Consider the following 144,179-nt stretch of genomic DNA (forward strand, 5'->3'; position numbering starts at 1 on the left):
CAGCGTATAAGGGTGATGTCACAGCACAACGGGAATCTAACAGGGGAAGAGGTGAAAGTAATCCTCCTCCTACCACGACCACACCGGCAAAGACAGGACGCTTTACAGACGTGTTGTTGATGGAGGACATGCAGAGCTTTTTAAGTCCTACGCATCGCCACAGCCCTTCGGGGTCCACCCTCAGAGAACGACTCGACCGACAGGTAGCAGACTACCTCGCCTTAACTGCAAATATCGACACTCTGAGGAGCGATGAACCCCTTGACTACTGGGTGTGCAGGCTTGACCTTTGGCCTGAGCTATCCCAATTTGCGATAGAACTTCTGGCCTGCCCCGCTTCAAGTGTCCTGTCAGAAAGGACCTTCAGCACAGCAGGAGGAATTGTCACTGAGAAGAGAAGTCGCCTAGGTCAAAAAAGTCTAGATCACCTCACCTTTATTAAGATGAATGAGGGATGGATCCCGAAGGGACTGACAGTGGCGGATGCATTTGACTAAAAAAGGCCTGATGAGATGCCTTGGGCTAAAAATGGTCCACACGCTGCTGTATTTAATCTCTGCATGCCGGATGACTTGCGTGACTTCTCCGCCACCAACTAGGGTTCAAGCCGCAATGTTTTAGTGCACTTTCTGCCTGGAAAACATAAATTTCTCCGGCCGCTGCTACAGCAGCGGCTGCAACAATACCTCGTTTTTCAGGCATGTGTACATACCTAATTTTTCTGGCCTCTGGTGCTGCACTGTGGCTGCAAAAACAAAACAAAAAAAAAGGCACATACATGTGTCAATTCCCCTTCGTGATCGTTACCTTGTTGTGGTGAAGGGGCTGCGTATCACAATGAAGCGATCACCTCTATGAGTGTGTTGGCAATGGCAATGTTGGCACACCCCAGATGATAAGGTCGTTGCTTCATTGTGAACAGACCAAAAGCGATCGGCTGGATAATTTTGCATAGAAAAAACATTAATTTTCTTTGTGATCATCTAAGGTGATCATTAAAGCCTACTAGGCCAACAATGGGCCCACACTGCTGAATCATTGTTTTTTGGGTCACTTAACTGTCACTGAACTACCTCAGCACGACCATAGGCTTTGAAAAACCACCATCGCCTGCAATCTCCCAAACGTGCGCACGAGCACAGTCATCACTACACCAAGATTGACGCATAGAGGAATAAAATTTATGTCATGAGTGTGTCAACTATTGACAACTCTTTGTGGTTGTCTAAAATCTATTCCATACACATCCCCTGATAGGAATAGTACTACTTAACACACCACTCATATAGGGTGGCACAGTACATTACACAGCACGCGCAGTGCCCAAATTGGAAGTAGAGGACCAACCAAGCATCTTTTTCCATCTCCCGGTTCCTAAAATCTATTCCATACACCGGCCCCTGATAGGGGACGTAACAGGGATTACACTGATAAGAATAGTACTACTTAACATACCACTCATATAGGGTATCACAGAGCATTTTTGCGGCGCACACGCGCAGTGCCCCGAATTGGAAGTAAGAGGACCGACCAAGCATCTTTTTCCATTTCCCGGTTCCTAAAATCTATTCCATACACCGGCCCCTGATAGGGGACAAAACAGAGATTAAACTGGTAAGAACAGATTTTTTTAATAAAAAAAAAGAGGACAGCCTCTGCGGAGCTGGGTATTTTTGGGCCGCGTTACTGAACGCTCATGCACAATGGCTGTAGGCTCATTCGTCCTTTTGCTGAGGTGACAAACCTGGTCAGTCAAACCCAAGGCAACATCATCGACCTCATCCCATATGCGTTTTTTCTGGAGCGTGCCCTGCGAAGAGTGCTGGATCAGGCCGTAGATGAGCATGAAGAGGAAGAGTTGTGGTCACCATCACCACCAGAAGCAGCCTTGTCGTCGTCGATTGCTGGACCTGCGGCAACGCAGAGAGAGGAGTCTGAAGAAGAGGAGTCAGAGGAGGAAGGTGGCTTTGAGGAAGTGGAAGACCAACCACAGCAGTCGTCCCAGTGGGCTAGTTGTCACCTTTCGGGGGGACCCTTGGTGTTGTACGTGGCTGGGTGGAGGAAGAGACCTTCAATGACGTCAGTGAGGACAAGGAACAGGACATGGCTAGCTTGGTATCCAACCTTGTGTAAATGGGGAGTTTGCGGTTGTGAAAATGGCTGTTTGTGGTTGTTTGCGGTGCGTTAAACGGGGAGTTTGGTCTGTCAGAGTTTGGTCTGTCACTGTGAAGCGGGCGTAACCCTTACACTACCTGATCGATGCAACATCATACCTGATGTTTTAAAGCACGTTATTCCAAACAATTTAGGAATGTTAGGTGATTTATGCCCTTTATGGATTAAAACCCGACTCTGCGTCAACTACGTAATTTTCCATGGGAGTTTTGCCATGGATCCCCCTCCAGCATGCCACAGTCCAGGTGCTAATCCCCTTGAAATAACTTTTTTATCACTATTGTGGCCAGAAAGAGTCCCTGTTGGTCTTAAAATTCACCTGCCTATTGAAGCCCAGTTCGCCCGTCCGTGAACATTTGTGGAAATTCGCGTTCGCCGTTCGCGAACGGAAAATTTTATGTTCGCGACATCTCTAGTGCTGTATACTGCGGGGTGCTGTATACTGTGGAGTGCTATACTGCTCTACTGTATACTGTGGGGTGCTATATACTATGGGGTGCTATACTCCTCTACTGTATACTCTGGGGTGCTGTATACTGTGGGGGGCTGTATATTTTGGGGTGCTGTATACTGCGGGGTGCTGTATACTGTGGAGTGCTATACTGCTCTACTGTATACTGTGGGGTGCTGTATACTATGGGGTGCTATACTGCTCTACTGTATACTATGGGGTGCTGTATACTATGGGGTGCTGTATACTGTGGGGGGCTGTATACTGTGGGGGGCTGTATACTGTGGGGGGAGCTGTATACCGTGGGGTACTATGCCGCTTTACTGTATACTGTGAGGTGCTGTATACTGTGAGGTGCTGTATACTGTGGGGTGCTGTATATTGTGTTGTGCTATACTTCTCTACTGTATACTGTGGGGTGCTGTATACTGTATACCGTGAGGTGCTGTATACTGTGAGGAGCTGTATATTGTGGTGTGCTATACTGCTCTACTGTATACTGTGGGGTGCTGTATACCGTTGGGTTGCTGTATACTGTGGGGGGCTATACTGCTTTTCTATATACTGTGAGGTGCTGTATATTGTGGGGTGCTATACTGCTCTACTGTATACTATGGGGTGCTGTTTACTGTGGGGTACTGTATACTATGGGGTGCTATACTACTCTACTGTATATTGTGGGGTGCTGTATATTGTGGGGGGCTGTATACTCTGGGGTGCTATACTGCTCTACTGTATACTGTGGGATGCTATACTGCTTTACTGTATACCTGGGGTGCTATATACTGTGAGGTGCTGTATAGTTTTGGGTGCTGTATACTATATACTGTGAGGTGCTGTATACTGTGGGGTGCTATACTGCTCTACTGTATACTGTGGGTGCTGTATACCATTGGGTTGCTGTATACTGTAAGGTGCTATACTGCTTTACTGTATACTGTGGGGTGCTGTTTACTGTGGGGTGCTATACTGCTCTACTGTGGGGTGCTGTATATCATTGGGTTGCTGTATACTGTAAGGTGCTATACTGCTTTACTGTATACTGTGGGGTGCTGTATACTGTGAGGGATGTATATTGTGGGGGCTGTATACTGTGGGGGGCTGTATACTGCTCTACTGTATACTATGAGGTGCTGTATACTGCGGTGTGCTATACTGCTCTACTGTATACTGTGGGGTGCTATACTGCGCTACTATATACTGTGGGTTGCTGTATACTGTATAGTATGGGGTGCTGTATACTGTGGGGTGCAGTATACTGTGCAGTGTCGTACTGCATACTGTGGGGTGCTGTATACTATAGGGTGCTATACTGCATACTGTGGGGTGCTGTATACTATAGGGTGCTATACTACATACTGTGGGGTTCTGTATACTATAGGGTGCTATACTGCCTGCATACTGTGGGATGCTGTATACTATAGGGTGCTATACTGCATACTGTGGGGTACTGGGGTGCATTGTAACGCTAGGGTGAGCCGAGCCCCAGTCTCCTTCCTGCAAAGCGGTGCCCACTTCCAGCCTGAGCCCAGCTGCCCAGAGCACTGATCCTGAGCCGCTGGAGTCTTCAGAACTGGAAGTATTTACAGTCATTCACTGTACTCTACCAGGTGTGTGGATTTTTTTTTGTGTGTGTTGTGGTGGAGGGCGTGATTGCATTCTAGGGTGTGGGATGGCGGTATCCAGGGGGCCAAAGTACATTTTTGCCCAGGGTCCAAACAATATTAAAGACGGACCTGCTTTTTAGAAAAAAATTATTGGGTAGTTGAAAGTGACAAAAATATTAATATTGTTATATTTTAATTGTATGGGCATTTTCGCACCACCACTGTGGATGCACATGATGTTATTTTTGTTATTGGTAAGGTATTTTTATTTTAAGGAAAGGGGGGGATTTTAACTTTTAGGTTTTTTTATTTTTTTTATATTTGTAAAACTTTTTTTTTACTTTTTTTAACTCACCTTGGGTGACAATAATTGGCAATCATTAGCAATAAATAGCCATCATTGAACGCTTCATTTGGAATTTAATAATACAATGCTGCAACCTAGTGGCCTGTATTGGTATATTCCTAAAATAGACACTGAAGCCTGCTTGAGGCTTCTCTGTATTTTAGCGATGTAACAGCGTTTCCCGATCTCAGTCGGGTAACGCTGTTACCGTAGTGGAAGCGCTCAACTTCCGCTTTCAGACTGATCAGATACCGTGGTCACATTTGACCACGGCATCTGAAGGGTAAAATTTATGCAATCAGCCTTATGGCATACACGTGCCGCGGGTCTCTGCTATTTAAAATAGCAGAAACCCGCCGGCTATGGCGCCTGCAGCACGTGCGAGAGCGGGCGCCATATTTAGGGACCGGACTTCCGCCGTCCATATACGGCGGAGGTCCTTATGGGGTTAAGGTGAAACATGCAGGGTCCTGAAGGGGTTAAACATAAGCCTAGCCCTAACAAATAGACTTAAACAAACAAGCCTTGCTGAGTAAGACAGTCCCTGACTATACGTGGGGCCAACTACCCGGCCCACAGGTACAAATGGAAAGTATTGGGTGGAACATGCAATACCTTCTGCCGTTCAGCAGTCAGCTTCTCCAGGTGTGGCCACACTGCACAGCTCTACACTGAGCTTTAAATTAGGCCCTAATGACCCATGTGACCGGCAGCTGTGAGCTATGGAAGCCCAGGACCGAAGCCCGGGTGGAGTGAGCGTCCCACTGCCAACCTCACTCACTCCAGTATAAGCAGGTCCCAGTACGTATTTAACAATCTGTCCTATGTTAGCTATGGCCAACATAGACAAAACAGGCTATCAACCCTGGCCCTGCTTATTCGGTGTCTGGGTTAACCTTTCGGTTCCCATAGACACACCTAAGGCTTACCACACACAGTTTAACTGTTTCAATGACAGATATGGGTTCTCCCAAACGATACCCTTCTCACAATGGACACTGCACAGTACCACTTCTTTTCTCCTGTATGCTGGGTTTGATGCTCAGTATCTTATCCTGTACATATACACAACGCATAGTTCAACTTCACAGATTTTTTTTTATTGATGGCTCTAGTTTATTTTTTTGTATCCTTCTCATGGCATAGCCCACAAGGAACATACAGATCCAGGAGTTCATGAAGGTCTCAGTCAGCAGGTAGTCAAAGATGTAATCCTGGAATGAAATGAGAGCTGTTAATATATGACCCCTTCCCCTCCCTGGTGCCCATTTGGGCCATTAAAGGCTAAAATATGTTGGTGTGTACCTGGAGGCTGTGGATAAGGCAGCCATTGGTACGATTAGAGTACCCCACGGTGTTCAGAGCTTCCCGGGCATAGTCATCACTGGTCTTCACCAGAATATTGGTGGCTATATTGTTGGTCATGTTGGTGGACACCAAGTTCGGCAGAACAGACTGAGGAGACAGAGGTTAGCCGTCACTTTATGTAACTTCTCTTTTATACACTGTAGGTCAATGAGGGAGACTTAGCTTCCTTCTGATTGGCTAACGTCATTCGGGCTTTTATTTACATACAGCACAGAAAATAATTTATTAGACGGGACTATATTGTTATATCAGGTCGTACACTCCAGTCACACCCAGAGCTACAGTCATCATTGAAGTTTACAAAGGGCTTAATAAAATCTATAAAAAGGAGATAAAATTTGCAAAAATACAAAATGAACAGCAAGTGTCGAAAGAGGGCAAAAGAAATCCCAAATAATTATTTCAATATACTGTATAACTGCTAAAAAACCAAGGTCTGAGTATGTAAGTCCCCTAAATAATAGTAAATAGGGGTTATTCACTGAATATATGGAAAAGGCAGAGTTACTAAATGTTATTATTTTTTTTTATCTCTGTATATACAAAAGAAGAGAAAGGAGCTGATATCTGTGGTGCTGGGGCTGTTAGTACATCCAGTAATATACTCAACTGGCTAACTGTAGATATGGTCCATGCTAAGTTAAGTAAGGTAAATGTGAACAAGGCTCCGGTCCAGATGGATTATTCCAGTGCCCCTGTTTATAATTTTTAGAGATTCGCTAGGGACTGGTACAGTGAGAAGTGATTGGCACAAGACAAATGTGGTGCCCATATTCAAAAAAGGATCTAGGTCCTCCACAGGTAATTATAGACCAGTTAGTTTAACTTCTGTTGTGGGAAATATGTTTGAAGGAATCTTAAGGGACTATATACAGGAGTATGTGACTGTGAATAATATTATAAGTGATAACCAGCATGGGTTTACCAAGGACAGAAGTTGTCAGACTAACCTGATTTGTTTTCATGAGGAGGTAAGTAGAAGCCTGGACAGAGGGGCGGCTGTGGATGTAGTGAGGTAAGTAGTAGCCTGGACAGAGGGGCGGCTATGGATGTAGTGAGGTAAGTAGAAGCCTGGACAGAGGGGCGGCTGTGGATGTAGTGAGGTAAGTAGTAGCCTGGACAGAGGGGCGGCTATGGATGTAGTGAGGTAAGTAGAAGCCTGGACAGAGGGGCGGCTGTGGATGTAGTGAGGTAAGTAGTAGCCTTGAACAGAGGGGCGGCTATGGATGTAGTGAGGTAAGTAGTAGCCTGGACAGAGGGGCGCTGTGGATGAGTGAGGTAAGTAGTAGCCTGGACAGAGGGCGGCTATGGATGTAGTGAGGTAAGTAGAAGCCTGGACAGAGGGGCGGCTATGGATGTAGTGAGGTAAGTAGAAGCCTGGACAGAGGGGCGGCTGTGGATGTAGTGAGGTAAGTAGTAGCCTGGACAGAGGGGCGGCTATGGATGTAGTGAGGTAAGTAGAAGCCTGGACAGAGGGGCGGCTGTGGATGTAGTGAGGTAAGTAGAAGCCTGGACAGAGGGGTGGCTGTGGATGTAGTGAGGTAAGTAGAAGCCTGGACAGAGGGGCGGCTGTGGATGTAGTGAGGTAAGTAGAAGCCTGGACAGAGGGGCGGCTGTGGATGTAGTGAGGTAAGTAGTAGCCTGGACAGAGAGCGGCTGTGGATGTAGTGAGGTAAGTAGTAGCCTGGACAGAGGGGCGGCTATGGATGTAGTGAGGTAAGTAGAAGCCTGGACAGAGGGGCGGCTATGGATGTAGTGAGGTAAGTAGAAGCCTGGACAGAGGGGCGGCTGTGGATGTAGTGAGGTAAGTAGTAGCCTGGACAGAGGGGCGCTATGGATGTAGTGAGGTAAGTAGAAGCCTGGACAGAGGGGCGGCTGTGATGTAGTGAGGTAAGTAGAAGCCTGGACAGAGGGGCGGCTGTGGATGTAGTGAGGTAAGTAGAAGCCTGGACAGAGGGGCGGCTGTGGATGTAGTGAGGTAAGTAGAAGCCTGGACAGAGGGGCGGCTGTGGATGTAGTGTTTCTGGATTTTGCAAAGGCTCTTGATACTGTCCCTCGTAGATGTTTAATAGGTAAAGTAAGGTCTATAGGCTTGGAGAGTACAGTTTGTAATTGGATTGAAAACTGGCTGAAGGACCGTGTCCAGAGCGATGTGGTCAATGATTCCTATTCAGAATGGTCCCGGGTTATAAGTGGTGACCCCAAGGTTCAGTGCTGGGTCCTCTATTATTTAATTTATGTATTAATGATATCGAGGACAGGATTAATAGCACCATATCTATTTTTCCAGATGACACTAAGCTGTGCAGTACTGTACAGTCTATGGAAGATGTCCACAAACTACAAGCTGACTTGAACACCCTGAGTGATTGGGCATCAACTTGGCAACTGAGGTTCATTGTGGATAAATGTAGAGTTCTGCATCTCGGTAGTAATAATCTCTGTTCTTCATATGTCCTAGGGGAGGTAACACTGGGGGAGTCACTTATAGAGAAGGATTTGGGTGTCCTTGTAGATGGTAGATTAAACAGCATACAATGTCAATCAGCTGCTTCTAAGGCCACCAGGATATTGTCATGCATTAAACGAGGCATGGACTCGCGGGGCAGGGATGTAATATTACCACGTTACAAAGCGCTGGTGCGGCCTCATCTGGAATATACAGTCCAGTTCTGGGCACCAGTCCATAGAAAGAATGCCGTGGAGCTGGAAAAAGTACAGAGGAGAGCTACTAAACTGATTAGGGTCATGGAGGGTCTTAGTTATGAGGAAAGATTAAAAGAATTAAATTTATTTAGTCTTGAGAAGAGACGTCTAAGGGGGGACACGATTAACCTGTACAAGTATATAAATGGGCCATACAAAAATACGGTGAAAAACTGTTCCATGTAAAATGCCCTCAAAAGACAAGGGGGCGCTGTGTAAAGGGGGAATATTACTCACCAATATTTATGTAAATATTGATACTTAATATTCATAAATAGGAGGAGCCGTCTATTGATAACTCCGCCTATTTATACCTTTATATAATAATAACAATACCTTCACTATGCCTTACACTGATCGCTACACTAGCTGCATGCGCCTTACTAACTAACTATCGCCAATAACTACACGTTACCGACGGATACAAATATAACAGTATTTATTAACAATACACTACGCAATACATTTACAATACAGCACTAGATATACAGTACTCAACTACACTACACAGTCCCAATTCCACCCACAAACTAACTATACGATACACACATTCAATATTAACAGCCCACCCACCTAGTACTATAAACTATCCCTATGGGGTAGACGAAGGTTGACGGTGGTCTTACTAGAGTGTAAGCCAACCATAAAGCATAAATATACCGCGGGAGGTGATTAGGGTAAATCAGGGAAGGGATTACTAGGGGTGTTGGATTATCAGGGGTAATAAGGGGTAGGGTACCAGGGGTATATAGGTTAGGGTTACCAGGGGTATATAGGGTAGGGTACCAGGGGTATATAGGGTAGGGTTACCAGGGGTATATAGGGTAGGGTTAGGGTTACCAGGGGTATATAGGGTAAGGTTACCAGGGGTATATACCAGGGGTATATAGGGTAGGGTTTATAGTGAGTAGGGGGGTATATAGTGGGGTATATAGGGAGTGAGAGTAGTGGGGTATATAGAGTAGTGGGGTATATAGGGAGTGAGAGTAGTGGGGTATATAGTGGGGTATATAGGGAGTGAGAGTAATGGGGTATACAGTGAGGGTGAGCGTAGTGGGGTATATAGGGAGTGAGAGTAATGGGTATATAGTAATAGGGGGGTATCAGAGGGGTACTTAGGTATAATGCTCGTTGTCCAGGGGTTGCTCGTTCGTCCAGGGATGATCCTCTCCGGCTGGGGCTCTGTACAGAAGTGCCTCAGCGTAGCGCCGCCTGACTATTTAAGTTTGGCGGCGCTCGCTCCCGAGGCAGCACGTCCGGACGTGCACAGTGCGCGCCGCCGGCCAGAACACGTGGGCCGGCGCGGGTGATATGACGTCACCGCGCCGGCCCGCGCATCCCGGAGCGCGCTTCCAGGCGGAGGGTTCCTTTGATCCTCCGCCTGTAGCGCATCTGCATACCATGCGGTGCGATAATTATCGCGCCGGAGGTGTGCAGATAACAGAGGGAGGGACGTTTGTTCCTCTCTCTGTTATGTTAACTATCCCCAACGGTTGGGGATAGTTAAATACCAAAAGGCATCGGATCTCTATTGATCCCATGCCTTTTGAGGTCACCAGAGGCTGGACATAATTGTCCAGCCATCTGGAGACCTTCTCATCCCCTGCAGGGATGCATGAGGGGGGGGGGGGCGGCACGTCTGGTTCCTATACTATATGTGTATGGATGCTTGGGCACATCCATACACATATATATACATATATACAGTTATATTATAAGTATATGCACAATCATGGATGTTTGGGGCACATCCACAAATATGCATACACCCACACGTGACAATAAGCCCATCCATACATATATATATACATATATACATAGAGATGTATGCCTGTCAAGGAGGCCTACATACATTTCCATGTATATCCCCTGGTCCCACCTGGACGGGCCCACAGTCAAGGGCCAATATACATGTATATATGTCAGGGCATATATACATATATATTTAAATATAACACTTCCTTCAACACGCTGCCTCCGACTGGAGAAGAAAAAGTTCAGTCTCAGGAAGCGTCAAAGATTCTTTACTGTAAGAACTGTGAATCTGTGGAATAGACTTTCTCAGGACGTGGTCACAGCTGGAACAGTGGACGGTCTTAAAAAGGGTTTATATGAATTCTTGAAAGTAAATGACATTATTGCTGATGAAAACGTGTAGAAATCTGAGTCTCACTTCCTTCTGGGATTCGCGCCCCCACCTATCCCTTTGGTTGAACTTGATAGAATTATGTCTTTTTTTCAACCGTATTAACTATCATTCTGCTGTTATATCAGGTCTTATGATTCAGTCACATCCAGGGCTGCATTTACAATGTTGCTGTTACATGATGTCATATCATATACTCCAGTCACCTCCAAAGCTACATTTACAATTTTGTTTTTTCTTTATGTCTTATACAGGCCATCAGGAAACATCAGATAACACGAGATCAAAGTCATGTCTCCATCTGACCTTCATCATAGTAAGCGTGACTGATGGCTGAGGAGGACGGAGGTAATGCTGTGGAGGTAATACTGGTACCTGAACTGTAATCCCATCAGATCTGTACTCATAGTGTAGGGAGCGGGAGAAAAAGTCCATGAAAACCTAAAAAAAAAACACAATGTGGAAGTGAGATGATGAGAGTGATGTTGGTGATTTTAGAGATGATAGTGATGTTGGGGATTATAGTGATAATGATGATGGATATTATTGCTCTGATGGTAGTTATGTTGGTCATTGTAGTGATGACTTTGTTGGGGATTATATTGATGATATTGATTCTAATCATGATAATAGCAAAGTTGATTTTCATTAAAGCCTTCTGCCTGCAGCTGAATTACTGTATGAACCCATGTTCTAGGAATCCATAATACCATAACTAGAGAAATCTATGGCACCATACTGTGTCGCCACATGGCTCTGATTTTATACAGAAACATATGCCATGTTCCATTGGGTATCATATTACAGAGGTATTCTCATGAAGGCATCATATGGCAGCACATGCAGTGCCTGTGCCTCTCTGATATGAACTATTCTTGCTGTGGGTAACGCTCACAGTCATTTAAGAGGACAGCATTATTAATCCTATTAAAGCAGGCATACTGCCTGGTAGGGTTGATCATGTTGATTAAAACACCACTTATCTTTGTCTGTATGCTAAACAGCTGCAGAGATATCTGCGTTTTTAGTCATATGCAAATGAGCACTTTGGAGCACCAGGGGATGGGGCTGAATCCTTGGAGCACTGCTTTTAAAACTCCCTTTGCTCTGCACACTGCCCCTTCCCTAGATTGACAGTGCTAGATATCAGCATGCTCAGGGCAGAGCTATGTCCAAGAGCTGTGTCCTAGCATGTACATATCATATACACTACTTACTATACCCTTAACACATTGAAATATGCTTAGAAAGCTAATATACATATTACTGCTTTATTCACAAGCACAATATATGATTATAAAGACACCACTTTAAGTATAGAATAACATTCTTCTCTATGTCATAATGCTATAACTTATGCCAAGTTCACATCACTGTTTAGTTTTCCGTTCTTCTGATCCGTCAGAACAGAAAAATAAACAAAAAAAAATGATCCTGTATTTTAGGCATCTGTCATGCTCAGTTATGCACATTTGGCATCCTTTTTAGCGATCCATTATTTAAATATATATATATATATTTTGTACAGGACTTTTTTTCCCTCTAAAATTTCGGATCTCAGACAGAAATGATGAAAACGGATGCCAAATGTGCTTAATTTTGCATAACGGATACCTAAAATACAGGATCAGTTTTTTTGTTTATTTTTCTGTTCTGATGGATCAGAAGAACAAAAATCGAAATGGTGATGTAAATCCGGCCTTAGTGATAAGTGTTCAGCTTTGTATGTAGAGATCCCAGGTTTGAATCTCGGGAGAGACTTTCAGATTTCTTTCTTCAGATATTTTTTTTTCCCTCCACATTTAACCGATAATAAAAGTCTATAGCCTTATCATATTGAGAATAATGTTTTTTATACTTAGAAAGTTAATGGCTGGTTTCTTTATAATCTTATATTGTGCCTGTGAATAAACCAGTAATAGGTTTTAGGTTTCTAATCATTAAAAACACTATTCTAATAATAGTAAGGCCTTTTATTATATTATTTTTAATTATTTATTATAGTATAGCCTTTCATTATGAGTTAAATGAGAGAGAATAAATTTAAAGAAAAAAACATATATACCGTATTTTTTGCTTTATAAGACGCACTCCCCCCCCCCCCCCAAACGTAGGGGGGAAATGGCTGTGCATCTTATAGAGAGAATATTGCTTCCGATACTCACCCTCCCTGGTTTTATTGCTAGGGCCCCTGCCCCACTGTTCTGACTAGAGATGGCCCGAACTATCCGACGGCGAACAGTTCCCGGCGAACATAGCTTGTTCGCGTTCGCCTCTGCCGGGCGAACACATGCGATGTTCGGTCCGCCCCCTATACATCATCATTGAGCAAACTTTGACCCTGTACCTCACAGTCAGCAGACACATTCCAGCCAATCAGCAGCATACCCTCCCTCCCAGACCCTCCCACCTCCTGCACAGCATCCATTTTAGATTCATTCTGAAGCTGCAGTCTTAGTGAGAGGAGGGAGATTGTAACTGCTGCTGATTTAATTGGGAAATCGATAGCTAGGCTAGTGAATTCAGTGTCCACTCCAGTCCTGAAAGACTCATCTGATCTCTGCTGTAAGGACAGCGTCCTGACAGCACCCCAAAAAGCCCTTTTTAGGGCTGCAACATTAGTCTGCTTTTTTTTTTTCCTTTATATACATATTGCAGTTGCCTGGCCTGCCTGTGTGTGAGGAGCTGCAGGCCCACAGACTGTAGTGTGCCCACTGCCAGTGCTCACCCCTGTCATTCCGTGTGGCACAGGACTTTGCTTAAAAAAAGGCACTTAATTTTTACTCTTTAATCTAAGGTTAGTTGCCTGCCAGTGTGTGTCAGGCTGACTTCCACTGACTGTAGTGTGCCCACTGCCAGTGCCCACCACTCATACCGGCTGGCACAGGACTTTGCATAAAAAAGGCATTTAATTTTTACACTTTAGTGTAATTTCAGCTGCTTGCCTGCTGCTAGTGTGTGTCAGGCCGACTTCAACTGACTGTAGTGTGCCCACTGCCAGTGCCCACCCCTGTCATCCCGTGTGGCACAGGACTTTGCTTAAAAAAAAGGCACTTGATTTTTACACTTTAATCTAAGGTTAGTTGCCTGCCAGTGTGTGTCAGGCCGACTTCAACTGACTGTAGTGTGCCCACTGCCAGTGCCCACCCCTGTCATCCCGAGTGGCACAGGACTTTGCTTAAAAAATAGGCACTTAATTTTTACACTTTAATCTAAGGTTAGTTGCCTGCCAGTGTGTGTCAGGCTGACTTCCACTGACTGTAGTGTGCCCACTGCCAGTGCCCACCACTCATACCGGCTGGCACAGGACTTTGCTTAAAAAAGGCATTTAATTTTTACACTTTAATGTAATTTCAGCTGCTTGCCTGCTGCTAGTGTGTGTCAGGCCGACTTCAACTGACTGTAGTGTGCCCACTGCCAGTGCCCACCCCTGTCATACCGAGTGGCACAGGACTTTGCTTAAAAAATAGGCACTTAATTTTTACACTTTAATCTAAGGTTAGTTGCCTGCCAGTGTGTGTCAGGCTGACTTCCACTGACTGTAGTGTGCCCACTGCCAGTGCCCACCACTCATACCGGCTGGCACAGGACTTTGCTTAAAAAAGGCATTTAATTTTTACACTTTAATGTAATTTCAGCTGCTTGCCTGCTGCTAGTGTGTGTCAGGCCGACTTCAACTGACTGTAGTGTGCCCACTGCCAGTGCCCACCCCTGTCATACCGAGTGGCACAGGACTTTGCTTAAAAAATAGGCACTTAATTTTTACACTTTAATCTAAGGTTAGTTGCCTGCCAGTGTGTGTCAGGCTGACTTCCACTGACTGTAGTGTGCCCACTGCCAGTGCCCACCACTCATACCGGCTGGCACAGGACTTTGCATAAAAAAGGCATTTAATTTTTACACTTTAGTGTAATTTCAGCTGCTTGCCTGCTGCTAGTGTGTGTCAGGCCGACTTCAACTGACTGTAGTGTGCCCACTGCCAGTGCCCACCCCTGTCATACCGAGTGGCACAGGACTTTGCTTAAAAAATAGGCACTTAATTTTTACACTTTAATCTAAGGTTAGTTGCCTGCCAGTGTGTGTCAGGCTGACTTCCACTGACTGTAGTGTGCCCACTGCCAGTGCCCACCACTCATACCGGCTGGCACAGGACTTTGCTTAAAAAAGGCATTTAATTTTTACACTTTAATGTAATTTCAGCTGCTTGCCTGCTGCTAGTGTGTGTCAGGCCGACTTCAACTGACTGTAGTGTGCCCACTGCCAGTGCCCACCCCTGTCATACCGAGTGGCACAGGACTTTGCTTAAAAAATAGGCACTTAATTTTTACACTTTAATCTAAGGTTAGTTGCCTGCCAGTGTGTGTCAGGCTGACTTCCACTGACTGTAGTGTGCCCACTGCCAGTGCCCACCACTCATACCGGCTGGCACAGGACTTTGCATAAAAAAGGCATTTAATTTTTACACTTTAGTGTAATTTCAGCTGCTTGCCTGCTGCTAGTGTGTGTCAGGCCGACTTCAACTGACTGTAGTGTGCCCACTGCCAGTGCCAACCACTGATACCGGGTGGCACAGTAGCTTGCCGATAAATAAGGCATTTAATTTTTAGACAGTAGTCTAAATTCAGTTGCTTGCCTGCTGCCAGTGTGTGTCAGGCCCGCTTCCACTGACTGTAGTGTGCCCACTGCCAGTGCCAACCACTGATACCGGGTGGCACAGTAGCTTGCCGATAAATAAGGCATTTAATTTTTAGACAGTAGTCTAAATTCAGTTGCTTGCCTGCTGCCAGTGTGTGTCAGGCCCTCTTCCACTGACTGTAGTGTGCCCACTGCCAGTGCCAACCACTCATACCGGGTGGCACAGTAGCTTGCCGATAAATAAGGCATTTAATTTTTACACTTTAGTGTAATTTCAGTTGCTTGCCTGCTGCCAGTGTGTGTCAGGCCCGCTTCCACTGACTGTAGTGTGCCCACTGCCAGTGCCAACCACTGATACCGGGTGGCACAGTAGCTTGCCGATAAATAAGGCATTTAATTTTTAGACAGTAGTCTAAATTCAGTTGCTTGCCTGCTGCCAGTCAGTGTGTCAGGCCCTCTTCCACTGACTGTAGTGTGCCCACTGCCAGTGCCAACCACTCATACCGGGTGGCACAGTAGCTTGCCGATAAATAAGGCATTTAATTTTTACACTTTAGTGTAATTTCAGTTGCTTGCCTGCTGCCAGTGTGTGTCAGGCCCGCTTCTACTGACTGTAGTGTGCCCACTGCCAGTGCCAACCACTGATACCGGGTGGCACAGTAGCTTGCCGATAAATAAGGCATTTAATTTTTACACTTTAGTGTAATTTCAGTTGCTTGCCTGCTGCCAGTGTGTGTCAGGCCCGCTTCCACTGACTGTAGTGTGCCCACTGCCAGTGCCAACCACTGATACCGGGTGGCACAGTAGCTTGCCGATAAATAAGGCATTTAATTTTTAGACAGTAGTCTAAATTCAGTTGCTTGCCTGCTGCCAGTCAGTGTGTCAGGCCCTCTTCCACTGACTGTAGTGTGCCCACTGCCAGTGCCAACCACTCATACCGGGTGGCACAGTAGCTTGCCGATAAATAAGGCATTTAATTTTTACACTTTAGTGTAATTTCAGTTGCTTGCCTGCTGCCAGTGTGTGTCAGGCCCGCTTCCACTGACTGTAGTGTGCCCACTGCCAGTGCCAACCACTGATACCGGGTGGCACAGTAGCTTGCCGATAAATAAGGCATTTAATTTTTAGACAGTAGTCTAAATTCAGTTGCTTGCCTGCTGCCAGTGTGTGTCAGGCCCGCTTCCACTGACTGTAGTGTGCCCACTGCCAGTGCCAACCACTGATACCGGGTGGCACAGTAGCTTGTCGATAAATAAGGCATTTAATTTTTACACTTTAGTGTAATTTCAGTTGCTTGCCTGCTGCCAGTGTGTGTCAGGCCCGCTTCCACTGACTGTAGTGTGCCCACTGCCAGTGCCAACCACTGATACCGGGTGGCACAGTAGCTTGCCGATAAATAAGGCATTTAATTTTTAGACAGTAGTCTAAATTCAGTTGCTTGCCTGCTGCCAGTGTGTGTCAGGCCCTCTTCCACTGACTGTAGTGTGCCCACTGCCAGTGCCAACCACTGATACCGGGTGGCACAGTAGCTTGCCGATAAATAAGGCATTTAATTTTTAGACAGTAGTCTAAATTCAGTTGCTTGCCTGCTGCCAATGTGTGTCAGGCCCACTTCCACAGACTGTAGTGTGCCCACTGCCAGTGCCAACCACTCATACCGGGTGGCACAGTAGCTTGTCGATAAATAAGGCATTTAATTTTTACACTTTAGTGTAATTTCAGTTGCTTGCCTGCTGCCAGTGTGTGTCAGGCCCTCTTCCACTGACTGTAGTGTGCCCACTGCCAGTGCCAACCACTGATACCGGGTGGCACAGTAGCTTGCCGATAAATAAGGCATTTAATTTTTAGACAGTAGTCTAAATTCAGTTGCTTGCCTGCTGCCAGTGTGTGTCAGGCCCTCTTCCACTGACTGTAGTGTGCCCACTGCCAGTGCCAACCACTGATACCGGGTGGCACAGTAGCTTGCCGATAAATAAGGCATTTAATTTTTAGACAGTAGTCTAAATTCAGTTGCTTGCCTGCTGCCAGTGTGTGTCAGGCCCACTTCCACAGACTGTAGTGTGCCCACTGCCAGTGCCAACCACTCATACCGGGTGGCACAGTACCTAGCACGCGTAGTACCACTTATCTAAAAAAAAAATGACAGGCAGAGGCAGGCCACCCCGCAGGGGCCGTCGTGGTCGTGGTGCTGTGATTTCCACTGTCCCTGGAATAATGCCCAGTTTTCAGAGGCCACGTACCCTGAACCCGAAAAATTCAGAGGACGTAGTTGACTGGCTTAGACAGGACACCCAATCTTCAACAGCTTCCGCTAAGAACCTTGACGCACCATCCTCCTCCAACTCAGCTTCGGTCACCTGCTCTCAAGTTACCACGCACCCGCCCGTCGCCACTACCACCACAGCCACCACAGCCGCTTCACTTGATCCGTCAGAGGAGTTATTTACACATCAGTTGGATGCAATTAGTGATGCGCAACCATTATTGCCAGATGATGTAGATTACGGGGATATGTCTCAGTCAGGCAGGATTACACACATGGACGTACAGTGTGATGATGATGATGTTGTACCCGCTGCTGCTTCCTTTGCTGAGGTGTCAGATACAAGTGAAGCGGTTGATGATGACGATGTGTCCACGGATGCCACGTGGGTGCCTGCTCGAAGAGAAGAAGAGGGGGAAAGTTCTGAAGGGGAGACAGAGAGAATGAGGAGACGAGTTGGAAGCAGGGGGAGGTCGTCGCAAGGAGTTAGTGGCACAGTCAGACAGCATGTATCGGCACCTGGGGTCAGCCAGACAGCACGCCAGTCAACGCATGCTGTTGCCACCACTAGAATGCCGTCATTGCAAAGCTCAGCAGTGTGGCATTTTTTTTGTGTGTCTGCCTCTGATAAAAGCAATGCCATTTGCAACCTGTGCCAAAAGAAACTGAGTCGTGGGAAGTCCAACACCCACCTTGGTACAACTGCTTTGCGAAGGCACATGATCTCACATCACAAACGCCTATGGGATCAACACATGAGTACAAGCAGCACACAAACTCAAAGCCACCATGCTCCTCCTGGTCCTGCATCTTCAGCCACGTCAACCACTGCTGTCCTCCCTGCCCCCTCTCAACCACCCGCCACTCCATCTCTCACCTTCAGCAGTTCCTGCTCATCTGCCCACAGTCAGGTGTCTGTCAAGGACATGTTTGAGCATAAGAAGCCAATGTCACAAAGTCACCCCCTTGCCCGGCGACTGACAGCTGGCTTGACGGAACTCTTAGCCCGCCAGCTTTTACCATACCAGCTGGTAGAGTCTGAGGCCTTCAAAAAATTTGTCGCTATTGGGACACCACAGTGGAAGGTACCCGGACGAAATTTTTTTTCAAAAAAGGCAATCCCAAACCTCTACCATGTCATTGAAAAGGAAGTCATGGCATCTCTGGCATACAGTGTTGGGGCAAGGGTCCATCTGACCACTGATACCTGGTCTGCAAAGCACGGTCAGGGCAGGTATATCACGTATACTGCGCATTGGGTCAACCTGCTGACGGCTGACAAGCATGGAATGCGTGGCTCTGCAGCGGAGTTGGTGACACCACCACGACTTGCAGGCAGACCTACTGCCACCTCCTCTACTCCTCCTACTCCATCCTCTTTAATTTCCTCCTCGGCTGAGTCCTCTTCTGCTGCGGCGTCTGGCTGCACATCAACTGATTCCCCCCAGCTCCCCAGGGGCTATTCCACATCCCGGATACGACAGTGTAACGCTATCTTGGGGTTGACTTGCCTGAAAGCAGAGAGCCACACAGGACCAGCACTCCTGTCCGCCCTGAACGCACAGGTGGATCAGTGGCTGACCCCGCACCAACTGGAGATCGGCAAAGTGGTGTGTGACAATGGAAGCAATCTGTTGGCGGCATTAAATTTGGGCAAGTTGTCACATGTGCCGTGCATGGCACATGTGTTGAATCTCATCGTACAACGTTTTGTGTCTAAGTACCCAGGCTTACAGGACGTCCTCAAGCAGGCCAGGAAGGTGTGTGGCCATTTCAGGCGTTCCTACACGGCCATGGCGCACTTTTCCGATATTCAGCGGCGAAACAACATGCCAGTGAGGCGCTTGATATGCGACAGCCCGACACGTTGGAATTCAACACTCCTAATGTTCGACCGCCTGCTCCAACAAGAAAAAGCCGTCAACGAGTATTTGTATGACCGGGGTGCTAGGACAGCCTCTGCGGAGCTGGGAATCTTTTTGCCACGTTACTGGACACTCATGCGCAATGCCTGTAGGCTTATGCGTCCTTTTGAGGAGGTGACAAACCTAGTCAGTCGCACCGAAGGCACCATCAGCGACCTCATCCCATTTGTTTTCTTCCTGGAGCGTGCCCTGCGAAGAGTTCTGGATCAGGCTGTAGATGAGCGTGAAGAGGAAGAGGAAGAGTTGTGGTCACCATCACCACCAGAAACAGCCTTGTCATCATCGCTTGCCGGACCTGCAGCAACGCTGGAAGAGGAGTATGAGGAAGAGGAGTCAGAGGAGGAATGTGGCGGCTTTGAGGAGGAGGAAGACCAACCACAGCAGGCACCCCAGGGTGCTCGTTGTTGTCACCTATCTGGGACCCATGGTGTTGTACGTGGCTGGGGGGAAGAACAGACCGTCAATGACATCAGTGAGGACGAGGAACGGGAAATGAGAAGCTCTGCATCCAACCTTGTTCAAATGGGGTCTTTCATGCTGTCATGTCTGTTGAGGGACCCACGTATAAAAAGGATAAAGGAGAACGATCTGTACTGGGTGACCATGCTACTAGACCCCCGGTATAAGCAGAAAGTGGCAGAAATGTTACCAAATTACCGAAAGTCGGAAAGGATGCAGCAGTTCAAAACCAAACTAAAAAATATGCTTTACACAGCTTATAAGGGAGATGTCACAGCACAACGGGAATCTAACAGGGGAAGAGGTGAGTGTAATCCTCCTCCTACCACGGCGGCAAGGACTGGACGATTTACAGATGTGTTGTTGATGGAGGACATGCGGAGCTTTTTCAGTCCTACTCATCGCCACAGCCCTTCGGGATCCAGCCTTAGAGAACGACTCGACCGACAGGTAGCAGACTACCTCGCCTTAACAGCAGATATCGACACTCTGAGGAGCAATGAACCCCTTCACTACTGGGTGTGCAGGCTTGACCTGTGGCCTGAGCTATCCCAGTTTGCGATAGAACTTCTGGCCTGCCCTGCTTCAAGTGTCCTGTCAGAAAGGAGCTTCAGTGCAGCAGGAGGCATTGTCACTGACAAGAGAAGTCGCCTCGGTCAAAAAAGTGTTGATTACCTCACCTTCATAAAGATGAATGAGGCATGGATCCCGAAGGGACTGACAGTGGGGGATACGTTTGACTAACAAAAGGCCTGATTACATGCCTTGGCCTCAAAATGGTCCCCACGCTGCTGTATTTAATGTCTGCATACCGGATGACTTTCGTGAATTCTCCACCACCAACTAGGGTTCAAGCCGTAATGTTTTAGTCACTTTTCTGCCTGGAAAACATAAATTTTTCCGGCCGCTGCTACAATAGCGTCTGCAACAGTGCCATTATTTTTCAGGCATGTGTACATGCCTAATTTTTCTGTCCTATGGTGCAGCACTGTGGCTGCAAAAACAAACCAAAAAAAAAAGGCACATACAAGTGTCAATTCCCCTTCGTGATCGTTACCTTGTTGTGGTGAAGGGGCTTGCGTATCACAATGAAGCAATCATCATCACCTCTATAAAAGTGTGTTGGCAATGTTGCCACACCCCAGATGATAAGGCCGTTGCTTCATTATGGTCAGACCAAAAGCGATCGGGTGGCCACGCTACTAGACCCCCGGTATAAGCAGAAAGTGGCAGAAATGTTACCAAATTACCAAAAGTCGGAAAGGATGCAGCAGTTCAAAACCAAACTAAAAAATATGCTTTACACAGCTTATAAGGGGGATGTCAATGGGGGATTCGACAATGGTTAATCAATTCGACCGGATAGGGTCCGTAACAGGGATTAAACTGATAGCAATAGTACTAGTTAAGACACCACTCATATAGGGTGTCACAGCACATTGCTCTGTGCACGCGCAGTGCCCCAATTTGGGAGTAAGAGGACCGACCAAGCTGCTTTTTCCATCTCCCGGTTCCTGAAATCAATTCAGTTTAGTGTATGAGAGTTTGGTCTGTCACTGTGAAGGCAGTCGAAGGTACCCGGCCTAAATTTTTTTTCATAAAAGGCAATTCCTGATATGGGACGTAACAGGGATTAAACTGATGAGAATAATACTACAGAAAATACCACTCATATCGGTGGAGGGAGCCAGCGTTTTTTTAACCATCTCCCCGTTCAAAAAATCTATTTAATAAATGGCCCCCAGATTGGGGATGTTAGAGGGATTAAACTGATGAGAATAGTACTACAGAAAATACCACTCATATCGGGTGTGACAGTAAATTGCACGGCGCAGATGCAGTCACCGTGGTTTAAAACAGAGTGGAGGGAGCCAGCGTTTTTTTAACCATCTCCCCGTTCGAAAAATCTATTCAATAAATGGCACCCAGATTGGGGACGTTAGAGGGATTAAACTGATGAGAATAGTACTACAGAAAATACCACTCATATCGGGTGTGACAGTAAATTGCACGGCGCAGACGCAGTCACCGTGGATTAAAACAGAGTGGAGGGAGCCAGCGTTTTTTTAACCATCTCCCCGTCCGAAAAATCTGTTTAATAAATGGCCCCCAGATTGGGGAGTCGGGGACGTTAGAGGGATTAAACTGATGAGAATAGTACTACAGAAAATACCACTCATATCGGGTGTGACAGTAAATTGCACGGCGCAGACGCAGTCACCGTGGATAAAAACAAAGGGGAGGGAGCCAGCGTTTTTTTAACCATCTCCCCGTTCGAAAAATCAATTCAATTGACCTTTCGGGGACCCTTGGTGTTGTACGTGGCTGGGTGGAGGAAGAAACCTTCAATGACATCACCGGGACGTGGCTAGCTTGGTATCCAACCTTGTGCAAATGGGGAGTTTGCGGTTGTGCAAATGAACTGTTTGCGGTGCATTAAAAGGGGAGTTTGGTCTGTCAATGTCTGTGATGCGGGCGTAACCCTTACACTACCTGATCGATACAACATCATACCTGATCGTATACACACACTGGATGTTTTAAAGCACGTTATTCCAAACAATTTAGGAATGTTAGTTGATTTATGCCCTTTATGGATTAAAACCCGACTCTGCGTCCACTACGTAATTTTCCATGGGAGTTTTGCCATAGATCCCCCTCCGGCATGCCACAGTCCAGGTGTTAGACCCCTTGAAACAACTTTCTCATCACTATTGTGGCCAGAAAGAGTCCCTGTGGGTTTTAAAATTCGCCTGTCTATTGAAGTCTATGGCGGTTCGCCCGGTTCGCCAGTTCGCGAACATTTGCGGAAGTTCGCGTTCGCTGTTCGCGAACTGAAAATTTTATGTTCGCGACATCACTAGTTCTGACCCCATACAGGGTCAGGACGTAGTGCTCACAATATGACCTGATGCTGCTCGCAGTCAGGTTCCAGTGCAGAGTGGGCCGGAGAAGACAGAGGAGTGCGACGCCGAACCCGTAGCGGAGCCGCGGAGCAGGAGAGGTAAGGAAGTTTTTTATTTTAGTCTGATGGGGTCTAAAAGAAAAGGGCTGATCTGAGGTCTGATGGGGGTCTAAAATAAAAGGGCTTATCTGAGGTCTGATGGGGGTCTGAAAGAAAAGGGCTGATGGGGGTCTGAAAGCGAAAGGGCTGATGGGGGTCTGAAAGAAAAGGGCTGATCTGAGGTCTGATGGGGTCTGAAAGAAAAGGGCTGATCTGAGGTCTGATGGGGGTCTAAAAGAAAAGGGCTGATCTGAGGTCTGATGGGGGTCTGAAAGAAAAGGGCTGATCTGAGGTCTGATGGGGGTCTAAAAGAAAAGGGCTGATCTGAGGTCTGATGGGGGTCTGAAAGAAAAGGGCTGATGGGGGTCTGAAAGAAAAGGGCTGATCTGAGGTCTGATGGGGGTCTAAAACAAAAGAAGCCTTGAGAAGCCTGTAGCCGGTGCATTGAAACACGTGGGACGCTAAGTACCAACCTACGGAGTCACGTGGGATGCAAGGTACCTTCTTCGGGGATCGCGGAGGACGCTGCTGGGAGTGGAGGTAACACGAGCTAAGTAGGCTGTGGGAAGGAGGTAACAGAGATCGGGGCACTGACCGCCACGTGGGACGGCGGTTGCTATTAACTGGCAGCTAACACTGTAATGAGATACAGTACCTATTATGATTGAGCAAACTGCCGATATAATGGACACAATACTAATCAAGTGACATTTTATAGCAACATTTGTGTATCTAATGTGGCAAACTAACTAAGAGACTCACAGTCATCACTAACATCAGACCTTCTCTGAAGGAGACAATACTCCATATAAGGAGGCAAAGTTTCTGTGGATGTAACCAATTATGTACCAACATATATAAATGTGCCATTATATTTGAAGGATACAGCATCTCTATATAGAATTATGTTGGAGTAACAAATAGAGTTATCAATAGAATCACACTTATAGGACCATTACACAATTATGTTGCCTAGTGTGGCAGTGTTTTGATGATTGTATGGATGATAGATATTATCTAACACCACGTTATCAGCAGATCTATCGTACATACACTTCCCTTGTGTGGCGGAAATACCTCGCCACTGGGCCTGTTTGCCAGCCTTTTGCCTCAGGATTATGGCCCATATACTTAAACTTTGAAGGAGAAGGTAGACCGGCCGCTCAGGGTAAATCTGTGGAACTGTTTTGGGCAGGAAAGCCATGCTTGCGGTTGGTCAAATGTGACTTCCATGGAATTCGGGAACCCCTGCTCGGATCTGGGTGATTTCTGGATATGTTGTTCGCCCAGATCAGAGCTATCCAGGGATGTATAATTTATGGGAATATGTGGGGCTTTGGGGTGTTTTCAGTGTTTTGGGGAAAAATGTGTGTTCTCTGCCTGTGAGTGATTAAGTTAGCCCATTGTGTTTGGTAAGTGTATCACAGACAGAGCCCATTGTGTTTGGTAAGTGTATCACAGACAGAGCCCATTGTGTTTGGTAAGTGTATCACAGACAGAGCCCATTGTGTTTGGTAAGTGTATCACAGGCAGAGCCCATTGTGTTTGGTAAGTGTATCACAGGCAGAGCCCATTGTGTTTGGTAATTGTATTACAGGCAGAGCCCATTGTGTTTGGTAATTGTATCACAGACAGAGGGGGGGGGGGGGGTTGTGTACAATTGCTGGGAGTGTTCCCATACTGTAAATGCATGTGATTGGCTAATGAAAAAACTGTCTCAGTCTTCCACAAGGTCCCCAGGGGGAGTGTCCCTTGCTGGAAGACCTGCATAAAAGGCTGACATGTAGCCCCATTAAAGAGTTCCTGTTTTACCCTCAACATAGAGCCTCATCTCATGTGTGTGGAGAAAAGGCTGCATCTACACTGGGAAATGCTATATGCTGTATACTCCCCTGGCTATTCTCCCTGATCCCTTTTAAGAGCTTGCTCCTGCATCGCTTTCTGAAGGAAGAGAGGGTCACCTACTGGAACCTGGAAGCTTTGTCGTAGGTCCAGGGTGAGTAGAAGACGGCGAGATCCCAACCAAGCTGCGACGGTTTGTGGGGTCGGCAGTGCTTGGAGCCCTCGGGAAGCACTAGGAGCACCCATCAACGGAGGTACCCAGTCCGGGTGCCAGAAGATCCGTTACACCTTCGTATTGTCACTGTATGTTTTTTAATATATTTTATTATTACTTTTATTTTTTGCTATTTCTAGTTTTTATGTGCAGATGTGTATATTTATCTATTTTGAATGAGGATATTAAATGGTGATTTAAGGAAATATATTCTCTGGATGGTTTCAGACATAGAGTGCCTGTCTTAGGCTACTTTCACACTAGCGTTCGGGGTTCCGCTTGTGAGCTCCGTTTGAAGGCTCTCACAAGCGGCCCCGAACGGATCCGTACAGCCCCAATGCATTCTGAGTGGATGCAGATCCGCTCAGAATGCATCAGGATGGCTCCGCTTGGCCTCCGTTCCGCTCAGCAGGCGGACATCCGAACACAGCTTGCAGCGTTCGGGTGTCCGCCTGGCCGTGCGGAGCCAAACGGATCCGTCCAGACTTACAATGTAAGTCAATGGGGACGGATCCGTTTGAAGTTGACACAATATGGTGCAATTGTAAACGGATCCGTCCCCCATTGACTTTCAATGTAAAGTCTGGACGGATCCGTTCAGGCTACTTTCACACTTAGAATTTTTTCTGAACTATAATGCAGACGGATCCGTTCTGAACGGATACAAACGTCTGCATTATAGGAGCGGATCCGTCTGAGCAGACATCAGACGGATCCGCTCTGAACGCAAGTGTGAAAGTAGCCTAAAACAAATTCTTATACAAACCGGATTCCAAAAAAGTTGGGACACTATACAAATCGTGAATAAAATCTGAATGCAATGATGTGGAGGTGCCAACTTCTAATATTTCATTCAGAATAGAACATAAATCACGGAACAAAAGTTTAAACTGAGAAAATGTACCATTTTAAGGGGAAAATATGTTGAATCAGAATTTCATGGTGTCAACAAATCCCCAAAAAGTTGGGACAAGGCCATTTTCACCACTGTGTGGCATCTCCCCTTCTTCTGGGGACCGAGGAGACCAGTTTCTCAAGTTTAGAAATAGGAATGCTCTCCCATTCTTGTCTAATACAGGCCTCTAACTGTTCAATCGTCTTGGGCCTTCTTTGTTGCACCTTCCTCTTTATGATGCGCCAAATGTTCTCTATAGGTGAAAGATCTGGACTGCAGACTGGCCATTTCAGTACCCAGATCCTTCTCCTACGCAGCCATGATGTTGTGATTGATGCAGAATGTGGTCTGGCATTATCTTGTTGAAAAATGCAGGGTCTTCCCTGAAAGAGATGACGTCTGGATGGGAGCAGATGTTGTTCTAGAACCTGAATATATTTTTCTGCATTGATGGTGCCTTTCCAGACATGCAAGCTGCCCATGCCACACGCACTCATGCAACCCCATACCATCAGAGATGCAGGCTTCTGAACTGAGCGTTGATAACAACTTGGGTTGTCCTTGTCCTCTTTGGTCCGGATGACATGGCGTCAGAGATTTCCAAAAAGAACTTCGAATCGTGACTCGTCTGACCACAGAACAGTCTTCCATTTTGCCACACTCCATTTTAAATGATCCCTGGCCCAGTGAAAACGCCTGAGCTTGTGGATCTTGCTTAGAAATGGCTTCTTCTTTGCACTGTAGAGTTTCAGCTGGCAACGGCGGATGGCACGGTGGATTGTGTTCACTGACAATGGTTTCTGGAAGTATTCCTGAGCCCATTCTGTAATTTCCTTTACAGTAGCATTCCTGTTTGTGGTGCAGTGTCGTTTAAGGGCCAGGAGATCACGGGCATCCAGTATGGTTTTACGGCCTTGACCCTTACGCACAGAGATTGCTCCAGATTCTCTGAATCTTCGGATGATGTTATGCACAGTTGATGATGATAGATGCAAAGTCTTTGCAATTTTTCGCTGGGTAACACCTTTCTGATATTGCTCCACTATCTTTCTGCGCAACATTGTGGGAATTGGTGATCCTCTCCCCATCTTGGCTTCTGAGAGACACTGCCACTCTGAGAAGCTCTTTTTATACCCAATCATGTTGCCAATTGACCTAATTAGTGTTAATTGGTCTTCCAGCTCTTCGTTATGCTCAAATTTACTTTTTCCAGCCTCTTATTGCTACTTGTCCCAACTTTTTTGGGATTTGTTGACACCGTGAAAATTGGAATCAACGTATTTTTCCTTTAAAATGATACATTTACCCGGATTAAACGTTTGATCTGTCATCTACGTTCTATTACAAATAAAATATTGACATTTGCCATCTCCACATCATTGCATTCAGTTTTTATTCACAATTTGTTTAGTGTCCCAACTTTTTTGGAATCCGGTTTGTATATCTAATACATTGACAGGGTGAGTCAACTCGACAAGAGCACCATATCTATAGCAACAAGGGGGGTGAGCCCCCATCATTTTTCTATTTCAAGGCTGGGCACTTACCTCTAAGTTATAGCCTTTCCACATACAGAAGAATGTTTTTACAATGCTTAGAAACCTAATACATATGGTGCCTTTATAATCATATATTGTGCTTGTGAATAAAGCAGGAATATGTATATTAGGTTTCTAAGCATATATCAATTGTGGGAAGGCTACAAAATTGTGTAGCTCTGACCTAATCATGCTGATGCCTAGCCCTGTCAATCAAGTGGAGGGGGGAAGTGTGCATAGCCCAGGCTGTGTTACAAAGCAGTGCTCCAAGGATTCAGCCCCGCCTCCTGGTGCTCCAGATTGGTCATTTGCAAATGAATAAAAACACAGATAACTCTGCAGCAGTTTAGCGCACAGAAAAAAGAAAGGTTTAGTTTTAATCAGCATGATGAGCCCTAACAGGCAGTATGAGTGGTTTAATAGGGTTGATCATTCTGACAGAACCTTTTTCAGTTATCTTAGAGGTGGCGCCATCTACAGTATGTGAGTATTATTGCCGGCAGTCACACTGCTTCTGAGGACATCTTATAAGAGATCCTATACGTACCTTAGTAGCGCTATACATCATAAACAATGGATAAGGACGGACCCCGGCCGCGGAGGAGATGTTTATGATCAGCCCTTTTTTCCTATGAAGACAGAGAGGTCAATGCCAGTCAGTGTCCCATCAGCTTCACAATTATGTCTATACATCCACCCAGGATCGTATGGTGGCAGTTATGTGGGGACATTGATATAAATGGTGCTCCTGACAAGTTGTCAGCAGAATCCCTCAGTAGTGCAGCCTCGGGCTTTGGCCTGTTGCCCCAAGTGATGAGAACCAAGCCTAGCAGTAAGATGTTAATGAAAGATTTTCATGTTTTTCAGGCTCAGGGCAACGAGCAGTTAAATAAATTATCTACAAAATTCATACTGGTGATCTGTCCTCAGGATTGTTCATCAGTATAAGGTTTGCAGGGGTCCAATCCCCCCCCCCATCGATAAGCTGTTTGAAAAGGCTGCTGCGCTCATCGTGGCTCCATTCACTGACAGCAGGCGGATATAATAATAGTAGTGAGGCATTGGACATTTAAAGTGAATTGACAAACCGTAAATCATCTCTTTATATAAAGATAAGAGAGGTTTTGTGGTATCAGCACATTGATGATTATCTATAGGCTCCTCCCACAATCGGCTGCAGATGAAGTACCACAGCGCCATATACTGTGTAGTGGCCGGTCTCAGGTACTGCAGCTTAGCTCTAACCGATAATACATGATAAAAAAAAGGAACATACACAGAAGTTGTATGTGTGATACCTGTGTATTATCTGTGTGCTAACCAGAAACACACATGTGAATATGCTGAAAAGTGACGAGTAATGTTATGGAGCAGCAAAATACAGCCCTCCCCCCGCTCCGTACCTCTCCACCATTCTAGGTAACACAATCCGGGTCATCTGAAAAACACAACAAACAGGAGAAACGTAAGAGCAAAACTGAGGAATATCACCCTACAGGAGGAGGAGCCAACTCATAGCTCCTTCTATATGTATCACCCTACAGGAGGAGGAGCCAACTCATAGCTCCTTCTATATGTATCACCCTACAGGAGGAGGAGCCGACTCATAGCTCCTTCTATATGTATCACCCTGCAGGAGGAGGGGCAGACTCATAGCTCCTTCTATATGTATCACCCTGCAGGAGGAGGAGCAGACTCATAGCTCCTTCTATATGTATCACCCTGCAGGGGGAGGGGCAGACTCATAGCTCCTTCTATATGTATCACCCTGCAGGAGGAGGGGCAGACTCATAGCTCCTTCTATATGTATCACCCTGCAGGAGGAGGAGCAGACTCATAGCTCCTTCTATATGTATCACCCTGCAGGAGGAGGGGCAGACTCATAGCTCCTTCTATATGTATCACCCTGCAGGAGGAGGAGCAGACTCATAGCTCCTTCTATATGTATCACCCTGCAGGAGGAGGAGCAGACTCATAGCTCCTTCTATATGTATCACCCTGCAGGAGGAGGGGCAGACTCATAGCTCCTTCTATATGTATCACCCTGCAGGAGGAGGGGCAGACTCATAGCTCCTTCTATATGTATCACCCTGCAGGAGGAGGGGCAGACTCATAGCTCCTTCTATATGTATCACCCTGCAGGAGGAGGAGCAGACTCATAGCTCCTTCTATATGTATCACCCTGCAGGAGGAGGAGCCAACTCATAGCTCCTTCTATATGTATCACCCTACAGGAGGAGGAGCCAACTCATAGCTCCTTCTATATGTATCACCCTACAGGAGGAGGAGCAGACTCATAGCTCCTTCTATATGTATCACCCTACAGGAGGAGGAGCAGACTCATAGCTCCTTCTATATGTATCACCCTGCAGGAGGAGGGGCAGACTCATAGCTCCTTCTATATGTATCACCCTGCAGGAGGAGGGGCAGACTCATAGCTCCTTCTATATGTATCACCCTGCAGGAGGAGGGGCAGACTCATAGCTCCTTCTATATGTATCACCCTGCAGGAGGAGGGGCAGACTCATAGCTCCTTCTATATGTATCACCCTGCAGGAGGAGGAGCAGACTCATAGCTCCTTCTATATGTATCACCCTGCAGGAGGAGGAGCAGACTCATAGCTCCTTCTATATGTATCACCCTGCAGGAGGAGGAGCAGACTCATAGCTCCTTCTATATGTATCACCCTGCAGGAGGAGGAGCAGACTCATAGCTCCTTCTATATGTATCACCCTGCAGGAGGAGGAGCAGACTCATAGCTCCTTCTATATGTATCACCCTGCAGGAGGAGGAGCAGACTCATAGCTCCTTCTATATGTATCACCCTGCAGAAGGAGGAGCAGACTCATAGCTCCTTCTATATGTATCACCCTGCAGGAGGAGGAGCAGACTCATAGCTCCTTCTATATGTATCACCCTGCAGGAGGAGGGGCAGACTCATAGCTCCTTCTATATGTATCACCCTGCAGGAGGAGGAGCAGACTCATAGCTCCTTCTATATGTATCACCCTGCAGGAGGAGGGGCAGACTCATAGCTCCTTCTATATGTATCACCCTGCTGGAGGAGGGGCAGACTCATAGCTCCTTCTATATGTATCACCCTGCAGGAGGAGGAGCAGACTCATAGCTCCTTCTATATGTATCACCCTGCAGGAGGAGGAGCAGACTCATAGCTACTTCTATATGTATCACCCTGCAGGAGGAGGAGCAGACTCATAGCTCCTTCTATATGTATCACCCTGCAGGAGGAGGAGCAGACTCATAGCTCCTTCTATATGTATCACCCTGCAGGAGGAGGGGCAGACTCATAGCTCCTTCTATATGTATCACCCTGCAGGAGGAGGGGCAGACTCATAGACCCTTCTATATGTATCACCCTGCAAGAGGAGGAGCAGTCTCATAGCTCCTTCTATATGTATCACCCTGCAGGAGGAGGGGCAGACTCATAGACCCTTCTATATGTATCACCCTGCAGGAGGAGGAGCAGACTCATAGCTCCTTCTATATGTATCACTCTGCAGGAGGAGGAGCAGACTCATAGCTCCTTCTATATGTATCACCCTGCAAGAGGAGGAGCAGTCTCATAGCTCCTTCTATATGTATCACCCTGCAGGAGGAGGGGCAGACTCATAGACCCTTCTATATGTATCACCCTGCAGGAGGAGGAGCAGACTCATAGCTCCTTCTATATGTATCACCCTGCAGGAGGAGGAGCAGACTCATAGCTCCTTCTATATGTATCACCCTGCAAGAGGAGGAGCAGTCTCATAGCTCCTTCTATATGTATCACCCTGCAGGAGGAGGGGCAGACTCATAGACCCTTCTATATGTATCACCCTGCAGGAGGAGGAGCAGACTCATAGCTCCTTCTATATGTATCACTCTGCAGGAGGAGGAGCAGACTCATAGCTCCTTCTATATGTATCACCCTGCAGGAGGAGGGGCAGACTCATAGCTCCTTCTATATGTATCACCCTGCAGGAGGAGGAGCAGACTCATAGCTCCTTCTATATGTATCACCCTGCAGGAGGAGGGGCAGACTCATAGCTCCTTCTATATGTATCACCCTGCAGGAGGAGGGGCAGACTCATAGCTCCTTCTATATGTATCACCCTGCAAGAGGAGGAGCAGTCTCATAGCTCCTTCTATATGTATCACCCTGCAGGAGGAGGGGCAGACTCATAGACCCTTCTATATGTATCACCCTGCAGGAGGAGGAGCAGACTCATAGCTCCTTCTATATGTATCACTCTGCAGGAGGAGGAGCAGACTCATAGCTCCTTCTATATGTATCACCCTGCAGGAGGAGGGGCAGACTCATAGCTCCTTCTATATGTATCACCCTGCAGGAGGAGGAGCAGACTCATAGCTCCTTCTATATGTATCACCCTGCAGGAGGAGGGGCAGACTCATAGCTCCTACTATATGTATCACCCTGCAGGAGGAGGGGCAGACTCATAGCTCCTTCTATATGTATCACCCTGCAAGAGGAGGAGCAGTCTCATAGCTCCTTCTATATGTATCACCCTGCAGGAGGAGGGGCAGACTCATAGCTCCTTCTATATGTATCACCCTGCAGGAGGAGGGGCAGATTCATAGCTCCTTCTATATGTATCACCCTGCAGGAGGAGGAGCAGACTCATAGCTCCTTCTATATGTATCACCCTGCAGGAGGAGGGGCAGACTCATAGCTCCTTCTATATGTATCACCCTGCAGGAGGAGGAGCAGACTCATAGCTCCTTCTATATGTATCACCCTGCAGGAGGAGGGGCAGACTCATAGCTCCTTCTATATGTATCACCCTGCAGGAGGAGGGGCAGACTCATAGCTCCTTCTATATGTATCACCCTGCAGGAGGAGGAGCAGACTCATAGCTCCTTCTATATGTATCACCCTGTAGGGGGAGGAGCAGACTCATAGCTCCTTCTATATGTATCACCCTGCAGGAGGAGGGGCAGACTCATAGCTCCTTCTATATGTATCACCCTGCAGGAGGAGGAGCAGACTCATAGCTCCTTCTATATGTATCACCCTGCAGGAGGAGGGGAAGACTCATAGCTCCTTCTATATGTATCACCCTGCAGGAGGAGGGGCAGACTCATAGCTCCTTCTATATGTATGACCCTGCAGGGGGAGGGGCAGACTCATAACTCCTTCTATATGTATCACCCTGCAGGAGGAGGAGCAGACTCATAGCTCCTTCTATATGTATCACCCTGCAGGAGGAGGAGCAGACTCATAGCTCCTTCTATATGTATCACCCTGCAGGAGGAGGAGCAGACTCATAGCTCCTTCTATATGTATCACCCTGCAGGAGGAGGGGCAGACTCATAGCTCCTTCTATATGTATCACCCTGCAGGAGGAGGGGCAGACTTATAGCTCCTTCTATATGTATCACCCTGCAGGAGGAGGAGCAGACTCATAGCTCCTTCTATATGTATCACCCTGCAGGAGGAGGAGCAGACTCATAGCTCCTTCTATATGTATCACCCTGCAGGAGGAGGGGCAGACTCATAGCTCCTTCTATATGTATCACCCTGCAGGAGGAGGAGCAGACTCATAGCTCCTTCTATATGTATCACCCTGCAGGAGGAGGAGCAGACTCATAGCTCCTTCTATATGTATCACCCTGCAGGACGAGGAGCAGACTCATAGCTCCTTCTATATGTATCACCCTGCAGGAGGAGGAGCAGACTCATAGCTCCTTCTATATGTGTCACCCTGCAGGAGGAGGAGCAGACTCATAGCTCCTTCTATATGTATCACCCTGCAGGAGGAGGAGCAGACTCATAGCTCCTTCTATATGTGTCACCCTGCAGGAGGAGGAGCAGACTCATAGCTCCTTCTATATGTATCACCCTGCAGGAGGAGGAGCAGACTCATAGCTCCTTCTATATGTATCACCCTGCAGGAGGAGGAGCAGATTCATAGCTCCTTCTATATGTATCACCCTGCAGGAGGAGGAGCAGACTCATAGCTCCTTCTATATGTATCACCCTGCAGGAGGAGGAGCAGACTCATAGCTCCTTCTATATGTATCACCCTGCAGGAGGAGGAGCAGACTCATAGCTCCTTCTATATGTATCACCCTGCAGGAGGAGGGGCAGACTCATAGCTCCTTCTATATGTATCACCCTGCAGGAGGAGGGGCAGACTCATAGCTCCCTTCTATATGTATCACCCTGCAGGAGGAGGGGCAGACTCATAGCTCCTTCTATATGTATCACCCTGCAGGAGGAGGAGCAGACTCATAGCTCCTTCTATATGTATCACCCTGCAGGAGGAGGAGCAGACTCATAGCTCCTTCTATATGTATCACCCTGCAGGGGGAGTAGCAGACTCATAGCTCCTTCTATATGTATCACCCTGCAGGAGGAGGAGCAGACTCATAGCTCCTTCTATATGTATCACCCTGCAGGAGGAGGAGCAGACTCATAGCTCCTTCTATATGTATCACCCTGCAGGGGGAGGGGCAGACTCATAGCTCCTTCTATATGTATCACCCTGCAGGAGGAGGAGCAGACTCATAGCTCCTTCTATATGTATCACCCTGCAGGAGGAGGGGCAGACTCATAGCTCCTTCTATATGTATCACCCTGCAGGAGGAGGAGCAGACTCATAGCTCCTTCTATATGTATCACCCTGCAGGAGGAGGGGCAGACTCATAGCTCCTTCTATATGTATCACCCTGCAGGAGGAGGGGCAGACTCATAGCTCCTTCTATATGTATCACCCTGCAGGAGGAGGGGCAGACTCATAGCTCCTTCTATATGTATCACCCTGCAGGAGGAGGGGCAGACTCATAGCTCCTTCTATATGTATCACCCTGCAGGAGGAGGGGCAGACTCAGAGCTCCTTCTATATGTATCACCCTGCAGGAGGAGGGGCAGACTCATAGCTCCTTCTATATGTATCACCCTGCAGGAGGAGGGGCAGACTCATAGCTCCTTCTATATGTATCACCCTGCAGGAGGAGGGGCAGACTCATAGCTCCTTCTATATGTATCACCCTGCAGGAGGAGGGCAGACTCATAGCTCCTTCTATATGTATCACCCTGCAGGAGGAGGAGCAGACTCATAGCTCCTTCTATATGTATCACCCTGCAGGAGGAGGGGCAGACTCATAGCTCCTTCTATATGTATCACCCTGCAGGAGGAGGAGCAGACTCATAGCTCCTTCTATATGTATCACCCTGCAGGAGGAGGAGCAGACTCATAGCTCCTTCTATATGTATCACCCTGCAGGAGGAGGGGCAGACTCATAGCTCCTTCTATATGTATCACCCTGCAGGAGGAGGAGCAGACTCATAGCTCCTTCTATATGTATCACCCTGCAGGAGGAGGAGCAGACTCATAGCTCCTTCTTTATGTATCACCCTGCAGGAGGAGGGGCAGACTCATAGCTCCTTCTATATGTATCACCCTGCAGGAGGAGGGGCAGACTCATAGCTCCTTCTATATGTATCACCCTGCAGGAGGAGGGGCAGACTCATAGCTCCTTCTATATGTATCACCCTGCAGGAGGAGGGGCAGACTCATAGCTCCTTCTATATGTATCACCCTGCAGGAGGAGGGGCAGACTCATAGCTCCTTCTATATGTATCACCCTGCAGGAGGAGGAGCAGACTCATAGCTCCTTCTATATGTATCACCCTGCAGGAGGAGGGGCAGACTCATAGCTCCTTCTATATGTATCGCCCTGCAGGAGGAGGGGCAGACTCATAGCTCCTTCTATATGTATCACCCTGCAGGAGGAGGAGCAGACTCATAGCTACTTCTATATGTATCACCCTGCAGGAGGAGGAGCAGACTCATAGCTCCTTCTATATGTATCACCCTGCAGGAGGAGGGGCAGACTCATAGCTCCTTCTATATGTATCACCCTGCAGGAGGAGGAGCAGACTCATAGCTCCTTCTTTATGTATCACCCTGCAGGAGGAGGGGCAGACTCATAGCTCCTTCTATATGTATCACCCTGCAGGAGGAGGGGCAGACTCATAGCTCCTTCTATATGTATCACCCTGCAGGAGGAGGAGCAGACTCATAGCTCCTTCTATATGTATCACCCTGCAGGAGGAGGAGCAGACTCATAGCTACTTCTATATGTATCACCCTGCAGGAGGAGGGGCAGACTCATAGCTCCCTTCTATATGTATCACCCTGCAGGAGGAGGAGCAGACTCATAGCTCCTTCTATATGTATCACCCTGCAGGAGGAGGAGCAGACTCATAGCTCCTTCTATATGTATCACCCTGCAGGAGGAGGAGCAGACTCATAGCTCCTTCTATATGTATCACCCTGCAGGAGGAGGGGCAGACTCATAGCTCCTTCTATATGTATCACCCTGCAGGAGGAGGGGCAGACTCATAGCTCCTTCTATATGTATCACCCTGCAGGAGAAGGAGCAGACTCATAGCTCCTTCTATATGTATCACCCTGCAGGAGAAGGAGCAGACTCATAGCTCCTTCTATATGTATCACCCTGCAGGAGAAGGAGCAGACTCATAGCTCCTTCTATATGTATCACCCTGCAGGAGGAGGAGCAGACTCATAGCTCCTTCTATATGTATCACCCTGCAGGAGGAGGAGCAGACTCATAGCTACTTCTATATGTATCACCCTGCAGGAGGAGGAGCAGACTCATAGCTCCTTCTATATGTATCACCCTGCAGGAGGAGGGGCAGACTCATAGCTCCTTCTATATGTATCACCCTGCAGGAGGAGGAGCAGACTCATAGCTCCTTCTTTATGTATCACCCTGCAGGAGGAGGGGCAGACTCATAGCTCCTTCTATATGTATCACCCTGCAGGAGGAGGGGCAGACTCATAGCTCCTTCTATATGTATCACCCTGCAGGAGGAGGAGCAGACTCATAGCTCCTTCTATATGTATCACCCTGCAGGAGGAGGAGCAGACTCATAGCTACTTCTATATGTATCACCCTGCAGGAGGAGGGGCAGACTCATAGCTCCCTTCTATATGTATCACCCTGCAGGAGGAGGAGCAGACTCATAGCTCCTTCTATATGTATCACCCTGCAGGAGGAGGGGCAGACTCATAGCTCCTTCTATATGTATCACCCTGCAGGAGGAGGGGCAGACTCATAGCTCCTTCTATATGTATCACCCTGCAGGAGGAGGAGCAGACTCATAGCTCCTTCTATATGTATCACCCTGCAGGAGGAGGAGCAGACTCATAGCTCCTTCTATATGTATCACCCTGCAGGAGGAGGGGCAGACTCATAGCTCCTTCTATATGTATCACCCTGCAGGAGGAGGAGCAGACTCATAGCTCCTTCTATATGTATCACCCTGCAGGAGGAGGGGCAGACTCATAGCTCCTTCTATATGTATCACCCTGTAGGAGGAGGGGCAGACACATAGCTCCTTCTATATGTATCACCCTGCAGGAGGAGGAGCAGACTCATAGCTCCTTCTATATGTATCACCCTGCAGGAGGAGGGGCAGACTCATAGCTCCTTCTATATGTATCACCCTGCAGGAGGAGGAGCAGACTCATAGCTCCTTCTATATGTATCACCCTGCAGGAGGAGGGGCAGACTCATAGCTCCTTCTATATGTATCACCCTGCAGGAGGAGGGGCAGACTCATAGCTCCTTCTATATGTATCACCCTGCATTAGGAGGAGCAGACTCATAGCTCCTTCTATATGTATCACCCTGCAGGAGGAGGGGCAGACTCATAGCTCCTTCTATATGTATCACCCTGCAGGAGGAGGGGCAGACTCATAGCTCCCTTCTATATGTATCACCCTGCAGGAGGAGGAGCAGACTCATAGCTCCTTCTATATGTATCACCCTGCAGGAGGAGGGGCAGACTCATAGCTCCTTCTATATGTATCACCCTGCAGGAGGAGGGGCAGACTCATAGCTCCTTCTATATGTATCACCCTGCAGGAGGAGGGGCAGACTCATAGCTCCTTCTATATGTATCACCCTGCAGGAGGAGGAGCAGACTCATAGCTCCTTCTATATGTATCACCCTGCAGGAGGAGGAGCAGACTCATAGCTCCTTCTATATGTATCACCCTGCAGGAGGAGGGGCAGACTCATAGCTCCTTCTATATGTATCACCCTGCAGGAGGAGGAGCAGACTCATAGCTCCCTTCTATATGTATCACCCTGCAGGAGGAGGGGCAGACTCATAGCTCCTTCTATATGTATCACCCTGCAGGAGGAGGGGCAGACTCATAGCTCCTTCTATATGTATCACCCTGCAGGAGGAGGAGCAGACTCATAGCTCCTTCTATATGTATCACCCTGCAGGAGGAGGGGCAGAGTCATAGCTCCTTCTATATGTATCACCCTGCAGGAGGAGGGGCCGACTCATAGCTCCTTTTATATGTATCACCCTGCAGGAGGAGGGGCAGACTCATAGCTCCTTCTATATGTATCACCCTGCAGGAGGAGGGGCAGACTCATAGCTCCTTCTATATGTATCACCCTGCAGGAGGAGGGGCAGACTCATAGCTCCTTCTATATGTATCACCCTGCATTAGGAGGAGCAGACTCATAGCTCCTTCTATATGTATCACCCTGCAGGAGGAGGGGCAGACTCATAGCTCCTTCTATATGTATCACCCTGCAGGAGGAGGGGCAGACTCATAGCTCCTTCTATATGTATCACCCTGCATTAGGAGGAGCAGACTCATAGCTCCTTCTATATGTATCACCCTGCAAGAGGAGGGGCAGACTCATAGCTCCTTCTATATGTATCACCCTGCAGGAGGAGGGGCAGACTCATAGCTCCTTCTATATGTATCACCCTGCAGGAGGAGGGGCAGACTCATAGCTCCTTCTATATGTATCACCCTGCAGGAGGAGGGGCAGACTCATAGCTCCTTCTATATGTATCACCCTGCAGGAGGAGGGGCAGACTCATATCTCCTTCTATATGTATCACCCTGCAGGAGGAGGGGCAGACTCATAGCTCCTTCTATATGTATCACCCTGCAGGAGGAGGGGCAGACTCATAGCTCCTTCTATATGTATCACCCTGCAGGAGGAGGAGCAGACTCATAGCTCCTTCTATATGTATCACCCTGCAGGAGGAGGGGCAGACTCATAGCTCCTTCTATATGTATCACCCTGCAGGAGGAGGGGCAGACTCATAGCTCCTTCTATATGTATCACCCTGCAGGGGGAGGAGCAGACTCATAGCTCCTTCTATATGTATCACCCTGCAGGAGGAGGGGCAGACTCATAGCTCCTTCTATATGTATCACCCTGCAGGAGGAGGGGCAGACTCATAGCTCCCTGTCACGGATGGTGTTGCAGAAAACTAGAAGTCACAAATAAAGATCCAACTGACTTGATCCCAAACTAAGGAACATATGGGTGAGCCCTACAAAAAGCCCTAGAGCTCTCCTTGACTGCTCAGCCCATGCAAAGATCTTAATGATAGAAAGTTGCATGCCCCCATACCTAGACTGAGTAACACCTGAAAACCCTATAATAGTGAGGGGACACGACCACTGGCTCCCTGCACTCAATACGGAGGGAGTCAGGGTCACCTAGAATCAAGCCAACAGGAAAACACAAATAAAGGAATAGACTTATCTGAGGAACCAGCAGTTGCAACATCTTGCAGTGAGCACAATCCAGGAAGTGGTATAAACCGCAAAGTGAAGCAGTATGGGAGGGGATATAAAGGGATCACTGCTAATAGATGACAGCTGGGAGAGGGAGGAGAGATGACAAAACAAAACCAAAACAAAAGAACATCATGCAAGAGGTACTGAAGAACGTCTGTCAGAACTTCTCAGAGATCTGGCGGTGACACTCCCTTCTGTCGGTATCACCCTGCAGGAGGAGGGGCAGACTCATAGCTCCTTCTATATGTATCACCCTGCAGGAGGAGGAGCAGACTCATAGCTCCTTCTATATGTATCACCCTGCAGGAGGAGGGGCAGACTCATAGCTCCTTCTATATGTATCACCCTGCAGGAGGAGGAGCAGACTCATAGCTCCTTCTATATGTATCACCCTGCAGGAGGCGGAGCAGACTCATAGCTCCTTCTATATGTATCACCCTGCAGGAGGAGGAGCAGACTCATAGCTCCTTCTATATGTATCACCCTGCAGGAGGAGGAGCAGACTCATAGTTCCTTCTATATGTATCACCCTGCAGGAGGAGGGGCAGACTCATAGCTCCTTCTATATGTATCACCCTGCAGGAGGAGGGGCAGACTCATAGCTCCTTCTATATGTATCACCCTGCAGGAGGAGGAGCAGACTCATAGCTCCTTCTATATGTATCACCCTGCAGGAGGAGGAGCAGACTCATAGCTCCTTCTATATGTATCACCCTGCAGGAGGAGGAGCAGACTCATAGCTCCTTCTATATGTATCACCCTGCAGGAGGAGGGGCAGACTCATAGCTCCTTCTATATGTATCACCCTGCAGGAGGAGGAGCAGACTCATAGCTCCTTCTATATGTATCACCCTGCAGGAGGAGGGGCAGACTCATAGCTCCTTCTATATGTATCACCCTGCAGGAGGAGGGGCAGACTCATAGCTCCTTCTATATGTATCACCCTGCAGGAGGAGGGGCAGACTCATAGCTCCTTCTATATGTATCACCCTGCAGTAGGAGGAGCAGACTCATAGCTCCTTCTATATGTATCACCCTGCAGGAGGAGGGGCAGACTCATAGCTCCTTCTCTATGTATTACCCTTCAGGAGGAGGAGCAGACTCATAGCTCCTTTTATATGTATCACCCTGCAGTAGGAGGAGCAGACTCATAGCTCCTTCTATATGTATCACCCTGCAGGAGGAGGGGCAGACTCATAGCTCCTTCTCTATGTATTACCCTTCAGGAGGAGGAGCAGACTCATAGCTCCCTTCTATATGTATCACCCTGCAGGAGGAGGGGCAGACTCATAGCCCCTTCTATATGTATCACCCTGCAGGAGGAGGGGCAGACTCATAGCTCCTTCTATATGTATCACCCTGCAGGAGGAGGAGCAGACTTATAGCTCCTTCTATATGTATCACCCTGCAGGAGGAGGAGCAGACTTATAGCTCCTTCTATATGTATCACCCTGCAGGAGGAGGAGCAGACTCATAGCTCCTTCTATATGTATCACCCTGCAGGAGGAGGGGCAGACTCATAGCTCCTTCTATATGTATCACCCTGCAGGAGGAGGGGCAGACTCATAGCTCCTTCTATATGTATCACCCTGCAGGAGGAGGGGCAGACTCATATCTCCTTCTATATGTATCACCCTGCAGGAGGAGGGGCAGACTCATAGCTCCTTCTATATGTATCACCCTGCAGGAGGAGGAGCAGACTTATAGCTCCTTCTATATGTATCACCCTGCAGGAGGAGGAGCAGACTTATAGCTCCTTCTATATGTATCACCCTGCAGGAGGAGGAGCAGACTCATAGCTCCTTCTATATGTATCACCCTGCAGGAGGAGGGGCAGACTCATAGCTCCTTCTATATGTATCACCCTGCAGGAGGAGGAGCGGACTCATAGCTCCCTTCTATATGTATCACCCTGCAGGAGGAGGAGCAGACTAATAGCTCCCTTCTATATGTATCACCCTGCAGGAGGAGGAGCAGACTTATAGCTCCTTCTATATGTATCACCCTGCAGGAGGAGGAGCAGACTCAAAGCTCCTTCTATTTGTATCACCCTGCAGGAGGAGGAGCAGACTCATAGCTCCTTCTATATGTATCACCCTGTAGGAGGAGGAGCAGACTCATAGCTCCTTCTATATGTATCACCCTGCAGGAGGAGGGGCAGACTCATAGCTCCTTCTATATGTATCACCCTGCAGGAGGAGGAGCAGACTCATAGCTCCTTCTATATGTATCACCCTGCAGGAGGAGGGGCAGACTCATAGCTCCTTCTATATGTATCACCCTGCAGGAGGAGGAGCAGACTCATAGCTCCTTCTATATGTATCACCCTGCAGGAGGAGGGGCAGACTCATAGCTCCTTCTATATGTATCACCCTGCAGGAGGAGGGGCAGACTCCTAGCTCCTTCTATATGTATCACCCTGCAGGAGGAGGAGCAGACTCATAGCTCCTTCTATATGTATCACCCTGCAGGAGGAGGGGCAGACTCATAGCTCCTTCTATATGTATCACCCTGCAGGAGGAGGAGCAGACTCATAGCTCCTTCTATATGTATCACCCTGCAGGGGGAGGGGCAGACTCATAGCTCCTTCTATATGTATCACCCTGCAGGAGGAGGAGCAGACTCATAGCTCCTTCTATATGTATCACCCTGCAGGAGGAGGGGCAGACTGATAGCTCCTTCTATATGTATCACCCTGCAGGAGGAGGGGCAGACTCATAGCTCCTTCTATATGTATCACCCTGCAGGAGGAGGAGCAGACTCATAGCTCCTTCTATATGTATCACCCTGCAGGAGGAGGGGCAGACTCATAGCTCCTTCTATATGTATCACCCTGTAGGAGGAGGAGCAGACTCATTGCTCCTTCTATATGTATCACCCTGCAGGAGGAGGGGCAGACTCTTGACCTATAGTATTATGATAAGAATACTTACGTGCACCATGGATAGTACATTGCAGTTCATGATGTCGCTTATCCGCTGAAAATTAATCAAAAGGAACATCTCATTATTTAGGTATACGTGTGATGACATTTCTTATTGCGATCCTTCCTTTCAGGGGTCACCGTTCTGTCTTATTGCGGGAGTGATAATCATGTTATATTATCTAACATCTAGTGTGGATCGTTTGTCTACCGAGCACCCAAGCACAATGGAAGTCAATGAGAGAAGCCCAGGCACCCCCTGCTCTGAAGAGGGGCGGGTGTCGGGACTCTAGTTCAGCTTAGGAGTCCCTGCTCTGACTACTTATATAGCTATATCCATATATGGAGTCAGTGCTTGGGACACCCCAGTGTATTTAAATCTAATTTCTGAAAAGTTTCTGCCAGGATTTGAGCTCCCAATGTTGCACATTAGAGGAAAGGACCTCATCCACTCAGCTATAAAGCTGAATGCTAAACTGTGTCAGAAAAACCTTATGGTAGTTTCTGATGTAGTGAGTATTCCTATTTAGCACAACACTTATTTAATATTTCTGTGCAGAGTAACATGTAGCTCTATAGTGTAGTGGTTAACATCCTTGCCTCTAATGTACAAGGTTGGGAGTTCAAATCCTGGCAGAAACACTTCAGAAATAGAGATTATATATATATTTTTTTTTTAAGTAATTGTAAAAAATGTATGGCTCAAAATAAATGTGTAATTACTAAAATATATATATATATATTATAATATATTATATATTCTAAATATATATGTAAATATATTATAGATAAAAATGTATGTATATATATATATAACTGTTTCTGCTGGGATTCAAACTCCCAACATTGTACGTTAGAGGCAAGGACATTAACCACTACACTATAGAGCTACATGTTAACCTGTACACAAATATAAAATAAGTCTTCTGCTGAATAGGAATACTCACTACATCAGAAACTACTATGAGATTTTTCTGACACAGTTTACCATGCAGCTTTATAGCTGAGTGGATAAGGTCCTTGCTTCTAATGTGCAAGGAGTTAGGAGTTCAAATCCTGTCAGAAAATTTTCAGAAATAGATGCTAAATTACATTTAAATACACTGGCTCGAGCACACGCGGTGTTTGGCCGAGCATGCTCGATCAACACTACTAACATCCCTTACAGCTTGGCTGATTCCTGTTGTAGATTAGTACTCAGACTGCCCTGGAACATAAATCACAGGAGTGGTGCGCAGACACTGAACAAACAGAGAATGCTGAAGCCTGCAGAATAGTGAGTGCAGCTCCGGAGTATAATACAGGATGAAACTGTCACGGATGTACCGAAACATATGGACGTCCCGTCGACAGTGAGTTCCAGGATATGTGTGCGACTGGCAACTCGTGGTTTGATCTGACAGGTTTTCCTTGTGATCAATATCCTGTGTTGTTTCTGGTAATGGCCGCACCCTTTGCCTCCAGGTGTTGCTTATGTGGTCATTTAACCTTCCTTATTTGTATTTGCTTCTCCCATCTCGGCTGAGTACCTGGTGCTTCCATAGCCTCTTTGAAGTTTAGTCTTTCCTTTCCCTTTTGTATTTTGATTGGGTTCTGTGTGTTGCATTTCCCTATTGTTTGTTTTAGGCCTGAAGGAGACTCCTGTTCGTCCTTACTTTTGGAGGAACAGGTAGTCTCGTCCCTGCCATTAGTACCAGGGTCCTATAGGGCTAGATAGGACTCTAGGTATTCCTGCGTATGAACTCACCTACCTTTGGGTTTTCACTAGGAGGTGTCCTCTTCCTTTCCTAGTTCTCAGGCCTGATTCCCTGTTTCCCTCTTCCCTCCTATGCTTGGTGTGTTGTTTCCCTCCCACAAAAGCATGACATTAACTTAGGATCAGTACAGGATAAGTAATGCAATGTATGTACACAGTGACTGCACCAGCAGAATAGTGAGTGCAGCTCTGGAGTATAATACAGGATGTAACTCAGGATCAGTACAGGATAAGTAATGTATGTACACAGTGACTGCACCAGCAGAATAGTGAGTGCAGCTCTGGAGTATAATACAGGATGTAACTCAGGATTAGTACAGGATAAGCAATGTATGTACACAGTGACTGCACCAGCAGAATAGTGAGTGCAGCTCTGGAGTATAATACAGGATGTAACTCAGGATCAGTACAGGATAAGTAATGTATGTACACAGTGACTGCACCAGCAGAATAGTGAGTGCAGCTCTGGAGTATAATACAGGATGTAACTCAGGATCAATACAGGATAAGTAATGTATGTACACAGTGACTGCACCAGCAGAATAGTGAGTGCAGCTCTGGATTATAATACAGGATGTAACTCAGGATCAGTACAGGATAAGTAATGTATGTACACAGTGACTGCACCAGCAGAATAGTGAGTGCAGCTCTGGAGTATAATACAGGATGTAACTCAGGATCAGTACAGGATAAGTAATGTATGTACACAGTGACTCCACCAGCAGAATAGTGAGTTCAGCTCTAGAGTATAATACAGGATGTAACTCAGGATCAGTACAGGATAAGTAATGTATGTACACAGTGACTGCACCAGCAGAATAGTGAGTGCAGCTCTGGATTATAATACAGGATGTAACTCAGGATCAGTACAGGATAAGTAATGTATGTACACAGTGACTGCACCAGCAGAATAGTGAGTGCAGCTCTGGAGTATAATACAGGATGTAACTCAGGATCAGTACAGGATATGTAATGTATGTACACAGAGACTGCACCAGCAGAATAGTGAGTGCAGCTCTGGAGTATAATACAGGATGTAACTCAGGATCAGCACAGGATAAGTAATGTATGTACACAGTGACTGCACCAGCAGAATAGTGAGTGCAGCTCCGGAGTATAATACAGGACATAAATGCTGATTCCCAGGCCTGCACGCTCCTGCTACACAATCCAGCAGCGTGATGTGTGACTGCATCCTGCCTGATGGAGAGCTCCAGCATTTGGATGGTGAAGCAGTGGACAGATCACCGCTGCAATTAACTGTCTCGGCATCCTAAGGAAGAAGAGACAGTTGAGAGCGGGACATACCTCAGCTGTCCTGGGACTGCGGGACAGCCACCAAACTTCAAGTGAATACGTTTCCTGGAGAATGCCACATAGCGTGAAACCATACCCACACAGGGTCATGTGGATAGATTAGTATTCTCAAATTTACCATATGCCATCAGTGACCTCCTGCCACCTCCTGTCCTAATAAGCTCTGCCCTCTCCTCTACTGCTTCTGCTGACCTTTAATCCCACCATTCTATCCCACCACTATTTGCATGCTTTATATAATATATAATACAAAACTCAAAAATGGTTAGGTTCACCAGATATCTTTCATCCGGAGCTCGGCCTGCTCCCTACTAAAAAAAAGCGCCAGATCAACCACAAAGATATACAAAATGGCTGGCTCACGGTAAATAACTACATTTATTACTAAAAATACATGATTGTCACATTCTATTATATTAAAAGCCTAAATAATAAAAAGATCTCATTGACATATATGACTTCAAAATAAATAAAATAAAACACGATATTATCCAAACATAAAACAATAGGTCGATCTTGGTCCCTTTTAGTGTCCTAACATGCGGAGCTCACGCATGTATTATAAAGGACGGCTTAGCTAACTACAGTTTATAATCTCATTTGTTGGTAATTTGTCTTCTTGTTTAAAAGTTTATAAATAGTATCAAAGTTATGAATTTGCAGTTAGTAACGTTCCATTATATTAAGTTTTACACTGCAAATTCATAACTTTGAAACAATTTATGAACTTTTAAACAAGAAGAAGACAATTTACCAACGGATGTGTGAGATGGGGAAACAGCTCTCATTGTCTAAACATTGTGTTTGTTTAAATGAAGTTAAAGGCGTTCTGCACTTTCATTTAACTGATGATCTATCCTCTGGATAGATCATCAGCTTCTGATCGGCGGGGGTCCGACACCCGGGACCCCCGCCGATCAGCTGTTTGAGAAGGCAGAGGCGCTCCAGCAGCGGCGCAGCCTTCTCACTGTTTACCGCCGGGCCGCCGGCCCACTGACGTCACGGCTAGTATCAACTAGCGTGGGCGCGGCTAAGCTCTGTTCACTTGAATGGAGCTTAGCCGCGCCCACGCTAGTTGATACTAGTCGTGCCGTCAGTGGGCCGGCGGTAAACAGTGAGAAGGCCGCGGCGCTGCTGGAGCGCCGCTGCTGGAGCGCCGCTGCCTTCTCAAACAGCTGATCGGCGGGGGTCCCGGGTGTCGGACCCCCGCCGATCAGAAGCTGATGATCTATCCAGAGGATAGATCATCAGTTAAATGAAAGTGCAGAACCCCTTTAAATGATCTGGACTGACATTCTGCTGTTTGGCCACAAGAGACTGCTGTTTCTTAAGCACAGCAACAGACTGCATTTCATGTGATGTTGGGAACTCTCAGGGGATGGAGTTACAAGTCTGGAGAGGAAGGCAGCCATGTTAGAGTGAGGCTGTGAGAGACACTGAGGAACTGTGCGAGCAGAAAGTGTGACGGCATCCAGGTGTGAGAGCATCCCTCAGTGACCAGAGCGGCAGCTAAGTGAAGCTGATCATGTCCAAGACTCTGATCCTGTCCAGAGGAAGGAGGATTGCTTCCAGTAATTCTGATGAGAGCTGAGGAGCTAAGCTACATACACTGCGGTATTGCATGCTTGTTGGAGAGGCATTTGTTCTGTTGAGAGTCACCAGTGGAGGCAGAGCAGACCCGGGTCGGTAAGATCGTGCACGCACCTCATTACAGTATTGCCGCCTAGAGACTGAGACCAGGCCTGTAGTTAGTTACCGTAGTTAGGGTCTCTGTTTGTGTCAGGACACAAGTGTTGCTGGCTGTTCATTGCAAGGACTCCATAACTCAAAGTGACATTGCACATTGGAGAGCTGATAAACATCCCACAAACTCAAGCCAGGCTGGTGTTTTGTCAGAAGGAATACTCAGGCACGTGTTACAGGACCAGTTATGGGAGGGGGAATACTATAGCTCTGTGTAAGATTGTAAGCTGTTGTGCTGCACCGCAGGCTAGCCATTACCACACACCCATACAGTGATTCTTGTTCTGTTAGGGTAATAATAGGTAAAGTGTGGCAGATTAGTTGTGCCCGCCAGTAGGTAAATTACTGCTCTCTCCTCCATCGGAGGGCGCCGTGCTATGCAGCACAAGGGTCTAAGCCTTCGGGCTGGGTGTATGTAAATGTATTGTTTGTTTCCAGCATTTGGAGTTGTGTTTATTGCCACATTTAAGCAAAATTCTGTTTTGGAAAAATCCGGTTGCTTTCCTAGTTTGTGACTTTGCTGTATCCTGGGGAGCCCACCCCAGTACACGGTTTACGGATGAGATTATAAACTGTAGTTAGCTAAGCCGTCATTTATAATAATACATGCCTGAGCTCTGCATGTTAGGACACTAAAAGGGAACGAAATGACCAATTGTTTTATGATTGGATTGAAGTCATATATGTCAATGAGATCTTTTTATTATTTAAGCTTTTAAAATAATGGAATATGATAATTATGTATTAATAGAATGCGACAATCATGTATTTTTAGTAATAAATGTAGTTATTTACCATGAGCCAGCCATTTTGTATATCTTTATGCTTTATATAATATCTTCCTATACTTAGGACTCTCTCTCATTATACAGATTTTCTCAAAGATCAGTAATCATGTATCATGGAGCTCACCTTATTAATATCAGGGACCTCAAGAAATCTACCTCCGTCAGGGTGGTAAGTCATCCCAACATTGTTTACTGTAACAAGAGAAAACACTGGTGAAGGTCTGTCCAATGTGGGGTCCAGCTCTGTGGTCACAGTGTCCATCAACTATTTCAGAAATTACTTATGGTAAGAAAAGTGCAGACTGCAGAAATGTTCTTGCCAACAAAGATTCCAGAATGGTGGAGGAACCTGTACATGAGATGGTAACTAGATGGATGAATGTAGAGTGATTACGTAACCAAATGTGTAATGGAGCAGGATTTTTATCTTAAGGTCTAACAAAGATCGGGGATATATTTGATTTTTATCAATTCTAGCAATATATATGACCTCTTAAAAAAAGAGAGACTGGACAAACACATCAATACTTGTCAAGTACTGCAAAAAAAATACTAATCTAGACAAATCCTGGGTGCTGTTTGATAATCTATCGATGGAAGAGTCAGATGTGAAGATCTTTGGTCTTATGTTTGATGTTAGAACATTGGTAGGAACATTGGATTATGGCCCCAGTTCATTTCTAAGGTAGTACCTAAAATTCCGATATCCAGGTCCTTCAATGCCTTCTCCACCTTTGGATAAATCTCAGGCCCTACCGTGAAGTCTGCCTGGATGATCTTGGTATTTCTCTGGCTCTCTTTTTCTATGGTTATAAGATATGTATGAAGATTAGTTCTTGATTCTTAATATTTGATGTCTTGAGTAATCAACCATCTACTTTAGATGCAGACTTGTTATCAGAGGTAAGACCTTATTGCTTCTCACCTATCTCCTGAGCAACCTTTTGTAGCTTCTCTACAGTTCGGCTGATGAGGACGACATCAAAGCCTCTCCTGGCCAACTAAAGGGAAGACATAGAAGTATGAGACAGATATAAGAGATAGATAAAAAGACTACCACATGCTACTGACCTCCTTTGCGTAGGCCTTCCCGATTCCATCTGTCGCTCCAGTTACCACTGTGGGAGAAGTGAGCAGACCATAGTTATATGGAATATACTTTGTGTTACTTATTTTTAGGATCTTTGCTTAACATCAGTGAATGGAAACATTGATTTGGTCCTTATTACTCAATTAAATATTGACAACCTAAACTACTGCCATAGCTAGAAGGTTTAACCATCCTGATTATGGGTGTCACATATCTAGTGGTTTATGGCTGTACAGGGTGTCATTTGTTCTCATTTCACCTTTGGTTTTACTATTGTAAAAGTGCACAAACTTGTTCTGAAAAAACTTTTAGAGACCTAACACCCTCTGGAGATATTATACTTTGCACCTGTTCAGCCAAGACAGTAGGTGTTACACGAGGGTTACAAAGGGGTCACCGGGCAATTATTTATTAATTTAGCACTCTCCAATTGGCACTGTTAATGGAATCATAATGGAGGATCTCTGACTGATTATAAAGGTTGACATGCTGTTAGGCTTGTGTGATGTGGAATGATATTGCTGCGAGGAGAAAGCACACACAAGGGCCCTCCGATAGGGCAGGATCACTAGGGCTAGGTGAGCTCTCAGTGGTAAGCACAATAGGAGAGAGGATTACTTTGAGTGGTTGTTCCAGCCAGGCACAACTAAGGGATATACAGTACCGTGTAGAAAGTAGATGGCAAGAATGGGCTACTCTTTATGGTGAGAAGATGTGGAAAGTAAAATGAAGAGTGGTAGGGTCTTGCTTATCTGTAGGCTTCAGTAACTGTAGATAGGGGATTTTATTGGATTTTTAGTTCATAAGGTCGACTTGGAGCTAGGATGTTGTCTAATGTGGTGAGCCATCTGTAGATGATTTTAGGGGATGCTGGGATCTCCTTGCAAAGTACCGTATATGGTCACATGCCAATGTTGTTGGAGGATCTTCCTAACGGTTGTGTCCTGAATTATATGTGCTAATGAAATTGCTGGAAAAATGCACTACTTTTTTGCGGTGCGGAGGCACAGCCAGAAGCACCACGGAAGCACACTGTAGCACTCATATCCCGGATCCTGGACCCATTGAAGTGAATGGGTCCATGATGCGGGCTGCACACGGCCGTGTGCAGCCCGCATCATGGACCCATTCACTTCAGCATGCTCTACTTTTTTGTGGTGCGGGCAGTCGGATGCGAATCGCGAACCCCATTCAAGTGAATGGGTCCGCGATCCTCATGCAGCTGCCCCATGGTCTGTGTCCGTGCATTGCGGACCGCTATTTGTGGTCCGCAGCACAGGCACGGCGCCCTTACATTCGTGGGCATGAGCCCAGAGTGTGTTTTTACATACTTTTATATGTACTTTTTTTTATTTGGATGTTGATTATTATTTCATTTTATCGTTATCATTTTTTACTTTTATTAAACTTGTCTGCAGATGTGGGATGTAATGTGGATGACGCATTTATGGGGGATGTAATGTGGATGACGCATTTATGGGGGATGTAATGTGGATGACGCACTTATGGGGGATGTAATGTGGATGACGCACTTATGGGGATATCTGTGGATGACGCACTTATGGGGGATATCTGTGGATGACGCACTTATGGGGGATATTTGTGGATGACGCACTTATGGGGGATATCTGTGGATGACGCACTTATGGGGGATATCTGTGGATGACGCACTTATGGGGATATCTGTGGATGACGCACTTATGGGGGATATCTGTGGATGACGCACTTATGGGGATATCTGTGGATGACGCACTTATGGGGATATCTGTGGATGACGCACTTATGGGGGATATCTGTGGATGACGCACTTATGGGGATATCTGTGGATGACGCACTTATGGGGGATATCTGTGGATGACGCACTTATGGGGGATATCTGTGGATGACGCACTTATGGGGGATATCTGTGGATGACGCACTTATGGGGGATATCTGTGGATGACGCACTTATGGGGGATATCTGTGGATGACGCACTTATGAGGGATATCTGTGGATGACACATATATAGCATAAGATGCTATATATGTGTCATCCACAGATATCCCCCATAAGTGCCCTCCACAGATATCCCCCATAAGTGCCTTCCACAGATATCCCCCATAAGTGCCTTCCAGTAAGTAATGTATTAGTGGGGGGAAGGAAGGGGGCAGGGACACTTGCGGCGGGGCCGGTGCAGTGCACACACCGGGGGCAGCTCCTACCTCTCTGCTGTAGGAAATTTCGCTCCTCCTGAGCGGCGGCCTCTTCACCACTCCTCACATGGCCGGCAGTGGGCAGCCGAACTAGAGCCGCGCTGCCCGCCCTTCTGCTGCTGTGCGCAGCGTGACATCTCTTCCTCCGTCATGCGCCTCCTGCCCCGCCTGCCTGCTTCATTCATAAAGTGGAAGGAGCAGACAGACGGGGCAGCAGGTGCATGACGGACATTTTACAAGCAGCTTGAGCGGTTCGATATGGCTGCGCGGCCGCCCACCCGCCAGCCCGAATTAAAGAGCGCATTGAAGGATCAAAAGAGCCGCTTGTGGTTCGCGAGCCGCACTTTGCCGACCACTGAATTAGGGGAATAGTGTTTATCTGTAAAGTGGTTTTCAAGGATCTTGCCCTGTTTCTCTGAATATGTTTAAATTGTTACCTTTCTATAACTTTTAATCCCCACTTCCCCCTCCCATTATCTGTGGTGTGTTATATCCAGCCTTAGACATACAGTTTGGAACTCTTTGTATGGTCTGATGAAGTCACTATTCCAGTGACAAAATGCATTGCCAATAAAGTACCCATTACTTAACTTCACTCCCCTGAAGCATCATTGATCTGTATCTACTGCCTGACAAGTACTTCATTGTTATTTCTAAATCTACTCATCATACAGTGGAATCATGTTGATTGAGTTTGTCTTTGGACACAATAGTTTTTTGTTCAGGGACAAATACTATTTTCAATTATGTGGAACTGCTATGGGGACAACATACACCCCATCTTACACAGAACTGTTTTTTTGAAAAGGAAGTTGGTGCAGGCATTATCAGGTTAACATGGATGCATTATATTGACGACATACTGTTCATATGGTAAGTGCCTAGTCAAGATTTGGATGTCTTCAATCTTCACAATTAAATTTAAATTACTGAAATATCTGACTTGGTCTTGGTCAACATATCATTGACTTTCTTGATAGTAAAATGAAAGTCCCGATTACTGTCAGGATTAACACTACGACTTTTCACAAAACAACATCCATGAAGGCATGATTGCATACTCCTTCTTTCCATCTTCCACATACTATTCTCTCAAACACTGCAGGGCAATTTTTAAGGGCAAGACGCATTAGTGACCACCAGTTTGAGGATAAGACATCCTTGTTGATGTGGCGATTTAAACCATGTGATTAGAAGGACTGAAATAGCTATGTGAGCAATAATCCACCAAGCGGAATTCACTTTTGACCGAAAGATATGTAAACTTTCTGATAACATCACTTGAATTGTTCGGGTGGTCACCAATTATCACCCCAATGGTGAAACATGAATGTCATCTTTGAAAAATGCTGGCTAATTTTACAAATGGGCCCTGATTTGAAGAATTGCATCTCTTATGAACCTTAGTTTGCTGTGAAAAGAAATAATACCATCAGAGATTTTTAAAGAGCCATATTGTTTCTCCATGTTCCAAATTTCTATTTGGATCAGTGGACCTGAAATGGAGATATCCCTGTGGGCATTGCGCTATGGATGATAATGTTTTGCGAACTGTACTGAGACCTTCTCTACTGTCTCTGGAGATGTAATGGGGAGAGTCTCTGACAAAGATGGTTAGGAGAGAAGTATACATAAGCAAATTGATTCTAGACAAATCAAAGTAGACAGGGAGTGGCAGTTGCAAAGAAACCAGAGCCTCTAGGTGTAATGGTAACGCCCCTGTTGCTCCTGTTGCTCATTTGCATAAACTAAAACATAATTTTTTCTCAATAATGCGGGCACATATGAACATAGGACCAACACAGGTGTCTTCAGCTGCCAAGAGCACATGTAACAGGTCAGCCAGTGTCATAGGTACAAAACTGCTGACAGATGCCCTTTAAAGCAGTTGTTCAGGTTCAGAGCTGACCCCGGACATATCCCCTTCTCCCCCCACTCAGCCCCTCTGACATTTCATACTCTGATGCTCTCCCTTGGCCTGTGCTGTAAAGCGTAGGGCAAAGGCTGTTTTGTTTAGAGCCCTAGCAGTGTTCCCGGTGACTGATGGGCGGCTTTACAGGCTAGGGCAGCGCTAAAGCCCATCCATTAGTGCTGGTGACATGACTGGGCTCACTGCTAGGCGGAAGCCCCCCCCCAACCCGCCCATAGTACCCCTACAGTCCCCTCAGTACTAATAAGACACCCTTAATAGAAATAAGGCCAATCTATAAGACACTCCTATGGAGCCCTCAGTAGTAATGCCCGCCACCACTGCCCACAGTATTTATAATGTTCCCTGTAGTGCCCCCTGTAATTATAATACCCCCTGCCATACCCCCTGGAGTTATAATATTCTCTGTAGTGCCTCCTCTCCTACAGTCTTCTATACAATACAGTCCCATGTAAATAACGTCACTCCTCTCCCATCAATCTTCTATATGATACAGTCCCATATAAATAATCTCTCTTCCTTACAGTCTTCTATAACACACAGTCCCATGTAAATAACTTAAATCCCCTCCTTCAGCCCCTCCAAAACCCAGTCCCATGTAAATAACATTACTTCTTACCCCCCCAGTCCTCTATAATATCCAGTCCCATGTAAATAACACCAGTCATCTCCCCCCAGTCTTCTGTACCATACAGTCCCATGTAAATAACACCAGTCATCTCCCCCCAGTCTTCTGTAACATACAGTCCCATGTAACTAACACCCCTCCCTTCAGCCCTTCTAACATACAGTCCCAGTTAAATAACATATTTCCCTCCCACTAAGCAGGGAGGAGTTATAATGGGTAGAATCACATCTCCCAACATTTCTCTGGTTCTCACATTCATTCCATGACATCACAGGTCTCTTCTGACTCCTCTCTACTGCTGCACTGGTCACATGATGGTGACCTCATCACAGGTCCTACCACCACTTCAGTGATGAAAAGATCACATGACTATGATGTCATCGCAGGTCCTTCAGCTATGGAGTATAGGCAGAATGGGCGGCAGATTCATAGTAAGTCCTAATCATCCCTCCCTCGACCCCAAGATGACCAGGTTATCCTGGCAGAGGAAGGTAGGTAAAAAATAATAAAATAAAAAAATAAAAATCAGCTGCACAGGCGATATGTCGGACCCTGGCGATAGAGAGATACCAATTATGTATTATTTATAGTTAAAATGAGGAAAGGGGCAATTTGAATGTTTAATTCTTGTTGGACATGGGATCACTAGATCGCTAATACCATTTACTGCAATCGTTTCTCATTACAGTCTATGGTAAAATTGCTTTGTATCAATAGGAACTTTCCTATGGTGGGCCTGGGAAGCTTTACAAGGAGGAGCCATTCGGTCACAGGGAGCAGCCTGAGGAACCAGATACAGTTAAACTGTTGTTGCTGGGCAGCAGTCTTGACCAATCACAGCCAGCCTCATACACAGCAGGAGTTTTGACCAATCACAGCCAGCCTCACACACAGCCTGTGTGGGAAATCCCCCTAGCAGGAGCTGCTAGAATAATTACACCAGAGGAGAGAAGCTAAACAGACATTCACTCCACTAAGAACTGTGTTTTATGGAAGCAGAGAGGCCAAAATGGGTATTTAAAACAGTTATATAATGTTCCTACTGTTAATACAGTGATTAGAACTGTATACTAAACCAGTTATATGTGTGTTTACTTACAGTTCCACCAATTGCAAACTACAAAGTTCACAATCCAAATTCAAATTCCATATTGCAATCCAAATTGCATACAACCATACCAGATCATACTCAACCAATCTGCAAATAGTTACTGCTAACTGCATACTGCAAATTGCGACCAAATTCAGCAAGTGAACTATTAGTTAGACCTCGGATATACCTTTCAGAGAGATCATAAAGTGCTTAAATAACTTAAAGTGAGAGTACAGATACTCAAGAGAGAAATATATCCACCATTTTATGTTGAATGACAAGATTGAACAGTTGAATCACCATCTTATGCATACCGCCATTTTGTGATACTTTATTCAACGCGTGTTATGTACATGGACTATCTGCTGCGGAGGCGGCAGTGTTTTATGAAGAAAAGTTGAAGTTAATAAAGAAGTTATTTCAAGCATTTGGTGTGCTCTTTAAACCTACTGTTTCCATAGAACGGCGCTAGAGGAATGATAGAGTAATAGACAGTCTAGTTAGACTAAAAGTCAGAGACATCGAAATTCTTCTAATGCCAGAGGTCTAAAAGGCATTTCATAGTGCTGCGCCTGCCACAAAGTAAGCCAACAGAACACCTTCAGATCTGCTGGATATAGAGGACACAGCTTGGAGCCTCATACAGCAAAGGAAAAGTGCCCTGCTACATAATCTAAAGACAGACAACAGAGAGAGAAGTTGCAGCATACAGCAAAGGAAAAGTTCCAATTTAAGCATGTCAGCATAGCAGAGCCGAGATTGTTATTGCCTGCCAGTTTATGATCAAACCTGTTGGTAACCAAGACAAAGTTGGAAGATTGTTTCCCTGATGAAATTTTATTCAAACTATATACAAGGTCTGGACTCAATTCATTCTACAAATCCCTCAACTATTCACTGCCACGGACGACAGAGGATATCCAGGTAGGAGCACAGCGACACGTGCACATCCACATCTACACCTTACACCACTACCTTACAGGCTACCCTTACACCACTCTGGCATTCCTACACCTGGGTATCACCAACACCATCTACTTAAGGGGACTCTGTCCCTTGTTGCTTCAATGCAACTGGAGTTACAACACATTTAGTTAAAAACAACCCCAGACGTATGTACGGACGCTGCAGAAGCACATGTCCGGAGCAGCGCTCCTTGTTCCTGGTACAACATCAATAGGTCTATCACCTCACAGAAATTGTATCACAGCACATTTTTTTTATCTTAGACCCCATGCACACAAACCGTATCCATTTTGCGCTTGGCAAATTGAGAAGCCACAAAATACGGATGAGGTCTGTGTTGCACCCTTATTTGTCGCAAATTCATTAAAGGGGTTGTCCGAGTTATCTTTTTCGTTCTTTGTATGTTTCTAACTAATCAACTGTAAAGGCTTTACCATGCACTTACTGCATCTACAGCTGCTGCTTTCTCAGACGTCACTGCGGGTCACATGTCACTCAGTGCAGCAATTGTATTCACTCCCTTTGCAGAGATTGTTGTTATTGCAGGTAAGCAAAGGACCAGAAGAGAACCAGGGAAATGAGGACATTTAAATTTTTGCCTAAAACTTACTTAGCTTAGTTATATATTGCTGCCCATCAGATTTACAGTGCTATATATTTTGTTTTCATAACTCGGACAACCTCTTTAACTTTGTCCGTATTTTAAGTAATATAACATATACCTAAACCGTCTGCCAGTAAGACTGCCTTTGTTGCCCATAGCAACCAATCAGAGCTCAGCTTTCATTTCTTAAACTGCTCTGGAAAAGTAAAAGCTGATCTCTGATTGGTTGTTATAGGCAGCAAAGACAGCCTTAGTGGCAGATGGCTTAGATAATGTGTTTGTGACCTATTGGTAATGTCTCCAGCTGTTACTGAGCAGAGTCACTCAGAAAGTGTAAGGCAGTTCTCTCTTCATACAATTTCACCTGATGCCTAAAAACTGAGCGATTATTAAAGAAGTGCGGGTGAAAACAGAACAACATTATAGTATATAATAATATATGGGGGAAGGGTATAAATATCTCTATATACATGTCATGGTGTAGTAGTGTATATACTAGATCTGGGCTGTGTGTATATACATGTCATGGTGTAGTAGTGTATATACCGGATCTGGGATCTGTGTATATACAGGTCATGGTGTAGTAGTGTATATACCGGATCTGGGCTGTGTGTATATACAGGTCATGGTGTAGTAGTGTATATACTGGATCTGGGCTGTGTGTATATACATGTCATGGTGTAGTAGTGTATATACTGGATCTGGGCTGTGTGTATATACATGTCATGGTGTAGTAGTGTATATACTGGATCTGGGCTGTGTGTATATACAGGTCATGGTGTAGTAGTGTATATACTGGATCTGGGCTGTGTGTATATACAGGTCATGGTGTAGTACTGTATATACTGGATCTGGGCTGTGTGTATATACATGTCATGGTGTAGTAGTGTATATACTGGATCTGGGCTGTGTGTATATACATGTCATGGTGTAGTAGTGTATATACTGGGTCTGGGCTGTGTGTATATACATGTCATGGTGTAGTAGTGTATATACTGGATCTGGGCTGTGTGTATATACATGTCATGGTGTAGTAGTGTATATACTGGATCTGGGCTGTGTGTATATACATGTCATGGTGTAGTAGTGTATATACCGGATCTGGGCTGTGTGTATATACATGTCATGGTGTAGTAGTGTATATACCGGATCTGTGCTGTGTGTATATACATGTCATGGTGTAGTAGTGTATATACTGGATCTGGGCTGTGTATATACAGGTCATGGTGTAGTAGTGTATATACTGGATCTGGGCTGTGTGTATATACATGTCATGGTGTAGTAGTGTATATACTGGATCTGGGCTGTGTGTATATACATGTCATGGTGTAGTAGTGTATATACCGGATCTGGGCTGTGTGTATATACATGTCATGGTGTAGTACTGTATATACTGGATCTGGGCTGTGTGTATATACATGTCATGGTGTAGTAGTGTATATACTGGATCTGGGCTGTGTGTATATACATGTCATGGTGTAGTAGTGTATATACTGGATCTGGGCTGTGTGTATATACAGGTCATGGTGTAGTAGTGTATATACTGGATCTGGGCTGTGTATATATACATGTCATGGTGTAGTAGTGTATATACCGGATCTGGGCTGTGTGTATATACATGTCATGGTGTAGTAGTGTATATACTGGATCTGTGCTGTGTGTATATACATGTCATGGTGTAGTAGTGTATATACCGGATCTGGGCTGTGTGTATATACATGTCATGGTGTAGTAGTGTATATACTGGATCTGGGCTGTGTGTATATACATGTCATGGTGTAGTAGTGTATATACTGGATCTGGGCTGTGTGTATATACATGTCATGGTGTAGTAGTGTATATACTGGATCTGGGCTGTGTGTATATACATGTCATGGTGTAGTAGTGTATATACCGGATCTGGGCTGTGTGTATATACATGTCATGGTGTAGTAGTGTATATACTGGATCTGGGCTGTGTGTATATACATGTCATGGTGTAGTAGTGTATATACTGGATCTGTGCTGTGTGTATATACATGTCATGGTGTAGTAGTGTATATACCGGATCTGGGCTGTGTGTATATACATGTCATGGTGTAGTAGTGTATATACCGGATCTGGGCTGTGTGTATATACATGTCATGGTGTAGTAGTGTATATACTGGATCTGGGTTGTGTGTATATACAGGTCATGGTGTAGTAGTGTATATACTGGATCTGGGTTGTGTGTATATACATGTCATGGTGTAGTAGTGTATATACTGGATCTGGGCTGTGTGTATATACATGTCATGGTGTAGTAGTGTATATACCGGATCTGGACTGTGTGTATATACAGGTCATGGTGTAGTAGTGTATATACTGGATCTGGGCTGTGTGTATATACATGTCATGGTGTAGTAGTGTATATACCGGATCTGGGCTGTGTGTATATACATGTCATGGTGTAGTAGTGTATATACTGGATCTGTGCTGTGTGTATATACATGTCATGGTGTAGTAGTGTATATACCGGATCTGGACTGTGTGTATATACATGTCATGGTGTAGTACTGTATATACTGGATCTGGGCTGTGTGTATATACATGTCATGGTGTAGTAGTGAATATACCGGATCTGGGCTGTGTGTATATACAGGTCATGGTGTAGTAGTGTATATACCGGATCTGGGCTGTGTGTATATACATGTCATGGTGTAGTAGTGTATATACTGGATCTGGGCTGTGTGTATATACATGTCATGGTGTAGTAGTGTATATACCGGATCTGGGCTGTGTGTATATACAGTTCATGGTGTAGTAGTGTATATACTGGATCTGGGCTGTGTGTATATACATGTCATGGTGTAGTATTGTATATACTGGATCTGGGCTGTGTATATACATGTCATGGTGTAGTAGTGTATATACTGGATCTGGGCTGTGTGTATATACAGGTCATGGTGTAGTAGTGTGTATACCGGATCTGGGCTTTATGTATATACATGTCATGGTGTAGTAGTGTATATACCGGATCTGGGCTGTGTGTATATACAGGTCATGGTGTAGTAGTGTATATACTGGATCTGGGCTGTGTGTATATACATGTCATGGTGTAGTAGTGTATATACTGTATCTGGGCTGTGTGTATATACATATCATGGTGTAGTAGTGTATATACCGGATCTGGGCTGTGTGTATATACATGTCATGGTGTAGTAGTGTATATACTGGATCTGGGCTGTGTGTATATACATGTCATGGTGTAGTAGTGTATATACTGGATCTGGGCTGTGTGTATATACAGTTCATGGTGTAGTAGGGTATATACTGGATCTGGGCTGTGTGTATATACAGTTCATGGTGTAGTAGTGTATATACTGGATCTGGGCTGTGTGTATATACAGTTCATGGTGTAGTAGGGTATATACTGGATCTGGGCTGTGTGTATATACAGGTCATGGTGTAGTAGTGTATATACTGTATCTGGGCTGTGTGTATATACATGTCATGGTGTAGTAGTGTATATACTGGATCTGGTCTGTGTGTATATACATGTCATGGTGTAGTAGTGTATATACTGGATCTGGGATCTGTGTATATACAGGTCATGGTGTAGTAGTGTATATACTGGATCTGGGCTGTGTGTATATACATGTCATGGTGTAGTAGTGTATATACCGGATCTGTGCTGTGTGTATATACATGTCATGGTGTAGTAGTGTATATACCGGATCTGGGCTGTGTGTATATACAGGTCATGGTGTAGTAGTGTATATACCGGATCTGGGCTGTGTGTATATACATGTCATGGTGTAGTAGTGTATATACCGGATCTGGGCTGTGTGTATATACAGGTCATGGTGTAGTAGTGTATATACCGGATCTGGGCTGTGTGTATATACATGTCATGGTGTAGTAGTGTATATACTGGATCTGGGCTGTGTGTATATACAGGTCATGGTGTAGTAGTGTATATACCGGATCTGGGCTCTGTATATACAGGTCATGGTGTAGTAGTGTATATACCGGATCTGGGCTGTGTGTATATACATGTCATGGTGTAGTAGTGTATATACCGGATCTGGGCTGTGTGTATATACATGTCATGGTGTAGTAGTGTATACACTGGATCTGGACTGTGTGTATATACAGGTCATGGTGTAGTAGTGTATATACTGGATCTGGGCTGTGTGTATATACATGTCATGGTGTAGTAGTGTATATACAGGTCATGGTGTAGTAGTGTATATACCGGATCTGGGCTGTGTGTATATACATGTCATGGTGTAGTAGTGTATATACCGGATCTGGGCTGTGTGTATATACAGGTCATGGTGTAGTAGTGTATATACCGGATCTGGGCTGTGTGTATATACAGGTCATGGTGTAGTAGTGTATATACTGGATCTGGGCTGTGTGTATATACAGGTCATGGTGTAGTAGTGTATATACCGGATCTGGGCTGTGTGTATATACATGTCATGGTGTAGTAGTGTATATACTGGATCTGGGCTGTGTGTATACATGTCATGGTGTAGTAGTGTATATACTGGATCTAAGCTGTGTGTATATACATATCATGGTGTAGTAGTGTATATACCGGATCTGGGCTGTGTGTATATACAGGTCATGGTGTAGTAGTGTATATACTGGATCTGGGCTGTGTGTATACATGTCATGGTGTAGTAGTGTATATACTGGATCTAAGCTGTGTGTATATACATATCATGGTGTAGTAGTGTATATACCGGATCTGGGCTGTGTGTATATACATGTCATGGTGTAGTAGTGTATATACTGGGTCTGTGCTGTGTGTATATACATGTCATGGTGTAGTAGTGTATATACTGGATCTGGGCTGTGTATATACATGTCATGGTGTAGTAGTGTATATACTGGATCTGGGCTGTGTGTATATACATGTCATGGTGTAGTAGTGTATATACTGGATCTGTGCTATGTGTATATACATGTCATGGTGTAGTAGTGTATATACTGGATCTGGGCTGTGTGTATATACATGTCATGGTGTAGTAGTGTATATACTGGATCTGGACTGTGTGTATATATATGTCATGGTGTAGTGTATATACTGGATCTGGGCTGTGTGTATATACAGGTCATGGTGTAGTAGTGTATATACTGGATCTGGGCTGTGTGTATATACATGTCATGGTGTAGTAGTGTATATACCGGATCTGGGCTGTGTGTATATACAGGTCATGGTGTAGTAGTGTATATACCAGATCTGGGCTGTGTGTATATACATGTCATGGTGTAGTAGTGTATATACAGGTCATGGTGTAGTAGTGTATATACTGGATCTGGGCTGTGTGTATATACATGTCATGGTGTAGTAGTATATATACTGGATCTGGACTGTGTGTATATACATGTCATGGTGTAGTAGTGTATATACTGGATCTGAGCTGTGTGTATATACATGTCATGGTGTAGTAGTGTATATACCGGATCTGGGCTGTGTGTATATACATGTCATGGTGTAGTAGTGTATATACTGGATCTGGGCTGTGTATATACATGTCATGGTGTAGTAGTGTATATACTGGATCTGGGCTGTGTGTATATACATGTCATGGTGTAGTAGTGTATATACTGGATCTGGGCTGTGTGTATATACATATCATGGTGTAGTAGTGTATATACTGGGTCTGGGCTGTGTGTATATACATGTCATGGTGTAGTAGTGTATATACTGGGTCTGTGCTGTGTATATATACAGGTCATGGTGTAGTAGTGTATATACCGGATCTGTGCTGTGTGTATATACATGTCATGGTGTAGTAGTGTATATACTGGATCTGGGCTGTGTGTATATACATGTCATGGTGTAGTAGTGTATATACTGTATCTGGGCTGTGTGTATATACATGTCATGGTGTAGTAGTGTATATACTGGATCTGGGCTGTGTGTATATACAGGTCATGGTGTAGTAGTGTATATACCGGGTCTGGACTGTGTGTATATACATGTCATGGTGTAGTAGTGTATAAACCGGATCTGTGCTGTGTGTGTATATACAGGTCATGGTGTAGTAGTGTATATACTGGATCTGGGCTGTGTGTATATACATGTCATGGTGTAGTAGTGTATATACCGAGTCTGGACTGTGTGTATATACAGGTCATGGTGTAGTAGTGTATATACTGGATCTGGGCTGTGTGTATATACATGTCATGGTGTAGTAGTGTATATACTGGATCTGGGCTGTGTGTATATACATGTCATGGTGTAGTAGTGTATATACTGGATCTGGGCTGTGTGTATATACATGTCATGGTGTAGTAGTGTATATACCGGATCTGTGCTGTGTATATACATGTCATGGTGTAGTAGTGTATATACTGGATCTGGGTTGTGTATATACATGTCATGGTGTAGTAGTGTATATACTGGATCTGGGCTGTGTATATACATGTCATGGTGTAGTAGTGTATATACTGGATCTGGGCTGTGTGTATATACATGTCATGGGGTAGTAGTGTATATACCGGATCTGGGCTGTGTGTATATACATGTCATGGTGTAGTAGTGTATATACCGGATATTGGCTGTGTGTATATACATGTCATGGTGTAGTAGTGTATATACCGGATCTGGACTGTGTGTATATACATGTCATGGTGTAGTAGTGTATATACTGGGTCTGGGCTGTGTATATACATGTCATGGTGTAGTAGTGTATATACTGTATCTGGGCTGTGTGTATATACATGTCATGGTGTAGTAGTGTATATACCGGATCTGGACTGTGTGTATATACATGTCATGGTGTAGTAGTGTATATACTGTATCTGGGCTGTGTGTATATACATGTCATGGTGTAGTAGTGTATATACTGTATCTGGACTGTGTGTATATACATGTCATGGTGTAGTAGTGTATATACTGGGTCTGGGCTGTGTATATACATGTCATGGTGTAGTAGTGTATATACCGGATCTGGGCTGTGTGTATATACATGTCATGGTGTAGTAGTGTATATACTGGATCTGGGCTGTGTGTATATACATGTCATGGTGTAGTAGTGTATATACCGGATCTGGGCTGTGTATATACATGTCATGGTGTAGTAGTGTATATACTGTATCTGGGCTGTGTGTATATACATGTCATGGTGTAGTAGTGTATATACTGTATCTGGACTGTGTGTATATACATGTCATGGTGTAGTAGTGTATATACTGGGTCTGGGCTGTGTATATACATGTCATGGTGTAGTAGTGTATATACCGGATCTGGGCTGTGTGTATATACATGTCATGGTGTAGTAGTGTATATACTGGATCTGGGCTGTGTGTATATACATGTCATGGTGTAGTAGTGTATATACCGGATCTGGGCTGTGTGTATATACTGTACATGTCATGGTGTAGTAGTGTATATACTGGATCTGGGCTGTGTGTATATACATGTCATGGTGTAGTAGTGTATATACTGGATCTGGGCTGTGTGTATATACAGGTCATGGTGTAGTAGTGTATATATCGGATCTGGGCTGTGTGTATATACATGTCATGGTGTAGTAGTGTATATACCGGGTCTGGACTGTGTGTATATACAGGTCATGGTGTAGTAGTGTATATACTGGATCTGGGCTGTGTGTATATACATGTCATGGTGTAGTAGTGTATATACTGGATCTGGGCTGTGTGTATATACATGTCATGGTGTAGTAGTGTATATACTGGATCTGGGCTGTGTGTATATACATGTCATGGTGTAGTAGTGTATATACTGGATCTGGGCTGTGTGTATATACATGTCATGGTGTAGTAGTGTATATACCGGATCTGGGCTGTGTGTATATACATGTCATGGTGTAGTAGTGTATATACTGGATCTGGGCTGTGTGTATATACAGGTCATGGTGTAGTAGTGTATATACTGGATCTGGGCTGTGTGTATATACATGTCATGGTGTAGTAATGTATATACTGGATCTGGGCTGTGTGTATATACATGTCATGGTGTAGTAGTGTATATACCGGATCTGTGCTGTGTGTATATACATGTCATGGTGTAGTAGTGTATATACCGGATCTGTGCTGTGTGTATATACATGTCATGGTGTAGTAGTGTATATACCGGATCTGTGCTGTGTGTATATACATGTCGTGGTGTAGTAGTGTATATACTGGATCTGGGCTGTGTGTATATACAGGTCATGGTGTAGTAGTGTATATACCGGATCTGTGCTGTGTGTATATACATGTCATGGTGTAGTAGTGTATATACCGGATCTGTGCTGTGTGTATATACATGTCATGGTGTAGTAGTGTATATACCGGATCTGGGCTGTGTGTATATATATGTCATGGTGTAGTAGTGTATATACCGGATCTGGGCTGTGTGTATATACAGGTCATGGTGTAGTAGTGTATATACTGAGTCTGGGCTGTGTGTATATACATGTCATGGTGTAGTAGTGTATATACTGGATCTGGGCTGTGTGTATATACATGTCATGGTGTAGTAGTGTATATACCGGATCTGGGCTGTGTGTATATACATGTCATGGTGTAGTAGTGTATATACTGTATCTGGGCTGTGTGTATATACATGTCATGGTGTAGTAGTGTATATACTGGATCTGGGCTGTGTGTATATACATGTCATGGTGTAGTAGTGTATATACCGGGTCTGGACTGTGTGTATATACATGTCATGGTGTAGTAGTGTATATACTGGATCTGGGCTGTGTGTATATACATGTCATGGTGTAGTAGTGTATATACTGGATCTGGTCTGTGTGTATATACAGGTCATGGTGTAGTAGTGTATATACTGGATCTGGGTTGTGTATATACATGTCATGGTGTAGTAGTGTATATACTGGATCTGGGCTGTGTATATACATGTCATGGTGTAGTAGTGTATATACTGGATCTGGGCTGTGTGTATATACATGTCATGGGGTAGTAGTGTATATACCGGATCTGGGCTGTGTGTATATACATGTCATGGTGTAGTAGTGTATATACCGGATATTGGCTGTGTGTATATACATGTCATGGTGTAGTAGTGTATATACCGGATCTGGACTGTGTGTATATACATGTCATGGTGTAGTAGTGTATATACTGGGTCTGGGCTGTGTATATACATGTCATGGTGTAGTAGTGTATATACCGGATCTGGGCTGTGTGTATATACATGTCATGGTGTAGTAGTGTATATACTGGATCTGGGCTGTGTGTATATACATGTCATGGTGTAGTAGTGTATATACCGGATCTGGGCTGTGTATATACATGTCATGGTGTAGTAGTGTATATACTGTATCTGGGCTGTGTGTATATACATGTCATGGTGTAGTAGTGTATATACTGTATCTGGACTGTGTGTATATACATGTCATGGTGTAGTAGTGTATATACTGGGTCTGGGCTGTGTATATACATGTCATGGTGTAGTAGTGTATATACCGGATCTGGGCTGTGTGTATATACTGTACATGTCATGGTGTAGTAGTGTATATGCTGGATCTGGGCTGTGTGTATATACATGTCATGGTGTAGTAGTGTATATACTGGATCTGGGCTGTGTGTATATACAGGTCATGGTGTAGTAGTGTATATATCGGATCTGGGCTGTGTGTATATACATGTCATGGTGTAGTAGTGTATATACCGGGTCTGGACTGTGTGTATATACAGGTCATGGTGTAGTAGTGTATATACTGGATCTGGGCTGTGTGTATATACATGTCATGGTGTAGTAGTGTATATACTGGATCTGGGCTGTGTGTATATACATGTCATGGTGTAGTAGTGTATATACCGGATCTGGGCTGTGTGTATATACAGGTCATGGTGTAGTAGTGTATATACTGGATCTGGGCTGTGTGTATATACATGTCATGGTGTAGTAGTGTATATACCGGATCTGGGCTGTGTGTATATACATGTCATGGTGTAGTAGTGTATATACTGGATCTGGGCTGTGTGTATATACAGGTCATGGTGTAGTAGTGTATATACTGGATCTGGGCTGTGTGTATATACATGTCATGGTGTAGTAGTGTATATACTGGATCTGGGCTGTGTGTATATACATGTCATGGTGTAGTAGTGTATATACCGGATCTGTGCTGTGTGTATATACATGTCATGGTGTAGTAGTGTATATACCGGATCTGTGCTGTGTGTATATACATGTCATGGTGTAGTAGTGTATATACCGGATCTGTGCTGTGTGTATATACATGTCGTGGTGTAGTAGTGTATATACCGGATCTGGGCTGTGTGTATATATATGTCATGGTGTAGTAGTGTATATACCGGATCTGGGCTGTGTGTATATACATGTCATGGTGTAGTAGTGTATATACTGGGTCTGGGCTGTGTATATACATGTCATGGTGTAGTAGTGTATATACTGTATCTGGGCTGTGTGTATATACAGGTCATGGTGTAGTAGTGTATATACTGAGTCTGGGCTGTGTGTATATACATGTCATGGTGTAGTAGTGTATATACTGGATCTGGGCTGTGTGTATATACATGTCATGGTGTAGTAGTGTATATACCGGATCTGGGCTGTGTGTATATACATGTCATGGTGTAGTAGTGTATATACTGGATCTGGGCTGTGTGTATATACATGTCATGGTGTAGTAGTGTATATACTGGATCTGGGCTGTGTGTATATACATGTCATGGTGTAGTAGTGTATATACCGGGTCTGGACTGTGTGTATATACATGTCATGGTGTAGTAGTGTATATACTGGATCTGGGCTGTGTGTATATACATGTCATGGTGTAGTAGTGTATATACTGGATCTGGTCTGTGTGTATATACAGGTCATGGTGTAGTAGTGTATATACTGGATCTGGGTTGTGTATATACATGTCATGGTGTAGTAGTGTATATACTGGATCTGGGCTGTGTATATACATGTCATGGTGTAGTAGTGTATATATTGGATCTGGGCTGTGTGTATATACATGTCATGGGGTAGTAGTGTATATACCGGATCTGGGCTGTGTGTATATACATGTCATGGTGTAGTAGTGTATATACCGGATCTGGACTGTGTGTATATACATGTCATGGTGTAGTAGTGTATATACTGGGTCTGGGCTGTGTATATACATGTCATGGTGTAGTAGTGTATATACTGTATCTGGGCTGTGTGTATATACATGTCATGGTGTAGTAGTGTATATACTGTATCTGGACTGTGTGTATATACATGTCATGGTGTAGTAGTGTATATACTGGGTCTGGGCTGTGTATATACATGTCATGGTGTAGTAGTGTATATACCGGATCTGGGCTGTGTGTATATACATGTCATGGTGTAGTAGTGTATATACTGGATCTGGGCTGTGTGTATATACATGTCATGGTGTAGTAGTGTATATACCGGATCTGGGCTGTGTATATACATGTCATGGTGTAGTAGTGTATATACTGGGTCTGGGCTGTGTATATACATGTCATGGTGTAGTAGTGTATATACCGGATCTGGGCTGTGTGTATATACATGTCATGGTGTAGTAGTGTATATACTGGATCTGGGCTGTGTGTATATACATGTCATGGTGTAGTAGTGTATATACTGGATCTGGGCTGTGTGTATATACATGTCATGGTGTAGTAGTGTATATACCGGATCTGGGCTGTGTGTATATACATGTCATGGTGTAGTAGTGTATATACCGGATCTGGGCTGTGTGTATATACTGTACATGTCATGGTGTAGTAGTGTATATACTGGATCTGGGCTGTGTGTATATACATGTCATGGTGTAGTAGTGTATATACTGGATCTGGGCTGTGTGTATATACAGGTCATGGTGTAGTAGTGTATATATCGGATCTGGGCTGTGTGTATATACATGTCATGGTGTAGTAGTGTATATACCGGGTCTGGACTGTGTGTATATACAGGTCATGGTGTAGTAGTGTATATACTGGATCTGGGCTGTGTGTATATACATGTCATGGTGTAGTAGTGTATATACTGGATCTGGGCTGTGTGTATATACATGTCATGGTGTAGTAGTGTATATACTGGATCTGGGCTGTGTGTATATACATGTCATGGTGTAGTAGTGTATATACCGGATCTGGGCTGTGTGTATATACATGTCATGGTGTAGTAGTGTATATACTGGATCTGGGCTGTGTGTATATACAGGTCATGGTGTAGTAGTGTATATACTGGATCTGGGCTGTGTGTATATACATGTCATGGTGTAGTAGTGTATATACTGGATCTGGGCTGTGTGTATATACATGTCATGGTGTAGTAGTGTATATACCGGATCTGTGCTGTGTGTATATACATGTCATGGTGTAGTAGTGTATATACTGGATCTGGGCTGTGTATATACATGTCATGGTGTAGTAGTGTATATACCGGATCTGTGCTGTGTGTATATACATGTCATGGTGTAGTAGTGTATATACCGGATCTGGGCTGTGTGTATATATATGTCATGGTGTAGTAGTGTATATACCGGATCTGGGCTGTATATATACATGTCATGGTGTAGTAGTGTATATACCGGATCTGGGCTGTGTGTATATACAGGTCATGGTGTAGTAGTGTATATACTGAGTCTGGGCTGTGTGTATATACATGTCATGGTGTAGTAGTGTATATACTGGATCTGGGCTGTGTGTATATACATGTCATGGTGTAGTAGTGTATATACCGGATCTGGGCTGTGTGTATATACATGTCATGGTGTAGTAGTGTATATACCGGATCTGGGCTGTGTGTATATACATGTCATGGTGTAGTAGTGTATATACTGGATCTGGGCTGTGTGTATATACAGGTCATGGTGTAGTAGTGTATATACCGGATCTGGGCTGTGTGTATATACATGTCATGGTGTAGTAGTGTATATACTGGATCTGGGCTGTGTGTATATACATGTCATGGTGTAGTAGTGTATATACCGGATCTGGGCTGTGTGTATATACATGTCATGGTGTAGTAGTGTATATACTGTATCTGGGCTGTGTGTATATACATGTCATGGTGTAGTAGTGTATATACTGGATCTGGGCTGTGTGTATATACATGTCATGGTGTAGTAGTGTATATACTGGATCTGGGCTGTGTGTATATACATGTCATGGTGTAGTAGTGTATATACTGGATCTGGGCTGTGTGTATATACATGTCATGGTGTAGTAGTGTATATACTGGGTCTGAGCTGTGTGTATATACATGTCATGGTGTAGTAGTGTATATACCGGATCTGTGCTGTGTGTATATACATGTCATGGTGTAGTAGTGTATATACAGGTCATGGTGTAGTAGTGTATATACTGGATCTGAGCTGTGTGTATATACATGTCATGGTGTAGTAGTGTATATACCGGATCTGGGCTGTGTGTATATACATGTCATGGTGTAGTAGTGTATATACTGGATCTGGGCTGTGTGTATATACAGGTCATGGTGTAGTAGTGTATATACCGGATCTGGGCTGTGTGTATATACATGTCATGGTGTAGTAGTGTATATAGTGGATCTGGGCTGTGTGTATATACAGGTCATGGTGTAGTAGTGTATATACTGGATCGGGGCTGTGTGTATATACATGTCATGGTGTAGTAGTGTATATACTGGATCTGGTCTGTGTGTATATACATGTCATGGTGTAGTAGTGTATATACTGGATCTGGGCTGTGTGTATATACAGGTCATGGTGTAGTAGTGTATATACTGGGTCTGTTCTGTGTATATACATGTCATGTGCACCCCGTCCCTTCTTACCTGCCCATCCTCCATACTTCTTCTTGAGGTTAGTCTTCCACCACCGGGAGAGTATATGGGTTTTGATCCCGATCAGCAGGGTCCACACCTGTTTCAGGACCAGATATGATAGAGCCAGGAGACCCAACAGGTGAAGCCATCGGTAGAACTGAGACTCCTCCATCTGATCTTCCTCGTAGCTCTGTGTGCTGTCACCTCTGCTGATCCTACTTCCTATATGGATGCAACTTTACCCGCCTCTCTGACTGACAACTAACGACTACAGATGACTCCTCCTTATTTTAACCCTATTATTTTCCCAGTGGCAAGTTTTTTTTGCTTCCCTTATCTTATGGGTGTGTAGTAGGCGTCAAGCCAGGCAGACTACTGTTGTGTAATGTGATTAGCAGGGAGCCTAGAAAGGCACTCTGGGTTTCTTAGTAATATATACATGTTACCTGGGTGGTGGTGGTGGTGGTGGTACTCTTTCTCATTACTGTATTATAAGTATTAATATAAGTATTGTAAGGCTACTTTCACACTAGTGTTTTTGATGGATCCAGAGTTGAGTAAAAACACTTCCGTTACTGATAATAAAACCATCTGCATCCGCTATGAACTGATCCGTTTGTATTATCTTTAACACAGCCAAGACGAATCCGTCATGAACTCAGTTTTCTATTGTGTCAGAGAAAACGGATCCGTCCCCATTGATTTGCATTGTGGGTCATGACGGATCTTGCTCCGCATCCAAGGACGGAAAGAAAACTGCAGCATGCTGCGGTTTGTTCTCCGGTATGGGAACAGAACGGAATGCATTTTGGAGCATTCCATTCTGTTCAGTTACTGTCAATGGGGACAAAACGGAAGCGTTTTTTCCATTATTGAGACCCTATGACGGATGTCAATACCGGAAAATATTAACACTAGTGTGAAAGTAGCCTAAACCAAGGTAATGCCTTTCTGGGGAAGATATTCATATTAGCTTTTCTAAGCCTGTCTGATGTCTGAGGACTGGTTTATAATCCTTATGATAATAGAAAGAGTACCCCAACCAAGGCCTCTCAGGCAGCCAAGCAAAGTTTTATTGCACTGCTATGTTAAAGGGTGTTTCTGGTATGATATACACTACTCACGGTTAGGGATATTTGGCTTTCGGGTGAAATTTATCGAAATCGTAAAAAGTTAATGTCCAGTGATAATATATCATGAAAGTAGGGCATTTAAGTATAAGCAGCAATGGTGATTTCCTCATCTCAACCAATTTATTGAAACAAAAACCAACAACTGTGGTGGGTATACCTCACAAAGATGTCAGCGTCTCAAGTACTTGTCATGTGACCTTGAGTATCAATTTCAGCTTGACAACGACATCTCATGCCATTCACAAGTCCACTTATTGTCTGCTGAGGCATGGTATCCCACTCTTCTTGAGAGATGCCCTTAAGAGTTACGAGCCTCTACACGGCGACTCAGCTGATCCCATAGGTTTTCAATAGGATTCAGTTCTGGAGAAAGTGCAGGCCACTCAATTTGAGGTCCCCCAGTCTCCAGCAGCCGTTCCCTAATGATGTGACCTTGATAAGCTGGCGACTTGTCGTCCCTGAAGATGAAACTAGGTCTGTATTGTTCATGCAGAGGCACAATGACTGGATTAATGATGTTATTCAAGTAGTATGGGCTTGTCACTGTACCATTCACAAAGTGTAGAGCAGTTCTATATTGATTAGTCACACCTGTCCATCCTGTAACACCACCACCACCAGCGGCAAAGGCTCTCCTTGACATCTCCAACATCGTTGGCGGCCATCATTTCTGCTCAGTGTGAATTTCACCAGTGAACAGCACTGAGGCCCACTGGTCCCTGGTCCAGCGTAGATGCTCCCTGGCCTATACAAGACGATGACGCCTATGCCTGGTGGTGTGGTCAGGTACCCTTGCAGGTCCTCTAGCACGCAGGCCACGTCTATGTAAACAGTTTCGAATGGTCTGACATGACACTTGGATGCCTCTTGCTTCCCTTAAATGTGCCTGGAGATGTGTGTCATTCATCATTCGGTTTCGCTGGGCATTGTTCACAATGAAGCGGTCATCAGTGTGGGATGTGGCCAAAGGACGTCCACTTCTATGCCTTTCTGTGACTCTTTCAGTCTCTCTGTATCTCTGATGCAACCTGCTAATGACAGTCTGTGACACTCTAAGCTCAGTGGCCACTCCCATCTGAGAGCATCCTGCTTGAAGCTTCACAATGGCGAGGTACCGTTGATCAATTGTTAGGTGTCGTCTTGGTCTCATGATGTGAAAATGTGAACAGCATGATGAGGGGGACTGTTTAAATACCAATTCTAATTAAACCAGGAAATTTATTGGGCGATTTATGTAGCAAACACCTATTGTGAATATTGCAGTTAAGCTCCTTGTTAGAGAACAGCAAGTTGTGCAGAAAGTACTGAATCACTGAAAAGTTGAACATGTGCATTCAAAAGTTTAGAGAAGGTCAGATTAAGTTCACCTGTAAAGGTTAGAGTGCATTCTACCATAGGTTCATCCTGAACTTTTACCCACAAGCCAAATATCCCTAACTTTTTTTGAGTAGTGTACTTAGTTTTATACTCCTTTTGGAACTGAGATTAATTTGCATATCTCAGGATCACCTCACTATAAGGACTAGGACTCACCCCTAAAATGATGCTACCGGTAGTTAAAGAAAGTGTTGTCAGAGTAATTATTTTTTTTGTTCTCTAACGGAATATAAGGGTTTACAATTCACTTTCTTTCTCAGATGTCACTGAGGGTCACATGTGATTTCAGCTTCTCTCCCTGCTCTGATGATGTTTAGTGCACAAGTCTGAGGGAGCAGATCTTTATCTGTGCCCCCTGCTGAGCTGCTGCTGTCTGCCCTGTGTCTCCCTCCCACTGGATTCTTCAGGAAAGCTTAACCCCTTCTACCATCAGAAGAATAGACTTGGGGGTTGGAGCAGTGGCGTAGGGATCGCCATAGCAACCATAGCAGTGGCTATGGGGCCCTACACCACTGGGGGCCCGTCCGACCGCATTCATTTATTATTATTTTTTTTTATTAACACACACAGACACTACACACAGGCAGCCAGGAGGTGGCGTAACTACCGGGGAAGCAGCTGCTTCGGGGCCCGACAGTTTATTTTCAAGTTAGTTAAATATCGATATCTTAATGTTCAGGAACCCCTTCACAGCAGCGGTCTTAATGTTCAGGCCCCCTCGCTAATGTGATCTAATCTTACTGTATTCTAAAGTCTCCTGATGTGTCGGGGATTTGAACCCACAACCTCCAATGTATCAGAGGCAAAGCATTTACCCTCACAACCATAAAGGAGGCATTGCAACTGATTGAAAAAATTTGACACTTCTACTGTTATAGCTGGCTAAGTGTACATCTATACATATGACAGCTGCCCCAACACACCCAGCACTGATATATCTCTATATGACAGCTATCCCAGCACACTCAGCTCTGCTATATCTCTATATATGAGCAGCTGTCATGTGTATAGATGTACACTTAGCCAGCTATAACAGTAGAAGTCTCATAATTTTTCAGTCAGCAGCAAGGCAGCTTTTATGGTCTAGTGGTTAGATGCTTTGCCTCTGATACAAAAAGTCGTGGGTTCAAATCTCAGCAGAAACCTTTTCTGAAATACAAGCAGTGACTCCATATATGGACATACAGGGCGGGACACAATACAGGGAGGGACACAGGAAGAGGCTGCATCGCATCGCTGACATGGAGGTAAGTAGAAGTGTTTATATATTTTTTTTTAATACCCGACTGTTACTGCCATGGGGGGAGCGGGGGGCACTTGATACTGGCACATGGGGGGAGGGGGGTTGGTACCTGACCTGATACTGGCACCTGGGGAGGGGGGGTTGGCACCTGATACTGACTGGCACATGGGGAGGGAGGCACCTGATATTGTGGATGGCACTGTTTAGGGGAGGGGGATCTGTGTATGGCACTATTTAGGGGAGGGGGGATCTGTGGATGGCACTATTTAGGGGAGGGGGATCTGTGGATGGCACTATTTAGGGGAGGGGGATCTGTGGACGGCACTGTTTAGGGGAGAGGGATCTGTGGATGGCACTATTTAGGGGAGGGGGGGATCTGTTGATAGCACTGTTTAGGGGAGAGGGATCTGTGGATGGCACTATTTAGGGGAGAGGGATCTGTGGATGGCACTATTTAGGGGAGGGGGATCTGTGGATGGCACTATTTAGGGGAGGGGGATCTGTGGATGGCACTGTTTAGGGGAGGGGGATCTGTGTATGGCACTGTTTAGGGGAGGGGGGATCTGTTGATGGCACTGTTTAGGGGAGGAGGATCTGTGTATGGCACTGTTTAGGGGAGGGGGATCTGTGGATGGCACTGTTTAGGGGAGAGGGATCTGTGGATGGCACTGTTTAGGGGAGAGGGATCTGTGGATGGCACTGTTTAGGGGAGAGGGATCTGTGGATGGCACTGTTTAGCGGAGAGGGATCTGTGGATGGCACTATTTAGGGGAGGGGGATCTGTGGATGGCACTATTTAGGGGAGGGGGATCTGTGGATGGCACTATTTAGGGGAGGGGGATCTGTGGATGGCACTATTTAGGGGAGGGGGATCTGTGGATGGCACTATTTAGGGGAGGGGGATCTGTGGATGGCACTATTTAGGGGAGAGGGATCTGTGGATGGCACTATTTAGGGGAGGGGGATCTGTGGATGGCACTATTTAGGGGAGAGGGATCTGTGGATGGCACTATTTAGGGGAGGGGGATCTGTGGATGGCACTATTTAGGGGAGAGGGATCTGTGGATGGCACTATTTAGGGGAGGGGGATCTGTGGATGGCACTATTTAGGGGAGGGGGATCTGTGGATGGCACTATTTAGGGGAGGGGGATCTGTGAACGGCACTGTTTAGGGGAGAGGGATCTGTGGACGTCACTATTTAGGGGAGAGGGATCTGTGGATGGCACTATTTAGGGGAGGGGGATCTGTGGATGGCACTATTTAGGGGAGGGGGATCTGTGGGTGGCACTATTTAGGGGAGGGGGATCTGTGGACGGCACTGTTTAGGGGAGAGGGATCTGTGGATGGCACTATTTAGGGGAGAGGGATCTGTGGATGGCACTATTTAGGGGAGGGGGATCTGTGGGTGGCACTATTTAGGGGAGGGGGATCTGTGGGTGGCACTGTTTAGGGGAGGGGGATCTGTTGATGGCACTGTTTAGGGGAGAGGGATCTGTGGATGGCACTATTTAGGGGAGGGGGATCTGTGGACGGCACTGTTTAGGGGAGAGGGATCTGTTGATGGCACTGTTTAGGGGAGGGGGATCTGTGGATGGCACTGTTTAGGGGAGGGGGATCTGTGTATGGCACTGTTTAGGGGAGGGGGGATCTGTGGATGGCACTGTTTAGGGGAGAGGGATCTGTGGATGGCACTATTTAGGGGAGGGGGATCTGTGGACGGCACTGTTTAGGGGAGAGGGATCTGTGGATGGCACTGTTTAGGGGAGGGGGATCTGTGTATGGCACTGTTTAGGGGAGGGGGATCTGTGTATGGCACTGTTTAGGGGAGGGGGGATCTGTGGATGGCACTATTTAGGGGAGGGGGGATCTGTGGATGGCACTGTTTAGGGGAGAGGGATCTGTGGATGGCACTATTTAGGGGAGGGGGATCTGTGGACGGCACTGTTTAGGGGAGAGGGATCTGTGGATGGCACTGTTTAGGGGAGGGGGATCTGTGTATGGCACTGTTTAGGGGAGGGGGATCTGTGTATGGCACTGTTTAGGGGAGGGGGATCTGTGGATGGCACTGTTTAGGGGAGGGGGATCTGTGGATGGCACTGTTTAGGGGAGGGGGATCTGTGGATGGCACTATTTAGGGGAGGGGGATCTGTGGATGGCACTATTTAGGGGAGGGGGATCTGTGGACGGCACTGTTTAGGGGAGAGGGATCTGTGGATGGCACTATTTAGGGGAGGGGGATCTGTGGATGGCACTATTTAGGGGAGGGGGATCTGTGGATGGCACTATTTAGGGGAGGGGGATCTGTGGATGGCACTGTTTAGGGGAGAGGGATCTGTGGATGGCACTGTTTAGGGGAGGGGGATCTGTGGATGGCACTATTTAGGGGAGGGGGATCTGTGGATGGCACTATTTAGGGGAGGGGGATCTGTGGATGGCACTATTTAGGGGAGGGGGATCTGTGGGTGGCACTGTTTAGGGGAGGGGGATCTGTTGATGGCACTGTTTAGGGGAGAGGGATCTGTGGACGGCACTGTTTAGGGGAGAGGGATCTGTTGATGGCACTGTTTAGGGGAGGGGGATCTGTGGATGGCACTGTTTAGGGGAGGGGGATCTGTGTATGGCACTATTTAGGGGAGGGGGGATCTGTGGATGGCACTATTTAGGGGAGGGGGGATCTGTTGATGGCACTATTTAGGGGAGGGGGATCTGTGGATGGCACTATTTAGGGGAGGGGGATCTGTGGATGGCTCGGGGGGGGGCATACATTTTTTTTGCTATGGGGCCCATGCATTTCTAGCTACGCCCCTGGGTTGGAGGTTCAGCAGTTGCAGTCAGTGAAGTGACAAAGCTGGGCACAGGATCTTTCCTCCTCATCCTACAGGCACATAGCTGACAGACTGGAGGAGTTCTGCAGAGCATTGCATAACAGGTAGGGGGAAGATCCTGTGTGTATCAGCAGTGCAGGGGGAGGGGCAACCCCTTTAAGGAAACCTCAGTTATCAGGATATAATCTATCAGGATATAATACCCACTTACTTGGGGCTAGTGATGGTTGTCAAATATGTTGATTTAACCACCACACCAGAGTGCCAACTCCCTTACTCATAATAGAAATCCTGGAGACAGATGCCAATAAGTGTCATCAAAGTTTAAATAAACATCTGCCCATGTAGCCAGAGGGGTTTCTGTACTTACATAGCAATCAGGGTTGGCAACTGCCCAGATACTCCTGGACAGTCCATGAAAAGAAGTTTTATTTTACAAAGATGGTGTGATACAGGCCTCATGCTCAATTTCCCTGATTTTTGGCCATTTTCCTCTGAAATCGATTGCATTCAGATGGAAAAGAAGTCCCCATGCTTACCACCGCGGCTCCAGGCGCCGTGCTATCTGGTGATCGGTGGCCAGTGCCTCCCAGTTACCACTGTAGTCCAGGACACTCTGTTTATGATGTTGCTTCTGAATTCCGTTCCACAGATTCCATTCAGCCCTGGACACAGCATGGCTGGTTTCATGTGTCACTGCTCTGGGACCACGGAGGGTTCACATCCTCTGCTCCGTGACACAGCACAAGAAGATGGCGGTAGATACAGCAAGTATGTGGCATCAGGCGGGTGGCAGCATCAAAATAGTGGCTGACGCACTTGGCCAGGCTATTTTTCACAATATTCTGGTGTGGCAGCACACTGCAGTCAGAAGATTACTGCCAGAATGATCTAGTCTGATTCCTCATGCACCGGTGTGTGGAAATCCTGGCTGATAAACACCTGATTAATCTTTATAAAGGTTAATCTCTCTATATTTTGTGTTGGAAGTTGAGTTCTCTTTGGGGTAACTATGCCCCCCGCTGTACTAAACACCCGCTATGATTGCACACTACTGGGCAGGCAAGGTGGACTCCAAGTATGCCACCACATGCTGGTTCAGGTTCTGCTCCATGGCCTGCTGCTGAGTGGTTTCTTCAGTAGGGGGGTAACGAAAAGTGCTTATTAGAGACTCAAGACTTAGGGCTATTTCACACGAGTGAGTCCATTGCGGGAATCGCGCTCCGTGTCTGAGTGTGATCCTCCGCTCTGGACTTCAGGAGCGCACGGCATTATCATGATTTATAATGCTGTGTGTCTCTGCATGTCTTCTGTAGAAATAAGGTCAAGCAGAGGCACATAGCATTATAAATCATGATAATGCCGTGCGCTCCTAAAGTCCAGAGCGGAGGATCACACTCACACATGGAGCGTGATTCCCGCAATGGACTCGCTCGTGTGAAACAGCCCTTAAGTTGCTGCTGATGGAGCTGGTGCTGCTCCTGCCCCCCCCCCCCCCCCACTCCCTTCCAGCAGTCAGGGCAGTAGAGCATGAGTCCTCCTGGTCAAACCTTGGGGAGGATGGGTGATGGTGCACATACTGTAGGCAGCGACCAAAGGACTACATAGAATGTCCTGACAGTAGTTAAGTTTATCATCCCTCTCAGAAGGTGAAAAAAAAGGCCTGGTAGCGAGGGTCTAACAGCATTGAGAGCCAGGAATCATCCTTCTGCCAAATGCTGATAATGCGGCTGTAACTACACAAGCAACTCAGCATATCTGGCCATTTGCACAAGGGAATCGGAGAGACTCCCTGCCTCCATCTCCACTGCATACTGCCACGATCTGTCGGGGGTCATCTGCCTGGTCTTCCTCCATGTTCATCTCTTGTGGAGATAAACCACCTATTTCTGTATACAATTCCTGGACGCTAATGTCATCCTTGTCCTCATCCTGCACGTTCGCCAGTTTAGCCCCCATGGGGCACAGGTGGCTGTGAAATGTAGTCGCCACTTCTCCTGTCCCCTGGACAGCCAGATTTATCAGCATCTGCTCAAGGAAGTGAAGGAGTTTAATGACTCCATTCATCTCGTAGTCCTGGCGATTGACAAATAAAGTGGTCTCCTCAAAGGGCCTGAGCAAACAGCAGGAGTCATGCATGAGCTGCCACTGGCTAACTTCAAAGTTACACAGGGGAATACGCCTGTCCACCTGTATCATCAAGAAATCGTTCACCGCCTTCCACTGCTCATATAGTCGGTCCAACATGTGGAGGGTGGAGTTCCAATGTGTGGAAACATCGCATATGAGGCGACATTGGGGAACACTGTTCTGCCTCTGCAGCTCAAGGAGGGCGTGTTTTGCAGTGTATGAGTGGCTGAAGTGCATGCACAGTTTCCTGGCCATTTTCAAGACATATTGCAGTTGTTTGGAAGACTTCTGAAAATGGGTTACAACCAAATTAAAGACATTTGCAATGCAGGGCATATGGGTCAGCTCTCCTTGATGCAGGGCTGACAGAATGTTCTCCCCGTGTTCGGTGATCATGGTTCCGATCTTCAGTTGGTGGGAGACAGCCAGGATTCTATTTCTTGGTTGATGACATGAACTCCATTTGCCCAGGCTGGCCAGGTGCAGAACAGCGTGACATCATCATGCTCTGCATAGGTGGTATGCTGGAGGACAACTCTGAACTGTGCCTACAGTAGAGGCTGAGGACAAGGTGAAGGATAAGGAGGCAGAGGAGGACATTGGCGCTAGAATCACAGTATGAGAACATGGAGGCGGCATTGTCATCACCTAGCCTAGTTGCTGGTGTGCCTGGGCAGGAAGAACATTTACCCAGTGGGCCATAAAAGACATATATTGTCCTTGACCATATTTACAGCTCCACATGTTGGCGCTGCTATGAACTGTACCAGACACTGACAGGCTCAAGGACTGTCCCACCTTCTGCTGTATGTACGTATGTAGAGGCGGTACAGCTTTTTTAGAGAAGTAATGATGGCTTGGGACTCTCCACCTTGGCTCAGCACAAGCCATCAGTTCTCTGAAATGGGCAGAATCAACCACATGAAAATGGAGTAATACTAGCAACCTGGCCAGGAGCACGTTCAGCTTCTGCGCTGTTGGATGAGTGCACACATACTGTTGTCTTTTTGCAATCGCCTCGGTGAACGATTGCTGGCAAAATACATGACCAGGAGTAGGAGCATCTGGACCAGCAGATGATGGGAAGGAAACACAGTTTCCTTCTGCTGAGGTGGCAGAGCCCTGACTGCTGGAGAAGGGGTGCAGGCCGCTGGGAGATGCATCAGGCTGTACCACTACATTAGCAACGTGGTTTTCCGTGGCCACTTTATGTTGACGCTCCATGTGTTGATGCAGGTCCGTAGTGCCAACATTGGGCATCACCTTCTGCCCACAGATCCTACATACAGCCACGCTGATGTCCTCTGGCGACTTGATGAAAAATTCACACACTGGCGAGTGTGGCACTTTACCCCCACCAGTGCGTGATGACTGCCTGCAGCTGCATCTATGAAGCCGTGCACCGCTAGTTGTTTCCCAACAGGTAGTCTCCTGAGTAGCAGACAGTCTACCCCGGGCACATTTGGCTCCAGATCTCACACTGCTGCCACCCTGCTGGCTCACGGCCACACTGGCACCCTGTTGGCTCGGCTGCACTCTGCCGCTGTCTCACGGGCAAGCGGCCACCCTCACCCTCTGATGATGAAGCCCCTTCTTCATCCGGCTCCTACTTGCGATCAACTACATTATCATCCACAAGTGCCTGCTCGTCACTTATGTCACCCTCACCAGTCTCATGGTCGCATCCCTGACCGATAGTTGACGTCTCCTCCAAATCTGGTCTGGGCAATAGCTGCCGACTGTCTTCAATAAAATCTTCCTCGCTGAAAAGCAAAGCAGACCCATGGCATACATCACTTGCCTGGCATAAAGAGCAGAAAGGGAAATAGAAAGGTTCAGGATAGGTAAGGGCACAGAGCTTTTTCCTGGGCCACGGCAACTGAGTGTGGTGTCAAACAAAACCACCCACTCCTGGCTGTGGGTGTCTGATGTCAGCTGAGATGATGTTGAAGACCGAGTCAGCTATTCCAGGACACTGGGATTGGTCATCAAAACACGATCGCTGGATGACAGTGGCAGCTCTGGCCTTTTGCTGCGGCTGCTGCTACCACCACCCCCTTCTTATGCTGCTACAGCAGCAATTTTTCCACTGCCCCTTTGGAGGGCCCTGACACCTCCTGTTGGACATACTGTACAGTAACAGTTACTGTATATGTAATATAAGTTATTCAATGTCAATGTGGACACCCAAATAACAGTAGAATTAGATGGCTTATTTACCCCAATTTCAGAATCAAGGCCTAATGGAATTGCTTATCTATATAACAAGGCTGACACCTCAATAGCGGTTAAATTACACAGCTTATTCACCACAATTTGAGAATCAGAGCCTAATTAAATTGCTAACTATGAAGCAAGGTAGACACCCCAATAACAGTAAAGATAGACAAGCTATTCACCCTAATTTGAGAATCAAGGCCTAATGGAATTGCTTATCTATTAAACAAGATGGACACTCCAATAACAGTAGAGATAGACAGGTCATTCACCCCAATTGGAGAAGCAAGGAGTAATGGAATTGCTTATCTAATGTAGACACTGTTCAATTAGGTAGCTCTGTGCAGTAATTAATACAAACTGAGCTGTCTCCTATGGATCCCTTCAGCTCCAGATTACACAGCCTGCACTGCCCCTGCAGTCTCCCTATGCACACCCTATAGTGTGTAAAAACTCTCCCTACAATCTCCCTACATTGTCCCTGCAGTCTCCCTATCCAATATTCCTCAATGAAAGGCTTCTTGAACACTGTTCCTAGCGCTTGTCACGTCTCTCCCTCTGTTCAGCTCACAGTGAAATTGCTGACACTGCACGGGATGAGGCTGTTATAGGGTTGTGACATCACAGGGGCAGGTTAGCTGCTGATTGGCTGTCTGCATGGCATTATGGTTCATCTTGTGTTCCTGGGCTTCTTACTTTCACTTTGTAACACGTGTAGCAGACATTTTAGAAAACTTCCACGAAGCTCGAGGAAATTCGGATTTGGATCAAATTTTTCCTAAACTTCGTATTGTAATCCACTTTGGATGCTTCACTTCGTTCAACACTAGTGATTACATGTGGTAGTCTCCGTTGATTTATCAGTCCCCTGATGAACCAACAATTGGGGAAACATGTCAGGATAATTTTAGAGATTTCTCTATCCAATTGCCAATAACATACTTTATTTTTGTTATCTTTATTTGGGACCTTTTTCTTTTTGTATTCTGCTGTAATGTTGTATACAAGGACAGAAATTATGTAAATTCTCTGAAAGGGATATGTATGTATAAAATCCTTCAATTTTTGATCTCACTAAAATTATATATTTTATACTTCTGTGATATTTTTTTTCTCTTTTCCAGACAAGCATGTGGGAATGCAAGCACAGCAAGAAATAAAAAATCTTATTATAAAAATGAACTGATTGAACAGTTTAGGGCTACCACCAGGGGAAAACCTTGTTATAAAGAACTTGCACCAATTTAAAAGTTTGAGGCTACCACCAGGGGGAATCTTATTATGAAAACACTGATTGAACAGTTTGAGGCTACCACCAAAAACTTACTGGGGGAAAATAAAGGATAACTGATCTATGAAGCACAAGGCGATAAGTATAAACATACATACTAGAGATGAGGAAATCAACTCTATCAGTTTGGAATGCATCCTGAATTTTCCCCAAAAAATGGTTTCTAACAGACCCAAATATTTAGCAGTTTATTACAGGCAAATCAAGAGAGATCCTCTGCCGTAAGCGGGAACAGCCGGTGTTGTTGGGCTCTGTAAGCAGAGACAGGCACATTTTTCAACACAAAATCCAAAGCCATCCAGGAAGCAAATTTTTATTTTACTTCAAATAAACTTTTTTTATTTTATATTTTTTTACTTTTGTAATTGTGTGCATGTTTTTTTTAACTCTTATAATCCTTGTAACCCTTCACATTAAATCCTGGCATAAAGTGTTCAATGGAAAGGGGGGGGGGGGGGGCAGAGGGTATCAAAAGATCTGTGATTATTGTAAAGTTTCTGCAGTAGAGGTGTGACAGACTATGCATATTACTGCTACCAGGGGGTTTTACTAATTGCAGTATTATGAGTAAGATGAGCATTCCGATGGTCGGGAGGGAAGCATTCGCCTGCTCGACACTAATGCCATGGCTGATCGTGATTAGACACCATGATCTGCCTCCAGAAAACAATGATTTTTAGTCCTTTCCCGAACAGCGCCGTACTAGTATGGCGCTGGCTGGGTCTTTAAATATGGTGTCCACTCCTGAGCGGAGCAGGTGCCATAGCCGCGGGTGGCCTGCTGTTTCTTCTAGCAGACACCCGCGGCTAATGTCGGCAACCAGCAGTAATGCCGATTGCGGACATTTATCCCCTCACATGCCGTTGTCAATCATAACCACGGCATCTGAGGGTGTGAAACACCAGAAGCGCGTGCTTACGGTGATGCTCCGGCTCCCCCGTGCTGTGATCGGAGGAGCCGGAGATTTTGTGCAGCAGCCCCTGTCTTTGTGAATGACAGGAGGCTGCTGCATAGTATTTCCTATGGAGCCCTTGCCTATAATAGGGCTCCATAGGAAACTAGCAATTTTCTCATAGACTCCAATGCTAGTGCATTGGAGTCTATGAGAATAGCAATCTAAGGGTACTTTTACACTTGCGGCAGAGGATTGCGGAAGGCAATGTATGCAAACTGAAAATGCAAATGTGATCGCACACTACATCCAGCACTCTGCCCTGCCTCCATGCTGGATGAGACATTGGTGTACATTTTGGCCAAAGCGTAATAAGCCACTCACCGCGTCAAGGTCGTCTCATTTGAGTGGTCCCTAACACTAGTTCCTACCTGTTTAGACGACCTTGACGCGGTGAGTGGCTTATTACGCTTTGGCCAAAATGTACACCAATGTCTCATCCAGCATAGAGGCAGGGCAGAGTGCTGGATGTAGTGTGCGATCACATTTGCATTTTCCATTTGTATATGTATTTCGCCATAGTGATATGCACCTACATACGGGTTGTGCTGACTCAACCCCCCACAATGTATGCAAACTGATGGCATTTGTCAGACGGATCCAGATGCGGATTCGTCTGAGAAATGCATTGAAATGCCGGATCCGTCTCTCCATTGTCATCCGGAAAAACGGATCCGGTATAAACTTTTTTTGCATTTTTTCAGATGCCGGATGCGTTTTGCCGGAACACTTAATGACGGATCTGGCACTAATACACTTCAATGTAAATTAATGCCAGATCCGATATTCCGGCAAGTGTTCAGTCTTTTTGGCGAGAGAGAAAACCGTAGCATGCTGCTGTATTTTCTCCATCGTGAAATGGCAAAAAGACTGAACTGAAGACATCCTGATGCATCCTGAACGGATCGCTCTCCATTCAGAATGTATTAGGATATAACTGATCAGTTCTTTTCCGGTATTGAGCCCCTAGGACGGAACCCAATGCCGGAAAATAATAACGCTAGTGTGAAAGTACCCTAATGATTGCTTGTTAGAGTTCCCTATGGGAACTATGAAAAAGTGTAAAAAATATAAAGTTTTAAAAAAAATAAAAAAATAAAATAAAATTCAAATCACCACAATAAAAGAACTTGGACCATAAATCTAGTATTTCCTGATCATCCTCTGGCAGCACACACAGAAGGGGTTAATGACTCATTACCTGCGGGATAGAAGAGACACAGGTTAATTAGCGATATAATATAACTGAGCACTTGAAGGAACACACACTGGTATTTTTTGTCTCTTAAGTTTGGATAGAAATTACATCTCTAATGGTGATGCCTCTATCTGTCCCTAAGGCTCTCTAGAGGGGTTGTATCCTAGGTCAAAACATCACCCACGGCTGTATACAGGTGTAGACCTGTCTCTCGGCCTGGGGCTATTATACCCTTAGAGAAATATGCAGGGATACTTCATCTGTCACTCGCTGCTGCGTGTATGTATCACGAACATGCCTACCGAGCTAAGTCCTCCATGCGATCTTCCTTGTGATAAGCACCTGGACTTTCAAAGATGGTGCAGGCTTCCTGACTCTACTGGGCATGCGTCGGTTTACAGCTAGAGATGAGCAAAGTTTAGAAAAATTTGATTTGGCAGCTTTTCCGAAGTTCCAGAAGAAATTCCATTTGTTACTAATTCATTTGTCATAAATTGCTATCAATCAGGTATACTCAAGCAACTCTGCCTTAGGGTACGGCCATACAGAGCTGCCGTGCTGCGGTAAAAGAACCGCGCAGCCAATTAGCCTGCAGCGCTGTATAGTCCTTCTTTATTGTTAAACAGGGGCTGTTGCTGGTATGCGGTTTAGCTGGTTAGGTGGGGGGACAATATGCTTATTATTGCTGTTCTGGCCTGCAATCTCCTGCAGGTTATTTGACAGTAAACACAGAATATTAATCAGCTCTGGCATATCCAGTTCTCCAACCCCAGCGCTCTGCTGCCCTACACATGGAAACCCTCTTGCCATCTGCTTTTCCTCCTTTTGCACATCATCTAATATCGATGAGAATATATTATCAGGAACTTCCACCTCCCCCTATCTCTGCATTTTGCTGACTTTTCTAGGGCAAGGAGACCAAGAAGGATGATCTGGAAGAAGTAAAGCTAGCAAAAGATGAGGATGGTCATCACTAAGACCTGGCCCTGGATGGTATTGGTTGGCACACTGGCAGTGGAATAATAAAGGCTTCCATATTATTGGTATTGAATTATATATTTTAGTTTATGGCTGATGTAGGAATAAGTAAATTTTGGAATACATAAATAAAACTGACGCAGAATAAGTCTCTCTGCACTGTCCCTGCATTCTCTCTGCATTCTCCCTGCACAGTCCCTGCATTCTTCCTGCATTATCCCTGCACTCTCCCTGCACTGTCCCTGCACTCTCCCTGCACTCTCCCTGCACTGTCCCTGCATTCTCCCTGCACTGTCCCTGCATTCTTCCTGCATTATCCCTGCACTCTCCCTGCACTGTCCCTGCACTCTCCCTGCACTCTCCCTGCACTGTCCCTGCATTGTCCCTGCATTCTCCCTGCACTGTCCCTGCATTCTCCCTGCACAGTCCCTGCATTCTCCCTGCACTCTCCCTGCATTATCCCTGCACTGTCCCTGCATTCTCCCTGCACAGTCCCTGCATTCTCCCTGCATTCTCCCTGCACAGTCCCTGCATTATCCCTGCACTCTCCCTGCACTGTCCCTGCACTCTCCCTGCACTCTCCCTGCACTGTCCCTGCATTGTCCCTGCATTCTCCCTGCACTGTCCCTGCATTCTCCCTGCACAGTCCCTGCATTCTCCCTGAATTCTCCCTGCACTGTCCCTGCACTCTCCCTGCACTGTCCCTGAATTCTCCCTGCACTGTCCCTGCACTCTCCTTGCACTGTCCCTGCATTCTCCCTGCACTGTCCCTGCATTCTCCCTGCACGGTCCCTGCATTCTCCCTGCACTGTCCCTGCATTCTCCCTGCACTGTCCCTGCATTCTCCCTGCACAGTCCCTGCATTCTCCCTGCACTCTCCCTGCACTCTCCCTGTACTGTCCCTGCACTCTCCCTGCACTGTCCCTGCATTCTCCCTGCACTGTCCCTGCATTCTCCCTGCACTGTCCCTGCATTCTCCCTGCACTGTCCCTGCATTCTCCCTGCACTGTCCCTGCACTGTCCCTGCATTCTCCCTGCACAGTCCCTGCATTTTCCCTCTCCAATATTATTCTATTAATTGTTTTCAGCAACACTATCCCTAGAACATGAGCGCTTGCCACGTCTCTCCATATGCTCCGCTCACAGGACAATGGCGGAGACCACTCAGGATGAGGGTTTTATAGGGCTGTGACGTAACAGGGGATGGCTATCCACGTATTGACTGGCTGCACAGCATTATGGGTCATCTCGGGTTCCTGGGCTTATTACTTTCACTTTGTAATGTGCCGTCACCTTTTTAGGAAAACCTTATTCATTAATTCGAAGTATGAGAAAATTCGTATTTGTTGCAAATTGAAGTTTTCCTAAACTTCAGACCTAATTCCGCTTCAAATGCTTCACTTCACCCAGCTGTATTTACAGCGTATGCACAGTCTGCCTGTGATGCCAAGATCCTGTTCTGGTTGGATTTCGGAAGTTTAAATTCTTCATCTTGTAGTATGGTTCATACTCTTTGCTGGGCAGTGGAACCCTCTTTGGCAGCAAGGTATTTGGTTATGCTACCCCCCTGCGGGCTAAGCCTCTATTGTTCAGAGTTGGGCATGGCAATCCTCCGTATACATAGATGTCAAGCTCACCACTTCAGTCTTCTAAGGGGAAGAGAAAGTCTAGGCCCAACGGGGCACATTTATCAAGCTCGCCTCTTTTTGGACATAAAATTAGTGTGCATAGTCTGCAAGCACGGCCACCTCTGATGGATTGCAGGGTGGTCTTTACTATGGACATGAGCAGTATATAATGTGATGGAAAAATGAAACCAGCCAGCAAAGGAGGCAATATGGACAATCACAATACATTCAATACATTAGTAAGTGCCCTGTATTACCTTTCTCTACATGATAAATGCCACTTGCAGAAGTGACAATTCCTTTAAAACTTTTAATATTTTTGTGGGGGTGGTGGGTTATTTTTATTTACTGAATAACTATTGATCCCTTGTCCTATTCACCCTAATAGAGATCTATTAGGGTGAATGGCATTCTAACACGCTCCCTACAAAGCTGTGCCTCATGCCAGGCCTGGGAACCTTCAGCAGGCCTCAGACTGTCATGGTAACCAATAGGAGAACCGCAATTTCACAGCAAGGGTTCCGATAGGAAGGCAGAGGGAGCCACATTCCTCCACCTAACCTCATAGATGCCGGTATCGCAGTGGAAAGCAGCATCTGAGGGGTTCAATGATGGGGTTTTGCTAGGGTTGCCACCTTTCCCAACAAAAAATACTGGCCAAGTTAAGCTACACCCTAAGGCCGTGATGGCGAACCTATGGCACGCGTGCCAGAGAGGGCACGCAGAGCCTTCTTTGTCGGCACACGCGCCCTAGTCCATATGTATAAAGAGGAGGATCGCGGTCTCGGACTCCAGCTGACTTACATTCATGTGCGCCGAACACAAAGGGGAGGCATCAGCGCTGAGAAGACAGAGGGGAGTGAGAGGGGAGGGACTCGCATCACTGCGCGCCTCCTGCAATCAGGAAGCAGAGGGGGCGCAACATGTGATATGGGTGGGGCGGAGGCAGAACCAGAGGACCGAAAGGAACATTGCAAAAAAAAAAAGACCAGCCGGACTGGCAGGGGTTTTTCATGTAAGCGATAACCCACCAGAATGAGGTCAAGAAGGTGACCGTTCTGACCCGTAACGAGTCACTTTCTTGTGTTGACATCTTGACCTGGTTGAGCAGGTACTGGGGCGTCCAGGGTCTTCCTAGCAAGAACCAGGATGAGTTTGGCATCTGGTCGGGTGCCTGGACGTTTCAGATTAAGTTGAAACATTCAGGGGGTTAGGTTTCCCACATACCATCATCTGTTTTCCTTGGGCGGGATAGGATCATGGTGTTCTATAAGGGGCAGCCTATGCTGTGTTACAAGTGCGGCAGCCCTTCGCACTTCAGCGCCAGCTGCTAAGTGCAGAGGTGCGCATTGTGTGGGGTGAAGGTCATCTAGCTGCATCTTATGGGCAGATTAGATGGAACCTGTGTGGTGAGCTAGGGCACCCGTTCAGTCGTTGCCCTCGCTCTGTCGCCAACGTGGCTCGTGCACGCGCGGAGGCGAGCCGGGAGGCCCCCACAGTCAGGGCGAGTGCTGGCGAACGCGACAGGGCAGTGGGAGCGATGAAGAGAAAAGACGGCCCATTCCAGTAGAGACGGAGGGAGGGGCTTCAAATGGAGAGGGGGGCAGGTGGAACACTGCCCTGGGGTGATGCCTGTGCCCTCCCAAGAGAATGCCTCTCCTAGAGCTGAGACCCTGGGGGATAACGAGGTGAATGAGGAACTCAGGAAACTAAACCGTTCCGAGGTGACTCTGTCCTCTTGCTACGAAAGTGAAACAGAGGGGAGTATGACAGAGTCTAAAAGAACAAGAAGGAAACGTCTGACCAAAAAAAGATCTAGCCCGATCAGAGTGGCTGCGGAAGGTGAAGCCAGCTCCCCCCTGGACCTCTCTGATCTCCCCCCTGGACCTAACTCTCTTCCCCTGGATCTTTCCAACCGGTACCTCACCTTGGATGAGATCTCCCCCTCCTCTTCTTCTGGGGAGAGGGTCAAAGGTGGGGAGCCAGAGGGGCAAGAGAAGGAGCCTCTGGAAGGGCCCATGCCCCCCTCCGGTGAGGATGCAAGGTCCTCGGGAGGTGGGGCGGGTCTGGACACTGGGAATGGGAATGACAAGGGTGGTGCGAAGGGGGAGGCGGTGGTGACTAATAAGATGGACACGACTGTCTCTCTCAAAAGAAATCATGCCACCTTAGGGGGTAGCCCCGGGAGGGGTAAGAAGAAGAAGGGGAAAAAAATGGAAGGAAGAAGGCCGTCTAACTTAATCACTCTGTATGGCGGCACTCACTCCGCTGACGCTGGTGACCATTAATGTCGCCAGTATTAAATCGGATGCGGCTAGGTTTGCAGCCTTTGATTTTCTCAGCCGGGTTGAAGCTGACATTTTATTTTTGCAAGAGACTAGGCTGCTAGATTTGGCGGCTGTATATAAAGAAAAAAAGGAGTGGAGGTGTGGTCCATCATATTGGTCTCTTGCGGCTGAGCCGTATAGCGGAGTGGCAGTTCTTTTTACCGCACTAGTAGAAAGCCGACGAGTGATTGAGTTAGAAATGGGGAGGTGTTTGATTTTAGATGTCCTCATGAAGGGTCAAGAGCTTCGTCTGATAAACATCTATGGTCCCCAAACCAAGCGGGATCGGAATCGTCCCTTTATGAGGATTAAACCTTTCCTTTTTACGAGTCGGCAGGTGGTCTTTGGCGGGGACTTTAATACAGTCACAAGGTCCCAAGACTGGGGAGGCGCCAGAGACCGGCTGGCTTATTATAGTGTATCCCTGAATAGCATAGCTAGCGAGGCTCGCCTGGTGGATGTCCACATTAGGCACACCCCAGGCCACGGGGGTTTCACTTATTTTAGAGGTAGTCAGATTAGGTCCAGAATAGACAGGTTTTATTTAACCCCTTAAGGACACAGCCTTTTTACACCTTAGGACCAGGCCATTTTTTGCAAATATGACCAGAGTCCCTTTAAGTGCTGATAACTTTAAAACACTTTGACTTATCCAGGCCGTTCTGAGATTGTTTTTTCGTCACATATTGTACTTCATGACAGTGGTAAAATGAAGTCAAAAAATTATTTTTTTTTGCACCAAAAAATACCTAATTTAACAAAAATTTGGAAAAATTTAGCAAATTTCAAAGTTTCAGTTTCTCTACTTCTGTAATACATAGTAATACCCCCAAAAATTCTGATGACTTTACATTCCCCATATGTCTACCTCATGTTAGAATTGTTTTGGGAATGATATTTTATTTTTTGGGGATGTTATAAGGCTTAGAAGTTTAGAAGCAAATCTTGAAATTTTTCAGAAATTTACAAAAACTAAATTTTTAGGGACCAGTTCAGGTCTGAAGTCACTTTGCGAGGCTTACATAATAGAAACCACCCAAAAATCACCCCATCTAAGAAACTACACCCCTCAAGGTATTCAAAACTGATTTTACATACGTCGTTAACCCTTTAGGTGTTGCACAAGAGTTATTGGCAAATGGGGATGAAATTTGAGAATTTCATTTTTTTGTCTAATTTTCCATTTTAACCCATTTTTTCCACTAACAAAGCAAGGGTTAACAGCCAAACAAGACTGTATCTTTATTGCCCTGACTCTGCCGTTTACAGAAACACCAAATATGTGGCCGTAAACTACTGTACGGCCACACAGCGGGGCGTAGAGTGAAAGGTGCGCCGTTTGGTTTTTGGAGGGCTGATTTTTATGGACTGGTTTATTTACACCATGTCCCATTTGAAGCCCCCCTGATGCACCCCTAGAGTAGAAACTCCCTAAAAGTGACCCCATCTAAGAAACTACACCCCTCAAGGTATTCAAAACTGATTTTACATACGTCGTTAACCCTTTAGGTGTTGCACAAGAGTTATTGGCAAATGGGGATGAAATTTGAAAATTTCATTTTTTTGCCTTATTTTCCATTTTAACCCATTTTTTCCACTAACAAAGCAAGGGTTAACAGCCAAACAAGACTGTATCTTTATTGCCCTGACTCTGCCGTTTACAGAAACACCAAATATGTGGCCGTAAACTACTGTACGGCCACACAGCGGGGCGTAGAGTGAAAGGTGCGCCGTTTGGTTTTTGGAGGGCTGATTTTTATGGACTGGTTTATTTACACCATGTCCCATTTGAAGCCCCCCTGATGCACCCCTAGAGTAGAAACTCCCTAAAAGTGACCCCATCTAAGAAACTACACCCCTCAAGGTATTCAAAACTGATTTTACATACGTCGTTAACCCTTTAGGTGTTGCACAAGAGTTATTGGCAAATGGGGATGAAATTTGAAAATTTCATTTTTTGCCTTATTTTCCATTTTAACCCATTTTTTCCACTAACAAAGCAAGGGTTAACAGCCAAACAAGACTGTATCTTTATTGCCCTGACTCTGCCGTTTACAGAAACACCCAATATGTGGCCGTAAACTAATGTACGGCCACACAGCGGGGCGTAGAGTGAAAGGTGCGCCGTTTGGTTTTTGGAGGGCTGATTTTTATGGACCGGTTTATTTACACTGTGTCCTGTTTCAACCCCTCTGATGCACCCCTGGAGTAGAAACTCCCTAAAAGTGACCCCATTTTGGAAACTACGGGATAAGGTGGCATTTTTTTGGGGACTATTTTTAGGGTAAATATGATTTTTGGTTGCTCTATATTACATTTTTGTGAGGCAAGGTTACCAAAAATTTTAATTCTGAAATTTCATCTCCATTTGCCATTAACTGTTGAGGAACACCTAAAGGGTTAATAAAGTTTGTATAATCAGTTTTGAATACCTTGAGGGGTGTAGTTTCTTAGATGGGGTCAGTTTTGGGGAGTTTTTACTCTAGAGTGCATCAGGGGGGCTTCAAAAGGGACATGGTGTCAATAAAAAAGGCCATCAAAATCGGCCTTCCAGAAACCATGTCGGTCCTTTCCTTTTGCGGCCTCCCTTTTACTGATACAGCAGTTTACGACCACAAATGTGGTGTTTCTGTAAACTGCAGTATCAGGGTAATAAATATTAAGTTTTGTTTGGTTGTTAACCCTTGTTTTGTTACCGGAAAAAACGGATTGAAATGGAAAAGTGCCAAAAATAGCGGTTTTGGCACCGTTTTTTTTTTTTTTTTAACCGTGTTAATCTGGGGGGTTAGGTCATGGGATATTTTTATAGAGGAGATTCTTACGGACGCGGCAATACCTAATAAGTCTACTTTTTTTACAATTATTTAGGTTTTTGACTATATTATCTTTTTTGATACAAATCTTTTTTTTGGGTATCTCTAAAGTCTAAGGGTCATTTTATTTTTATTTTTTTTATCCAATTATCTCATGTGGGGGCTCATTTTTTGCGGGAGGAGCGGACGGTTTTATTGGCACTATTTTGGGGGCTATATGACTTTTTGATCGCTTGCTATTAAACTTTTTATTATGTAAGGTGACAAAAAAAAACTTTTTTTGCACCTTTTTTTTTTTTTTTTTCTTGACCGTGTTAATCTGGGGGGGTTGGTCATGGGGTAGTTTTATAGAGGAGATTATTACCGACGCGGCGATACCTAATATGTCTACTTTTAATAAATTATTTTAGTTTTTTTGTGTGTCTCAGGTCTGAGAACCATTTTTTTTTATCCGATGTCAGTGCTAAATTGGGATATAAATTTAGTACTCCATGGAAGTGTGATACTCCCTGAAGCAACCGTCAATGCAGAGGCCCGGATGATCGGGGCACGTGTCGCACTGAGTAGTCGTGTCCTTCCGTATCCCCCTCCTGCGACACACTCTGCACTTTTTTTGGGTTCGTCCCTTCTTTCCAGTATGGGGGACCACACCTGGAAAGTGTTGGCCAGGGACGATCCGGGCACCTACAGTTCCCGAGGTACTCCGGCCTGCTCTTTCCCGGTCCGAAAAGATCAGGGCCTTGAGGACTGCCTCATAGAACTGGAGGAATGTCCCTGTGCTGCCAGCGCTTCGGGATAGTACAAAAGAGTTGTACATGGCAACCTGCACCAAGTAGACCGCAACTTTTTTGTACCATGCCCGGGTTTTGCGCATGGCATTATATGGCTTGAGGACTTGATCCGAGAGATCAACTCCTCCCATATACCGATTGTAGGCGACGATACAATCGGGCTTGAGGACCGTTGCCGCGGTACCTCGCACAGGGACAGGGGTGATGCCGTTACCATGAATTGTGGACAGCATAAGGACATCCCTCTTGTCCTTATACCTGACCAGCAACAGGTTTCCAGTGGTAAGGGCACGGGTCTCACCCCTGGGGATAGGTACCTGGAGGGGGTGGGCAGGGAGGCCGCGTTGATTTTTCCGCACGGTCCCACAAGCGGACGTGGATCTGGCGGCAAGGGACTGGAACAAGGGGATACTGGTATAAAAGTTATCCACGTAAAGGTGGTAACCCTTATCCAGCAGTGGGTACATAAGGTCCCACACAAGTTTCCCGGTAACACCCAGAGTGGGGGGACATTCTGGGGGTTGAATCCGGGAATCTCGCCCCTCGTACACACGAAATTTGTAAGTGTACCCTGAGGTACTCTCACAAATTTTGTATAGCTTCACGCCATACCTCGCCCGCTTGGAGGGCACATACTGGCGGAAAATGAGTCTCCCCTTGAACGCAATGAGAGACTCATCAACCGCGACCTCCCTTCCAGGTACATAGGCCTCCATGAATTTGGCCCCAAAGTGATCGATGACCGGCCGTATCTTATACAGACGGTCATGGGCAGGATCACCTCGGGGGGGACATGCTGCATTATCGGAATAATGCAGACATTTCCGGATGGCCTCAAACCGGGAGCGTGTCATGGCTGTACTGTAAAGTGGGGCCTGGTATAGGACGTCCCCACTCCAGTACAGCCTGACACTGGGTTTTTTGACCAGGCCCATATGCAGCACGAGGCCCCAAAATATCCTCATTTCGGCTGCACTGACCGGCGTCCAGCCACCGGGCCTGGCCAAAAAGGAGCCCGGGTGTTGAGCGACGAACTGTTGGGCGTACAGATTCGTCTGCTCCACCATCAGATTTACCAGTGGGTCACTGAAAAAATGACAAAAAAAGTCATATTCAGTGTAGCCCACTGTGGAAATCTGGATTCCTGATTGGCCTACAAAATCAGGAATCACGGGCTCGTATCGCTCTGGGCTACACCAGACAAGTTCACCGGAAGGGGGCTCCGGTGGATTTAACTGGTGGGCCGGGAAACCAGTACGAGCCCCAGAGCTGCTCGTACTAGTGTGGGCCACAGGGTCCCTAACATGGCGGTCCCCTTGCTCCGCCTGGCGGCGTCTCCGCCGCCTTGGGGGCTCATCATCATCGCTAGATGATGAGGAGGATGCGGATGACAACAGGAATGTGGGGTCATCCTCATCCTCACTGGGACTCTCGGAGTCGGAGGCAAGCTGGGCGTATGCCTCCTCGGCCGAGAACGTCCGGCGGGCCATAGGGGAGTGTGTGTCTGCGTGTATATGTGCGTGTGTGTAACTCTTTATTTTGTGTGCGTGTGTGTGGGGGCACGGGTGTTCACGAACTCACCCTAAAACTAACAGAAAAAAAATAAAATAAACTAACTAAAAAAAGGGCAAAAAATGTGGGGGAAAAAAATCAAAACCGCTGATCAACTGTCCGAAGTTGATCAGCGGTGGGGTGTGCGATGCGCTAACAGTGGCCGGACACTAAGTGCCGGCCACAATCAGCGTACAAAAAAAAAAAAAAAAAAATGCACCCCAAAAAAGGTGGGGGGGGGGGGGAGGGGACAAGTGGCAGCACCCCTGGGGGGGTCTAGGGTCACACAGCTGTGCTGTGGACCCCAGACACCCTAACTTAGGGTGATGCAATCAAAGTAAGAAAAGTTCAGAAACTAACTTTCCCTTTTTTTTCCCTGCCTAAAACAAACTTTCCCTATGCTGTCCCTATGTACCTGATGGGGGGTGCTGGGGCACAGATCGGGTCCTGGGGGCACAGATCGGGTCCTGGGGGTGCTGGCAACGATGGTGGGCACACGTGCAGGCAGCTCCTCTCTCCTCCGGCTCCGGAACACAAAAGGAGGAGGAGAGGAGCGCCTGCCTCTTTTGAATTTGGCGCCGGACCGCCCACAGACCAATCGGAAAGCGATCCTAAGTGGTGATGTCACCATCACCACTCAGGATCGCTGGATGGTGATTGGTGGGGTGAAATCACACCACCATCACCATCCTGTTCCGGGTTATCGGGTCTTCAGAGACCCGAACAACCCGGAAACGCAGAAAACCGCAGGTCTGAATTGACCTGCGGTTTTCTGCGATCGCATACATGGGGGGGTCACCGGACCCCCCGGCGCATTTGCCCCAAGTGCCTGCTCAATGATTTGAGCAGGCACGGGGTTCCGATCACCGCCCGCCGCCCGGCGGTGATCGAAAATACACAGGGCGTACATGTACGCCCTGTGTCCTTAAGTACCAGGGCACAAGGGCGTACCTGTACGCCCTATGTCCTTAAGAGGTTAAAGGAGGAGACTACTTTTTCACCTTTAGAGGTGATAGAGGTGGAATTCTCTGATCACTGTCTAATCATGTTCTCTTTAAATGTTGCAGAATCCCTCCAAATGGGAAGAGGCTATTGGAAGCTAAATTCAGCCCTCCTGGAGGAAGCAGAGGTGAGACAATCCTTTGAGGACTTCCTTCAGAGTTAGGTAGAGTTGCTGGATCTTTGTGACACTAAGTCTGAGTGGTGTGAGATATTCAAAGATCGGGTGGCAAAGTTCTTCTGCTAGCTCTCGAGCCTCAGGTTCCTGGACAGGTACCGCCTGTATCAGGGTCTGAGGAGGAAACTCGAACAACTGGTCTCGACTGGAGGTAGCCGAGAAGATATCTTCAGGGTGAAATCTTTGCTTAGGAGGTGCCAGTATGATAGGCACACATATTTGGTTTTTGAGAGGGATTTCGGGAAGTAAGATGTCAGTGAAAAGTAAGCTAGTGACAGGACTGGTCGATGGTACGGGATCTCTGGATAGGTCCAGATCAGGGATTTTGGAAATCGTCAAGTCCTTCTACTCGTGCCTCTTGAGGAAGAAGGATCTGAATCAGGACAGGATTTCGGCTTTCCTGGCTGAAACCATCCCTGATTCAAGAGTAGACCGCTCTCTTGGCGTTTTGATAGAAGAAATCAGAGAAGAGGAAGTCATCCTGGCGATCGAAGGGCTTGCCCTAAAGAAGTCGCCAGGCCCGGATGGCTTAACATCCGAGTTTTATAAGACCTTTAAGGACTCCTTGGTTCCCCTCTTGACTAAGGTATTCAATGAGTGCCTATCCTCCGGTGCTCTGCCGAGGTCAATGAGGAGGTCAGCTCTGATCCATATATCAAAGGGTAAAGATCCGAACCGTATTGAGAATTTTCGTCCCATAGCGCTTCTCAATACGGACAGAAAGATTCTGGTCAAGATACTGTTTAATCGCTTGGTGCAGTTTGCGCCTCGGCTACTTTCGGAGACCCAACATTGCTCAGTTCCAGGCCAAAGAACATTTAGTGCTGTGCTCGGTGTCCAAGAGGCAGTGGAAAGGAGTAGGGCGAGTAACTGGAAGGGGTACATGCTGGCCTTAGATCAGGCAAAGGCTTTTGATCGGGTTAACCACGAGCACCTCTGGGCAGTCCTTCTGAAATATGGACTGCCGGGAGGGTTTGTCGATTGGTTAAAGATCTTGTATGCAGGGGTAGAGAGTTTCCCGCTGGTGAACGGTTGGTCTGGCAGCTCTTTTGAAGTTGGGTCTGGAGTCCGCCAGGGTTGTCCATTGAGCCCGCTCTTATACGTGTTTGCGATTGATTCTTTTATTAGGAGGATTGATCGAGGACCGTTAGCGGGAGTCAGGATTAGTCTGGAGAAGCCAGAAGTCACTCTGATGGTGGTAGCGTATGCCGATGACGTCACTGTTTTCGTGTCCTCGGGAGGGGAGGTGGAATACGTGATGTCGGAGGTAGAACGCTACTCGGAAGTCTCCGGGTCCGTGATTAACCAGGATAAGTGTGAGAGTCTCTGGCTGGGAGGGGGTGATCCATTTTTATTATACCACCCAAAATTGGGACAGCAGGCTCAAGATCGCCGCTCAGAAGGTTGACCAGTTGAAGGGTTGGTCTTTGACCCTCAGGGAAAGGGTGAACCTGATCAAGACTTACCTTCTCTCTTTGCTTATCTATTTGGCCAGTGTATGTGTTTTGCCAGAGCCTCTCTGGACTCGGGTTTACAGTCTGTTCTTTCAACTGTTATGGGGGAATAGGCTGAACCTAGTCAAGAGAGAGGTGACATACCGTACGGGGAGATTAGGGGGGTTGGGTATGGTCAACCCAGTGGTGTTTCCTGTGAACACCTTTGTTAAGATCAACCTGGCAAACCTCTGGAAAGAGAGGGCTCCTCCGTGGGTAGTCTCTTGCAGGGGTTGGTTTCGGCTTTTCTTCCAGGAGTGGGAGACAGGAGGGCAAGTGAAGGATTTGCGTACACCTCACGGATATCTTCCGGCTTATGTCACCCCGATTCTGAAGGTGATCCGCCAGTGGGGTTTGGGAGTGAGGTAAATCAAGACCCAGTCAAGGAGATCCCTTGACGAGAGGGTCTTGTTGACCCACTTCCGGAAGCCCCTGGCCCTTAAAGATTGCCCAAGCCGGGATCTAGACAAGGGGTTACAGTTGTTAAATTCGGCAAGGATCCCCTTGAAGTTTTGGGACTTGGCTTGGCGCTGCTTTCACGGGAAGCTGTATGTAAGGGACAACTTGAAGTACAGGAACTCTGATGAAAGGGGTTGTCCCCGGGAGGAGTGTGGCGACATACTAGAAAGTATGGAGCACTTCCTGCTTCAGTGTCCCTTTAATACAGAGGTATACAAACGGGTGGGTGCATCCATTGGCTGGCCTAGGCTAGCCAACCTCTCCTATGCGGAATGGGCTTATGGAGCATTCAAAGGTTTGGGATGAAGGGACCCATGCACAGCTTTTATAGTTAGCATAGTGATCAGGTACTTCACATGGAACGCACAGTGTTTAGTTTCAACCCAGCAGAAAGTTCTCCCTGTGGAAGAGGTGTGTAGGAACATTCTAGGTGACCTGGCGAAGGTTCGCTCTCTTGAGTGCGAGAAGGTGGGTACGGATGGGGTCTCTTACCTCTGGAGAGGCTTCACCTTTGATGTGCCTTGGCCTCAGTAGCACTTTTCCTGGTGTTGGGCTGAGGCTTTCACATTAGGTTTTTGTTTTGTATTTAAGATGAGTTTTTGAAGAAAGGTTTGCAAATGACTGAACTTGGGCCTTCGGGTGGATTTAATATTGGTTTGTATAGATTGATATGGTTGTTATAAGATGTATATATCGTATGATAGGGTAAGTGGGGTGTAGTTAGGTTGGGTGGGATGGGGTGGGGGGGCCAGTTCATATTTTTGTGTGGGGAGGCCTGCATCCAGCCCTAGACTATGCGGACATAGGAGGACATGAGGCGAGGGGCTGGGTGTGGGTGGTGGAGGAAGGGCTGGCCTCATGGAGGGACAAGAGGCGGAGGTTGGCCCTGGGTGAAGGTGATTGGATAGATAGATTGGTAGGGTTAGTATAGGTTTGTGTTTTCTCACATATGTGTGTAATATAAAAAATATAAAAATAATAATATATAAAAAATATATATAAAAAAAAATGTAAAATTAAAAATAAAATAAAAAAATTATTATAGTTATTTCATATTTCTATTATGATTATTTTATTATTTTTTATTGCAAGAAGTTGTAATTTATTTTCTGTTCTGAGAAATTTGTATAAATTTGTATATAGTCGGGGCTCAGCCGGATCGGATGTTTACGTTAGGCTAGGTTTCATTTTCTCCATTTTTTTTTTTTTAGTAGTTATGAATGAGATAGTATGCATGTAGCTGGGCCAGTAGGGTAAGTGTATATACTTTATACCTTGTTTTATATCTTGTTTGGAAATGTTATGGCAACGTTTTTCTATTTTTGTATAAAATTAAAAAGAGTTCCTCAGTATCTGCTGTTATTCTGTAGATATAGACAATGCACAGTACAACTTCTGAGATCTTTTATTGCTGGGTCTAGTTTATTTTCAGTATCTTTATTATCAGACTCATGGCACACCCGGCAATGAAAATACAGATTCGGGAATTCATGAAGGTCTCGGTTAGCAGGTGGTCAAGGATGTAGCTCTGAAAGAAAATGACAGCGGTAAAATATGTGACCCCTTCCCCTCCTTGATGTCTACTGGGCCATTGAAGGCTAAAATCATATGTTTGTGTGTACCTGGAAGCAGTGGGAGAGGCAGCCATTTGTACGATGGGAGTACCCTACGGTGTTCAGAGCTTCCCGGACGTAGTCATCACTGGTCTTCACTAGAATGTTGGAGCTTATATTGCGGGTCATGTTGGTGGACACAAAATGTGGCAGAACAGACTGAGGAGACAGAGCGTAGCCATCAATTTATTTAGCTTCTCTCTAATACACTGTATATAAATTATAGGGACTATGCTTCCTTCGGATTGGCTAATATGACTATATCACGTCTTGTGCTCGGATCGACTATCAGAACAGCCGTGGCCTAAGCGTAGCAGTAGAGTAGTGGCGGAACTGCTGTAAAGGGTAGCCTAAAGGGGGCCGCCCCATGGGAAGGATGAAAAAAGGGGTAGGGTGGGAGGGGCACACGCTGTCGAGCCGGAACTAGTGGAGGAAGCCGCCGGGGGGGAAGAGCACGGAGGTGCCTTAAATAGTAAGAGCAGGAGCCTCCCCTCCCACAAATACGGCAACTACGTTGCCTACACTTGTGCTCGGATCGACTATCAGAACAGCCGTGGCCTAAGCGTAGCAGTAGAGTAGTGGCGGAACTGCTGTAAAGGGTAGCCTAAAGGGGCCAAAAATACAAGACACAGTAATGTGAACAAAATACTGTATTGACACATATTACAGTAACAAATTACGGAAAGCTAAAGACATCTCGCGTTTAGGGTTGGGGATGTAGCGAGTGTAGCACAATGACTTCCAACGCCCTAATCTCTTTATAATGTGCCCCGGTACATTGTTTTTAGAGGCGGCTGATGCTGCGCCTATCCGGAATGAATGGCCGGTGATGCTCGATGGATCCACGCCTACTCCTGGCAATAAGGCGCGGATGAACCTAAGGAAGGTCTGTATAGAGAGTGGGCCGGAGTCGTAAGCCAACAATGGGGAATGAGGTGCGTCGGGTTTGACCAGTGCCAACCATACATTAAACACTGCGACCGGGCACCATGCATTACCTGTGGGAAAATACTTAACCTTGGTGGCCTCGCCAGGTCTGGTCGTCTTGGTATGATAAAGTGTGAGCACATAGTGGGAGCCTGAGTGTTGTAAATGTTGTTTCTGTATGAAGGAACGGCGGGAAACGGGGCACGTAAATTCCCCGGGTCGTAGGAAGCCGTAGAAGCATAGATACAGGGCGGTCTTAACTAAGGCGCTAGTCCTAACTCCGAAGGGGTTGGTATCTAGGATGGCCGCTAAGGATTTAAACATGTCCCCAGAGAAGGGTCTCCTGGAAATTGTGCTAACGGCTGCTGAATTCTGGATGCCCTTGAGGATCGTTTTAACAGGGTGAGCGGAGAATAGCGAGGGTCTATCTGGGTAGGTGATGTGCCAGTAGTGTTGTATACCGGCTAAGTATGACTTGATCGTGCCGTGTGCTAGTTTGAGGTCTGAGTGGCAAAAAGCTATAAACGCGAGTAAATACGTGATATCGTCCATGGCCAGCTGTGGACACTTGATCTGGAATCTAGAAAAATGGGACCACGCCGTCTTGTATGTCCTAGCCGTGTTCTCGGACAAGGACCTCTGCATGAGGAGCCTGGCTGTGGCCAGGTGCGTGTTCAAGGCATGACTAACAGGTTGTGCGATGGTGTAGGGGTTGGTACGGGGTCCGCCTCTGGTGAAATCTGAAAGAAAAATTGCAGTTTACCTCTAGATAGAGCATCTGCTGCCACGTTTACCTTGCCAGGAATATGTGCACATTCAAAATGAAACTGGTACTGTAGAGCCAACCAGATAAACTGTCTCATGAAGGCCATGATTTCACTGGAGTCTGACCTACCCTTATTGATCAGTGCAGCCAGACCTTCATTATCGGTCAGAATCAGCACTGTGCTCTTGCGCCAGTGAGCTCCCCACGCCTGTGCTGCAGCGACAATGGGGTAAATCTCGAACAACGAGGATGACTGAGAAAACCCAGGTATGGAAGCAACCTCGGGTGGCCAAGCACTGGCCATCCAGTGGTTGCCGTAGATGGCGGCGAAGCCCAGAGCTGATGAAGCATCGGCGTGGAGGACGGGGGAGTGGCTGGACACTGAGGGACTAAACAATGAAATACCATTCCAGTTGGAAAGGAACCGGTCCCACATCACTAGATCGGCCAGAGCTTGTTGATCTAGCCTCACCTGGCTATCTTGGTCGGTGGCTGATGGAAGAAGGCTAAGGAGTCTGGAGATGAAAGTCCTGCCCTGCGGGATGATCCTCATGGCATAATTGAGCATGCCGAGCAGACTTTGGAGCTCCGCTCTGGAACAAATGCCTGCGCAAGCGAACTTATGGATTTTATCTCTGATCCTATGTAGTTTGTCCGGAGGCAAACTAGCTTGCAACGTAACGGTGTCTAATTGGATACCTAAAAAGGTCAAACTGGTGTGGGGGCCCTCAAGCTTATGATTCACTACTGGAACTCCGAGTTTGCTGAACACTTCGATCAAAACTCCTAGATCACCTGGAGGCCGTGCCGGAGGTTCGATCAGCAGAAAGTCGTCTAGATAGTGGATGACGTGATGGGCACTGAAGGTGTGCTCCAGGATCCAGTGTAGACTACTGGCAAACTGATCGAACAGCCAAGGGCTTGATTTGGAGCCGAAAGTGAGACAGTTAGCGAAGTAATACAGCCCGTCCCACCTGACGCCATGCCACTGCCATAGTTGGGGATGAATGGGCAGCAATTTAAAAGCGTCGGTGATATCTGCTTTTGACAGCCACGTGTGCTGCCCCAAAGACAGTATGACCTGAATTGCCTCGTCTATGGACGCATATTTCATGCCGAACTCCTCGGAGGGAATGAGAGCATTGAGGCTAGGCACGTCGGAAGAATGTGGAGCTGACAGGTCGTAAATCAGGCGTCTTTTATTGGAGAATTTGCCAACAACCATGCCTATCGGACTAATTCTCCAGCAATCGAAAGGGGGCTGGCGCATAGGACCTATCAGGTAGCCCTTTACCACCTCTGCTTGAATGAGGCCACTGACTGCCTCAGGGTTCCTGACGGCACACAGTAAATTCCTACATTCGTACGTGGTCTGTGGTAGGGATATCTGGCCTGTGTGGAAACCTACGGTGAAACCGTTTAGGAGGAACCTCACCCACTGCTGGTCAGGATGATCAGCCAGGAATGTGGCTAGCGTGTCAACGTGCACCCTGCCTAGTCATGCCGGGTGAAGGCTTTTCTGAGGGCACTCTGTCTTGGGGTGGGCCCTAAAACAGCTGGTGCATAAATGCAGCAACCGGCATTGGCTGTAGAAGCACCCTGTGTGATTGAAGTTGTTGCAAACTTGCGATTTGCCTAGGTACTTGATAGGCCTGCCTAATTTATCGACCCCTGTGGCGGATTTGGGCATGACGCTATCGGGTGCCTGCCTAGTCTGGGAGCTGCCTGACGGAGGATTGCTGGAGGCGCACCACTCTGCGGTGTGGGAGTGTGCGCTGCAGGTGGAACAAGCGGGGGCTCTCAAGCCAGCAAAATGGCGGCAGAAAAGCTTGGTGTCGGTCACTGCCCAGTCGACGGTGTGCTGGAACTGTGTGAGCAAGGCTGCTGCCCTTGCAGAAAAAGACCTATGGTACTCGTAGAAGGCCGTGCCCCCGTATTTGTGGCCTAGGTCTACTACTTTATAGAGGTATAGGTCAAATTCTTCACGGCGACTGGGCGACACGGAACAGATGACGTCCCGGTATAGGCTAAACGCCAGCACAAGCTCAGTAATACTGAGTTTGCGGTTTAGCCTGATGTCCCGTGACTTGAGGATGACAGACACCTCCCCGCAGGCGATGGTCTTATTGTCGGGTACCTCGTGTGTAGCGATAAGCAGGCAGGCTAAATTAACATCCTTACCGTCTAGAATATCCTGCCTAACGTTGGCCGGAATGAAATGCGGTGGTGCGACATTAGGGAAGTTGGGGGGGGGGGGTAGCCGCAGACGTGGAGGGGACTGATGGAGACGTGAGTGTAGGGGCGCCAGCGCTGGAGGTGGAAGCCCTGTTTTGAATTTCCTCTAGTCTGGTTTGGAAGCCGGACATGGAGGACGCCATGTTATTAATTGCCGCATGTAACTGGGTGATGGAAGTCTGTATGGTATTGGGCGTCAGTAACTCTTGACTGAAGCCTGGTTCGGACTGTAGCAAACGAAAAAGTTCGGCCTTCCTAGCGGATGCAGGGAAGGGAATTCCTCTGCGTAACAGTTCCGTAGTTATCCTGGAGATGGTCCAAGACCTTAGGGAGGGGGTCATGCCTCTTTCAGACTGTACGTCCCCGCTGGCTTGGGATGACGCAGATGCAGTCGGAACTTGGTTGTGTGGCAGCTCCATCTAGAATACATGAAAAGCATGACACGAAGGCTAGCTACACGTGACGATTGCCTGTACCATGCACCCTGGTGGACTAATTAGGGAAGAAAGACTAACCGTGCAAGCTGTGCCTGAGGGGAAATAACCACTCGTGTACCCTAACACCCCCTGCCACCTTGTGAACCCCGGGACGGGGCGTGTACAGCCATGACTGCTGATGTCCGTGGGGGCCCACAACTCCGTGTAAGAGGGTTATAGTGGATGCGTGTGAGACAGGAGACCTGTACGCTCGTACGGTGAGCCTTACCAAGCTGCGACTAAACTGGCGCCTGTAGTCGTGACAGGACTTGCGTCGTCTCTGAAGACGTGACAGAGTAACGTATGCCTGAAGTCGTGACAGGACTTGACCGAGTCTGAAGACGTGACAGACCTGACGATTTGCCTGAGGACGTGACAGGTCTTACGTTGAGTCTGAAGACGTGACAGAACTGGCAAATGCTGAAACGTGACGGATTTGGCGTGAGAGTCTGAGCACGTGTCAGAAGTGGGCCAGCTGCGATATGCCGTGACTATCGACTGAGTCTGCGGACGTGACCGACCTGCCGCGGCTGAACGTGCCGGGACTGCGTGTGGGTCTGAGGACGTGACAGACCTGCCGCGGCTGAACGTGCCGGGACTGCGTGTGAAACTGAGGACGTGGGGAGAAACCCCCCCTCTTTTTTTTTTTTTTTTTCCTTTTTTTTTATTTTTTATAAATACATGTGTTTTTTTTTTTCTCTTTTTTTCCATGGCTGTACATGAACCCCTGGTGGGGAGTGTTACCCCTGGTGAGAAGAGAGCGAGGAAGAGAGGTGAGAGACAGGGGGGAGAGCAAACCAAATAAATTCCCTTTACCGGATCCTGATGGACGAAGTATGTGACTACCTGACTGAACGAAAGAGAGCACCAGGTCAGCTTTGGAAAAAAATAAAAAATAAAACTAAATAAAAAAAGCCTGACCTAACTATATTACTGAATCTACCTGCACCAGGGTTTGTAGGAGTATGATACTCAGACCGTACGAGCCTTTGAAGCCTGAGATGACACCTGTTTATGGAAAAAGCATCAATGATATAGCCAGTACTGACAACTGAATGCCCGTAATCGGACGTCTAGATAAGTATGTGCGCCCGTACGCTGCGCACGCGCGGGGTGCGCGGTACCAGTAGCTGAAAAACGACGAATGCCCAGCGTGAGTATGCTTTGAATTGCATACTGTCCGGACTGTGGTATCAAGAACGGTACGGCTGGCGACACAGAAGCTGCGGTGCGCCGAACAGATGAAACGGAATGTGGCGATATGGTGCCGTGTGCGCCATGTGTACATGATGTCTGACCCCCGACTGTGCACACGTGGTGGAGGGACCGGGCACCCTGTGACTGCGTGGGTACTATAACCCGGGGGGGTATGATATCCGGTAGCGCGCTGGGGCTATCACGGGAGCGACGCCTGAGGCAGTAGTCTGGGAAGTGCGTGGTGGGCCATTAGAAGACGGCGATAGCGAAGCCGACAGCACCCTCCTGCGGTCCGGGACGTGTACTAGATAAGTGGTACCGTCGCTAGGAGGAAGCTGTCGGCTGTATGCGCCCGTTAGCATGGCTGCCCGGCGAGGAGAGGTGCGGCTGCCGAGGCGACCGCCGCCTGAACGTGGGCCGGGAGACCAGGCGCATGCGCCCGTTACCTGTGCCGGGATGCCTGCCGGACGGGAGCGGCTGAAGGTGCGGTGATGAGCGCTGCTGCAGGTGGGGAGATGAGCGATGCTGTACGCAGGACGACGGCCGTCGGACGCGATTCACCACGTGACCCGGAAGTGACGCACACGCTGTCGAGCCGGAACTAGTGGAGGAAGCCGCCGGGGGGGAAGAGCACGGAGGTGCCTTAAATAGTAAGAGCGGGAGCCTCCCCTCCCACAAATACGGCAACTACGTTGCCTACACTTATACTCCAATTATATCCAAAGCTGCAGTCATCATTCTGCTGTTATATCAGGTATTATGATTAAGTCACCTCCAGAGCTGTATTTACTATTTGGCGGTTCTGTGACCTCATATGTTAGTCACATCTAGAGCTGCATTCATGTACGATAGAGGCCATCTGATAACACGAGATCAAGGTCATGCCTTGCTCCGACTTTCATTATAGTAAGCGTGACTGATGGCTGATGAGGATGCGGTAATGCTGTGGAGGTAATACTGGTACCTGAACTGTAATCCCATCAGATCTGTACTCGTAGTAGAGGGAGCGGGAGAAAAAGTCCATGAAAACCTAAAAACGAGACAATGTGGTGGTGAGATGATGAGAGCGATAACATCACACAGGTTCTATCTACAACTGATAACAGATAACACGACAAGACACAATGTCACCCATAAACCGGCTATTGCAAGAGGATACTAGGGGCAACCGTTATAGTGAGAGTCTTGATGGTAGTTATCATAATAGTGGTGGTAGGTGTGATGATGGTGTTTATTAAAAGTTGATCAAGCTCACACTAAACAGTATCTGCTGCAAGACACGACCCTCCAAATCCAAGTGCTGCACAGTTCTGAGCCCGGTTACATTACTTCCAATCAGTGGCGTACCAAGGGGGGGGGGGGGCGGCCCGCCCCGGGTGCCACTCACAAGTGGGGTGCCAGTGGCGTAGGGATCGCCATAGCAGCCATAGCAATGGCTATGGGGCCCTACGCCACTGGGGGCCCGCCGCGACTGAGGATAAAAAAGACACAAACAAACAAAGGGTTCGCCCCGGGTGCCAAATGCTCTAGGTACGCCCCTGCTTCCAATGGGTCCAGTAGAGGGTAATCAAGAATGGGCATAGTAAGAAGAAATTAAGGGAGGCAAAGGTAGATGCAAATCAAGATGCCTGACTGGTATGGAGCTGTTGTCAGGAGTGGAGAATTGTTCCCATTTAGTGACCCAGATAATGTGAACTAATGAATCCAGAAAATGAAGAGCTAGACAATGTCACAGACAGTTCTATGCATAATCCACAGACAGGATTCGTTGTTGCCACCTTACATGTGCTGTGCCAAGAACCTCTTTCCCCTCAGATATCTCCACAGAAGGCAGTATGTATGATGATGGAAGAACAGGTCGCTAGCATATACACTGACTCCAGGTATGTTTCTGGAACTATTGGGAAAAGTAGAAACTGCCACTCGCTGATGAAGTAGCATAAGCTGCTGCTCTACTTCCTCCTCCTGTGATGGCAGTGTACTACTCCATAGCAGCAATACGGGAGGTGGATCTGGCATTGCTGGCCCAAATGCAGACCCATGCTTCTAATGAGGAAATTAATGAATGGAAGAAAAAAGATGAAATCTGGGCAGTAAGCAACAGACTTTGCATGCCCCGAGCCTTGTACCCCATGATGACCAATTTGACATATGGACCCACGCATGCTTCAGAGGAAGCAATAGTAAGTTTGGTACGTAATTCCTGGATTGTCCTGGGATTCAAGAAATTGCCATTAGGCCTGCCTGATCTGTACTTGTCATAACACTGCAAAGATGATAAAGGTTCCTCCTACGCACCTCCCAAATCATACCCTTTCCAGTGTCTGCAGATAGATTTCCTCTAAAGGTGGGTCAGTATGACTTTGTGATTGTCTGTGTGAATCTCTTCTCAGAGGGCCGGAAGCATGCCTGTCATCAAGGTGAATGCAAAGACGATGCCAAGAAGCTCCTCTCTGAAGTGGTATCTAAGTATAGGGTTCTAGCAACTATAGAAAATGATAGAGGTATGCATTTCACAGCAGAAGTATTGCAGGAAATACTAGGAGAATTGGGGATAGAACATGATCTACTTGTCTTGTTTGAAGCAACCGTTTGCTACCCGGCCATGATCCCTTGAGAAAGGTCTTTGACAGGACCGAAACGTTGGGACACATTACGGCCTACAAAGATATGTTATTTATGCTGATATTACTATGATGGCGCGACCAGTCATATATTGACAAACTTGTGAATATTTTTGTACTAATAATAAATTTGCAAAGCAAAAGACATTGGTGTGCCGTGGATTATCTCTATATAATTTACGACTGAAGTCCTCTGCGAGCACCCACCACTATATCAAGGTGTGCGGACTCCACAATTTCCCTCAATCAATGTCTGTCTAACCTGACTTGTGCCAGTGACACTGATCTATTTGTCTGCCTGATACCTGAATTCTGACCTACTTCTGTCTGCCCTGACCCTGGGTCTGTTCCTTGGATTTGCATGTACTCTGCCTGCCTGCCCTCAGTCTGGATCCATCCATATGCCTTGCCTGATCCCCTAGTGCTTTTCACTTGTGTCTCTGACCTCTGTGGGTCAGCTTCCAACTATACCAGGACTATTCCTAGAGGTAGCAGCCTGGTGGCTCCCCTGGAGTGAAGACCAGTTCCCTATATAGGGGTTAAATGGTGAAAACCAGGGAACCACCAGGATGACGATCTCAGGAATAGACTAAAATAAAACCAATTAGTTGGCACTGTGGTTCCACAATCATTGTCCTTATCAGTAGGCTCTTGAACCTTGCTTTGAAGGTCCCTTCCACTTCAACTAACTACTCCACACCTTGTTGATGGGGATATTCATGCTGTGCACCATTGTCTTATTGATTTACTTGTTTTATGGGTTTTTTCTGTACTATCAACAAAGTTACATTGACTAATCATGTTTATGTTTTTTTTCTTGAGGCCCATAAGGAATTATATGGAAACAGATCTGGAAGGGCTACAGCTCACTCTACCGAGGTACAAGCCAATCACCCCCACTCCCTTCACCCAGCACAACAGCAGGAGAACCCAAATATTATCAATACTTGTAGTATCTTTGTAGTGGTAGGGAGAATTAGAGATAAGTAGGGCAGGACAAGGTTCCAGAGCTCCCAGAGTCCCGCCATCAGGCTCTGCTGGTATGTTAGGAGTAGAATAAAACAGATGCAGGAACCTATGTCAATGCCAAAGAATGTCTTAGAGAGGACCTTTCACCTGGATATCCTTAATCTAATTATTATCCTAACTTATAGTGCGGCCCCCACTGATGTATTGGCACTTTTTTTTCTTCTAAATACATCAGGGAGAAGGAGCTCAAGTTCTCTCGAGAATCGCAGCCCCCTCTCCCGCAAGAACTTCACCTCCTTCTCCCTGGCTAAGAGTGGGGCACTCTGATTGGATGCGCTCGCAGCCAGTGAGAAGATAACCGCTCCCAGGAGAAATACGAGTCCACGATATAAGGCCCCGAGCCTATATATGTATAACTGAGTCGCCTCATTAGCATATGATGCGCCAAAAGATACGGGGACCGCAGCTGATGAACGGGGGGTTCTTTAGGGAAAAAAAAGTGCCAATACATCAGTGGGGGCCGCACTATAAGGTAGGATAATAATTAGATTAAGGATCCTCTTTAAGAGTTTGTCAAAAAGAGACTCCATCTTGTCCTGAACACACTTTTCCAAGCTTCTTAAGAACATTCCAAACACAGATTGTGGGAAGGGTTTAGTGGGGTACAAGAGTTGTTAAGATTGCTTGGGACTAAGACCCGGCAGACTCTGTCCACACATAATACCATAGGTTGCATTGTCCTGACATTAGGCTATCATGCATTGTTTCTTCAATCTAATTGGACCAGTGTCCTGGACCATAAAGACTTTATTGGACATGTGCTTACCTTCATGCATAGTTATGTCTAATCTGATTAGATCAGTGTCCTGGACCATAAAGACTTGATTGGACATGTGCTCACCTTCATGCATTGTTATCTGTAATCCGATTGGATCAGTGTCCTGGACCATAAATATTTATTGGGTTTGTGTTTTCTTCTTTATGTATAAACACTGAGAACGGGGAAACCTGGATTCTACTGTACACCAAATCTCTGCGTACTTAATGTCCCCTGGCTGGTGAATTGCCTAATTTTTGACAACTTCATTTCTATTAAAGGAGCCTACTCTAACACTTTGGTGATTATAGTGATGACTAGAGATGAGCGAATCGAATCTGACGAAGTGGAATTCGATCCAAATTTCAGGAAAAATTTGATTCGTGAATGCGAATTTCCTCGCGATTCATGATAACTAATCGCAATTTTTCCTAAAATGGCAGCTACACGTGTGAGGACATGGGGCAAGGAACTCTGGGAAGGCAGGATCACCCAGATTGACATGCCTGCATACAGCCAATCAGCAGCCAGCCAGCCCTGTGATGTCACAGCCCTATAAATACGGCAGCCATCTTGGAGTCAGACATTTTCCAGCGTTCCAATTGCAGGGACAGATGTGAGACATGAGACAGCTAGGGAAAGCAATAGGAAAAACCTGGTTGTCAAAAGAAAACCTGAAAAAACTATTTATAAGTTCAGAGAAAGGATAGGGAGGAATCATTGCACAGCATCTTAGTGCAGGGAGAGACGTCAGAAGGCGCTAGGGACAGTGCTAGGAAAGTGATTTACAAGGGCAGGGAAAGATTATTTGGGGATCCAAATAGCCATTATACAGCTCTGTCATTCCAGCAATTTGTTCTTGGGGTGCAAGTGCTATGTTAAAAAGCCTTTAGTGGCTTATATCTATGGAAAAAGAAAAATATATTCTCAGTTCACTTATGCAGTTATTTGCGGTAAAAGCGTTTAGGCCTCTTTCACACTTGCGTTGTTGGGATCCGGCATGCACTTCCGTTGCCGGAGGTGCCTGCCGGATCCGTAACAACGCAAGTGTACTGAAAGCATTTGAAGACGGAACCGTCTTCCAAATGCTTTCAGTGTTACTATGGCACCCAGGACGCTATTAAAGTCCTGGTTGCCATAGTAGTAGTGGGGAGCGGGGGAGCGGTATACTTACAGTCCGTGCGGCTCTCCGGGCGCTCCAGAATGACGTCAGAGCGCCCCATGCGCATGGATGACGTGATCCATGTGATCACGTGATCCATGAGCTTGGGGCGCCCTGACGTCACTCTGGAGCGCCCGGGGAGCCGCACGGACGGTAAGTATGCTGCTCCCCTGCTCCCCGCTACACTTACCATGGCTGTCAGGACTTTAGCGTCCCGGCAGCCATGGTAACTATTCAGAAAAAGCTAAACGTCGGGTCCGGCAATGCGCCGAAACGACGTTTAGCTTAAGGCCGGATCCGGATCAATGCCTTTCAATGGGCATTGATCCCGGATCCGGCCTTGCGGCAAGTCTTCAGGATTTTTGGCCGGAGCAAAAAGCGCAGCATGCTGCGGTATTTTCTCCGGCCAAAAAACGTTCCGTACCGGAACTGAAGACATCCTGATGCATCCTGAACGGATTACTCTCCATTCAGAATGCATTAGGATAATCCTGATCAGTATTCTTCCGGCATAGAGTCCCGACGACGGAACTCTATGCCGGAAGACAATAACGCAAGTGTGAAAGAGCCCTAAGTGACATATTTCAGTACAAACAGAAAAATATATACGCAGTTCACTTCTGCAGTTATATGTGGTGAAAGCGTTTAGTGGCGTATTTCATTTTAAACAGAAAAATATATACGCTGTTTACTTCTGCAGCTATATGTGGTGAAAGCGTTTAGTGGCCTATTTCAGTACAAAAATAAAAATATATACGCAGTTCACTTATGCAGTTATATGTGGTGAAAGAGTTTAATGGCGTATTTCAGTACAAAAAGAATAATATATACGCACTTCACTGTTGCAGTTACTTGCGCTAAACGCATTTAGTGACATATTTCAGTACAAACAGAAAAATATATACGCAGTTCACTTCTGCAGTTATATGTGATGAAAGGGTTTAGTGGCGTATTTCAGTATAGAAAGAAAAAGATATACGCACTCCACTGTTGCAGTTATTTGTGGTGAAAGCTTTTAGTAGCATATTTCAGCACAAAAAGAAAAATATACACGCACTTCACTGTTGCAGTTATTTGTGGTAAAAGCGTTTAGTGACATATTTCAGTACAGAAAGAAAAAAATATTCTCAGTTCACTTCTGCAGTTATATGTGTTGAAAGCGTTTAGTGGCCTATTTCAGTACAAAAATAAAAATATATACGCAATTCACTTATGCAGTTATATGTTATGAAAGCTTTTAGTGGCCTATTTCAGTACAAAAATAAAAATATATACGCAGTTCACTTATGCAGTTATATGTGGTGAAAGAGTTTAATGGCGTATTTCAGTACAAAAAGAATAATATATACGCACTTCACTGTTGCAGTTACTTGCGCTAAACGCATTTAGTGACATATTTCAGTACAAACAGAAAAATATATACGCAGTTCACTTCTGCAGTTATATGTGATGAAAGGGTTTAGTGGCGTATTTCAGTATAGAAAGAAAAAGATATACGCACTCCACTGTTGCAGTTATTTGTGGTGAAAGCTTTTAGTAGCATATTTCAGCACAAAAAGAAAAATATACACGCACTTCACTGTTGCAGTTATTTGTGGTAAAAGCGTTTAGTGACATATTTCAGTACAGAAAGAAAAAAATATTCTCAGTTCACTTCTGCAGTTATATGTGTTGAAAGCGTTTAGTGGCCTATTTCAGTACAAAAATAAAAATATATACGCAATTCACTTATGCAGTTATATGTGGTGAAAGCTTTTAGTGGCCTAGTTCAGTACAAAAAGAAAAATATACACGCACTTCACTGTTGCAGTTATATGTGTTGAAGCGTTTAGTGGCCTATTTCAGTACAGAAAGAAAAATATATACGCACTTCACTGTTGCAGTTATCTGCGGTGAAAGCATTTAGTGGCATATTTCAGTACAGAAAGAAATATATATTCGTTGCTTTTAGGGGTGTTTTAATTTGCTTTAAATTTATTTAGTTCAGCTAAAAGTATGTCAGACAGAGAAGTGCCAGGCCATGGACAGAGGAGTGGCAGAGGCCTAAATGTTTCTGGTGCAAGCAGAGGTCACAGCAGAGTAAGGGGGCATGGCAACAGGAGTAGCAGTGAGAGGCCTGAGCTCGTGGTGTCATCTAGCGGTCGTGTCTTGACCAGCAACCCAGCGGTTCTTGAATGGTTGACTCGGTCATCCACTTCCTTCCAAGTGACCTCAGACAGCCCTAGCGGTGGGTTCGTCAGACACAACCCTTAGTTGGCATGGCCCGGGAGCAGGCCCTGTGCCCTCAGGTGTCCTCAACCTGCCTCTGTCCCTTTCTGTTCCCTCACCGCGAGAATATTATATACTGTAGGCTCAGCTCCACTTTTCAGCGAGGAAGAGCTACTGCCCAACCAACATCTAGAGGAGACATCCATCGCTTCCTCTGCTAGGTGGGCAAGTAGTTATGAGGAGAGTGCCGTGGGAGGTGGTGTTGCGAGCGGTCAGGCTCCTGACCCAGAGACCGCTGAGGAGGACATCAGGAACATGCAGACACTACTCGATGATGAAGCCAATCGCACTTGGGAGCCGGGTGCAGAAGGGGCTTCATCATCATCAGGAGAAGAGGGTGGCAGCTTGCCCATGAGGCAGCGGCTGAGCCAGCAAGGTGGTAGCATGGCTGGGAGTCAGCTGGGTGGCAGCAGTGGGAGTTTGGGAGCCAAACGTGCCCGGGGTAGACCACCTGCTTCGCAGAAGCCTACCTGCCCGGGAAGTAGTGGTGCAGGGGTTCACGGAGGCAGCGGTGGTAGCAGTCAGTCAGTGCGGACTGTTGGGGGGAAAATCACCTACTCGGCGGTTTGGCAGTTTTTTGTTAAGCCGCCGGAGGAGGTTAACATGGCCATATGTAGAATATGTGGGCAGAAGGTCAAGCATGGCCAGGGTGCCAATGTTGGCACCACGGCCCTGCGTCAAAATATGCAGCGACACCATAAAGTGGCCTGGGAGAACCGTGGCTCCGATGTGGTGGTCACCCAGTGGCACGCACCCAGTTTCAGGCATTCAAGGCTCAACCACCTCAGCCGAAGGGAGCTGTCTGTCATTCCCATCTTCTGCTGGTCCAGATGCTCCTGCTCCTCCTACTCCTCCTCGTCAGTCATTCCGTCAGCAATCGATCACTGAAGCGATTGCCAAGAGACAGCAGTATGCGTGCACTCATCCAACGGCGCAGAAGCTGAATGTGCTCCTGGCCAAGTTGCTAGTGCTGCCGTCCCTCCCTTTCCAAGTGGTAAACTCTGCACCTTTTAGAGAACTGATGACTTGTGCAGAGCCGAGGTGAAGAGTCCCAAGCCGTAATTTCTTTGCCAAAACGGCAGTACCAGCCCTGCACACACATGTAGAACAGAAAGCGGGCCAGTCCTTGAGCCTGTCGGTGTCTGCCAAAGTGAACGGCAGCACCGACGTGTGCAGCTGTAACTACGGTTAGGGACAATACATGTCCTTTATGGCCCACTGGGTGAATATGGTTCCTTCACAGCCACACCAGCAACTTGGCCAGGTCACGCCGCTTCCGCCTCCACATTGTCACGCCGTTGGTCCTGCGACAATGTCCGCCTCTGCCTCCTCATCCTCCACCGTTTCCTCAGCCTCCACTGCAGGGAAAAGTCACAGTGCCCCTCCAGCATACCACATGTGCAGGGCACGGCGGTGTCACGCTGTTCTGCACCTCGTTTGCCTGGGTGAACGGTGTCACACAGGGAAGGAACTGCTCCGTGTCCTTCATCAAGAAATCGAATCCTGGCTTTCTCCACGACAACTCAAAATCGGAACGATGTTGACCGACAACGGGAAGAACATGTTGTCGGCGCTGCATCAAGGAGGGCTGAGCCATGCGCCCTGCATGGCACACATGTTCTACGAACAGAGAAAGGCCATCAACAATTTCTTGATGATCCAAGCGGATAGGAGTACTACCCTGTGTAACTTTGATGTCAGCCAGTGGCATTACATGCGTGACACCTGCCAATTGCTTAGGCCCTTTGAGGACACCACACCGTGGCAGTATGCAATGGAGATGGAGGCAGGGAGTCGCTCCGAGTCACTTGCACAAATGGCCCGATGCATGCTCACTTGCTTGCGTAGTGACAGCCGAATTGTCACCATTCGGCAGAGGGATGACTTCTGGCTCTCCACCTTGTTGGACCCTCACTACTGGTCCAAAATGGGGGCCTTTTTTACACCCACTGAGAGGGAGGACAAACTGAACTACTACAGAGACATACTATGTAGTCAGTTGGCTGCTGCCTATCTGCGCCATCGTCAATCCTCTCACAGGTCTGACCGGGGGGGGGCCCTCTGCGCTCATGTTCCACTGCCATCGCTGCTAGGGAGGGGTGGCAGGAGCAGTTCCAGCTCCATCAGCAGCGGCCTGAGTCTACAGTCGCTGATTAGTAGCTTTCTTCACCCGCATAGTGAAGAAACTACTCACCAGCAGCAGCAGGAAGACCTGGAGCAGGACCTGAATCAGCAGGTGGTTGCATACTTGGACAGCACCATGCCACCCCACATTGGAGATCCACTGGACTACTGGGCAGCCAAACTCGATTTGTGGCCGCAACTGGCAGAGTTTGCCCTGGAAAAGCTATCCTGCCCGGCCAGTAGTGTAACATCAGAGCAGGTGTTTAGTGCGGCGGGGGCCATAGTTACCCCAAGGAGAAATCGCCTGTCCACCCAAAATGTGGAGAGACTGACCATTGTCAAGATAAATCAGGCGTGGATCAGCCAGGATTTCCACCCACCAATGCCTGATGCATCTGATTAGATCATCCATGCCGCCTCACCCAAACCTTGAAAAAAAGAAACCGGTTTCTTCTGGCTTGTTGCCTCAGCTACTACTCTGATGCTGCCACCTGCCTGATGCCACACATCTGATGCCAAGTGCTCCTTCTTTCATCCACCTTTGTCAGTGGGTACTGGCATTGCCAGCCACCGCCCACTCTGTCACCAGGTCATTTTTTGGTCTCCTGATGCTGCTGCTGCCATCTCCACACTATGTCACCTTGCCACTCTGTGGTATCCTGATGCTGCTGCCATCTCCACACCATGTCACCTTGCCACTTTGTGGTATCCTCCTGATGCTGCTGCTGTCACCACCTCCAGACTCGGTCATTGTGCCACTCTGTGGCCTACTCCTGATGCTGCTGCTGCCGCCACCTACAGACTCTGTCATTGTGCCACTCGGTGGCCTTCCTTATACTGCTGCCACCTCCTGACTTTGTCATTGTGCCACTCGGTGGCCTTCTCCTGATGCTGATGCCACCTCCAGACTCTGTCATTGGGCCACTCTGTGGTCTCCTCATGCTGCTTCCACCCTCCCCACTTCATGACTGGTCCACTATTTTGTCTTTTGGCCTAGCTGACCTCATCATTTATTTGACCTTTCTTCTGATCTGTCAAAAGGAAGGAAAAATGAGACGCACAACGGATCCTGTCTGTGTAGCGGCTGTAAGGCCTGTATGGTCCCATCAGAATTGGCTTATGATTTGGTAGCCAAAAGCAGGAGTGGGTACAAAACACAGAAGACATGCAAATATTCCATTCACGTGTCATCTCTGCTTTACATCCACTCCTGTTTTTTTGATATATTAGCAATACTAATGGAATACTGACCAAATGCTGACCGAGTGAAGGCTGATGCTCCACAGACAGGATCCGTTTTTTGTTGGTTATTGTTCTGATGGATCAGAGGAAGGGCAAAATAATCAGTGACGTCAACACAAACCTTCTGCTGACACCCTCTCCACTCGGTCGGGGGGCTCTACTTGTATAAGCGTTTAATAGAACAGGTTCTGTAGACATCTATGTGGAATCAGCTGAGGACGGTGTAAAAGGAGTGCGCTTCTTCTTGGCGCTAACATCGACCTGTAAGGCTCATTCACACTTGAGTTATTTTGTCAGTTTTGGCCCCGTAACTGCCCAAATAAGTGAAGTGTGCAGTGATTCTAAGAGCGACGCCTGTCATCTGCATGTCATACTGACTCACAGTATTATTTCACTACCACAGCAGACTCCCTATGCGTGTTACTGCAAGGCACAGTGTTCTACACCAATATAAAGGCTCTGTGCAGCCAGGAAATAGTAGGTTTTTAACTTAATTTGTCGCAAATTTATTCGGATCGAAGCAAATTTTTCCTAAATAATTTGCCAAACTGGCAAATCGAATTTTTGAAAGATTTGCTCATCTCTAGTGATGATATTGATGTCAGTGATCATGAAGAGAGGGATGTTAGGGCTGTATTACACCAACAGATCATCTGACCAATTTCTGCTTAATCAAACCAATAGTTGGTGTGTATGAGAAAAGATCTGTGTGTGTAAACGGCCATCTGACCAATGATCTAGGAATCTATAATACTGAACTCATAGAAATCTATGGCACCATAATGTGCCTCCACATGGCTCTGATTTCATACAGAAACATATGCCCATGTGCCATCAGATGTCATATCACGGAGGTATTCTCATGAAGACACCATATGGCAGCACATGCAGTGCCTGTGCCCCTGTGAAATGAACTATTCATTGAGATGTCTTTGATGTGGCGCCATCTACAGTATGTTAGTATCATTGCTCATCGGCTATTCTGTTTATAAATATGTTTTATATGAGGTCCTATACCAGGGCTGGCCAACCTGCGGCTCTCCAGCTGTTGCAAAACTACAACTTCCAGCATGCCCAGACAGCCTACAACTATCAGCCTACAGCAGGGCATGGTGGGAATTGTAGTTTTACAACAGCTGGAGGGCCGCAGGTTGGCCGGCCCTGTCCTATACGTACCTTAGTAGCGCAATACATCGTTATTACTGGGTAAGGACGGGCCCCGACAGAGGAGGAGAGGTTTATGATCAGACCCTTTTTCCTATGGAAAAAAAAAGAGGTCAATGCCAATCAGTGCCCTTCCAGCTTCACAGTTATGTCTGTACATCTTCCCAGGCTTTTATGGTGGCAGGTATGTGGGGACATTGATGGAGATGGTGCTCCTGACACCATTTTTCTGGTAGGTCACCCAAATAATTATGAATTATCATTTCTGTCCTAATGAATCCACTGATTTCCCGGGGAATAACCAACACATCCGACTGTACAAAGTGCAGCAGTGCTGTGTACACTAAACGGGCCACATCTCAGCCGTGTACCAAGTGGGTCATTTAGAGGGATTTTCCAGTGTTATGTAAATGAATGAAACTTTCTAATATACACTCACCTAAAGAATTATTAGTGCCCCCATACTAATACGGTGTTGGACCCCCTTTTGCCTTCAGAACTGCCTTAATTCTACGTGGCATTGATTCCACAAGGTGCTGATAGCATTCTTTAGAAATGTTGGCCCATATTGATAGGATAGCATCTTGCAGTTGATGGAGATTTGAGGGATGAACATCCAGGGCACGAAGCTCCCGTCCCACCACATCCCAAAGATGCTCTATTGGGTTGAGATCTGGTGACTGTGGGGGCCATTTTAGTACAGTGAACTCATTGTCATGTTCAAGAAACCAATTTGAAATGATTCGAGCTTTGTGACATGGCGCATTATCCTGCTGGAAGTAGCCATCAGAGGATGGATACATGTTCTCATTCTGTTTACGCCAAATTCGGACTCTACCATTTGAATGTCTCAACAGAAATCGAGACTCCTCAGACCAGGCAACATTTTTCCAGTCTTCAACAGTCCAATTTTGGTGAGCTCGTGCAAATTGTAGCCTCTTTTTCCTATTTGTAGTGGAGATGAGTGGTACCCGGTGGGGTCTTCTGCTGTTGTAGCCCATCCGCCTCAAGGTTGTGCGTGTTGTGGCTTCACAAATGCTTTGCTGCATACCTCGGTTGTAACGAGTGGTTATTTCAGTCAACGTTGCTCTTCTATCAGCTTGAATCAGTCGGCCCATTCTCCTCTGACCTCTAGCATCCACAAGGCATTTTTGCCCACAGGACTGCCGCATACTGGATGTTTTTCCCTTTTCACACCATTCTTTGTAAACCCTAGAAATGGTTGTGCGTGAAAATCCCAGTAACTGAGCAGATTGTGAAATACTCAGACCGGCCCGTCTGGCACCAACAACCATGCCACGCTCAAAATTGCTTAAATCACCTTTCTTTCCCATTCTGACATTCAGTTTGGAGTTCAGGAGATTGTCTTGACCAGGAGCACCCCCCTAAATGCATTGAAGCAACTGCCATGTGATTGGTTGACTAGATAATTGCATTAATGAGAAATAGAACAGGTGTTCCTAATAATTCTTTAGGTGAGTGTATACATATATATATATACGGTACATTATATAACTAGCAGAAGGACCCGGCTTCGCTCGGCTATATTTCATCTATTTCATTTAATGTTTGTGTGTCGTTAAAAGATATCGACAGTATCCACTATAACAGTGACCTCCACAGCCCCCCACCCCTTAACTCTGACCCCCCCCACACTACCCCGTCTCCTTAAAATAGGACCTCCACAGCAGCCCACCCCCTTAACTTTGACCTTCACAGCACCCCACCCCATTGACAGTGACCTCCACAGGGGCCACCCCTTAACAGTGAACTCTACAGCACTCGTCCCTTAAAACTGACCATAGGTTACAGTCCCCTTAACAGTGACCTCCACAGTACCCCGCTGCCTCTTTAATAGTGTTCTCCACAGTCCCCTCCTCCCTTAACAGTGACCTCCACAGTGCCCGCCCCTTTACCAGTAACATCCACAGCCACCGCCCCTTTATTAGTGACCTCCACAGTACCCTGTATCCTTAACATTGATTTCCACAATAACCCGCCCCCTTAACAGTAACCTCCACAGAGCTCCGTTACCCTAAAATGTGACCTCCACAACACCCCGTTCCCTTAACAGTGGCCTCTACAGCACCCCGCCCCTTAACACTGACCTCCATAGCGGACCATCCCCTTAACTGTGACCTCCACCATTCCCTGCCCCCTTAACAGAGACCTCCACAGTGCCCGCCCCTTTAACAGTAACCTCCACAGCATTTCGCCCCTTTAACAGTGACCTCCACAGCGGCCATCCATTTATTAGTATGCTTCAAAGTACCCCGCCCCCTTAACAGTGACCTCCATAGCGGCCCGACATGTTTTTGATCAATTATATGCGCAAAGAGCTTCTAACTGCCCTTGCAGCACGGTGCTGTCTGAGTGTGAGCTGCAGGAAGAAAGTCACCCTCCCTCCCTCCCACAGAAGTTTATTTTTTACCTTCATTTTTTTAATCCGCGTTGGCTGCGGAGTGGGAGGGGTGTTGCCTAACTGGGTCGGGGGCGTGACTTAGCAGACCTGGGGGTGGGGTTTTTAAGTCTGTCTTTTGAGGGTGGTCTGAATGGCGACCCTACCTGCCCCCTTGACTGTGTCATCGACAGCGCCCTGCCCCTTTAACCACTTCAGCCCCCTTAGCTTAAACACCCTTAATGACCAGGCCACTTTTTACACTTCTGACCGACACTATTTTCACCGTTTATTGCTCGGTCATGCAACTTACCACCCAAATGAATTTTACCTCCTTTTCTCCTCACTAATAGAGCTTTCATTTGGTGGTATTTCATTGCTGCTGACATTTTTACTTTTTTTGTTATTAATCGAAATTTAATGATTTTTTTGCAAAAAAATGACATTTTGCACATTCAGTTGTAAAATTTTGCAAAAAAAACAACGTCCATATTTAAATTTTTCTCTAAATTTATTGTTCTACATGTCTTTGATAAAAAAAAATGTTTGGGTAAAAAAAAAATGGTTTGGGTAAAAGTTATAGCGTTTACAAACTATGGTACAAAAAAGTGAATTTCCGCTTTTTGAAGCAGCTCTGACTTTCTGAGCACCTGTCATGTTTCCTGAGGTTCTACAATGCCCAGACAGTACAAACACCCCACAAATGACCCCATTTCGGAAAGTAGACACCCTAAGGTATTCGCTGATGGGCATAGTGAGTTCATAGAACTTTTTATTTTTTGTCACAAGTTAGCGGAAAATGATGATTTATTTTTTTCTTACAACGTCTCATATTCCACTAACTTGTGACAAAAAATAAAAACTTCCATGAACTCACTATGCCCATCACGAAATACCTTGGGGTGTCTTCTTTCCAAAATGGGGTCACTTGTGGGGTAGTTATACTGCCCTGGCATTTTAGGGGCCCAAATGCGTGAGAAGTAGTTTGAAATCAAAATCTGTAAAAAATGGCCGGTGGAATCCTAAAGGTGCTCTTTGGAATGTGGGCCCCTTTGCCCACCTAGGCTGCAAAAAAGTGTCACACATGTGGTATCGCCGTACTCAGGAGAAGTTGGGCAATGTGTTTTGGGGTGTCATTTTACATATACCCATGCTGGGTGAGATAAATATCTTGGCAAAAGACAACTTTTCCCATTTTTTTTATACAAAGTTGGCATTTGACCAAGATATTTATCTCACCCAGCATGGGTATATGTAAAATGACACCCCAAAACACATTGCCCAACTTCTCCTGAGTACGGCGATACCACATGTGTGACACTTTTTTGCAGCCTAGGTGGGCAAAGGGGCCCACATTCCAAAGAGCACCTTTAGGATTTCACCGGCCATTTTTTACAGATTTTGATTTCAAACCACTTCTCACGCATTTGGGCCCCTAGAATGCCAGGGCAGTATAACTACCCCACAAGTGACCCCATTTTGGAAAGAAGACACCCCAAGGTATTCGCTGATGGGCATAGTGAGTTCATGGAAGTTTTTGATGTTTGTCACAAGTTAGTGGAATATGAGACTTTGTAAGGAAAAAAAAAAAAATCATAATTTTCCGCTAACTTTTGACAAAAAATAAAAAATTCTAGGAACTCGCCATGCCCCTCACGGAATACCTTGGGGTGCCTTCTTACCAAAATGGGGTCACTTGTGGGGTAGTTATACTGCCCTGGCATTCTAGGGGCCCTAATGTGTGGTAAGTAGGTAAATGACCTGTGAAATCCTAAAGGTGCTCTTTGGAATGTGGGCCCCTTTGCCCACCTAGGCTGCAAAAAAGTCTCACACATGTGGTATCGCCGTATTCAGGAGAAGTTGGGCAATGTGTTTTAGGGTGTCTTTTTACATATACTCATGCTGGGTGAGAGAAATATCTCGGCAAAAGACAACTTTTCCCATTTTTTATACAAAGTTGGCATTTGACCAAGATATTTATCTCACCCAGCATAGGTATATGTAAAATGACACCCCAAAACACATTGCCCAACTTCTCCTGAGTACGGCGATACCAGATGTGTGACACTTTTTTGCAGCCTAGATGCGCAAAGGGGCCCACATTCCTTTTATGAGGGCATTTTTAGACATTTGGATCCCAGACTTCTTCGCACACATTAGGGCCCCTAGAATGCCAGGGCAGTATAAATACCCCACATGTGACCCCATTTTGGAAAGAAGACACCCCAAGGTATTCAATGAGGGGCATGGCGAGTTCATAGAATTTTTTTTTTTTTGGCACAAGTTAGCGGAAATTGATTTTTTATTTTTTTTTCTCACAAAGTCTCCCTTTCCGCTAACTTGGAACAAAAATTTCAATCTTTTATGGACTCAATATGCCCCTCACGGAATACCTTGGGGTGTCTTCTTTCCGAAATGGGGTCACATGTGGGATATTTATACTGCCCTGGCATTCTAGGGGCTCTAAAGCGTGAGAAGAAGTCTGGAATATAAATGTCTAAAAAATTTTACGTATTTGGATTCCGTGAGGGGTATGGTGAGTTCATGTGAGATTTTATTTTTTGACACAAGTTAGTGGAATATGAGACTTTGGAAGAAAAAAAAATAAAATTTCCGCTAACTTGGGCCAAAAAAATGTCTGAATGGAGCCTTACAGGGGGGTGATCAATGACAGGGGGGTGATCACCCCATATAGACTCCCTGGTCACCCCCCTGTCATTGATCAACCCCCTGTCATTGATCACCCCCGTGTAAGGCTCCATTCAGACGTCCGTATGTTTTTTACGGATCCACTGATACATGGATCGGATCCGCAAAACACATACAGACATCTGAATGGAGCCTTACAGGGGGGTGATCAATGACAGGGGGGTGATCACCCCATATAGACTCCCTGATTACCCCCCTGTAAGGCTCCATTCAGATGTCTGTATGTGTTTTGCGGATCCGATCCATGTATCAGTGGATCCGTAAAAAACATACGGACATCTGAATGCAGCCTTACAGGGGGGTGATCAATGACAGGGGGTTGATCAATGACAGGGGGGTGACCAGGGAGTCTATATGGGGTGATCACCCCCCTGTCATTGATCCCCCCCCTATAAGGCTCCATTCAGATGTCCGTATGTGTTTTGCGGATCCAATCCATGTATCCGTGGATCCGTAAAAAACATACGGACATCTGAATGCATCCTTACAGGGGGTTGATCAATGACAGGTGGGTGATCAGGGAGTCTATATGGGGTGATCACCCACCTGTAAGGCTCCATTCAGACGTCTGTATGTGTTTTGCGGATCCGATCCATCTATCAGTGGATCCGTAAAAATCATACGGACGTTTGAATGGAGCCTTACAGGGGAGTGATCAATGACAGGGGGGTGATCAGGGAGTCTATATGGGGTGATCACCTCCGTCATTGATCACGCCCCTGTAAGGCTCCATTCAGACGTCCGTATGTGTTTTGCGGATCCGATCCATCTATCAGTGGATCCGTAAAAATCATACGGACGTCTGAATGGAGCCTTACAGGGGGGTGATCAATGACAGGGGGGTGATCAATGACAGGGGGGTGATCAGGGAGTCTATATGGGGTGATCTGGGGTGATCAGGGGTGAATAAGGGGTTAATAAGTGACGGGGGGGGGAGTGTAGTGTAGTGTGGTGCTTGGTGCTACATATTACTGAGCTACCTGTGTCCTCTGGTGGTCGATCCAAACAAAAGGGACCACCAGAGGACCAGGTAGCAGGTATATTAGACGCTGTTATCAAAACAGCGTCTAATATACCTGTTAGGGGTTAAAAAAAATCACATCTCCAGCCTGCCAGCGAACGATCGCCGCTGGCAGGCTGGAGATCCACTCGCTTACCATCCGATCCTGTGAACGCGCGCGCCTGTGTGCGCGCGTTCACAGGAAATCTCCCGTCTCGCGAGGGACGCGCCGGCGCGTCCAGGAGGAATCAATCAACCACCTCCAGGACGCGTCGCTGCGTTCGGCGGTCCGGAGGTGGTTAAAGCTGACCTACAGCAGTGAAGAAAAATGGCTGGGTTGTTATGGAAGCCTGGTGTAAAACTGTGTGTATGTGGAGACTAAGGTCCCTCGAACTTCTATTGGCTGATAAGGGACCATGTGTATGGCAGGCTTCTATTGGCTAATGCATTTTCTGGGAATATCTCAGGAACCGCACGTGCTAGAGAGCTGAGACCCGGTCTAAAACCTTCCCGGACACCTGCTGTACCTGTGTGCCAAATGTCGTGATTGTAAGTGCGATGGTGCGGATTCCTATAGCGAACATACACACACATACACTCAGCTTTATATATTAGATATTATTTATAAGCTATTTTCAAGATCTACTCTTGCGGTCATTGAATTAGGACACTTAACCCCGTCAGAGACAGCAACCTGGTACATAGCTACTACTGCTCTCATCAGAGACCTAGATATAGACACATAGCTAGTCCTGATCTGAGCTGAGATGTAGATACAATTGTATCCAGTGTAGACAATGCTCTGTGAGATACACAACAATAGCGGCTACACTAATCTCTCTGCTACCATGTATCAGCGCATTGTCTACACTGGATACAATTGTATCTACATCTCAGCTCAGATCAGGACTAGCTACATACAGGGTTTACTGTCTGAATGTAAACTAGAGTGTTCTCATTCACTGACAGCAGGCAGAGATAGAGTATTAATAATAGTAAGACATTGAAGCGTAAAGTGCATTACAAAACTGTAAAACATTTCTCTACATTAAGATACAGTATCAGATCAGCAGTGTATGGAGCAGGGACACCACAGCGCTACATACTGGCTGGTCTTGGTACTGCAGCTCAGATCCTATTAGAGAACACATCAGAGAAAACAGCAGGACATAGAAGTCATCCCTGAGCAGAACGGCCGCGTATATAATGGGAGATATTACAGAGCAGCAAAATACAGCCCTCCCCCCGCTCCGTACCTCAGCACCATTCTGGGTAACACAATGCGGGTCATCTGAAAAACACAACAAACAGGAGAAACGTAAGAGCAAGACTGAGAAATATCACCCTGCAGGAGGAGGAGCCAACTCATAGCTCCTTCTATATGTATCACCCTATAGGAGGAGGAGCAGACTCATAGCTCCTTCTATATGTATCACCCTGCAGGAGGAGGAGCCAACTCATAGCTCCTTCTATATGTATCACCCTGCAGGAGGAGGAGCAGACTCATAGCTCCTTCTATATGTATCACCCTGCAGGAGGAGGGGCAGACTCATAGCTCCTTCTATATGTATCACCCTGCAGGAGGAGGAGCAGACTCATAGCTCCTTCTATATGTATCACCCTGCAGGAGGAGGAGCAGACTCATAGCTCCTTCTATATGTATCACCCTGCAGGAGGAGGGGCAGACTCATAGCTCCTTCTATATGTATCGCCCTGCAGGAGGAGGGGCAGACTCATAGCTCCTTCTATATGTATCACCCTGCAGGAGGAGGAGCAGACTCATAGCTCCTTCTATATGTATCACCCTGCAGGAGGAGGAGGAGACTCATAGCTCCTTCTATATGTATCACCCTGCAGGAGGAGGAGCAGACTCATAGCTCCTTCTATCTGTATCACCCTGCAGGAGGAGGAGCAGACTCATAGCTCCTTCTATCTGTATCACCCTGCAGGAGGAGGAGGCAGACTCATAGCTCCTTCTATATGTATCACCCTGCAGGAGGAGGAGCAGACTCATAGCTCATTCTATATGTATCACCCTGCAGGAGGAGGAGCAGACTCATAGCTCCTTCTATATGTATCACCCTGCAGGAGGAGGGGCAGACTCATAGCTTCTTCTATATGTATCACCCTGCAGGAGGAGGGGCAGACTCATAGCTCATTCTATATGTATCACCCTGCAGGAGGAGGAGCAGACTCATAGCTCCCTTCTATATGTATCACCCTGCAGGAGGAGGGGCAGACTCATAGCTCTTCTATATGTATCACCCTGCAGGAGGAGGGGCAGACTCATAGCTCCTTCTATATGTATCACCCTGCAGGAGGAGGAGCAGACTCATAGCTCCTTCTATATGTATCACCCTGCAGGAGGAGGAGCAGACTCATAGCTCCTTCTATATGTATCACCCTGCAGGAGGAGGAGCAGACTCATAGCTCCTTCTATATGTATCACCCTGCAGGAGGAGGAGCAGACTCATAGCTTCCTTCTATATGTATCACCCTGCAGGAGGAGGAGCAGACTCATAGCTCCTTCTATATGTATCACCCTGCAGGAGGAGGAGCAGACTCATAGCTCCTTCTATATGTATCACCCTGCAGGAGGAGGAGCAGACTCATAGCTCCTTCTATATGTATCACCCTGCAGGGGGAGGGGCAGACTCATAGCTCCTTCTATATGTATCACCCTGCAGGAGGAGGGGCAGACTCATAGCTCCTTCTATATGTATCACCCTGCAGGAGGAGGAGCAGACTCATAACTCCTTCTATATGTATCACCCTGCAGGAGGAGGAGCAGACTCATAGCTCCTTCTATATGTATCACCCTGCAGGAGGAGGAGCAGACTCATAGCTCCTTCTATATGTATCACCCTGCAGGAGGAGGGGCAGACTTATAGGTCCTTCTATATGTATCACCCTGCAGGAGGAGGAGCAGACTCATAGCTCCTTCTATATGTATCACCCTGCAGGAGGAGGAGCAGACTCATAGCTCCTTCTATATGTATCACCCTGCAGGAGGAGGAGCAGACTCATAGCTCCTTCTATATGTATCACCCTGCAGGAGGAGGGGCAGACACATAGCTCCTTCTATATGTATCACCCTGCAGGAGGAGGGGCAGACTCATTGCTCCTTCTATATGTATAACCCTGCAGGAGGAGGGGCAGACTCATAGCTCCTTCTATATGTATCACCCTGCAGGAGGAGGGGCAGACTCATTGCTCCTTCTATATGTATCACCCTGCAGGAGGAGGAGCAGACTCATAGCTCCTTCTATATGTATCACCCTGCAGGAGGAGGGGCAGACTCATTGCTCCTTCTATATGTATAACCCTGCAGGAGGAGGGGCAGACTCATAGCTCCTTCTATATGTATCACCCTGCAGGAGGAGGGGCAGACTCATTGCTCCTTCTATATGTATCACCCTGCAGGGGGAGGGGCAGACTCATAGCTCCTTCTATATGTATCACCCTGCAGGAGGAGGGGCAGACTCATAGCTCCTTCTATATGTATCACCCTGCAGGAGGAGGAGCAGACTCATAGCTCCTTCTATATGTATCACCCTGCAGGAGGAGGGGCAGACTCATAGCTCCTTCTATATGTATCACCCTGCAGGAGGAGGAGCAGACTCATAGCTCCTTCTATATGTATCACCCTGCAGGAGGAGGAGCAGACTCATAGCTCCTTCTATATGTATCACCCTGCAGGAGGAGGAGCAGACTCATAGCTCCTTCTATATGTATCACCCTGCAGGAGGAGGAGCAGACTCATAGCTCCTTCTATATGTATCACCCTGCAGGAGGAGGGGCAGACTCATAGCTCCTTCTATATGTATCACCCTGCAGGAGGAGGAGCAGACTCATAGCTCCTTCTATATGTATCACCCTGCAGGAGGAGGGGCAGACTCATAGCTCCTTCTATATGTATCACCCTGCAGGAGGAGGGGCAGACTCATAGCTCCTTCTATATGTATCACCCTGCAAGAGGAGGGGCAGACTCATAGCTCCTTCTATATGTATCACCCTGCAGGAGGAGGAGCAGACTCATAGCTCCTTCTATATGTATCACCCTGCAGGAGGAGGGGCAGACTCATAGCTCCTTCTATATGTATCACCCTGCAGGAGGAGGGGCAGACTCATAGCTCCTTCTATATGTATCACCCTGCAGGGGGAGGGGCAGACTCATAGCTCCTTCTATATGTATCACCCTGCAGGAGGAGGAGCAGACTCATAGCTCCTTCTATATGTATTACCCTGCAGGAGGAGGAGCAGACTCATAGCTCCTTCTATATGTATCACCCTGCAGGAGGAGGGGCAGACTCATAGATCCTTCTATATGTATCACCCTGCAGGGGGAGGAGCAGACTCATAGCTCCTTCTATATGTATCACCCTGCAGGAGGAGGAGCAGACTCATAGCTCCTTCTATATGTATCACCCTGCAGGAGGAGGGGCAGACTCATAGCTCCTTCTATATGTATCACCCTGCAGGAGGAGGGGCAGACTCATAGCTCCTTCTATATGTATCACCCTGCAGGAGGAGGGGCAGACTCATAGCTCCTTCTATATGTATCACCCTGCAGGAGGAGGAGCAGACTCATAGCTCCTTCTATATGTATCACCCTGCAGGAGGAGGGGCAGACTCATAGCTCCTTCTATATGTATCACCCTGCAGGAGGAGGGGCAGACTCATAGCTCCTTCTATATGTATCACCCTGCAGGAGGAGGGGCAGACTCATAGCTCCTTCTATATGTATCACCCTGTAGGAGGAGGGGCAGACTCATAGCTCCTTCTATATGTATCACCCTGCAGGAGGAGGGGCAGACTCATAGCTCCTTCTATATGTATCACCCTGCAGGAGGAGGGGCAGACTCATAGCTCCTTCTATATGTATCACCCTGCAGGGGGAGGAGCAGACTCATAGCTCCTTCTATATGTATCACCCTGCAGGAGGAGGGGCAGACTCATAGCTCCTTCTATATGTATCACCCTGCAGGAGGAGGAACAGACTCATAGCTCCTTCTATATGTATCACCCTGCAGGAGGAGGGGCAGACTCATAGCTCCTTCTATATGTATCACCCTGCAGGAGGAGGAGCAGACTCATAGCTCCTTCTATATGTATCACCCTGCAGGGGGAGGAGCAGACTCATATCTCCTTCTATATGTATCACCCTGCAGGAGGAGGGGCAGACTCATAGCTCCTTCTATATGTATCACCCTGCAGGAGGAGGAGCAGACTCATAGCTCCTTCTATATGTATCACCCTGCAGGAGGAGGGGCAGACTCATAGCTCCTTCTATATGTATCACCCTGCAGGAGGAGGAGCAGACTCATAGCTCCTTCTATATGTATCACCCTGCAGGAGGAGGAGCAGACTCCTAGCTCCTTCTATATGTATCACCCTGCAGGAGGAGGGGCAGACTCATAGCTCCTTCTATATGTATCACCCTGCAGGAGGAGGGGCAGACTCATAGCTCCTTCTATATGTATCACCCTGCAGGAGGAGGAGCAGACTCATAGCTTCTTCTATATGTATCACCCTGCAGGAGGAGGGGCAGACTCATAGCTCCTTCTATATGTATCACCCTGCAGGAGGAGGAGCAGACTCATAGCTCCTTCTATATGTATCACCCTGCAGGAGGAGGAGCAGACTCATAGCTCCTTCTATATGTATCACCCTGCAGGAGGAGGGGCAGACTCATAGCTCCTACTATATGTATCACCCTGTAGGAGGAGGGGCAGACTCATAGCTCCTTCTATATGTATCACCCTGCAGGAGGAGGGGCAGACTCATAGCTCCTTCTATATGTATCACCCTGCAGGAGGAGGGGCAGACTCATAGCTCCTTCTATATGTATCACCCTGCAGGAGGAGGGGCAGACTCATAGCTCCTTCTATATGTATCACCCTGCAGGAGGAGGAGCAGACTCATAGCTCCTTCTATATGTATCACCCTGCAGGAGGAGGAGCAGACTCATAGCTCCCTTCTATATGTATCACCCTGCAGGAGGAGGAGCAGACTCATAGCTCCTTCTATATGTATCACCCTGCAGGAGGAGGAGCAGACTCATAGCTCCCTTCTATATGTATCACCCTGCAGGAGGAGGGGCAGACTCATAGCTCCCTTCTATATGTATCACCCTGCAGGAGGAGGAGCAGACTCATAGCTCCTTCTATATGTATCACCCTGCAGGAGGAGGAGCAGACTCATAGCTCCCTTCTATATGTATCACCCTGCAGGAGGAGGGGCAGACTCATAGCTCCTTCTATATGTATCACCCTGCAGGAGGAGGGGCAGACTCATAGCTCCTTCTATATGTATCACCCTGTAGGAGGAGGGGCAGACTCATAGCTCCTTCTATATGTATCACCCTGCAGGAGGAGGGGCAGACTCATAGCTCCTTCTATATGTATCACCCTGCAGGAGGAGGGGCAGACTCATAGCTCCTTCTATATGTATCACCCTGCAGGAGGAGGAGCAGACTCATAGCTCCTTCTATATGTATCACCCTGCAGGGGGAGGAGCAGACTCATAGCTCCTTCTATATGTATCACCCTGCAGGAGGAGGGGCAGACTCATAGCTCCTTCTATATGTATCACCCTGCAGGAGGAGGGGCAGACTCATAGCTCCTTCTATATGTATCACCCTGCAGGAGGAGGGGCAGACTCATAGCTCCTTCTATATGTATCACCCTGCAGGAGGAGGGGCAGACTCATAGCTCCTTCTATATGTATCACCCTGCAGTGTGAGGGGCAGACTCAAAGCTCCTTCTATATGTATCACCCTGCAGGAGGAGGAGCAGACTCATAGCTCCTTCTATATGTATCACCCTGCAGGAGGAGGGGCAGACTCATAGCTCCTTCTATATGTATCACCCTGCAGGAGGAGGAGCAGACTCATAGCTCCTTCTATATGTATCACCCTGCAGGAGGAGGAGCAGACTCATAGCTCCTTCTATATGTATCACCCTGCAGGAGGAGGAGCAGACTCATAGCTCCTTCTATATGTATCACCCTGCAGGAGGAGGAGCAGACTCATAGCTCCTTCTATATGTATCACCCTGCAGGAGGAGGAGCAGACTCATAACTCCTTCTATATGTATCACCCTGCAGATGGAGGAGCAGACTCATAGCTCCTTCTATATGTATCACCCTGCAGGAGGAGGGGCAAACTCATAGCTCCTTGTATATGTATCACCCTGCAGGAGGAGGAGCAGACTCATAGCTCCTTCTATATGTATCACCCTGCAGGAGGAGGAGCAGACTCAAAGCTCCTTCTATATGTATCACCCTGCAGGAGGAGGGGCAGACTCATAGCTCCTTCTATATGTATCACCCTGCAGGAGGAGGAGCAGACTCATAGCTCCTTCTATATGTATCACCCTGCAGGAGGAGGGGCAGACTCATAGCTCCTTCTATATGTATCACCCTGCAGGAGGAGGGGCAGACTCATAGCTCCTTCTATATGTATCACCCTGCAGGAGGAGGGGCAGACTCATAGCTCCTTCTATATGTATCACCCTGCAGGAGGAGGAGCAGACTCATAGCTCCTTCTATATGTATCACCCTGCAGGAGGAGGAGCAGACTCATAGCTCCTTCTATATGTATCACCCTGCAGGAGGAGGAGCAGACTCATAGCTCCTTCTATATGTATCACCCTGCAGGAGGAGGAGCAGACTCATAACTCCTTCTATATGTATCACCCTGCAGATGGAGGAGCAGACTCATAGCTCCTTCTATATGTATCACCCTGCAGGAGGAGGGGCAAACTCATAGCTCCTTGTATATGTATCACCCTGCAGGAGGAGGAGCAGACTCATAGCTCCTTCTATATGTATCACCCTGCAGGAGGAGGAGCAGACTCATAGCTCCTTCTATATGTATCACCCTGCAGGAGGAGGGGAGGACTCTCGACCTATGGTATTATGATAAGGATACTTACATGCACCATGGATAGTACATTGCAGTTCATGATGTCGCTTATCCTCTGAAAATTAAGCAAATGGAATATCACAGTATTTAGGTATACGCAATATGACATTTCTGATTGCAATCCATCCTATCAGGGGTCAATAATCAGTGTTATTGAGGGAGTGATAATCATGTTTATATATCCATTGGATGCTGGAAGATTTTATTTCTGAAGCCTGCAGAATAGTGATTACAGCTCTGGAATATAATACAGGGGGTAACTCAGGATCAGTTTAGGATGAGTAATGTACAGTACAGACCAAAAGTTTGGACACACCTTCTTATTCAAAGAGTTTTTTTTATTTTCATGACTATGAAGGCATCAAAACTATGAATTAACACATGTGGAGTTATATACATAACAAACAAGTGTGAAAGAACTGAAAATATGTCATATTCTAGGTTCTTCAAAGTAGCCACCTTTTGCTTTGATTACTGCTTTGCACACTCTTGGCATTCTCTTGATGTGCTTCAAGAGGTAGTCCCCTGAAATGGTCTTCCAACAGTCTTGAAGAAGTTCCCAGAGATGCTTAGCACTTGTTGGCCCTTTTGCCTTCACTCTGCCGTCCAGCTCACCCCAAACCATCTCCATTGGGTTCAGGTCCGGTGACTGTGGAGGCCAGGTCATCTAGCGCAGCACCCCATCACTCTCCTTCATGGTCAAATAGCCCTTACTTTCAAAGTTTTCCCAATTTTTCGGCTGACTGACTGGCCTTCATTTCTTAAAGTAATGATGGCCACTCGTTTTTCTTTACTTAGCTGCTTTTTTCTTGTTATAATACAAATTCTAACAGTCTATTCAGTAGGACTATCAGCTGTGTATCCACCTGACTTCTCCTCAACGCCACTGATGGTCCCAATCCCATTTATAAGGCAAGAAATCCCACTTATTAAACCTGACAGGGCACACCTGTGAAGTGAAAACCATTTCAGGGGACTACCTCTTGAAGCTCATCAAGAGAATGCCAAGAGTGTGCAAAGCAGTAATCAAAGCAAAAGGTGGCTACTTTGAAGAACCTAGAATATGACATATTTTCAGTTGTTTCACACTTGTTTGTTATGTATATAATTCCACATGTGTTAATTCATAGTTTTGATGCCTTCATAGTCATGAAAATAAAGAAAACTCTTTGAATGAGAAGGTGTGTCCAAACTTTTGGTCTGTACTGTATGTAGACAACTATTCTAGAGTAACAAGGACAGTCTAGGGAAAGAATAGAAAGAAATGTGTGTACATTTTAGGGACTTTGATCAGGGATAGCTTTGGTGCAGTGAGGGGCTGCTGCAGCACGTAATTCTAGCGGTTCTGCATCACAAAACCAACCACCTGCAGAGACAGCTTTTTTTTCAAAACCTCAAGTTTCTACGTAAGCTTATTATCAGCACAGCACCCCAACAGCATTCTGCTGCAAACGCTGATGATGTTTTATACATTTTTGTCTAATGTTGACCAAGTGCTATTTGATGCCTAGTGGAAAAAACATTTTGCCACAAATCCCGCATTGTTTTATCTAGAGATAAGCGATTCAAAGTTGACGAAGTGGAATTTCATGCGAATTTCACAAAAAGCGTCCCCTGTAGAAGCGACCCCTGGGTAGCAGGGCTAGATAGGTAATTGGTAGTGAGAGTAGCTTGTAAGCTGTCTGTTTGCTGTTTAGCTCATTCTGTGTCTATGCAAAATTCCTGTACCATTGTTGCTGATTTATGTACACCTGTTCATACCATTCCTGTCATTGACCCATTGGTGCCTCTGGTGCGGTGCTACTGTACTGTTAATCAGATTTTCCGGCAGTTTCATTTTGTTCCTTAATAAAGCTGGTTTATGCTTCAGTCTCCTTGTCTGCTGTACTGTACTTGAATCCTGCCTTGCGGTCTCTTCCTCTTCTGACCGTTACAATACAACCAGTTTTGTGGTGTATTTAGTTGATATAAAAGTACATCCATTCCTTTTTAATTCTGGGATGAAATTGTGTTCTGCTACAAACTGTTTTGGGGTGTATTTAGTTTATATATAAGTACTTGCGGTCTGGCATGCTGCATGGGTGAAGAAAGCACGCTCCTCAAGCTTACGAAGAAGAAAAATAAGATAATAGAGGTGATCCCACCATTAAGGCCAAGAACAGATAACCCGAAATGGGTTAGCTGCCGAGGCTGCAGTTCGCCAAAGCAGAACACTTCTCTACACACTTTTAGGGTGGTCAAATTCTTTTACACTTAATTTGATGCCTCAATCAGTAGTTTCGGAGTTGGTGTGAAATAGCGGCCCGATACTACACACTTTAGGGTGAGTTCACACTTCAGTTATTTGATCAGTTATTACTATCATTTTTTGTGAGCCAAAACCAGAAGTGAAGCCTACTCAGAGATAAGGTGTAATGGAAATATCTGCATCTATTCTGTGTTTTTGACCCAAACCTGGTTTGATACTACACATTTTAGGGTTATTCTGACTCAGATTGTTAGCTAGTGAGACCTCTATGCCTGGCCTGTATGAGCAGGTATAATCACTGCGGACAATTCTTATCAGATGGCTTGAACTCACCAACACCGAGTTTATCCATGTAAGTTGCTTTATTCTGTAAGCCAGATAACAGAGTACAGCAGAACAGATGGATTCCGGTATTGTGCGGTCAAAAGATGATGCTTTTGTAAGCGTACATGAGAATACATGTGTACCTGTTCAATGCCTGGAGCAGTATGGAGAAACAGGAAGTGAGGTACACAGAAGAAAGGGTGGAGCAATGAATTGAATAACAGATATCAAGAAAAGAAAAACAAGTGCATTACCAAAAACGGCCACTAGATGTGAGCATATGACCAAATATAGAAGATATGAATGGTTCAACGAATTAAACTATATAAATTTTAACTGCGTAGCAGCACACTCTCCGTCTGGCATTGAAAATGTCACTATTTAAACCATAACGGTAGTTATATAATTGCAAATAAACAACAGTGCAATTTGCTTAATGTCCGAGGACCTGAAAAACATAAAGAGAACAGGCATAAAATGCAACAACAAAATTGTAAGGCTTCAAGTGAATCAATTAAAGTTCAAACACAGGTAAGATTCAGCAGCCTGGGCTATAAGTTCATTCTCCGAAGGGCAAGAGCAGAACAAGTTCTGTGATAGGCCTGATGAAAGTCTTTACAGTCCCATCTCTTGCAACTTTCACCTCCACCTTGCGTACGTTTCCGTCATCACTACGAACGCTCTTAACAATAAGTCCAATAGGCCACTCGATTCTTTCGGCCAGCTGGTCCTTGAGCAGAACGAGATCTCCAACTTGTATGGTAGAGTACTGTCATTGCCATTTCCTTCGTCCTTGCAGAGGGGAAAGATACTCCATCTTCCAACTATTCCAGAAGCAGTTGGCAAGGTTCTGTACTCGCTTCCATTGATCAAAGCACAGATTTCCGTCTTTGAAAGTTTCCAGGTGGAACAGGAACGGACCCAAGCTACTGGGTAAGCAGGGTAGCTGGGTTAAGAATAGTTGGGTTCTCTGGATCTTTGTCAGGTTCTAGAAGACCGAAGACGTCAGCCGTGGTCTCTTCTGTGTGATCTAGCAGGAACTCAGGACCTTGAGGTAGGCAACAGCCGCAATGGCCTTTTCTACGGCTCATAGCAAGGGAAGCTGAGGTGTAGCAGCGTGGTATATGGATTCCATCTAAGGCGTGTAGAGATTGCTTCCAGGACTCCCACTTTGAAAGCTTGTCAGATGGCAGTGGAGCATCCCAATCTTTAATAGACTCTGAGAGCTGTCTAAGTAAGGCTTTACCTTGTATGGTGATGGGAGCCACAAATCCCATTGGATCGCATAGACTGTTTACCACTGACAGAACACCACGCTTGGTAAATGGCTTGTCTGTATAGCTGACTTGAAAGCTGAAAGTGTCCTTTAATAGGTCCCACCGTAGGCTCAGACTTCTCTGTATAGGTGGCATGTCCATTCCCAGATTTACAGTGGGGGAAATAATTATTTGACCCCTCACTGATTTTGTAAGTTTGTCCAATGACAAAGAAATGAAAAGTCTCAGAACAGTATCATTTCAATGGTAGGTTTATTGTAACAGTGGCAGATAGCACATCAAAAGGAAAATCGAAAAAATAACTTTAAATAAAAGATAGCAACTGATTTGCATTTCATTGAGTGAAATAAGTATTTGAACCCTCTAACAAAAAAAGACTTAATACTTGGTGGAAAAACCCTTGTTTGCAAGCACAGAGGTCAAACGTTTCTTGTAATTGATGACCAAGTTTGCGCACATTTTAGGAGGAATGTTGGTCCACTCCTCTTTGCAGATCATCTCTAAATCCCTAAGGTTTCGAGGCTGTCTCTGTGCAACTCTGAGCTTGAGCTCCCTCCATAGGTTTTCGATTGGATTAAGGTCCGGAGACTGACTAGGCCACTCCATGACCTTAATGTGCTTCTTCTTGAGCCACTCCTTTGTTGCCTTTGCTGTATGTTTTGGGTCATTGTCGTGCTGGAACACCCATCCACGACCCATTTTCAGTTTCCTGGCAGAGGGAAGGAGGTTGTCGCTCAGGATTTCACGATACATGGCTCCGTCCATTTTCCCGTTTATGCGAATAAGTTGTCCTGTGCCCTTAGCAGAAAAACACCCCCAAAGCAAAATGTTTCCACCCCCATGCTTGACGGTGGGGACGGTGTTTTGGGGGTCATAGGCAGCATTTTTCTTCCTCCAAACACAGCGAGTTGAGTTAATGCCAAAGAGCTCTATTTTGGTCTCATCAGACCACAGCACCTTCTCCCAGTCACTCTCTGAATCATTCAGGTGTTCATTGGCAAACTTCAGACGGGCCTGCACATGTGCCTTCCTGAGCAGGGGGACCTTGCGAGCCCTGCAGGATTTTAATCCATTGCGGTGTAATGTGTTTCCAATGGTTTTCTTGGTGACTGTGGTCCCTGCTAATTTGAGGTCATTAACTAACTCCTCCCGTGTAGTTCTAGGATGCTTTTTCACCTTTCTCAGAACCATTGACACCCCACGAGGTGAGATCTTGCGTGGAGCCCCAGAGCGAGGTCGATTGATGTTCATTTTGTGCTCCTTCCATTTTCGAACAATCGCACCAACAGTTGTCACCTTCTCTCCCAGCTTCTTGCTAATGGTTTTGTAGCCCATTCCAGCCTTGTGCAGGTCTACAATTTTGTCTCTGACATCCTTGGACAGCTCTTTGGTCTTTCCCATGTTGGAGAGTTTGGAGTCTGCTTGATTGATTGATTCTGTGGACAGGTGTCTTTTATACAGGTGACTAGTTAAGACAGGTGTCCTTAATGAGGGTGACTAATTGAGTAGAAGTGTCTAACCACTCTGTGGGAGCCAGAACTCTTAATGGTTGGTAGGGGTTCAAATACTTATTTCACTCAATGAAATGCAAATCAGTTGCTATCTTTTATTTAAAGTTATTTTTTCGATTTTCCTTTTGATGTGCTATCTGCCACTGTTACAATAAACCTACCATTGAAATGATACTGTTCTGAGACTTTTCATTTCTTTGTCATTGGACAAACTTACAAAATCAGTGAGGGGTCAAATAATTATTTCCCCCACTGTAAGTCCTTAAACCCTGTGGTATGATCGCCATGTTGAAAGACTTTCATGACAGCAACACTATTTGAGGCAATTTGTGTAGTCTGAATTTAGCCTCCGAAAGCATACCTTGTGTCCTTTGGAGCAGGTCTATGGCTTCTTTGTTTGTAGGTAAAGACTTAAGTCCATTGTCAACATAAAAGTCTCTCTCAATGAAGTGTCGAGCATCCGCGCCATACTCCTTTTCTCCATCAATGGCAGTCTTTCGCAAACCCTATATTGCAACAGCGGGTGAGGGACTATTTCCAAAAACATGTACTTTCATGCAATATTCAATAATCTCATTGTCCATGTTGTTGTCACGGTGCCACAGAAACCTTAGGAAATTACTATGGTCTTCGCGTACAATGAAGAAATTAAACATCTGTTCAATATCAGCAGTTATGGCAACTGGTTCTCTTCTAAACCTCATACGCACGCCTACAAGGTTGTTGGTTAGATTCGGGCCAGTGAGAAGAACATCGTTTAGGGATACACCTTGATGCTTGGCACTGGAGTCAAATACTATCCTGATTTGTTTTGACTTACGAGGATGATACACTCCGAATTAAGGCAGATACCAGCACTCATCGTGTCTTTGAATTGGTGGTGCTGGTTCGGTGTGATCGTTGTCAAAGATCCTTTTCATAAAGGCGATGAAATGGTCCATTATTTCAGGCCTGTTCCTTAGTGTTCATTGAAGTGAGTTAAATCTAGATAAAGCCTGTTCACGATTGGTTGGGAGTTTGGCCCTTGTAGCACGAAGAGGTAATGGTGCAACCTAGCTGTTAGACTCATCCTGAAAGAATTCTGGAATTCTTCTGGAAGTGGAGTAGGATGCATGACTGTAACATGTCTGTCATTACTGCACTCTGTGCACTTGATAACAACTTTACAGTCTTAAGCAAAATGGCTATCAGAAGCACAGCACTTGTAGCATATGCCAAGTTTCTGGAGAATCTCCCTGCACTCTTGTAAAGTCTTTGCACTAAGCCCACAACATTTCTTAAGAGGGTGAGGCTTCTTGTGAATAGGACATTGACGATTAGGGTCTTTATCTCTGTCATCCACAACACACTGATCAGAAGGTGAGGTTGTGGAGGGTGAGATGTCTGTCCTTTTAACAGATATTGCTCTATTTAAGTCTCTACGTTTAGCTGCTGTGTTATCATACCTTGATGATGGTGAGGATGAAGCAGGCAGGTTGGGTTCACTGAAGCTGGGATCGTTTCTCTTCCAGGCTTGATCACTAATAAACCTGCAGAAGTATGAGAATGGAGGAAAGGATACATTATAGTCTATTTTGTATCTTGAGCCCTGTTGTGCGCATTTCTCTTGTAGGCCGTATGGCAGTTTAGACACCACTGGGTTGACACCATGAGCGGTGTCCAGGAAGCTTAGTCCAGGAAGACGTGGGTCAGTCTTTGCCAACTCTAGCTCCATGAGGAGGTCACTTAGATCTTGGAGCTTGCGGTAGTCTTTGTTCCCTATTTCTGGGAAGTTTTATAGTCTCTTGAATAGAGCGCTTTCTTTGGCTTCAGAGCTACCATATGTCTTGCCCATGCAGCAACAAGACCTGCATCTGGATGATCAACATGTACTGTTCTGAGTCTTTTAACACGACCTGCAGATTCTGGTCCCAGTCACTTTATGAGCAAATCAAGTTCTTCCTTAGCAGTAAGGTTGAGATGGGCAATAGTAGCCTTGAAGGTTGATCTCCAGGCCCTGTAGCTCTCTGGACAGTCGTCAAATCTTGAGAGGCTGGTGTTAATGAGCTCACGGCGTACCATGTATCTGGCAAAGTCATTCATGTCTGGTCTCTCACTCCTTGGTGTCAAAGTAACTTGTGCAACCCCTTGGGTGTGAAAGTTCTCTGGTGATGTAGGGTGAGGTTTACCAGGGTAAAATGATGTTGCATGAGCGTTTAACTGTGGTGTAGTCTCTAAGGCTTGTGCTGGCTTTGATTTGAGCTGCAGCTTATCACTGGAAGTCACCTTGTTGTTGACATGAGTTGATCTGGTTTGCTGCATAGATGTACTTGCGTTGGAGACTTGAAGAGACTCAGGCATATAGAGCTGGGAGGTCTCTGCATTTGGAGTCAGAACAGTGTTGTTAGTAGGAGGTACAGGAGATGAAGAAAATTGAAAATTAACGTGCTTAATTAAGAAACTTGATACCTTTATTAATAAATGGGTATGAGCAAGAGTGGTCGATATGCTCAGATGCTCTGATGTATAAAAAATGAACCTCCTATTATAGATAGGTGGTGGAATAATGAATCACTATAGGGGCGGGGATGATAGTAGGTAAGTCTGTGGGAAAAAAACTCTCCCTAGATGACCCTATGGAACTATGTCCTGAAGCACAGGGATGTCCCCTGATGGTGGAGACACCCTGCCCCCGTACCTAGGCCTAGATGTGGCCCTAGTGATGCCCTACTTAGCAAAGCTGGATCGGGAAATATTGATCCAGTGAAAAAAAACAAAAAGAATAAGTCTAATATAAATAATATAAAGACACCACCCCAACGCGTTTCGGCTGCATACAGCAGCTCATCAGGAGGTGATGACAGTGTAATAAACGTAGGGAATAAAGAAAGCAAATTTTTTTTAAAGATGGTGCTTCGAAAAATTAGATGGTACTTAGCTCCTTGGCATACTTGATGGCGCTGTGTATACAGATATGTACCTCTTGTCCGTATGTATGATGAAGTCTGAAGGTAAAAGGTACTATATGTCAGACATTTATACAGGTCTGAAGATACAAAGTACTATATGTCAGACATTCATATATTGCAATAGTATACTGATCTATGGTCAAAATATACTATATGCCAGTCAGTGATTAACATAGAATAGACAGGTCCGTGGTATAAATAATGCTGTGTACTCACCAGACAGAGGGGGGCCCTGTAGAAGGTACAGCTGGTATGCTAGGAGACTGGAGGGCTCATAGCAGTGTGCCAGCGCTTGCTATTTAAGTGCTGGTGCCGACATGTTTTTCCGGACGCCAAGGAGATAGCACTTCCGGTGAGTGGACCGCATCGCAATGACGTGATTCGTCACTTCCGGTCCTTGGAACGCATATTGGAACGCATATGCGGCCGGCGATGCTAGAAGTTACTGGTCTGTATGTACTTCTCAGCAACTGCTGATTTGGCCAGAATAATTGGACCGAAGTAGTTCTATAGTCCCCTGCTCACATAGGATTGGTGGTGGGAGGACTGTGTCATATATTTTGAGCTCTAAAATACCACATCTCGGTTGGAGGAATTAACATGACGTACAGGAGATGATTCTGTATCTTTGCAGATGTTATGCTTTAGAACGTATTGTTGCGTTCAGCTGGATCTTCCAGTCCAGCTGGGATAAGGCAGTCTGAATTAGTACTTTGTCCCATTGCTTGTTCAAGGACTTTCAGCCTTGCTAGGGAAGCTGCTTCCTCCCCTTTCATTTGCAGAATCTTTATTTGTGAATCTGCCTCTGCTTGGAGAGCTTTGTTTTGAGCTTCCATCTTGGCTTGATAAGCTGCCATCTCTGCTTGTTGAGCTGCCCTTTGAGCTTCCATCTCTGCTTGACGAGCTACCATCTCTGCTTGGCGAGCTGCCACCTCGGCTTGTTAAGCTGCCGTTTGATCTTCCATCTCTGCTTGCTTTCTGGTAAAGGAGCTTTGTGCCTTTTTTGATTCGGCATCAGCGCGGGCCTCTATTAACTTATCACTTAATGTTGATCTTCTGGAACGAGAGGATCTGGAAAAAAGTGCAGTGCGCTTGGTTGTGGTGGATCTGTGAGATCTGGTCTCCTGCAGTTGAGTAATGCGGAGTTCTGCGTTAAGCTTAGCATTTTGCACTGTGAGATCCCTTTGTTGGTTCAGTGCATCAGTCCTAGTCAGTTCTGCTGAAGAATCCTCTATATTAGAGTCCTGCAAGAAGACTGAGTATTTTGCAGACAGCTGCTGGTAGCGTACATACACAGCAAATAGGTGATTTATGGAGTCTCTTATTTCAGCTGGTTGATCATAAGAGTGTGACAAAACTGACATGCGGTGTGAGGTTCTGTCCCAGAGGTCTGACAGATTAGTGGAGAAGTCATCTCTAGTGGCTTGATAGTTTTCTCTGAGTTTCTGTGTTGGTTTTATTGTACGTTTGGGTCTTACACTCTGTTCGGCAATATCTGCAGAATCTGCTCCCTGTACGTCTGCCGGTTCAGAGGCATGATGTATCTGCGTTGGTTCAGCCATAAAAGAGTGTTCAGAGCCTTGTCTAGACATTTTTTATGGTTTTGCTAAAAAAAATTGTACTGTCTCTTTAAGAAGACAAACAGCGAAAAATGGTACTGTCTCTTTAAGAAAACGAACCGCGACTTAGACAGGTGAGGTAACACAGTGCAATGTAGAGAAACATTTTTCAACATTCACTTGAAGTACAGTAAGTTTGTGCGACCATGTGCTTTCACAAGATGGCGGATGGCACTGAGCTTGATTGCAGATTAGGCACACACATATACACAGCAGGCTGTAGGAATTCTATGCATCTTTTGACTATTCTGACTCCGATTGTTGTAATAGCGATTTATCCCTAGTGAGACCTCTATGCCTGGCCTGTATTAGGAGATATAATCACTGCGGACAATCCTTATTAGATAGCTTGAACTCACCAACACCGAGTTTATCCGTGTAAGTTGCTTTATTCTGTAAGCCTTGATGCTTTTGTAAGCTTACATGAGAATACATGTGTACCTGTTCATTGCCTGGAGCAGTATGGAGAAACAGGAAGTGAGGTACACAGGAGAAGGGGTGGAGCAATGAAATGAATGACAGATATCACAAACATAAAAACAAGCGCATTACCAAAAACGGCCACTAGATGGGAGCATATGACCAAATATAGAATATATGAATGGTTCAACTATTTTATACAAATTTTAACTGCGTAGCAGCACAAGGGTGTTCAAATTCTTTTTTACTTAATTCTATGCTCTTTCACCTTTGCAGTTAATGTTCCAGTACAGTCTGTCTGACAGACAGGTGAGAAGGAGAGATCCACTGCTTCCTCTGGTAGGCAGGCAAGTATCGACAATGATAGTCGTGTGGGAGCTGGTGTTGCGAGTTGTCAGGCACGTGGCTCTGAGACTGGTGAGGGTGACATCAGTGACGTACAGACAGTGGTGGACGATGATGTGGCCGATTGCCCGTGGGAGCCGGGTGAAGAGAGGGCTTCTTCATCATCATCATCATCATCATCATTATCAGGAGAAGAGGGTGGCAGCTTGCACATGAGGCAGCAGCTGAGCCAGCAGGGTGGCAGCGTGGCCATGAGTCAGCAGGGTGGCAGCAGTGTGAGAACTGTGGCCAAACGTGCCCGGGGTAGACCGTCTGCCAAGCAGGCGCCTACCTGTCTGGAAAGAAGTAGCGGTGCACGGCTTCACAGAGGCAGTGGTAGCAGGCAGTCAGCATGATGACTCATGCGATTCCTACTCTCACCACTCTGTGACTGTGTTGACTCCTCATGCGATTCCCAACATCACCACTCTGTGACTGGGCCACTGTGTTGGCTCCTCATGCGGTTGCCACCTTAGCACTCAATCATGTTGGCACTACTTGTTTCAGAACAGGTTGAATCACTGCCATGCTGTGTTAGAGCTGATCAGACTGGGCAAGAGTAGCCACACAACGATCAGTTGCGAAAGTGCATCGAAAAGCAGTCTCCCAATCAACTCCAACTGGGCAAGGTGATCAACAACAATGGCATAAACATTGTAGCCGCCCTGCATTCGGGGAAAATAACACATGCTCTCTGCATGGTGCATGTGATTAATTTAGTCGTGCATTGCTTTTTGAAAAATTATACTGGCTTGCATTGGTTGCTGCTCATGTACAGGAGACTGTCCTCACAGTTCAGCCATTCATTTGTGCCGAAGAATGCCCTCCAGGACTTGAAGGGACAGAATGGCCTGCCATTGCACTGCTTGATCCTCGACATTCCAAATTGCTAGGATTCCACCTTGCATATGCTAGAGCATCTGTAGGAGTAGTATAAAGCCATTAATGATTTCATCTTGCATGAGACAACCTCAGCAGACAGCCTTTGTTTCAAGGTAAAGGCAGAGGCAGCTGATTAGAGAGGCGTGCTTCATGCTCAGGCCCTTCGAAGAGTCCATCAGATTTGTTATTGGAAACAACTGTGGCATCAACGATATTTATCTTAGAGCAAACGCTCATGCTGATGCAACAAGGGACAATGGCAGGAGAAGAACAGCTTACGCATTTTGCAGGCCGCCCTGTAGCTTAAGTCCCATGGAGGAGAAGGATGAGGAGCTATGACCTGAGGAGGATAAGAGAAGTGGTTGGTGGAAGGAGAGCAGGAGGCTGCTGATGATGATCATGACAATCAATCATCTCAGTCAGAGATGAAGCCAGAAAGAACTGAGTCCTCTGGTATGCTGGCCAGAATTGCCAGTTGTATGCGTTTGAATACATATTGAAAGGGGCATCATTCACATCAAACTGATTACTAAATAGTCATGCTTTTAGACCCTCGCTTTCAAGGAAAAATGGGGGAATGTTTTCCTTCTTCCAAAAGGGAGGTCAAATTACGTTATTACCAGGAAACGGTGTGTAAGCAGCTTGCTGCCGTTTTCAGTGAGCAGATGCCTGCTGACAGCATGAATGACCGGGATGTCCCTCAATGAACCCCCACCCCCATTGTCAACCATCTAATGCCATCTCCACTAACACAATCAGCAGAGGCCACGGCCGCCGCAGCAGCAGCAAGTTCAGTATGATTAACATGATAGATTAACAGAGATGTACCACCTCAACACCCAGGTTCAGTCCCACATGGACCCTGCCTTTCTCCGGCTCATACCATGTTGCCTGACCCCATGGACTTATGGGCATATTGGGGGGGTTAACAAAAAGAGAACATCTTTTCATATAAAATTTGAGTCTTAGGAGACTGTAGGATGTTATATACCAATTTTCAGACCAATACGAGGAATTTGATTCACGATGAATTAATTGGGGTCAGAACGTAACTTTTTGAAAAATTTGCCAAATCAGACATGAAGAAAATATCAAGAAGTTTTCTTATCTCTAATTCCTCTAATTACTATACTGTATGTATTTTTGATCAACAGTTATGAATCTCTAACTATACATTACACAGATTTTCTCAGTAATCATGTATCATGGAGCTCACCTTGTTAATATCAGGGACCTCAAGAAATCTGCATAATTTAGGGTGGTAATTCATCCCAACATTGTTTACTGTTAGAAGAAAAAAACACTGGTGATGGTCTGTCCTGTAGAGTGTCCAGCAATGTGGTCACAGTTTCCATTAACTACTGTATATCAGACATTTCTAATAGCAAGAACAGTGCAGTCTGCAGAAATGTTCTTGCCG

General features: G+C 46.3%; 2 protein-coding genes across 2 annotated transcripts in view; both read right to left on the bottom strand.

Moving 5' to 3' along the window:
• Positions 1-5,657: 5,657 nt before the first annotated feature.
• On the bottom strand, positions 5,658-70,177 carry LOC120986579 (very-long-chain 3-oxoacyl-CoA reductase-B-like). Its single transcript, XM_040415237.1, has 11 exons — positions 69,954-70,177; positions 48,789-48,835; positions 48,643-48,718; positions 48,410-48,520; positions 47,842-47,909; positions 42,124-42,168; positions 28,978-29,012; positions 28,122-28,203; positions 11,175-11,240; positions 5,885-6,034; positions 5,658-5,793 (listed from the first exon to the last, which is right to left on the bottom strand). Exons 1-11 carry the CDS (start codon positions 70,114-70,116, stop codon positions 5,665-5,667), a joined length of 972 nt encoding a protein of 323 aa, XP_040271171.1. The 5' UTR covers positions 70,117-70,177; the 3' UTR covers positions 5,658-5,664.
• A 28,757-nt stretch (positions 70,178-98,934) lies between these two features.
• Positions 98,935-144,179, bottom strand: part of LOC120986583 (very-long-chain 3-oxoacyl-CoA reductase-B-like) — a 116,992-nt gene continuing 71,747 nt past the window's right edge. Inside the window, exons 7-13 of the mRNA XM_040415243.1 lie at positions 143,976-144,043; positions 131,157-131,201; positions 124,476-124,510; positions 117,125-117,206; positions 105,707-105,772; positions 99,151-99,300; positions 98,935-99,056 (exon numbers count right to left, since the gene is read on the bottom strand). Of these exons, the coding sequence (XP_040271177.1) occupies positions 98,946-99,056; positions 99,151-99,300; positions 105,707-105,772; positions 117,125-117,206; positions 124,476-124,510; positions 131,157-131,201; positions 143,976-144,043 (557 nt within the window). The 3' untranslated portion in view covers positions 98,935-98,945. The remainder of the gene's footprint in view (positions 99,057-99,150; positions 99,301-105,706; positions 105,773-117,124; positions 117,207-124,475; positions 124,511-131,156; positions 131,202-143,975; positions 144,044-144,179) is intronic.

Source organism: Bufo bufo, chromosome 1, assembly GCF_905171765.1.
Source record: "Bufo bufo chromosome 1, aBufBuf1.1, whole genome shotgun sequence".
NCBI classification, from domain to species: Eukaryota; Metazoa; Chordata; class Amphibia; order Anura; family Bufonidae; genus Bufo; species Bufo bufo.

What these genes read in the sequence shown, in the direction of transcription:
- LOC120986579 (XM_040415237.1), bottom strand. Translation starts at nt 70,116, where the DNA reads ATGGAGGAGTCTCAGTTCTACCGATGGCTTCACCTGTTGGGTCTCCTG. An exon ending in CCTGGATATCGGAATTTTAG is followed by an intron (nt 47,910 to 48,409) that starts GTACTACCTTAG and finishes CTCTTGTTACAG; the next exon opens with TAAACAATGTTGGGATGACT. An exon ending in CTGATGGGATTACAGTTCAG is followed by an intron (nt 6,035 to 11,174) that starts GTACCAGTATTA and finishes CTGTCTCCTCAG; the next exon opens with TCTGTTCTGCCGAACTTGGT.